This window comes from Enoplosus armatus, chromosome 12 (genome assembly GCF_043641665.1).
Source record: "Enoplosus armatus isolate fEnoArm2 chromosome 12, fEnoArm2.hap1, whole genome shotgun sequence".
Lineage (NCBI taxonomy): Eukaryota > Metazoa > Chordata > Actinopteri > Centrarchiformes > Enoplosidae > Enoplosus > Enoplosus armatus.
This window is the reverse complement of record NC_092191.1, coordinates 5,398,808-5,520,745: the sequence shown is the minus strand read 5'-3', so window position 1 is coordinate 5,520,745 and position 121,938 is coordinate 5,398,808. Positions and strand designations below refer to the sequence as shown.

Genomic DNA, 121,938 nt, shown 5'->3' with positions numbered 1-121,938 from the left:
TCGCTCTCTCTTCTCACTCATCCTCTTTCTTCTTCTCTGGCTGGTTTATTTGATCTGTCTTTTCTGTCCATCTCGTCTTTTATTCTTCAATTGGAGGGGCGTCTCAGACGGGTGCCAATCTTTTCATTGTTGATTCTGACTCAGACAGTGTCACTTTTTCTGTTTGTCTCTCTGTCTGTCTGGCGGATGCCTGGCTGCTTACCCCACTGACTCAACAGTATCTTCATACCTGCTTGTATTCACCTGTTTTTTTTAATCTTCTTATCCATCTATAGTTAAGTACAATATATCTGCCTATGTCCCCATCTGTCTGAGTGACTCAAAGGATCATTTGTCTATACTTGAGTCACCATCTGTCTGATTCAGAACCGTCTGTCATTATTCTTGGTTGCTGATCCCTCTCTTTTCATTTTCCTTTCCTTAATCCTTTCCGTCGCAGCAGCACATCTTTTCTTTCCACCTCCACACTTTTCCCCCTCCATCCGTCCTTTCTTTCTGTCTCTGTCCTTCTCTTCGCTCTCACAGGGTGTAGTCGGGAATTTTATGTTTGTCAATTTGATTTGGTGTGTTTTTTAAAATGGAACAATAACCGCAACAGTTATAATGTTGATAATGATGAAGATCTGTTTTTCTTTCTATGTTTTTTGGGGGGGGGGGTTTGCCGCTGTCCTCTGTGTGTGCGTGCTTGTGTTGATTTTCTTTCGGTTTTTTTATTAGTTTTTGTTGAACACCAACTGATAGGAGGAAAGTTGTTGTATGTGTGTTGCCACTAACTGTGACTGCTCTCCATGGTACTTCTGATAAAACCAATAAAATAAAGTTTGGGATACCCTGTTTCAGAGACCCTGCGAGTCCACTGCCTTTCTACAGTGTGTGTGTGTGTGTGTGTGTGTGTGTTACATTCAATCTGTAATGAAGAGCTTTAATATGAAAGCTTCATTATTATGCAAATTTCCATTAGAGTTTACATTTTAGTAGAAGTAAATGGGAATTGTAACCAGCTCGTGTGTGTGTGTGTGTGTGTGTGTCGCTCTCTCCCTCCATCTCAAACTCAACCTCCCGTCCAAACAAACATCCATTTTCTGTTCCTACTGTCGATGATGAAAATGACATTTGTCTGAATGGCTGACATCTCATTAACAAGCTCCGTACTTGTTCTGTCATTGTGTCAGAGATGGAGGCGATGGCTGCACCACCACTGATTAATTATGTCTCCATTTGTGCTGCTGCTCCTTTTCACTTCGACACATACATTCACCAATCGCTCTTTGTCAGAGAAAATTCATAAGAGATACATTATTAATTTGTATTAAAAAAAAAGCTCCTTTCAGTCTACCAAAGGATAGAACATTAGAGAGAATTAAATGTTTGAGACTAATGGACTAATTAAGTCTGCTATCTGTATCATAGCAGATTTAAATAAATTGTACAACGAATTTCTTGTTTTCAGCAGATTCACAGCTTCAGTTTCGAGCAGCACCTTTTGTGTTATTTGGCTTATGACGTATTTGTGCTGTTACTTGTATTTGTTGATCCTAACAAACATGAAATTTTACGACATATTTACTTTTAATATTCTCCATTAATTTTGCGCACAAAGCCAAAACAGTGAGTTAATGGTATGTAACGACCTTTTACACTGCAGATGGTGTGAGTGTAAAGGATGAAAAAATATCAGTATAATGCATTATACTGAATGCATAATGGTAATATTTATATTGTAAAAAGTACTTTATAATAAAGTTTAATTTCAAATGGACAGATATATACATTAGGACTGTAACCTGTAAACCTGATCCGAAGTGCAGATGGTCCCATCAGGCTCAGGAAGAGCTGCAGGTCTCTATCAAGTCCCTCTCTCTCACTGACTATCTAAGTCCAGTATTCACTCACGTTTTATCCCTTTGGTCAAGCTTGTTCTTAAAAATGCGGCTCTGGCTTCATGTATATGTTAGTAACACATGCTTTTCCTACTCTAACAAGTCAAAGCGTCTGCTGTGAAAAAGGCCTATAGATGGACAAGAATGTTTGAAATTACATTCATTACATCCATTGCGTAATGAATGGAGCACAGCTGGTTCAGGTAAAGCACTGAAGATGCATTTGCATTAGCTGAATGGCGTCACCTGTTTCAATCATGCTCACTCACAGCTGTGTGGTTACCAGCCGACTACTAACGGAGTGGTCGTTGACCTTTCCAAGCATTTGCTGTAAATAAGAGAAAACGTCAAATCAATCTTTATGGTGAAGTGGAGGATCAAAGTGGAGTGTAGATGTGAAAACTACAACCTGCGAAGCTTTTAAACAAAACGTAAATGGTGCGCGTACGGATAGAAAGTTACACAGCTGTCTGTAGAAAGCCTTTACCGTCACATAACGTCTGACTGATGGAAGAGTTGTGTTCGCTTGTTCTCTTCCTCCCATATACTGCCACTGTGATGGATCGTGCCCATTCTCTGTGTGCAGAGTGATGGATTCAATTTCAATTAAATCCTCTTCCTGTTTTAGGAAGGGTTTTTTTTATTTTATTATAAACAACTTTTTCTAATATTTGGGCAAGATAATTTAGTGAGATTCTTTATGAGGTTTACTGCTTGCAGAATGTGTATGTATGAGTGAGTCAGCAAAAGAGACTATTTGTAACAGTGTGTTTTATGCTGTTGTTTCTTGTATACAGGTGTTTGCCTTACCTCTTTTTATTGCCTGCCCGCCGCTGTGTCTGTCTAAAATCTCATTATGCTGTCACATTTGATTTCTAGACAGGTACTTGTCTGGACGGCCTCTTCTTGCAGGATAGCATGCTGGGAAATAGTGTGAATTTATGTCTGTGTGTGTGTGTGTGTGTGTGTGTGTGTGTGTGTGTGTGTGTGTGTGTGTGTGCATGCATGGTTGCTCCTGAACACTGAATAATGCCTCAACTGTCAGAAAGTCTGTGTTGGCTGTCAAACTATGCACCAACCACTTAGTGAGAGACAACAAGGCCAGCCTTGATTTTCTCTTCACTGTTCACTCCTCTTTGTTTTAGCTGTCTGTCAGTGCTCAACCAAAGCCTATACATTAAAGTAGTTGAGTGACGAGACATTCAGACGTCTCACATCAGTGCTGAAGTTGTTTAATTGAAAGAAACTTTCGATATACATTGTACTTCCTGTTGTTTATATCCTATATAGTACCTTACAGGTTTCTCTCTCTCTGTCTCAATGACTGAGCACCTTCAGGCTCCACATAAAGCTGATGCTGATTAGCTGATTAAGCCTCCAGCAGTTTGTCCCTCTGTTCTATCTTTGTGGGATTTTTACTGACAGATTACTACTAACACTAGTACAGCTACAGTCTTTACTACTACAACTACAGTCTTTACTGCACATACTTTTTTCATAAAGATTTTTATACTGGGAGAAATCTGTTTTTCACTTTGTGGGCATACACATATAAATACTACATAAACTACAATAAAGTAAATACTAAATAAGAAATACATCCTGACTAAATAAATTTTAACTTAACAACCCAATCAAGTTACAAGAGCTCATGATGAGTGCTCTGGTGGAAGCTGTATTTCCAAAATATAGGTTGCCACAGACAAGCCTGGACTTTCAAAATAAATGCCCCCATATGATAACAGGTGCTTACTGGGTGGCCACAGAAAAGCCTGGATTTTCAAAATAAGTAATTCATGTCAGATTCTTGCATTTTCAGTCAACTACTACTTCTGCATATTTTAAGCTATAGAAACCATTCAAATGTTAAAACTGGCTCTCTAAGGACATGTATGCTTCTTTTCAACTTTTTCCTACATTTGAGTTTTCAGATTTTTCAGGCAATTCACTTCACATTTCTGCATTTCCAGCAATACTTTCAAAACAATTTTAGCTGTCAGCATTCACACACATTTTCTGCAGGAATTGCAATTTTCTAGTTCTTATTGACATGTTGTGTTTGATGCACCCGCTTAAGTTCCAGCATAGCTCTGCCCAACTTCAATGAGCAGAGGTCTAACCAGCCAGAATAATTGAAAACACCTGTGTGGGTGTGCAGGGCCTTTTGTGGAGCACTGGGATATTTTGGGAACATGCTGTCTTACCTGAAGTTACATTAACGTCAATTTCAATTCAGAGATGGTCCAGGATGTGTTTAGCCTTGCTTAGCACAAAGACTGGAAACATAGTGATGTAACATAGTGATGGAAAGTGCTTCTCTGTGTGGGTTGATTTTTTATTTTATTTCTCTTTATGGGTTTCTGTTTGTTTATGTGTTTGTCTGCAGCACAAGGTTAATGCCACTCTTCTGCTGGTGGCCTTCACAAGTGTAAAAGTTTAATAAAAACAATTCCTCTAGAGGGCTTTAAGTGAGGAGGGGGACTGGTCTACATCTACAGTATAACAGCGAAAATGCACACTTACGCTTTGTTTCAAAATGTCAATCTAACATTGTTTCACTGCCTAGACATTAATTTGGTCCCTATACCACACTTCATACATTTCTTTATTCTTATTTCTGTCTCTGAGTCAGACATTATTCTGCCGGTCTCAGAGGTCGAGGATGACAGCTTCAGCAGCACTGGAATAACAATAACTGACAGACGTCTGCATAGATTCTTAATAGAAATACACTGTCAAACATCCAGGAGAGACCTGCTTCAAATGTAATTTTGATTTGTGGTGATGACACGGTTCTAATGGCAAAACTTATTATTATATTTAATTTTTTGGCCAATACAACTGTAAACCTACAACAAACTCTACACATCCCTAAGACATGGTAAATAGATTTAATGAGTATTGGTTACTAGCCTTAAACTTCTTAGCATTTAGAAAATAGTTAGTCATGCTCCTTCATAACAGGAAGCATGAAACACAAATGTAGACAGGCTCAATGCAGAAGAAAACCAAGCTTGAGTTACACCAGCTACTCTGTTTTTGAATAAGCTGCTTGATTTGTTCAACCTTATGGTTAAGGATGCAAGACACTACCACGATATCTTGCAGAGAGTCAATATGTGGAACTGCACATACATTATTTAAATCTTATCTGCCTCGTAAAAGATTCTGTGCGTCCATCAGTCCAAAGCTGGCTCTGTGCAATAAAATAATGGATGTTTGACAAAAAAGGGATTGTATTTATTGATCCAGATACTGCTATGCACAATGATCCAAACTTAATTGGAACACATGCAAAACATGTCTCCTCTCATCACTGGAAGGAGCCTTAGGTCCTCTGCAGCTTTGAGGTCAAAGGTGCTTTTGCTGTTGTTTATCCTCAATTTTGGAACAGCCTTCCTTCAAATTACAGAGAATAATCAGAGCAAAAATCATTTTAGCATGTACTTAAGCTATGAATTGATTATTCTCTTGCTGTGTCTGTTTTGACATATCTCCTCAATGATCCTTTCCATCAAATATAAGACTTTTCTCTCTCCAGTCCTGCAGATCAAGTGGCATTTATGTGCTAGTAATGTCAAAAAGAGAGAGGGAGGGGGATGTCTGGATGTCTGGGCAGGCCAGGGGGTTAGTTTGTTGTAATGGGACTGTCACATCTTCCTCCCAGCACTAAAGGTCCATGTACAACCAACAGACACACACATTTGCGCACACGCACACACACACACACACACAACATGTAGTAACCAGACCATCATCAGGCACAAATACTGTACATTATGTCTGTTTTTACCTCTGCAAATTACTAGCTGCTCGACTGGCTTGATTGACAAGCTTGAAATAAGAGCATAAAGTACTGTGTGTGTGTGTGTGTGTGTGTGTGTGTGTGTGTGTGTGTGTGTGTGTGTCTGTGTGTTTGTAGCCTGTTAGAGCAGGTGTTTCACACACATGGAGCGGATTGAAATTAAATGTCAGGCAAATACCAGGGCATGAACTCTTCCCCAGATCCGGTGTGTGTGTGTGTGTGTGTGTGTGTGTGTGTGTGTGTGTGTGTGTGTGTGTGCACACATGTGTGTGAATCTAGAAAACATCTTGTGCCTTGTATCTGCCATCGTTAATCGAGTAGAGGTTGACTATGTTCTGGACTCTGTTGGTGTACATGTGCCTGGTGACTACACTACGTGTGGCCTTTAAACAAGCCCTGAACAGTGGCCAAGTCTATAAACAACAACAACTGCGAACACATGACCCAGTTCCATCGTGGAGGTGGAGGAGACCCCTCAGCAGACCTCAGCTTATTTGTTCAACCATTCCCAACCATGGAATGGGATGCAAGGAACTGGAGGAGTAAGGCGGTGTCCATCTTATGTGGTGCATTTTTTAAGAACGGAGTATTTTGCACAAAAAGCAAGAATGGGAAAGCTCTTGGACTACTGTTGACTCTGATCTGATAAATGTAAATGGATCTAAGGCTTTCATTCCTGATGTTGTTGTTCTATATGAAGGCCGAAGAGGAGCGTTAATCCCAGGGACTGGCTGTGTTTTCAGCCATTTTCTGTGTGCATGTAAATGTGCATGCATGTGTCTTCATACTAAGTTTATGTGTGCATGTGTGTTCCTTGCCTCAGGTCAGTAATTCAAAGCTTTTTTCTCTCCAGATTATTTAAGTGCAGCAGGAAACATGTAGGAGTGCTCTATGTGTGTGTGTGTGTGTGTGTGTGTGTGTGTGTGTGTGTGTGTGTGTGTGTGTGTGTGTGTGTGTTGAGGCACAGGCAAACAGCAAAATTATTTTTAAATCTATTGAACCAACAATACAGACATTTATACATTTTATTTTTAGTTCCAGCAGGTTGATACATAGTCATATCCTAAAACTATTTATCAGCAGTTTCCATAAATAACAATGCATAATACTTACATTGTCACTGATGTATATTACCCTGCTGAAACACACCAAATAAAGTTTTGGATTTTTCCCCCAATGTACTCTATAACTTTTAGAGGGACATAATAATCCTGGGGTTTATAATTCACTAAAACAATTAGTCCAGTCTTAAGAAATACTATACTATCATTTGAAAGCTATCACCAAAGGAGACAGCGTAATGATGAGTAAAGCTGTCCATATGGAGTAAGGAAGGCTTTATAATGTTAGTTGAGAGGAGGGACCATGTTGTCCTCTTGATGGTGCACTCAACATGTTAGTCGATGCGAGTCGACTGCCAAAACGTACTACGTTGTTGGAAAATCAGAGCCAAGAGACTACGAACAAACTTGGATGTTGTGAAGAGGATTATGTGATTTTGGAAACAGATCTCAGAGATTTTGAAGCGTCCACGAACACAACAATGGTCCCTGCTGACCAATAAATGGCTCACTGTGATTGATTATCTATCTCAAGCAAGTTCCAGTCAGTGAAAGTTAATTTTCCCTTAGTGAAATGACTTGAATCCAAAGACTGCCTTGAAGGTAGGAAATCAATCTGAGAGCCTGTAATAATATAACATGTATGCAATTTGGAGTTAATGGGCTAAAACATGCGAAACCACCAGTATGGTGCTTTAACACTTAAGTCTTATTCAGCTCTTGAAGCTGGACTAATCAATATCTTTTCATAATGATGATGGATCAAGTGACTATGTGTAATGTTCAGAGATTCAGAACTTTTCAGCCTCCCTCATCTCTACACAGCGTTTTAGATCATTTGTTTGTGATAATTTCACCCCAAACAACCCCGTTTCAAGCTGCTGGATGTGTGAACAGGCAATTAACACATTCGCCGTAACAACAATAAGGTTAATATGTCAGATCGTCTTTCAGCTTGTTCCATCGTCTCCAAGTGGTCAAAAATATCAATTAATGCAGCTTTAAAGGCCCTGAAAACTTGTTGTCACATCGCGTCAGGATTTAGCAACATTTGAATCAGAAGCTGATGTTTGGCCAATCAAACCTGATCAAACCACACACACAGTCCTGATGAAGCAGATTAATTAATAAGAGTTTTAATAGATATTTTTTTCTTATTTAGTCGTGAATATCGGTGCTATAGAGAAATACTTAAGATCTGAAGCCAAGTTTCAGTTTAAGTTTACAGCTTCCATCATTTTGCTCAAACCACCCTTCTGTTTGATTCTTCTTCTCTCTCTCAGTCTGTCACCCGCTCACCGCACTCTTCCGTCTCTCCTTCCTCTCTCCACCTTCTCCGCCTCTTTCCTTCCCTTCATTTCTATGTCAACTCCTCCTTTGCTCTCTCTCTCTCCTTCTTCCCGTCTCTCCCTCTCTTTCTACATTCATGGCTCTTTCAATCTCTCTCTCTCTCTCTCTGTTCCTTGTCTCACTTGCTTGTCTTCCACCCTTTCTCTTACCAGAAGTTGACGACCAAGTCCTCGTCTCTTTGACTTGTAGACACCCACACACACACACACACACACACACACACACACAGTATCAAAACACAACTGAGTTTACACACTAACACATCTACCGGCACAAACACACACTCTCGACAGTAGGTTACTCTGTGTCAGCAACTGTTCTCTGCTGAGAGGCTGTGGGCGGCGTGATTATGTCGAGTTACTTTTCTGTTGCCGCAGCGACGCTTTCACGACAACCGACTGTGGCATACGAGCACAGACACACACATACTCAGGGCCAGAGAGGGGAGACGGGAATGTTCTCAATTACACACACACACATATACGGTAGATCCAGACAGAGAGGCTCTTGACTACACCTGCATGTACTCCCACATAAACGCAGGTGGAGTTACCTTACAGTGAGTGAAGCACACTCTGACACTCCTCTGGTTTGATTTTAGAAGTGGGAGTCATCTTTTGACCTTTTGTTTGCCAAATCTGACCCTAAAACAAAAATATTAGGCCCCCAAGCTGAAGTTTTCCCTTTCATAGTTTGCATCATCTACTGTAGGTAACAATGTAAATAACAGGCTTGTTGTTAATCCCAATAAACATGACCTCGTGATGACGAATCTCAAACTCAAATACGTAGCAGTAACAGTATTTTCATTCAACCATAAATGGAAAAATGTCAATTACATCAGAATCAGAATCAGAAATACTTTATTGATCCCCGGGGGGAAATTGTACAGTACCGGTGCTCCCATTCAAGATTAGAAAGTAGCATAATTTAGAGCTAAAAGTATGTACAAAATATAAAAATAAGAAATAGAAAATAAAAATATACACATTTACAGTATTTACGTGAAAAATAAAGTAAAAAATATATACAATACATTTCAAGTCCTGTGGTGCAACACAAAGCATACTTTTGTGTGTCTGATTTATTTTCTGTTAAAAGAGTTTTACAGTAACATAAGATGTTTGCACTTTCTAGCAGATTGGAATTGGGAATTACGTTACATCTGCCCTCAAATACAGTCCTAAAACAAAAAGCTTTATAAATGATTTAGACTTTCTTATAAATAAATAAGAAAAGGCTGCATCTCCACTGGGCCTGTAAAACCACATTGGCCATCCAGTTGAACAATAATGAAAAAACCTAGAAACTGACAAAAGGGGAGAAACAGGAGAGGTATCCCTCCACACTGAAACTGCAAGATGGAGAAACAGAATGAGAATATTAGTCCATGTGGGTGCGAATGGTTGTGATAGACTGGCGATGTGTCCAGTGTGGACCTCACCTCCCGCCCAATATGAGCTGGGATCAGCTGCAGAGTACAGACAATAGATGGATGGTAATAACTTACTGTATGTGATTATTACAACATGATTTTGGTGGCAATTTTTTAAACAAAAAATGTGATAACTTGAGTTTACATTATATGCAGTTATTACATTATCAGTTGCTATAGGACTCTTCTTTCTCTTTAATGATAATAATGGTATCAAAGCTTGTTCAGTTCAGTACCATGCCAGTGAATCACTCTGAACTGAGCTGAAATGCCAGAAAAAAAAGGACTCTAAAGATCTGAGATGGAAAGTAGATTAAAAAGAGAAACAGCGCAAGAGAAAATTTAACATGCTATGCAAATTATTTAAATTTTGTACACGCTTCTATGGTGTTTATGAATTACATGTACTGCTTTTCATTAGTGTGTGTGTGTGTGTGTGTGTGTGTGTGTGTGTGTGTGTGTGCAAAACCAGTAAGAATTACATTACACTGAATAATAAAGTCACACTAGTCTGATAGCCAGTGGGAGAAAAGGAAAAAAAAAAAGAGAGGAAGAGAATAAAAGAGCGAGAGAGTAATAACACCAATCAGACAGCATTAGCCGAGCAGAGACCAGTAATTGGAGCTGTGAAGAGTGACTCATCGACAGCTAGCGAGACCTGACACACACACACACACACACACACATACATACGTACACATAGAAAAACCATCAACCACTTGTACCACTCTCCTACTTTCTTTCTGTACTGTCATCACTATTGTCCCTTATTCTCTGAGTAACTCACACACCTTCCTTTGTATGCACACACACACACACACACACACACAATCACTCTCCCATTTTCAATTCACACCGAGACACACAATATTTTGCACATGCCTCGATTCTTCATATCTCTATGTCTTTCTCTGATCTAGACATACAGACAAGCATGCAATCACACACACACACACACACGCTCCAACTCTTTCTCACACACTCGCGCCAACAAACCCACACACAGAAATCCACACGCACACGCACACGCACACTCTCCTTCCCGGCTTGACATTCACACAACGCTGCCAGCTACGCCACATAAGAGCTCCTTCCTGTGCTGCTCGCCCACCTGCTGCATCGCACACCATAATACTGAGAGAGAAAGCATCTTTTCAACCTTTCTGAATGAGAAACACTTAACGAAAAGTGCCATCTCTCCTGCGAACGTCACTCAAAATGTCCTCTTTTCCAGCACGCATTTCCTTTCTCTTGCATGGTGAAAATGGTCTTGTGCAGGTGGCGGACAGGTTGTTGTCTTGAGTGCTGAGTGACCTTTGGGTTTGGTACCAAAAGAAAGTCACAGCCGTGTGATTTGAAACAATTTTTCCACCAACTAAAGTGACATTATTTGGATGGTGTCAGATGTGGGAAAAGAAATCCTGCCTTATTATAAAATGTCAGAAAACCTCTGAAAAGACAGTTCAACATGTTTCTGTTTATTGCACAGCAACTTATTAAAGACAGACAATATTAACATAAATATGTTACTTTATTACAAGGTCAAGTTTACATTTATAAGATACACTGATACTTCATCAGGCCCAAAACATAGCAATATCTGTAAAGGTAGCAATCAGTAACCATAGAAACATGTTTTTCCATGGTGACACTGTGGCAGAACTGTGACTACAAACCTCGTAATTTGCATGATCAAATATGATGTCAGCCATGTCCAAATATGGACTTAAGGTTTCAAAGGGAATATGTCTGCAGAAAATGAATTTCAATTTCACATTATCATCTCTGTCGCAGGCGGTGATGAGTGCAGAGTTGGATGTATTTTGCTCCATACTGTACATACTGTGTGTCTCTGCGTTGGTGGTGCAGTGATTAGAATAGCTGCCTTACGAGCAGGTGATTCCTGGTGGGTTGATTCTCGGCATATGTAGTTACTTTGGTGGCATAGCTTGGGAACCGGGGGGTGGCCAGTTCAAGTCCGGCACCACTGTATGGAGTGTGGACTGGTAGCTGGAGAGGTTCACCTCCTGGGCACTGCTATGGTGCCCTTGAGCATGGCACTGAATGTGGCAGAAGTGTTGCTAACACGTGTGTTACTAGTCAACATTATGACGCTTCCCACTTAATTAGTCAACTTTTCACTTGAGCTTTTGTAAGAAATTCCTCATTGAGGAACCATAACAGTGCTGTGATCCTGGATTTGCACAGATTTTTGCCTGAAGCTGTTATGCTCCTGAGATTTGATGTTCACTTGTCAAGGGGAGCCATACAACAAGCCCCTTGGCTACTTTGGCTCAGCTAGCACATCTGTTGTAAGTGCATGACTCTTGGTTCATATTTGGCCAAGACTGATGTCACTTTTGTTGTACATAGCACAAATCAATAAAACTGCCATTCAGCTTCTATCCAGCAATCAGTTTTAAACTCTCTGAATAAATTACAGACAACATTGCAAACATCTTTCATGCTTCTCTTCAATAAACGACTGACATCTTATGATTGCTGCTGTCTGGCCATGGCTTTCATGTACCTGTTGCACTGTGAAGACTCAGATCGAGGCTCTCATTTGGCTGCGTCTCCACAATACTCAGTTTCAAACTTTCATCTCTCTGCTCGCGTTCCTCCGCCTCCTCTCGTCTTCCTCTCCTTTCTGTCTTGCCCTGTTTATCACCTTTGCCCCTGTCCACTCTTTGTTCTCCATTAATCTCCTCTGCCCGGTCTTTAAGATGCACACCATCACTTTGCTCTATCCCATTTCTCACCCCTGTCTTGTTTGTGCATCCTGGTTTAGTTCTTAGCGCTCTCAGATTGTCACTAGCCTTGATAAAGTAGTTCTCCAGCTCTGCCACGGGGCCCTTATCAGAAAACAGATGGTCCAGGTATGCCTGGGCGTACTGATCTGAGGTGATGACGTCCAGGTTAATGGAGGAGGACACAGTTGCAGCGGTGGTATCAGGCCCAGAGACTCTCCTTCTTCTCCCTGTTAAGTTCAACTTAGTTCAGTTAAATGCAACTCGACTGAGAAAGGCATAAGCACTTTTCTAGCTTACTTAAAGAAAGTCTACCTGTCTCTGTCTCCATGGCGGATAGAGGGATGGTCACACTCTTTCCTGTCTCTCTGTCTGTCACGGTGAGTCCCATCATGGATCCCTCCTCTGGCACCTCGCTGGAGGGGTCACATGATGCCAGAAGACCGCCTCGACATTTCACAACACACACTGTATTAGACTTAAAGCGCCTATAATGAAGAGATGGGGGGGGGGGGTGACAGGACAGCAGGATGAATTGGGATAATCACTTTTTTCAAAACTGTGGATGTGACACCCTATAAAACACTTTTGCGCTCTGCTTCTTCCATAAGTGTTTTTATAAATTCATCAATGCACCATTACAGCGATAAGATGTTGCAAGCTTATTTGGTAAGTGGCTGCCGGGCGGTCACTAGGTTTAAAAATCACATGTTGTTGATTTTGCTAAGATTGCAGCTATATTATTAGCTATATTATACAATAAGTATAATAAACTGAATGTATGCTGAAAGTTTAGGGCTTTTCTGACAGTCTGATGGGCAGTTTTGTGTTTTTGTTGTCATATTTGGAGCAGGCTGAAGAGCTCGTCTCACAGCAGACAGCCAGGGCCTGTGTGGCTGTGGTTCTCACTGTCAGTATGCTTTATTAGGTTCCTGTTTCCACTGAAGTGCTATGTGTTTGCTGTCTGACAACATGGTCTCAAAAAATCAATTGTGTTTGTAGTTGGGCAGTATGCTGTGTAGTACACTCCCTGCATAGCTTGTCCACCTACAGTCTCCAGCTCCACCAAAAAAGAGAGTCAGCTCCAAGCATTTTTAAACCCCAAGTCATCGCCAACATGCAGCCTAACACATTGGAGTCAAAGAGTTAACTCTTCCACCCTTTCTCACTAAAAAGTTGCACCTTTAGACAGAGACATCGCAGCCAAAATGCCCAGGTCAGTGATGAGCTGGCATTTTGGCCATAAAAGATAAAATAAAATACATAAAAATCTAAATTTGCAACCTAACTTATCATGTCTAACCCACATGGTAACCAACAGATACGTAGCCCACTTTGGCCCCATTAGTGACACAAATGGGCATACACATATGGAGCCAGCACCCTACAAACCCATCATGAACATGTTGGCTGGGAAGCTATTGTGGCCAAAGTGATGAGAACCTCCAGGGTGGTTCATTGATAGATTGCTGCAACTACTGTGTTACCTGTACGCAGGTATGATCTGTGTGAGGTCTTCCTTGTATTGCTCCAGTGCTGCCCTTGCAGCCAATGGCTCAGCCTGACCCTCAAGACCAGCCAGGTGAACCAACATCTGGGTGTTAAATGCTGCTCCACTGGCCCAGTGCCTCAGAGACCTGCAGGAACAGACAGTGTAAGAACAAAGCAACACATCATGACCACTGCTCTTTAACTGCTACTGCACTCGACTGTATAGTACTCAACTGTATTCTGCTTTGCTTCTCTACTCTGTATGCTGAGTGGCATTTTACCCTGTGTAACAACACTCCCCTGTATGCTTCTCTACTGTATGATCCTCTGCTCCATTGTATTCTCTCACCTGGAGTCACAGTCTCCCCCCAGCAGACAGGTCTTCAGCTGGGTTAGGGTGAGGCTGAGCTGGGCCTCAAGTCTGATGGAGTCCTGGATCAGCCTGCTTTTGTCACTCAGGTTGATCCTACAGCGCTTCAGGTACTCCTCCATCACCTCCTGGAGCTCCCAGACCCTCTGCTGGAGGTAGAAATCCATGCAAGGAAATTGTAGTTTAGTAATTGTTTTTGCAACTATCATGATTTCAAGATCTTCATTTTCTGCAGCTTTTTTGTTTTTTCTTGTCAATGTATCAGTATATATATATATATATATATATATATATATATATATATATATATATATATATATATATACATATATCATTTTAGCAAGCACTAAATCATCATCCTCATCAGTTCCTATCAGAGGCTTTACCTGGCATGATGATGACCCTGCTGACTTTCCTTTCACACCCGATGACTGTTTTGATGATGTGTAGGCCATATCCATCACCATAGTAACCACTAATCCCACCAGGCCAGCCAGGCGGGGCTCATCTGAGAAGGTCGACAATCGGCCAATCAGATCCCTCAGGTAAGTGGGCGCCCTGTTCCCAATGTCGCCCTGCAGCTGGGTGAGGAGAAATGAACAGAAATGCTTTATGGTAACCGCTTCTTACCATTTGTCTCAATAAAATAAAAATGCTAGGTGAGTAGATAGCGCTGCCTTCTTTTTAAGAACTGTGAACAGCATTTTGTCATCATCATATTGCTCCTTGTTGGCCATTGTATTGATTTGTAACCTCTTTACAATCCCCAACAGGACCGCGTTTCTAATACTGAGTGGTGCTTCATTTTGCACAATCGCTCTTTTTTAACTGTCTCAAGGCTACAACATCTTTCTTTTCCCCTCCTGCGCCATCTGCACTTCATGAGTGAATGGATTTAAAGGGGAAATCAATGAGAAGTTCACCCGCTCAGTCAATTTCAAAAGGAAGATATCACCTAATGTTTTGTAGCATCATTATCACTCATATATACCGTCACACGTTCTTTTAAATCTTATTCACCTGTTGCAGTTGCTCCTTGAGGCCGGCCCGGGAGTCAGAGCTCTCTTCGTGACTGGCTAGGAGGAGAGGGTGGACGACTCCGAGGTCAGGTGCGGCACCGCCTTCCAACATGGCATCATAGAGGAGAGAACCAATCACATCCTTCACTTGAGAAAGCTCTTCTTCTGATGACAACAGCTGGCCCATGATGATGTTTGTATGCAAAGTGACAAACCAGGAAATATTCCTAATCTATGGCAACATTTTAGGAAGAACAGAAAACAGGGAAAATACTGAACTGCAGGTAAAACAGTATAAAAACAAAGCATCAGCATTGAATAACTGGTTCCAAAAGTAAACCACATACTCAGACAACATAACACTGTAACTTCAGACTATGTATGTTCTTCTTTTCTTTCTTACACGGTTATAAACGTCATATAACATACTGTGACCTTAAGGGTCTTAGCACACATTGTGAATTAGTGTCTATGCAACTCAAGGCACAAGCAAAATCTATGCTTAATTCATCATATCAGCAGGACGTAACATTTTCCAAATACCTCCAAAATAGCACCCTAACATTTCACACTAACATCCCAGCAGCACCTCAGTCACATCTAATCTCTCTGTTGCTGCAGTGACTTGTGTTTGGGCAGCCGGCCTCATTGTCTCTTCGTCTTCCCTCTTCCTCCTCTGTGTCCCCGCCTGCTGCAGTGAAGAGATTAACCAAGACAACACAACAGCAGCATGTAGCTAAGCAGTAAACCTAGACCTCCCCCTGGCTGCAGTGACCAGGAAATACAACTACTGTGACTGCTGGGGGGAGTTGTCACGTCTTCAAGGCCAAAGACGCCGGCCTGTTAGGGTTTTGTCTGAGCAATCGCCAACTGAGAGGGTTTTTGTTGCTTTGTCTGCTGCTGGTGCAGGGAGATTCAACAGAGAATACTTGTTTTACACCCTTTCTTAAAGTGCTATCTTTAAGTGAATGCATGACGGTGAAATTAAACTAATCCTCCTTGTGCTGGGGGACTCCCTGGAAGAAGCTAGAGGTCCTTGGGAATGAAAGTAATAGCTACAAACTCTTTAAACTCTGTGTTAAACATTGAAAAATTAGGCCAAGGGCTTTCAGCTTTTTTTATTTAGCTAAATGGAACAGTGGCCTTGGTGGTGGTGCGATGTTGACTTTTTTTACTTGATAAAATGTGGGGCAAGGGGATTTGGGATTTTATGTAGTGTGAGAGATGTTCTTTGTTAACTGGGACAAGGGCTAGTGCATTGTCAGGCCTCAGGGTTTTGCGTGTATTACAGCTAAATGAAATGCCCCACACTGTGTTGTGGACTGTAGCTCAGGTTAATGTGGATGTCTTGTCTGTTAATCATTTAGATTAAGCTTGCCAGACCTCATACTGTAACCTGTTTGTGTTTCAGTTATCAAAAGGATTTTAAACAATTATTTTGCACAAGCCATATATGCCATTTTGTGTGCTGACCTCAAAAGTAGTGGAAACAGCATCAATCAGCCAAAATTTGCAACTAGCTAGTTAACAAATCTAACAAATTGGAGGATTTAGCTGCTTAAGGGTCAGATATTTCCCACAAGAGTTGGTGGAGACCAAACCAGAGCTAGAAGGACTTGCATTCATGAGGTGGCCAGACACACGACTCCAAATGAATGCTAATGTTGCTCTGTAACTTCTGGATGCGTATATAAGCAACTGTTTGCTAACATTAGCCATATCAACTTTATAAGGTGATAGCATTTCAATGTTGTGTTTACAACTTGTTTCCCGAATTGACCAGATAATAAAATAATGCTGGTATTCAAGCAAAGTACTCAAAAGAAGTTTGCATGAAGTTGTGGGGAGGGCGTCCCTAACAATACCCACTTACTGCTCTCCTGCCCAGTTTTACAACAATATTGGACTGAAATAAGCTAAATAATAGATATCATATTTCAGTGAACACTCTCTTTGGGGCCAGAGCATTTATTTCTGGGTAGGACAGCTCAGTCTCTCTCTCGCCAATCTCCTAAGTACCTCTTTGGAATTGTAAGAGTAGCAGCACTTAAACAGATCACCTAACTTGGCTGAAACCAACTGCACCACAAACAGGAAAACAGGCCTTTTTCAGAGCCGTTGTTAATGTTATTAGTAACACCTGAGCTTTTCCTGTTATCAAGTCAAAATGCCTGCAGTGAAAAGGCCTATGGAAGGAGATTGAAAATTACAAAATAAAGATGATAACTCAGGAGTAGGAGTTTCTCTTTATTTATTTGAATTAAGATGGAATAAGATATGAAAATAAGATATTATACATATACATATTATACAAAAATACACACACATTTACACTTTTTCCTCATTTCCTTCTCCTCTCCATACATCTCTCTCTCTCCCTCCAGTCTGCTTTCCACCGTCCTGCTCTTCGCCTCTCTCTCCAGTTGTTGTTGATTTTGATAGCTTCAGTCAGTTTGATGCTGTGTTTACTGGTTGAGCTCTGCCGCTTGGAGCATGAGTGTCTCTCTCTCTCTTTCTGTCCTCTGTCTCACTCTCACACTCTCTCTCCGTCTCCCTCCATGGATGGCTTGGCCCTGTTGACACAGTTCACACTCCTGTGAGAGCAGTAAATATTTAAATGTGCTCACGTCACACATCAGCACTCAGAAATGGGCATGACTGCACACAAAGTAAGTACATGGTTAAGTGGCGAAAATTCAGCGCTTCCTCTCTCTCTCTCTCTCACGCTCACTCTGAGTTTTTCACTGTCTCTTTCTACAGGTCTCATTTCCATCTGAGAGTGAAGTGAGGATGAAAGGAAAGAGTAGAGGGGAGGGAAGGGAAGAGATGATGATAGAAGAGACAGAAAGGAAGGGGAGGAGGAGCGGAGAAAAGAAAAGGAATAAAAGATAAAGTAAAGGAGATGTTGATAGAAGAGAGGACTTGGAGGAGAGTGACTGATGGACTCAGCCTGCCTTACATATGCACACACACAAACACACACATAGTCTGGCCTCTTGAAATCACACTGAATACTAATCATCACACACAGAATGTGTAATTTTACAACATAATGCAACTTGGAACTCAAGTTTAATTTTTAATTAGAAAATAGACGATTCAGGGAGTTGACCTATGACATTATACACTGTGTGTGTGTGTGTATTTGTGTCGATCAGCAACTGAGCGCAGTCAAAGACAAAGTTACTGTAAGTCTGTGTCCAAATGTCCATGTCAGAAATCCTTGTTGCTGAAATCCACCAACCAAAGTCTCTATTTTGTCGTTCAGGTTTGGACCTGTTGTGATGTGATTTAGGGATCAGTGGGAAATAGTCCCGAACATTGTTATGTACTGAACATGTGGTCTATATCTTTTTGATTGTGTAACCTAACTTTATTCTTTGCTAAGCTTTCCAAAGCTTTCAGCCACATCTGTTGGCCTTCCTCAGCAGATGGAGCTGCCCTCTTCTCATGGAGATGGTTTCGTTTGTTATCGCCTGACCTGAGTAATGGATTTCAGTCACATGATAACAGATAGCCCATAGCAAGGAAAAATGCTGGCTCTTGGTCTCCCCTCACCCCACCCTTGTGTTTTTAAAACATTTTTGCAGGGGGCATTTGTTACATAAAAAAGGAGTGACAGGAAATTTGGGGAGACTCTAGGCCACTGGGATGCTCCCTCCATTTTGTTGTAACACATTTCTGGCTATAGAGCTGCTCTGAAATGTTTCTAATAACTTACTTGGTTTTCACCCTTTTTCTTCCCCAAAACAGGAACAATTTGTTCTACAAATGGATTTTTGTCAAGTTAAGGTCGAAAGTGTTCTTGTGATTTTGCTTGTGTGCATTGTTAACTATGCAGAACTGCACCTTTATCTTGCATTGTTTGCAATTTTACAAACACTGTTTACATTATTGTCCCTTTCAAAATGCATCAGCTTTGAGCTCTACATAAGCACTTGGCCAAGGCTGCACTAATTAGTCCAACATGATGAAGTTGTAAAGCAAAGCTACTGTTTTCTTTGCCCTCCCCCATGCCCACTATTAATTCATTTATCCTTTTCCCTCCTATTTCTCTGTTCTGTGCCTCATCATCATTTCTCCTGTTCCCTTTTCTTCTCTCCCATCCTCCGTTTTCTGTCTGCTTTATCCCCCTCCCTCCCTCAGATCATTTATGGGGTGTGGAAGAGAATAAAAACAAGTTTAATGTACAGTAATACATCATGCCACGGCTGGTGTGCCAGGCGGCATCCATTTTGTGAAGCTGTTGTGTTCACTTAGCAGCAGTGGGGCTAATTATTGCAAATGGCAGCTGTTGAAAGGAGTATTAATGTCTCCTTTCTACATGGATACGTCCAATATTATGGGCTGATGAAAGTGGTCACAAGCTAAACTTTAAAGAGATCAAGAGTGACAAAGAAACGGGGAATTGTGTCTCTTTTGGGTAAAAGCCCCATAAATTCAACCTTGTCCATTTTAATTAAAGATATCACTGACTCAAGGTACTGTAATCGTCATCCATCTTGCAGCCCAAAAAAGTTTGTATGTGGAGCATTTTGATGTAACATGGCCTCTGACTATGAGATGCTGGATGGTAATTATGTGACACACAAGTATTTTTTGACAGTAGAGAAGCTGGATGCAAACAGAAAGATCATTAAGAAACCTATTTGATATTGCAAAGAAGAAAAACTCTGATCCACCACTTTGGTCCAGACTGAAATCTCTCAACAACCATTGGATGGTTTGCTGATTAATGTACTGATTTTGGTGATCCCATTACTGATGAATCAACTTCTAGCCTACAAGATGGATTAGTTCGCAAATTTTGTACATACATTCAAATCCCACTGGGGCAATATTACATCAATCTAAAGTAATACCCATATTCGCTGTATAAACACATTTGCTTAACATAATTCTTCACATTGTTATGGGCATGCACTACACAGTGGCAGGTCGCACCAGTCTGTCAGTGCTTGACGGGTTTATGGCACAAGACAACAAACAGAACACTGTTCATCAAATAAAGTAAGGGGATTAACCATGTTTGAGGTCATTAAAATGTCAGAGAGAGAAAGGAGCGACATTAAAAAGTGTTAGAGGGAGTGTGACAGGGCAGAAGGAGAGACAAGAGATAAGAAAGTGATTTAGAGAGTGAAGCGTTGAGACACAGATACAAGGAGGATCTCTCTGACTCTAGTAGATAGAGAGAAAAAGGGAGGATTGTGTGAAAGCACGAATTTCTGCTGCAGGGTTTATTAGAGGTATCCTCTCAGCTTTGGAAGAACACCTGTTCAGAGCTGCCTCCAGGTAATACACTGCAGCAGAGGTGTATGTATATTGTGTCTGCCCGAACCGATGTGTATTAAATGTGTGTATATGTGCGTGCGCTTGCACATTTGAAGTTGGTTGTTGTGTTGATGAAAGTGTGTGTGCCTGAATATTGAATGTATGCACCGAGGCATTTAGTTATTAAGTGTGTGCGTGTGCCGATAAGAGCTCTCACTTCAATCCATAAAAGTAATCACAAAATGGAGGCTTGTTGTGGCCTGTTTGCGCTGCTCACATTAACATACCATTTATACAAAGAAAATTTAAATTAACAAGTCTGAGCATTCATACTGTGATAAATGTTACAACTGATATGAATATTGTTTGTAAAACCACGTTTCCAGTTTCTTACATCACTGACTTTCCCACTGTGGAAGAGAGACCCCTGCTGGCCAAGACTAGTCACTGCATTCTGATGATGTAGTTCCGTTTCCGGTGTAAACAAACTCACCAACATGGCGACATTCGCGGGCAAATAGAAGATATGGCAAACTTTAACAAGCAGATATGAGCGTTTGTTGACTCTGAACACATTACAATACATAATGACTGAACCGAGAAGTAAGGGGAGTTTAGTTCGCTACTACTGCACCTCCGGTAACGGCATGGAGCCTTTCTTAATTGACGAGGTGAAAAGGAAGCTGGCAGCTGAAGATGTGAGTGTTTCTTGTCAGTACGAGGGAAGAGAGAAAACCAACGGTCACAACGGTTGTTCACAAATTCATACGCCGCTTAGAGAATTTGACAGAAAGCCATTGAACTTGGCATATGCACTACCTGTGCACTACTACTCATTTGACATATGTTGTCAGACGTTAGCTAAAAATCCAGAGTTAACTAACTTTTCAAGGTAAATAGTGGCCACATTTTGTAGTTAAGTTACCATACAAGACGAATACAAGATTTGAGGGATCAAATGCTGTTATAATCAAAATTGCTGCTGAGTTGATAATTATGATTATTTAATTTACAACTTACGAGGTTTACGTTTCAGATTTTACTGTTATGTGATATTCAGTTACCGTGACTTGCATCTGATAATGAAGTTTGTTATTCAGGTTTTAATGGTAGCTAAATATCCCGTGTCAGCACGTAGGTTAGCTCAGTCACGCCTTTACTAATCAAATATGAAGGATTCCTGCCAAAAGTTTATGTGTTTATATTAAGAGGTGGTAAGCAAATATTGATATTGGTGTCCACCTCAACAATTATTACAGTGTTAATCATCTCTAGATCAGATTTCTGTGTTTTATTTAAGGATCCTTCAACCATGTACTTGCAGACAAGACTGTTATCGAAGAGTTGTTAAATTTGGGATTATTGAATTATTTCCATTTTGGCTACAGAAGTCTTTAAACACTAACCTGCTCTTTTTGTTGTTGTGTGTTTCCAGGTGTGTCAGGTGCCAGGTAAAGTGTTGTTCAGCTCCTCGGCCGGGGTCGACAGAGTCAGTGAGCTGAAGACTGCAGAGAGACTCTTCCTCTTGCTGAAACAAGACTCGCCTGTGCGGTTGTCTGCCCACACTAGCCCAGGTACCAGCCTGACACATCAAATACACAGACACATGTAATACAGCAACATGAGGAATAGCTTGGCTTTCTTTCAGTTCTTGTGTGTCTTAAAAATTAATTCATATGCCTTTTAATTTAATTAATCAGGTCCGTGCACTTCATGGGAAATTCAGATGCTCAAATCACCCTTGATGACCTATTTTACTTAATACAATTGAAAAGATGTGATTTTAATCAAATGAACCAAAAAACACCTTGGATTCAGTGCCTAATTACCAGTGTTGTATTGACTGCTGTGTGGTTTTCTCTGTAATATTCATAGCAAAGGCAGCATATGTGCTCCAGTCCAGACTGTTGGGTGACAAGAATCAATGGACCAATGCTGTAATGACATGGAGCCGCCTGCAGGGGGAGCTGGCAGACAGAAGGACTACTGTCAACTCACCAAGCACTGCCCTGGGAGTGACAAAGAAAAAGGAGGAGGGGAGAAGGAGTGAAGAACAGAGGGAAGAGGGGGAGAAGTGCGATGTGAAGTCTAGAAAAAGCGCTGAAGCCCAGACACTGGAGAAAAAGAGAAAGAGGGATGATGATGAAGAAGAGGAGGAGAAAAGATATATGATATCAGGAACTGATTTCAATGGAGGAGAACACACAGCACCAGGACTAGAACACAATGTGGAAAGTAGCTGCAGGAGGATGGATGACATGGCAAAGCACTTTGCTGTAGAAAGTGTGGAAACTGGTAATAAAATAGATATTTTTTTTCATTTTTTATTTCAACTTGTACAACATCGACTTTTAAGGTTTTATTGCTTCTTCATTTCCTTCATCTTCTCATGTTTGCCTCCATGTAATAAAGTGAAGACTACTGGAAGAGATAAGACACTACTGCGACCCAGCAGGATTGAACCAGAGCCTTCTTCTGTCCCGGTCTCTTTTAGGATCAGCTGCAAGTGTACTGGGTCTCTGTCCCGATACTTCAGCACACAGGTAGTGAGAGTTCAACTGCACATGACACAGCAGTGTAAAGTCAGTGTAAATAGTAGGTGTATATATAGGTTAAGAAGTAAGAAGAGACACAAAACACATTTAGTTTGAACTTTGTGTAGGCTGATAATCTTGACAAATACATCTCGTCACTTTGTGGACACTGTTCAAAGTGTTAAATGATTCAAAACATGTAGTAGTCAAATGGCTAATCTGTCGAATTGTCAAATGGACATATGTTTAATTTCTCCATACACACAGAAACAGGCTTCCATTTTCACTGGATGTGTCAGTTCCATAAATAACTGTATATTATGTTCATAGGCATATTGTTTGTTTGCATATTGTATCTGATAAAGGATGTGAGCAGAGTGATTGGAGTAGGCCTGAGCAGACTGCTGGGCTGGAAGGCTGACCTGAAGAATCCACAGCTGGAGGTTAACCTTTTTTTACTGTGTTAAAATTCTTCCTGATATTGATTTGTGCCGAGACAATTTAAAAGATGATGTTCTGTATGTATTTATAGGGATAACTGGTGCGAAGTAAAAACTCCCTCTTTGGATAATGCTGTTGGCAGAGACTCTTTTACTCTCTTGCCTGTCCTTTCAAATGTAACATCAGTAGTTATTTGCTCTTTTCTGCAGGTAAATATTTATTTGAGTGATGACCACTGCCTACTGGGGATTCCACTAACCAGGTTATTGACAGAAACACTTTCTCTACTTTCATTGTTGATATTTATTACTAAAGACTGTATGCTGTCTTCTTAGAGGGTCCATCAAAGCCCCTTGAAGAAGCAGACAATGTATTGCAGATATTCTCAGTGTTTTTGAATGTGCTTTTCTGCTGCAAGATTAGCTTTTAGCATTTTTATTTCTTACAGCTTTGTGCCATTGTTGTAGTTTCTGTGATTTCCTGGTGCTTTGGCCACTAGCCTCACTTGGTGGTCAGAATCAAGAGTCACACAACAACAGAGAGTGCAGCTGTATGTGCCCAAGACATTGAAAATGCAAATCTTAGAAACATAGTGGATTCATAGTTTCAGGTTGCAGCTTTAAGTAGTTTGATAAGCAGTCATAAGTTATGTGTCTCCTGTCTATTTCCTTCAGGTTACCGTTGGCTAACCGGAGCTACATTAAAACCACAGGACTGAGGTCTACTGTAGCCTGGGCAATGGCCTCATTGGCTCAGATACAGGTACGGATACACACACACAGGTGCTGGGTGCTTGCTGCTGTATACTTTATTTATGAGGAGACTATTTCATTATGTATAGGCTTTTGTTTAGGTATGCAAATCAGAAGGAATTATTAAATAATGCAAGCGGGCCCTTCTTTTTGTCTTTGTTGTAGAGAGATCTTCTGCCATTTAAAAAAGCAATGCAGGTTTAGACTCATTAAATGTGACCATTGAGCCGCTATGCTAAACCTGTCCTAATTTTCAAACTTTTTGCATAATGTTCGTTGAATAGTCTACAGTCTGTGCTAAAGCATTTGCATGCACAATATTTCCCTTCGGTCACAGTCACACTGTATGTGGTTGACTACTGTATGTACTGTATGTTATCTCCTGTTTCCCAGCCAGGCTTCTGCGTGATTGACCCAATGTGTGGGGTGGGAACCATCTTAATAGAAGCAGCTCAGGAACACAAGGTCAGGACAGAAATGTACACAGAGCTCCTGTATGTCTGTGTAGAAACGTCTGAAAAGTGAACTTTTGTAGGTTTTAAAACGTTTTGGAAAGGGACAAAACTTAAAATGTTTGAAAAAAGGCAAATGATACACCACTATTACAATCTAATCTATGACTCTAAATGGGTTCTTCAGGCTGCCCGCTTCCTGGGTATGGACATTGATGATGGACAGCTGCAGAAGGCCAATGCGAACATAGAGTTTGCGGAGCTGGGAAACAGGATGCACCTGCTGAAAGCTTCATCTATGGGTAGGAAGCCTTAACAAAGTGATCACCGGATAATGTTAAATGTATGTAATTAAAGCTTTTACATTTGTGGCATGAAGCTAATGTTCATATCCAGAAAGACCTACAGTGGGTGGAAGGTCAGAGGCCAAAACTACAGGACTTTGTGTCCTTAAATTAATGATCATCAGTCACGGATATCACACAAACAAAAAAAGGCATTTTGCTATACACTTGGCAACATTTATTTTATGTAATATATATGAAATACTGTCGCTTAGAAAAATACATAAAGATAGCTAAAATTGAAATACATTATGAACATTTTTAAAGCATTTTCCGCTACTTATATTTGTAACACTGTTACAAATGGAGTCATTAATGTCTTAGAGAAACTGAATCATGCATCTCAGGTGATGATGCCAGAAACTGAACTCTTTATTTAGTTCTGGGGATCCAAAGCTGCATGTTTTGGATGGGAATCAGTGAGTGGGAGGTGAGTGTGGAGCCTGTTGTCATGTATTAAATTACCTCTTGGCTTGTCTGTCCTCCTCTGTGTGTGCAGTGCTGCCTCTGTCCAGCGCCAGCGTAGATGCTGTAGTCTGTGACCTGCCATTTGGCAGGAAGTTTGGCACCAAAACAAACATGGCTGCCAACCTGCCACTCATCCTCACTGAGATGGAGAGGTTTGTGCCTCTGTGTGTCTGTTTCCATTGTTTATTTTAGAATTGTTCAGTGAATCAGAAAATGTTACTAGTTTGTCTGTGTGTGTGTGTGTGTGTGTGTGTGTGTGTGTGTGTGTGTGTGTGTGTGTGTGTGTGTGTGTGTGTGTGTGTGTTTTGATGTACTGTGCAGAATTCTTAGCCTATGAGTCAAATTGCACATCAGAATAGATCAGAATAAACTTTATTTTGCATTTTGTCCTGTTATTTTTAAAGTGAAACCAACTCCTTTTAATGTATCAATATAAATTTTATGAAAAGGTTAAAAAATATTATCTATCCAAAAAAAAGTTATAACTATAATGATGTTTGTGTGTCTAGAGTCCTCTGTGTTGGTGGTAGCCTGGTTCTCCTTCTGAGTCCTCAGTTGTCCTGTCTCCTGAAAAAACTCCTGGCACAGGAAGACACTGGACCAACGTCTAACCAGGAAACAAAGCCTCGAACTGGGATACAAGACTGCCCATCTCCTTCTCTGTCTCCCACAAAGCAGCAGACTTTCCAAATCCACAAGGGGGTCAAATCCCCACCTACCCAGGAGACAGACCCTCAATCTGAGCTACAACACAGTCTGCCTCCCCCTCTCACCTCCCTGAAGCACCAGGCAACTCTCAGAGTCAGCTTAGGCATGATAGATGGACTTATCCATAAATATGTCAAGATAGACACTTGATTAGTATTGGTGGAAGTTACATTTCAAAGTAATTAGTTACTTTTCTTTGTTACTTGTCATGAAAGATAAGTAAGTATGTTGAAATGTCACACTCAATTGGAACTGCTTTTTGGGGGTTTCTTTCCCTACTGTTTTTCAAATGCAAATAATATGAAGAAATACATATTTTCTGAAACAATGGTGAATTTTTTGTTGTGTGAGCTTTGAAAGTTGTGCGAGTTGTGGATTGGACATTTTGCCATTCCAGAGGTGAATCCTTTATCCATCTTCTCATCCTACATTTAATGTACATTCAAATCGTTATTCTTATAGAGTTGATCTAGTTCTCAAAACTGTACAAACTCCCCAACCTGACTGGAGGTCGTGGCGTGATCAGTGTGGCTCATTGGTGTGTTTTTTTTATACATTTTGGACAACAATGAGGTCTTTGGCAAAGAAAAGCGACATCAGGCTTTTGCTACACAAACGATACTTGTTAGTAGGACTAATTCAGTATTTGTTTAGGTCTTCTGTTGACACTAAAAAAATGTGGAATATCATGAACCTTGTCCTGTTAGGGGACTGATATGTCAACTGTAAAGTTTTCTGTAATTGTTTGGCCTGTAACACATACCCTATAGGCTGAATCACAATGTTGCCATCTGCCACTGTTTAGCCCTGCTTAGCCCAGTTTTACACTGAGGGGCCAGACAAGGCCACACAGGGCTTAGCGTTTTCATTCATTTCCCCGTTAGCTGTAAACTCCATGTGTTTGTGCAGATTAGAAAACATGGCTTCACTTTAATTGTATTAGTGCTGGAACTGATCAAGTGAAATCAATATAGGTTTGGGTTAAAAAATAGGTGTAAGGTGTGTTTTTCTGTTGCCTTTTGAAATTATACCTGCATAAAGAAATTAACAAGTAACTAACTTTTCAGTTCATTGTAGTTTTATCACCACACATCTCTTGAAACGAGTCGCAGTATTAAATTCAACAGCTCCATCTCTCTGGTCAGACTCCATGGAGGGTACGCCATGATGTCCATTGCGCATGCTCAATGCGCAGTGGAAGCCATGTTGGAGCTACATTGGATTCGGGCTGGGATTTTCTGACGCCGTATGTTTTTCTTAAAATATCTGTTTTCATATATTGTTGGGGTTCGTCAACCGTGCGCGATCGGCGCCGTAACCGGCAGTGGAAATGATGAACTCCAGTGTCGACCTGTCCCGGCGGAATCCGCAGGAGGATTTCGAGCTGATCCAGAGGATAGGAAGCGGCACATACGGAGATGTCTACAAGGTAAAACTGCAGTGAGGGAAACGGAGGTCCATTATCGGACACAGAGTAGACATTATTAGCTTTCCTCTGGAGTACATACCAGTTAAAATAGTAGAAAACAAATAATGTTGCCATCATTAGCTCGTAACAAGTCTTATTTGTGTTAATGTTTACTGATGCAGTATTCATCTGCTACTCATGCTACCAATTCCACTGTCGGACACAGAGCCAAGGCTGGTCTTCGCTAATGTTTTTTTTTGACTGTTATTGTTTTGGCCTTTCTCCTCGAATATTTGCCGACATTATGGACATCCGGGTTAACGTTAAAGAAATGTCTTTGAGCTTGTAGTTACAATGCTCGGGTGTCGAGGTGTCCTAAATAACCAACGCTAACGTTTACTGTAAACCTTCAGTCTGAGCCCGTGCGCTTAAATGTGATTTTTGTCGAGCAGAAATCATATTCGCGTTGTACTCCACAAGTCTTACAGTCGTCGTAAGAGTTGTTACGTAGGATTTGTGTATGCTACGGCGACATGCTTGTTTACACGCCGTAGGCTGCAGTCATCGTGTAAACATTGCGGCGATTAGCTACCGTTAATATTAAATGACTGACTGAGACGTGTCCGATAATAGACGTTTAGCCGCTAGCTGTCCGAGAACGGACGCAGTTAACCTGATAGCATCTCGAAGCTAACCAGGCTTTTAGCTGTTTCGTGGGAACATTGTGACAAAATGACAACAAGCAGTGATTTGTTACCTGCACGGGAACACAAACTGAAGCAGAAACAAGCCAGCAGGCTCACCATTGGTCGTAATATTGCAGAGCTTTTGCTGAATTTGTTAAAACTGTCTCCGTTTTGCCGTGACAGAGACTGACAGCTGCCTGCCTAGAAATTCAGTTTGGCTAAAGCGCTCAGAGCTGAGCAAGCTACAACAACAACAACTAAAATATCAACACCCCATATCGTTATTATTCACGTTTTTACACCAGTAAGAACAAGTCACCGTTGTTAAGATACTAGGATGCTCATTTCTATGTAGGCTGTCTGATTTCTGTCGCGGTATAGCTGTTATCTTTGGTCCTACACTGTACCAAGGCCCTGTGCTGGTAGCAGAAAGCCTGCATCCGACAGGAAAGGAAGTTCCTGACTTACAAACAAACTCCACCACAGTCTCAGTGGGTATCACCACATTTATTTTATGCTACACAGAAGAATTTCAGCCATAATCATATAACACAATTTAGTAGAATACAATGTTGAAACACAGCAAGGCTGTTACAAGTTATGCAAAATGTATAGTATTACAAAAAACAGTTAAGTAATGTTGCAGAACTTAAAAACAAATGCTACCATGCAGGATGGGGTTGCTATAAATGAACAGCTGAGCACCATAGACACAAGTACAATACAATACAATACTGTATTCACACCATATAAGATAAAAAAAAAAAAATACCATTAAGCATGAGAAGTACGCTACAGAGTATGAAAAACAAGTTATGAGATCTTAAGGTGATTTTTTTCGTTTTTGATGGTTTTGGAGACATTATGATTTATCAGCTATGTTTTGCACATCAGCTCTCTATATTGAATCAGTCAGGTTATGCAAGTTAAACATCCACACTCTTAGCTCTGTAGTTGTTTGTGTTGTAGTCACTCTGATGAGGAATTTAATTTCACCGCTGTGTGAGGGAGAGGCTTTTGGCAGCCTGGAGATTAATTACACACTTTAATAGGACTTAGATGATGTTTGGTTAACCTCTGGGGTCTTTGTGGTAATTACAGGAATATAAATGTATCCTAAAGACTAGAGGCATGAAAGATTTCCAGTCTCTTTCAACGTATAGCTGCCATTAATTCCAAAAGTACATCCAAAAACCCTGCTATAAGTCAGTATTTCTTACTTTTCGTTTGTGTTTTCCATAGTGTTTCCCTCCCGACTACAGCTAATCTAGTTTGTTTCTTATTTGGGTCCAGTATCTTGCCTTGTTGCCAACACATATAGGTCTGACAGGATCTCTTCAACAGCTCATTGCTAACTCGCCTGCTAGACCTGTCATAGTCTACCCCTGATTAATGTGCACTAATGTAAAACATTTGTAAGGAGCAAAACTCTTTTCTATCTATTTTACATAATCATGACAGTTGATGCATCCATTCATAAAGCTGATACACTGAAGACAATGCAATTATTATGTAGCTGATGCTCTAGTTGGTATTAACAACAGGGGTTTTTGTTTAAGGACACTTGGGGGATCAAACCTGAAACCTCTGGATTAAAGGATGTGCTTCTAAGCACCAGGGCACTTGGTAAACCTCAATTGATGCCTATATTTGGGTCTACTGCTGTGTGAAAATCTGTGGCTTGGATAGGAATGTTTGAGCAGGAAACAAAGTGTGAACTCTAGCTAGCTTGTTTTCTCCTCTGATTGTAGCCCTGCCTCTTTGTCTGTATCTGTTAGAAACTGAAGGAGGATTGGCTGATAGTGAGATTGGCCTTCTGACCATGGGATCACAGGTTCGATCCTCCAACGAAGGTGCTTGTAGAGTACAGTAAACTGGTGTCTTTGTAAGGGAGGCACCACTATTTGTTTAAGCTACCAATACTGTATGCTCATAGTGTCAATAAACTTAACCATTTTCATGACAACATTCACGCCAAAGATTGAGACTGTATCCTTACCAGGAAGTAAAATACCTTATCAGTATTTAGATCATTCAGAAGCTCCAAAACTCTCCATTTAAACAAATTAAATTCCTTAGTCGCTCCTTAAGGCAGGGTGAGGCAGGGTTGGCTTTTACAGACATCCGTGAGGTGGTCCAGTAAAAAAAAGTAAAGAAAAATACAGCATATCTGTATTGTTCATCGTACTCAATTAGTTTTATTACTAATGTAAATCACAATTTTAGGACCTAAATACATTTTTTTCATTAAATCTAATTGAGATCCCAGAATGAGCAGTTTGACTTCTCATCGTACAGTTCAGTGCAAATAACACCAACTAGATACACTCACATGTGATTTACTATTCCAAAGCACAAATTATTAGCTATGTGTCAATATTAGAAGAAAGTCACCCTACCCCCCTCGTATTGGAGGTGACTGATTTCCAACTTTTACACCTGCGTTCAGCTGCTTCTCACTTTTTGTGGCTTGATATGCCAGTGGAAGGCAACCGTTTTAATTAATTTAAACTTCCACTGTAAACTGTAACGTGATGCCAGCAAACTGCACACAGCATACTTATGTTTACCAATCTGACTGGTGTGTAATGCATTAACCCAAAGAAAATAAACAAACTGGAGAAGAGAAATTGCCTGCTTCTTCTTCTACAAAGAGCCCGCTCACTCACTGATGTTAAAGATAACATTTGTATTCATTTGTCACTTTATGCGGGCGGAGCAGAGAAGCGACAACGTTCGTCTTTTGCAGTCCCACTTTGTGATTTAGACTGCTTCAAAAGAGCTTCAATAAACGCCAGTATCAGCTTAATATGTTGCTCTGTAGCCACGACAACCGGCTCCAGGGGGACCGCTGTAATAGTTGCCCTCACTCTCTGTGATTTCGGAAGACATGGCACAGGCCAAGTATTTACCAATACACTGGATCTGACGTAACTTCTGTTGTTTAAATAGGATGACTGGCTTCTTTTCTCAAGGTGACAGTGCTTGTGGCTTCGGATTGAGGAAGTAGAGGCAGGCGATGGCCTTCAGAGGGGATAGAGATCAGTTAATGACAAATCAATTTCAGTAGCAGTGTGTGCTCTAGAAACATCCCAGCCTCTGTATTTTTGGACTTTACGTAAGGGACAAGCAATGCTACCAGCCTTTATGTCTGTTCACTTTTTTTTTTTTTTTTTACCAGCACAGTCAGCCAAATATCCCAAAGCTGGCATGGTTGTGGGGCACGTAATCAATGTAAGTGTGGAAAAATTATAAAACAGTACATTAGGCTATATTGTGGGTAGAATTTCTTATTCAAGGCCCCTGAAACTGCATTGAAATCTTACCTATTCCAGATTTAATGAAGATAATTGCAGATTAGCCAAGGTTTGGCTCCATGTCCCTTAAGAAGAAAAACACAAGCACAAAAGCCTTCATCACTATTCCATGATTGAAGCCTTATTAAGTGGCTTTCTGTGTATGCATTCATACATTTCTAATATTTTTAATATAAGACTGATGTACCTAACAGTGATAAATGTGGTGATGGTAACAATTTCCTCTGGTCAGGCCTCGTTGTGTGCTGCACAGCTGGGCAGCCGTGGTCCAGGAATGCAGGAATCTTCACTTCCTCAGTGTGTGTGTGTGTGTGTGTGTTCATGTCCTATTGTTTCACACTGGTCCAGCGGCCCACAGCACAACACATACACACACAAAACCAGATGATTGTATCGTCACATGCATAGACACACATGCACAGACGGCGGTAGAGTCACAATTAAAGCTGCTGGCTCAGAACCATCCTGTTTTTCTCACTGTTCCTCCAGTTGTTTGCTCACTGAGGTGATATACAGACCTCAGCCTGCATTCACAAAAGCTCTGAAGCAAAGCAAAGTTCCTGAAATCCCCTTTGTCCTCACATCGAGATCGGAAATTTAGCCCTTGTCCTGGCACTCGGCAAAAGTACAGTTAATGTACTGTGCAGGGATTTGTCTCTGCGCCGTCGGTGCAGTGACATATTGATAAGTTGCATAGTTAGTTAGCAGTAGTTAATGACACAGTGCAGTGACAAGGGACAAAACCAGATGTACCAGTAAAAGTATCTTTCTGAAGTTTCACATTCAGGCACTATGTATTCAGGCAGCGAGATATTAAGTTTGGTTTCTGTGTCAATGTTTCAAAAGAATACGAAGTTTAAAGGCCCTCAATCAAGTAGCGATCACATTATGTAGGCCTATGTGATCAGAGATGTACAGTTTAGACTTACTGTAATGTTTTGTCTAAAACCTATGTCTTACAGATGTCTTCGCTGCCTAATGTTAAATATTTCTTACATGTCTGTCTCCTGCGCAAAGCACAATCTATTTTAACTACATATACAAATGGCCAGGCCAATGTGGTTCACATTATCTTGAGACATGGCACAACTAACCAACTGAATAAATAAAGTGTATTTATTCTTCATTAAATACTGGCCTAAATGAATAACAAAATGTCTGTAAGGATTAGCTGTTGGTTTGCAAAATGTCCACAGTGCAGACAGTGAATGGTGTGACACTCTCGCTCTGCAGGGTGGGTCAACACGAAAGAAATAATGGAGCGACAGGTGAAGAAGTCTGCAGAGCCTTCCCCCGCAAACACACATATTTACAGCACCTTGTTGCTGCGTTTGAACTGGAAAACCTCCACTCGGCAGATTTTCCTCTGTGAACTAGTGGAGCTGCTGCTGTCAGTCACCAGGGTTGATTCATTAAATCTAACAAATGAATTCCTCTCTTAATCAGGCTACATTTAAGCTCATTTTAAAGGCCTCTGTGAACATTTTTTGCATCACCGTGACACACAAGAGTAAACCTAAAGCAGTATGTTACCACACTTCAATTAAATAGCTTTAAAGCATTTTTGTACGGGGGTTTTGATTGTGGTTTGGTGTCTTTCTGATGGCTTGACAAGTAATATAGATTTGGGTTGATAACCTGTACTGAACTATGTTGATGAGTTTTTGAGCAGTTAAACTCTCAGAGCCAGGAAGCTCTCTCTCCATGCTGTTGTCATTCTTTAAAATATTGTATATAAATGCAAAAAATACAAATAAATAATTTTGAATGAGGACATATTTATGTTGTCTGGCACCCAAATAAATTACTTTATCATGCAATGATGGACAATGCTGCCCTCTGTGAGAGTAACATTTCACTTAAACTAAAAGCTGCCTCATTACTAATTAACCGGGAAGGGGTTACGTGTTTGAGGCTTGTTTGGAGCACCTTCATGTTCATACCAATGCCAGGGTACAACTCTGCTGCTGAACTGGTTCAGTAAATCTTGGCCACCATGTTAGCACAAGTGTCAAATCCTATTTTGAGATTGTGTGCTCATGTGATGGAGTTGGGAGTGCTCAATGCTGGCTTGGGCTAAATAATTGTTTAATACCAGCTGAATGCTTCATAGGAAACATACAGGTAACAGGAATGTTTATGTCTGTTGTCTGAACTATCGTTGCTTGTAATGTGAAACATGTTTTTCTCTGACTCCTCTAAAATACATACACCTACTGTACATATATTCATACACATGCTTGGGTGGGTCAGTGTAGCAGGAGCGTGTGAAGTGTGTGTTATGTGACTTCACAGGACGACACTAAATGTGTGGTGCAGAGAGACAATCGGTCCTATTCATCTCATCAAACATCATGCGTGATAGTAATGTTTTGTAGAACTTAAAGATTTTTTTTAGTTTTGAAACTCCAACCTCAACCTTGTTTCAAGAATGTTCCCAAATTATGTGACTTTGAATTTGGAGCAAGTAGGGTGATGAGTTCAGGTAGTTTCAAGATAATTTCTCAAACTAAATGAAACTGCATTGGGTCGTAACGCAGTGATTTTTCCCCTCTGGCATTGATTTCTTTTCAGCCCAGTTGAGTTGTATTGGAAACTACTGCCATTATGTTGCTATTCGCAGAACCCATCACTTGCTTTAACAAAGAAAGATTCAAAACTAAATGCTGGATTAAATGACTCCTCTGGGTGGATTTTGGAGTGTATGGAAGAAGGCGTCGAGTGCTTAAAAGAAAAGTTACTTCGTTTTGGATGATTCTGGTGTGTGTTGTGTATATGTGCATATGTGGCTGTTTTGCTTGAGTGAGTGGGTATTTTGATGAATGACAGGTGTGCTAATTAAAAACACTTTTCGTATCACCTGTTCCCCTCCCGAGGCAACGTGTTGGTAATGGCTGAGCTGCGGCGCTGTTAAGACTGAGCTTTCTGAGAAAACAAGCTGCAGAGTTGTGCTTTCACCATTTTGACAAAAAACAACCAATGAATCATGCTCTTTTTAAACTCAATTCTCATACTAATTAAAGGATGTGTTTTGCTTACAAACAGTGATAGTCAGCAATCGTTGACCCCTCGTAGGGGGACAAGATCACAGCATTGAAAAAAGACCTGGGCTGTGTGCTCAGTGGATTGTGAATGGTGCAGGTTGCAGAAGTCAAAGCCTTGTGGAGAAATCCTATTACAGTGTTATGACAGAAACTAAGAAAAAGAGTTTTGTCTTTATCTTGGTGTCAATACATTTTTGCATTTTCCAATGGATTTTGAAGGTACTTGCTTTAGAGGTTAGTTAACCATCAGAGGAAGATATAATCTTTCATCTTAAGTGAAAAAGTTTCTCGTGATGCACGTCATGCATGTCATTGTGTAATGTCAAAGTGAGAAAACAAGCAAAAGGCTGCATGGCCTAATACATTTGGTTATCTTAAAGGTCAGAGAAGCACGGTTGTGAGTGGAAGATCACCTGTTTGAAACCCAAAATGCCTCGGAAAAATCTTGTCAGAGGAACTGAATAACCAACTAGTGTTGTCATTGTTGCCCCAGGCCAGGCCTTAATGCCCCGACTTACTGCAGTGGAGCTGCTCAGTGGCTTTCATCAGAAGGCTCAGGTTAACTGGGCTGCTCCTACGTGTGTGTGTGTGTGTGTGTGTGTGTGTGTGTGTGTGTGTGTGTGTAAAACCGTCAAGGCCATTGTTAGAAAAAAAAAACCAGCTATTACTGAGCTTGTCTGTTCAAATAAGGGTTTGAAAATGTTAAAGAGACGGATTGATGATGAGATTGTGAGTGTGAGATTGTAATCACGACGGAAAGTTCAGCAGGCAATTTTTCCAAGTTGTCCTGGATAACATATGACTCCATGAGAGGAGAGGAGGTGACCAATTCTTGCAGCATCATAACAAAGATATGCTCATGTCCATACAGAGTTAAATGCTGTATGATATTTTTATTGAAATGTATTCTGCGTAACCCCATTTTATATATATGTGTATATATATACATCACTATTAAAATCAGAATATTAAGAGCTATATTATTTAATTAGGCGATCCCTGCTGATTCCCATCACCAATAGATAAGCAGAGAGTAAGTGGGTGAATCCTCAGACAGGAACCTGTGACCTGAGGTGACTCGTCTCTGCTACGAGGACCACCACCCTGCCATGACCTCTGACCTTATGTAAATTAGTCCATCACCAGGATTAAACCTCGCAAGACGACTGTCGCTCAGGATTAACTGTAAATTAAATACTGTTTGTCTGAGCTGCAGAGAATGAACGTTAATTCAGTTTCGACAAAATGGGAAGCACTAGCAAACAACCTTGGAATAAAATGAAACGGTGCACCCTTGTTGTTTCTAACAGTGGTTGCAGGATTACAGCTCAAGCTGAGTGGGATGATGAGCATGGTGAGCTGCTATTGCTTAGGTTGCTCTTGTTTGTTTTTCATGGTCAGAGAGAGGAGAGAGTGAAATGCCACACTGATCCTCCACTGAGCTGACCATATGCTGAGTATGACACACACACACACACACACACACACACACGAGCGCGCGCACACACACACACACGAACGAGCACGCACACACACACACACACACACACACACACACACACACACACATGCGGCCTGATGGAGGTGTTAATGATAGATGTGAGCTAAGTTTCTCCATTACTGTGTAATGGAAGCCCACATCAATCCACTGCTGATCTGGCAACACAATACATGGAAACTACTCCCTTATCCAAAAGTCCTGCCTTGGCTTTGGGGGAAAATGTGCATTTTTTAAATGTATTGGTCCTGTTTTAAGTTAATTCTCATTAGGCAAAACTTCCCAAATAGGGCTGGATATCGAACCTGAATAGTTTTTGGTACTGAACAACAATGTGTCCATAAAGCAGGCTATCAAATATCGTTAATTACAAGAAGTTGGCATTGAATGTCACATCTGAGAAGAAATAAACAAGAGTGTCAATATGAGCAGTTTGTTATTTAAATCATAATTTTGGCTGTTTTTTAAGCTCCCGTACAACTGTTTGTGTTGAATATTTGAGAAGTTTGGCTTCCAGAGATGTTTATATTCCTCTGTAAGTATGGTATAGAAAAACATTGTTTTGGTATCAAACCAAAACTCAGTTATATTGGCATAAGTATCAAAACAATGCTTAAAGTATACCAAGCCCTATTTCCAAGTACATGCAGGGCGTCATCAACTTTGTCACCTGAATCACTTTTCCTGTTGCTCTGTGTCACCATCACCAAGCGTGGTGTCGCAGTCAGGCTGTGTTTATGTCAACAGTCATTTACGTGACATTTTAGCTGTTAGGTTTGGAGTTGAATGAGCAGATGAACTTTTGTTTTTCTAATCATAAAGTGTAACTAGTAAGAAACGGCTCCATAATCAGTGGTTTCTTTGGTTGATCGTTTCTTAGATCATCGTTTGTTCGGTCACTGAATGGATTTTTCTGGAAGGTCAGGGATTGATGGATTGTTCTGCTGTGTTGTGGCATTTTCAATATATTACACTGAGAAGCCCAAAGACATTGTCATTCATTCATTTGTTGGTGCATCATACAAGGTAATATTTCTTTAATTGTATTTTCAGAATCACACTGGTTGGTGCAAAAGATGAGTTTGACTGAGCGTGAAAATATCTCGTAGTTGTTCATAGGGCTGCAGCTAATTATTTTCATTATCAATTAATCTGCAGATTATTGTCACAATTAATCAATTAATCATTTAGTCTATAAAATGTCGAAAGATTGTGAAAAATGCTCATCACAATTTCCCAGAGCCCAAAGTGACAACTTCAAATTGCTTCTTTTGACCAACCAACAGTCCAAAACCCAAATACTCTTCATTTACTATCATAAACGACAAAGAAAAGCAGCAAATCCTTACATTTAAGAAGCTGGAACCAGCAAACGTTTTACATTTTTGCTTGAAAAATGACTAAAACTATTTATCGATTCTTCAAAATAGTTGGCAACTAATTTTCTTTCAATTGAATAATCGATTAATGGAGTAATTGTTGCAGCTCTAGTTGTTCGGTAGCCCAGATGAGCACAGCATGATTTGTTTCTGTGCTAGTTAGCGAATTCAGGCACATGAAACTGTCCGTCAGTATGATTTTATTTGTGCTCGTTTGCTTTCGGTTTTCTTTTGTTTTCAGAGATGAATTAAGGCGGTAGCATAAGGCTGCTTCAGCACAGCAGACCTTTTAGGCAACTGACGATCAAACCTGCAACCCATTGGTTACACCAGACGGCATGTTTCAGTCAGTCACAACAGCCAGCCAGTCAAGTCGAGTCAGGCTGTGTGTTGTTGCCACTGACAGTGGCACTGAGCGCTATGAGTCATCTCTGTTCTGTCTGCTGACTGAAGACATACTGTCTCTGCACTCCACTCTGCTTCCCTCTTCTTCTTTTCTCTTTGCGTCTCTTTGTATCTCCTCCCTCCCACCACAGCTTTGTTTTGGTGTGGGTTGGCCTCTGTCATTCCTCCTTTGCCTCTGTTCTTCTCCTTCACTTGATCTTCCTTTTGAACTGAGGAAACAATCTTTGCCTTCCTGTTAGACAAAACAAAAAATCAGTTTTTGTCTTTAATATTACTGATTTATTTTGGTAGTACCGTTGTTTTTCCAGCAGTTGCCCTTGAGTTCTTTGTTTTATTTCGTCTTCTCATTGCTACTGTGTGCAGTCCACTTCTGTGGGCAATGCTCCAGTGCCTTGTTGGTGAAGTTTGAGTTTCTGCTGGTGCCACTTTTTTCCTTAAGCCATGGTGGCTGTCACTGCCCATGCACATTGTGCATCACTGTGTCACAGAGAACTTCTCATGTTGATTCAGTAATAGGGTTAGGGGCATTGATTAAGCCAGTGGTGCAAGCCTTCCTTTAATTATAACTAAACTTTGCCCTTCTATGGTACAGCTCTTTTATGTTTTTCTGGCATTTGTGAGAGAGCAATGGGGGATAACATGCAACAAAGGTTTGTGGCCGCACTCAAACCAGAGACGTTGCATGTACATAGTGAGCGCCATAAACCTCAAGGCCACTGGGACGAGACCCTCCAGCACTTTATATATGCAATTATTATAAGTAGTTTAGTGCTGTCTTTGTGGAGATTAATTCAGTCAGTACAAACAACTGAGAATGGAAATTGAAACATTCCACATCAAGATGACAGAGCCCCCATTTTGAATGTATTGTAATTTGTAAATAGGATATAAAAACCTGGTAAATGATTAGTCTCTGTCCTGATGTAATATCGAAATGGAAATGACGCCAATGCCAGAGGCTTAAAGGATGTTCTTATAAAACAGAACGTTTACCCTCCAATATGTGACAACTTCCCAATAAAGTGAACAAACCAGAATGTAAAATGTCATGTTTTCTCTCTCTAATGTTGGATAAATATGTTTGTGCTGCTGCAGCCAGGATCAGGGTAGATAGGGGTGTTTCGGTCGCTCCATTGAAACTAGAAATAGTGAAAATACAGAATTAGAAGACACAGCAGGAGCTGTTGTGTTTGAGACATGACACGCTACTCCCAGGCTGTTCGTGGTATTTAAGCTCTTGTTTTCCCTCTCATGTTGAAGCTCTTGGTTTTATCTGTTAATGTAAAACATCTCTCTCTCTCTCTCTCTCTCTCTCTCTTTGTCTCTCATTCTCTCACACATACTTCTGCGATGTCACACACAGTCATATTTGCACATTCTTGGGCTGAGAGAAGCAAGCAATTCATGTCTCCTCTGAAAGGCCATCTTTTATTCATGGATATTTCATATAGAATTCTCCCGCCCCACCAGCCCTGCTGCTAAATGTAAACACAGCCCACTATTTATAGCAAATCAGCCTCAGTATCCTGCAAAACCCCCGCTTTTTGACTGTCCTGTTGAAGTCTATACATTCCTTTGTCTTATCTGAGTTTGTATTTTGAAAGAGTTATGAATTAATTCTGGTATTTTGAGCTTGCAAAACTGCCTGCAAACAACATATTGAATAATTGGTGTTCTCTCTGGTGGCATTAGGAACATGGCATTAACAATTCAGGAAAAATGATGGTTTGGAGCCCTGATAATATATCAGTAGTGTAAATTATACTTACTTGATGAAGAGTTGCAGAAATTCTGCATTCAAAAGCAACAGAAATGCATTAGTTGGTAAAAATGAAGGATTAGGGATTGTGTGTCTGACAAATGGATTAAAGGTAATTGTATAACAGTTTCAAAGGAGATTTAGCCGTTCTGAAATGTCTTCAAAGTATTAGTTACACCTTTCCCGTCATACCTGCTGATTCTCCCGTGCACATATCTCCATCATAGCTGTGTGACCTTTACCCAAAAGAGCTGCATTGGTGGGAGAGGTTGCGTCAGGTATTGGTGAGAGGATGAAATATGATCCAGGAAGGCTAGTTTGAGTAATAGATCCATGAGTTTGAAGGCTTATCAGAAGCCAAAATACTAGTTTATAATACAACAAAACAACAAGGATTTTACAACTCTGAAAAGTTATCACAGCTGCTAGCATTTTATCCTCCATGACAGTCCTGAAGTAAACAGGAATTGTTCACGTTACAAATATTAGTAATCTACCAGGAATATGTATCTGATTAATCAATACACGTTGAGCGATTTCTCTTGGAGAACGCCATTTTCTCGCCATGTATACACTTTTTTACAAGTATGCATGTGCATGACAAAAGACTGCACACAGGGAAAGTAACAGCTGAGCGATTATATGGGAAATTCGGAGACATTCGTGCATGAGGAGGAGCTCTGTCTGTCCCTCAGTCCGTCCGTACATTACTACATTTGGTGGAGGGGGTGATGATATTTATGAAATTGATGAATCAGCTTCCAGTCGCCTGATGTACATTTTATTTTTTGAAAACATCTGCAGTTTCTTTTTCTTTCTGTCTCCCAGTTCAGTCAAGTGAAACTCAACTCTACCTTGATGCTGCGTGATCAACATTGTCAAATCTTCGCTGTGTGTTTCAGAGCCTCCAGTTACTCACCTTCTCTCCTCCTTCCTCCTTTAGGCTCGTAATGTAAACACAGGAGAGCTGGCTGCTATCAAAGTCATCAAATTGGAACCGGGTGAGTTATCTTGTCTTTCTTTCTATTCCTTTATCTCCCTTCTTGTTGCTATATCTTCCTCTCTGTCGCTATATCAACCTTTCCCTCAGTTGCTCTGTCGGCCTCCGTTTGTCTCTTTTTCTCTCTGCGGTCCTCTCAACATCTTTTTCCTTTTGCTTTTTCAATAAACTCTTTTCACGTACCTCTTTTCCACACTCTCCCCCTTTTACTCCCCCTCTCAGCCTACACATGCAGATCCTTTCCCTTCTATCATTGTCCTTAACCCTGTCTCTCTCCCCATGCTCCCCACTATTTTCCCTCCCTTCTGCTGTTTTAAATCTCCTGCTCCACCACTAAAGAAAGGAAAACATTAAAAAAAAAAAAAAAGCAGTCTTCACAAGTTACAGGAAGTGTGGAAATGTATCATCACACTGTTGTTAAATAATTAAGGTCTTCTATTGTGGAATTTGAACAAGGAGAATATGTTGAAATCCGCTCTGCTGCTGTCCATTCTTTTGCACTGATTTCCATGAGTCTGCCCACCCATCAATTAGCACACATTGACACACACATTACCAGATTATCACTATCATAATAATGTTTGTGTGTGTTCATTCCAGGTGAGGACTTTGCTGTCGTCCAGCAGGAGATTATAATGATGAAGGACTGTAAACACTCCAACATCGTAGCCTATTTTGGCAGTTATCTCCGGTAAGTAAGTGTGTGTGTGTCAGATGTACAATTAATTAATTATGACTGTTATTCAAGTGCATGATATTAAATAATTTCTGTTTGTTTGTCAAAGAGAGAAAAAGAGAAAGTGAGAAAGTAAGAGACTGTGTGTGTGTGTGTGTGTGTGTGTGTGTGTGTGTGTGTGTGTGTGTGTGTGTGTGTGTGTGTGTGTGTGAAGATGTACTGACACAGTGTTCGTTGTGTGTGTGCAGGAGAGATAAGTTATGGATCAGTATGGAGTACTGTGGAGGAGGTTCTCTGCAGGATATCTATCACGGTAAGAACAACATGCACCCAAACACACACATACGTTTCCATCTTAACGGTGCTGTTTTTTGTTTTTACCCTTTCTCACTCTTGTGATATCCACCCATCTCTCTCTTTTTTCCTCTCACTCTGTGTCTGTCTCTCTTTTCCTTGTTCTCACTCCTCCAGTAACCGGGCCTTTGTCAGAGTCACAGATAGCCTACATGTCGCGGGAGACCCTGCAGGTAGAGTATAGTTACTGTCAGTGTAATTGTGTTTTTGAATAGGAGAGGGGGAATAAACAAAGAGGCATGTTTTGGAAGATCGGTCCTCTGTTTAGCTGCTTGAATTTCCCTCTCTATAAAATGTTGAGAGCATAGACACCAAAACCATTAATGAACTGTTTTTTTATCTGGTGCTTCATGTTAACATTTTAGTATTCACTCTGTTGAGTGGGATTTGGCTACTTGCTGTACATTAATCAAGTCAGAAAACAACCCTGAGCTATTTAAGACTGATTTTGATGTTTTATGGTCAAAAGATCAAATTGTGCTCTACGTATGCATTTTAAATCCAATCAATTATTCCCCAAAGCACCACAGCTGCATACAATTACAGAGGAAACCCTGTAAAGTGTTAGCATTGTACAGTGGAGCCAGTCATCTAGCAGAGACACAGATGATAATGTCTCTGCTGCTCCCAAACATTTGATTTTCATTTAACCAACAGCTGGTTCTGGTGAAAAGTATCCAAATATCTCCATCTATTCTTTCAGTGCCCTGTTCCTTTTTTCCTGCAATAACAGCCAATGACACCAGCCGCTGTGTGATTCTGTTTTACAGGGTTTATACTACCTACACAATAAAGGCAAAATGCACAGAGACATCAAGGTGAGTTTGGAGAAAACTGTGTGGAATATGCTTTCCAAGTGACCTTTCAATTGTAAAGTGAAATATACTGTATATGACTTCCTGTTGGAAGGATGGACCAAATATTGCTTTTCAGTATAGTGCAGTTTAGTACAATGGTAACACAGACTATAGCCTCAAAAACAGCAATTGCGTAATTCAATTGTGTGGAATGAAGTAATCATTAATGATAAATAAATGTTAATTTTTCAAACTCAGTAAAAGAGCACAAGCCCATGCTCTATGTTTAGTGTTGTTGAAAATGAAAATTGATTGTGGAGACACAGCCGATGGTGTTTGTGACGGGGAAAATGATTATTGATTTAGTGACAAACCACTTTGCAACAAACCTGCACTGCTGAATGCCCTTCTCAAGTTAATTTTGAATTGACCTGAAATGTGATTACCTGTCTTTGTCTCCGACAGGGAGCCAACATCCTCCTGACAGACAATGGCTATGTTAAACTGGGTGAGAGGAACATGCAAGGCTTCTGCAATTACCCTTTGCTTCAAAATACTGAAACTGAATGGCCTCATTTACTGACTTGGTTTCCCCTCTCTCTCTCTCTCTCTCTCTCTCACTCTCTCTCTCTCTCTCTCTCTCCTCTGTCACTCTCCTGTTCCCCTTTCTATTATTCTCATTTTTCCCTTCCCCCCTTTTTTCCCTCTCCTCTCCTTTTTCTCTCTGTAGCTGACTTTGGTGTATCGGCCCAGATCACAGCAACTCTAGCCAAGAGGAAGTCGTTCATTGGAACTCCGTACTGGTTAGTTGTGCTTGTTTTTCTCCAACAGCTCCCTTGGTACTGCATATAGATATGCATGCAGGTAGATCAAATGTATAAAATCCAACTTCCTACTGCATGCAAGAGGCCTTTGATCAGTTGGGGAAAGTATGGGAATTCAATAAATTCTCTGATGTCAGGGAGTATGAATGTCTTTTGTCTAATGGGTCATGCTACAGGAATATATATATATGTGTTGTCTACATGTTTCATGCTTTATTGCATTAGCTGACGGTTTTCAGTGCAGCTGTAGAAGTTTAACATCAGGGTCATGTGGGGCCCCTGTGTGCTGCTGCCAGAGAGAAATACTGTAGTACTGACACTAGTACTCGTTAATAATTAACTCACATTTTACACCCATTGTTTCCCTCTTTTCTTGTTTTTTTATACCCTCCTTCTTGCCCTCTTTGTCTGTCTCTCTGTCTCTGTCTCTCTCTCTGTCTCTCTCTCTGTCTCTCTCTGTCTCTCTCTGTCTCTCTCTCTCTGTCTCTGTCTCTCTCTCTGTCTCTCTGTCTCTCTGTCTCTCTCTGTCTGTCTCTCTCTCTCTCTCTCACTCTTTCTTTCTCTCTGTCTCTGTCTCTCTCTCTCATTCTTTCTCTCTCTCTCTCTGTCTCTGTCTCTCTCTCTGTCTCTCTCTCTCTCTGTCTCTCTCTCTCTCTTTCTCTCTCTCTCTCTGTCTCTCTGTCTCTCTCTGTCTGTCTCTCTCTCTCTCTCTCTCTCACTCTTTCTCTCTCTCTCTCTCTCTCTCTGTCTCTGTCTCTCTCTCTGTCTCTCTATAGGATGGCTCCTGAGGTAGCAGCAGTAGAGAGGAAAGGAGGTTACAACCAGCTGTGTGATATCTGGGCTGTGGGCATTACTGCAATAGAGCTGGCTGAACTACAGCCACCCATGTTCGATCTGCACCCCATGAGGTAGAGAATGTGTCATTGAATTCATGTCATGTTTATATGTGATATGATTATATAATTATAATTAAACGAATACAGACCTGTCAAATCCATCATTAATGTTATTCATGTGCTTGTTCTGCTCTTAGTCAAAATGTCTGATGTGAAAAAGTATCGTAGTATTTCAACATATGTTTTATAAAGAACCGTAGAATAGAGAGACCTTTAGCAGTACTCTGCTGGAAAGACTTGAGGTCTAATCTTCGCCTCTCTCTTTTTCCACAGGGCTCTGTTCTTAATGACCAAGAGTAATTTCCAGCCTCCGAAGTTGAAAGATAAACTCAAGTGGTAAGAGACCACCCTGTCCACTATGTCTTTGTCTTCCTCACTTGTCTTTCTTTACTATACTACAGTAACTGTAGATGCAACACCCTACAGTTGAGATCACCCAGTTTTATCAAGCCTGTGCCTCGCTTGTTTACAAGGCCTCTTTTTTTCTCTCTGTCTTTCTCTGCTGGACGACAGGACAAACAACTTCCACCATTTTGTCAAACTAGCCCTGACCAAGAACCCAAAGAAGAGGCCGACAGCTGAGAAACTCCTGCAGGTGAGCAATAAAACAATATATTTACAGCTCTTTAAAACAAACAGATTGGATGGTCTTACTCTAAGCAGGGTTAGCCATCCCAGCTATACTGTTATTTATGGATACTCACTGCAGATTGTTATGCTATTGGTTTGTTTAGTGTGTAAACTTTACAAAAGCATTAACTGCTACAGTGGCACATTATATATAAAATATATATATATATATATTATATAAAATATAACAAGTTGACTGGGAATATATCCAGGTGTGTGCTTCTGGTGGTGAAAAAAAGTTACTGTATATTACATAAACTGGACTAACACCACTGCAAAATGTACATAACGAAAGCCGGGCTTAAATGCAACTTTCTCTGTAATCATATTTATGTTACATGTTATTTATGTTACATTCATTGTCATTAATGCCCCAGCAATTAGTCATTGATTAAAGGGCCAGTCAATAGATAGAATGTTAATGACAGTGCTGATAAGCAGTTATTTGTCAAGCAAAACACCTAACGTCTGTCACGGCCTCCCAACCTTGAATACCTATGGGTCATTTAAGTATTGGTCAGACAAACCTAAAAGCATCCATTTACCTGAGCAATTTTAACACGTCCCTCTTATTGGCTCCCTCTCTTGGCTGTCTTCCAGCACCCTTTTGTGTCCCAGCCTCTCAGCAGGACGCTGGCAATAGAGCTGCTGGACAAATCCAACAACCCCGACCACAGCACCTACAATGACTTTGACGATGATGACCCTGAGCCAGAGGTAACCTTTGACCTTCTCAGGTTTTGCTTTGAGTGTCATCAAGCTTGCAGACGGGTCAACGGAGTAGTGATTATGTTTTGCTGGGTCTCGCTTCTTTTCCTTCCCTTCAAATCGTGCCCTTCTCTCTCCTCATTTGTTCATTAAATTCCTTCTTCGTCCTCTGCCATTCACCCTCCTCAACCTCAGTCCCTCTTTTCCCCGGCACATGTGACTCATCTTTCTGCTCTTTGTCCTCCCCCCCTCTCCCTCTTTCCTTTCCGTGCCTTCTCTGTGCTCTTCTTCTTTCATCTCTTTTCTCCTCTTTGTCTCTAATTTCACTCGTCTTGGCTTTCATTTTCTCTATCTTTCTGCTGTTCTCTTCCTCTTTCCTGTTCTCTTCCTCCTTGTAGCACTTCTCCTTTCCTTTCTCCTCTTCTTCCTTCCCCCTCCTTTTTTTTCCTTCTGTCTTCTTGTCTCCATCCCCCATCCTCTACCTCCTCCTCAGTTTAAGTACAGGGGTCATTTCCTACCCATAAGCCCCGGTGCTCGACGTGCACCCCGTTTTGCGGCCCGTAGGAAGGTACCAGTGTGGGCTGCGGTGTCTGCAGTGATGTCATTCTAACACAGACGATACTGTCGTTGTTTTTTCTCTTGGGGGACGACCACAGAACTGAATGAATAGAAACTGGATTTCCATTCAGTTCAGTGTCTACTGGTGCTGTCATGGAAACTGGCATTGGCATGTGATTTTCAGATGGGTGATGGATTACCGTGGCAGTTTCAGAAATAGTTTAACGTACCAGTGAGCACTTGTATTTACTGTTCATGCTTTTCTGTTAATCAGCTGGTGTGGTTATTTTTATATAATCACAAGATTACAATTATATGATTATATAATCACAGTTTTAGTTAACTTTTTATTATAAATTAGGGAATGTAGTAAATTTTGAAACACTTCTTACACATAGATACATTTTTGGCCTGATGAAGAACACACTGCCATTGATTTTAGTATGGCTATTGTTGTGATTTTTGTTGTTACAAGTATTCAGTTTGGGAAATAAGCTTAATCACTTTGTTGGCAAGAGATTGATATAACTCTCATGTCTGTACAGTAAATATGAAGCCACAGCCAACAGCTTCGGTTAGCATAATGACTGGAAACGCAGGTAAACAGCCAGCCTGGCTCTGTCCAAAGGTAACAAAATGTGCTCACCAGCCCCTCTAAAGCCCTCTAATTAACACATTATATCTAGTTTTTTTTAATCCATACAAAACTCAAAAAGTGTAAAAACAACAAATTGTAATTCTAGGAGGGGTTATGTGCTGATTTTGTTATCTTTGGATAAAGCCAGGCTAGCTGTTTCCAGTCTTTATCCTATGCTAGCTTCGTATTTACTGCACACATGAGAGTGGTATCAGTCTTCTCCTCTGACTCTCAGTAAGAAAGCGAATAAATGTATGTGAACTATTCCTTTAATTGCTACGTTGCTGTAACAAATATCACAACTTGACAGTGACCACTCGTGCAGAAAAAAAATATGCTCACTTCCATGACAACATTATTGCCATCTTGGCCAAACCACAGCAGATCACTAAATGTCATCAATAAGGATCAGCTCTTTTCATTCTAGTTCTGTGGGCAGCGGCTGGCCGATAAAGAAATGGCTCAGTTCATGAAGATGGCTACAAAAGTGTGACATCATCACACCCCTTTGAATAATGCATCCAAACCACGTCCAGGTCAAACTATCTGTGAACAAATAGTGTTGACATTGTGGTTTGTTTTTGTCTACTGCAGTGCTATAGAGTTTCTCACAAAACCTGGCTTCAAGCTAAGGAACTTTTAGTTTTGCCCATCAGTGGTACAGTAAATGCTGCCCATCTGTTATTCCAAGCAGCTTAAAATAGACAGTAAGCATTGTTTCACCCAGCTCTGATTAATAGATCAAAATCTTGTCTCCATTTGGGGGTTATGAAACACAGGATACAGGATGCATTTAGAAAAGGGTGGGGAGTACTCAAATATGTCAGTTTATGGAAGCCATCTTCATCTACCTTTGCCATTACAGTTACTAACCATGAGCTGTGTGTTATGATAATGAACTTTATTACACCTATAAGAGGTGGTTTAAAAATGACAAATCCATTAGTGGATCTGTGCTACAAAGGTGGCTTTGATAGAAGCATTTTTGTATGGTTTGTCTTTCTCCAGTGCTTTACAAGCATGGTTTGAGTTTGCTGTGTTTTTACCTTTTCTGCAAGGATGAGTTTACGATTTAAGATTAAATATTGAAGACGTGAAGTCAAGTAGAGTTTGAATTCTTTGGAAATACAGTTGGTACGTCCTTTGTTTTCAAAGGACACCAACAACTAGCATCACATACAGTTGACTGCATTTTTAATGGACAAGGTTTTAACACGGCCTAGGTTAGAGTGCAGGTAGTGATAGTGTGTGATGCCTCAGGTCACCTACATTAAGATATATATGTGATCAAGGTACTGTATGGCACTTTAAGACTAAGAACATCCTATAGAATATCATATAATACCCAATGTACAGAGGAGATGTCACCTTACAGGGATTCATGAGGACTGTTTCAACACTAAGGGGAAACCTTGATATTGTTGCCAGGGAAGGTTTGTGTTTGTGTCGGCTGTGTTGCTATGTTTTTGGTCGTCTGGTTGCAGAGTGTGGCTGGCTGTTTTTTGCTGTGTCATCAAAACCCACCCACAGGAAATAGCAGAGGATTATGTTGTTTTTTTTTTAACCTATTGTAATCTTACCGTACCGCGTTAACTACTACATTGTGTATATTCTTTGAACAGCTATTTGACTGTGTGTGTGTGTCTTTCTCTTTCCTGATAGTCTCCGGTCTCTGTTCCTCATCGTATTCGTTCCACCAGCAGGAGCACCAGGGAGGGAAAGACGCTGTCAGAGATTAACTGTGAGTTCATACACAAGGTCAACATGAACAAATGCATTTTCAGTGAGAAAACTCAACAGAAGTGACCGGGACCTTTTCTTTTTTTCCTTCCCTGTCTCTGACTTTGTTGTCCTCAGTTGGTCAGGTGAAGTTTGATCCTCCATTGAGAAAGGAGACAGAACCTCATCATGAGCCGGTGAGTTATTAGCTGTGTATGTGTGTGAGAGAGAGAGAGAGAGAGAGAGTGAGAGTATATTTGTGTGGTTGTCACTTCACTAGTACCAGCACGGCTGATCCTCACCTAATCAGGAAGCACCCTGACCAATCCATGTTGCTGTCAATCTGTGTTGACCCAAACATGAAGCCCATCCACATAGTTCACTCTGGTAGTTTTCAAATGAGGCATTTTATGTAGGGACGTCCCGAAGAAATCAGATTACTCAAACATTTCTGCAGAGCATGTTCACCTCTTCTTTGATTTTTTTCGACCATAACCTGATTTTTCCAGTAACATGGTGTCTTGAGATTGTGGATCCGAGCGACCAAAATGAGTTTTCTCTGCATAGTGTCTGGGCTCTCCTTTAGGGACAGGGTGAGGAGCTTAGATGCCCAGAAGGAGATCAGAGAAGAACCACTTTGTTTTGAAAGGCTCCAGTTGATGTGGTACAGGCGCCTGGTCAGATCTGATCCTCCTGAAAGCATTCTGGGCTTGTCCAACTCAAAGGAGACCCTTAGATAGACCCAGAACATGCTGGAGAGATAATGTGTCCCACCTGACCTAGAATACCTCAGGAGCCTCCTGTAAATGCTAGACGACGTGGCTGGAGACATCTGAGCTATGTTGCTTAACCTGCTGCCACCAAGACTCAGATCTGGATCAGCAGCAGAGAGTGACACTGACTGAGGGACAGAGGGACATCAGCCTTTGACCTGGACACAACAAGAACTGTGAACTGGGAAGCCCTTTCTTGTTATAGTGTCTCCTTATTTACAAGCATGGATGGACACATCCAGATGGCAGATGTTGTATCTTTTTGTTAGCGTGAACATTTTTAATTTATATATATTCTGGATTTAAACTATGATCAAAGTCAGTTATGGTCAAAAAATCAGCACTAGCCTTGAAAAACGTGTATTGGTTGAGCCGTAGCTGCTTATTCAGTTGATTTTTCTAGAAAATAAAGCTGATTCTGTTATTGCCCATCACTTTTAGAACTGCTGAAAGAAGTTTTACTTGTGGACAAATGGGATGGTGCAAGGTTCATGCACAACCACAGTGTCTTGTTAAAGTCCTCTGCTCACTCACTCCCTCTCACTTTTTCTGTCCTTTGCACTTGCTCTTTTTCCACCAGCTCCCTTTTTAATTCCTCCTCCCCTTAAGTCAGCTGAGAAAACCACATCCTAAAATGCCTGCTTCTTTCCTGTCTCCCTCCTTGAACCTTGGATTAACGTGGGTCTTTGTGACATTCATCTACATTCATCCCTTCGTCCTTCAGTTTCTACCCTAGTAATCTAATAACATGGGGGCTGTCTCTGTCTTGCTGACCAGTATGGTTTTTAGCTCTCATAGTAGCATTTTAAAATCAATAAATCATGACCTCATCAATATTAGCAGATAATTACAGTCGCTAAAAGGATTAGCAGCAGGATTTTGTGTCATTTTTGCTCAAAAATGGTGCAAGGAGTCAATGGCTGGAGTAACTTTCAGCATGTTTAACCTCTTGTGTAATACTAAACAAAAAACAAACACACCCATAGCGACACTGTGGAACCTGGATTAAGGTAACATGTGGTTTTAATTCAAAAGCATCACTACCGGGAATACCACTGGAATAAGACAGAGGCCACTAATCTTGTTCGGTCACTGACGGAGGTTATACAAAGGTTTTTTTAAAGCTTCACATAGTACCTATTATATATTAATTATGATATAAGTAATTAGTTAATGTCTCTTCTCCTCAGTTTTGCTGATGTTAAACCCCCATCATCAGTTTACTCCATCCCTCCTTCCCTCACTCTCTACCCCCCATCCATCTCCTCTTCTTCTCAGATTAATATTCCAGTATCTCCCTCCTTCTCTGTCTGGCTGATCCACGGACTTCAGACCCCATTTCTGGCCTTAATCCATTTTTCATCCATCATCCTCTCTCTTGCATCACTGTCTCCATCCCTCCCCGTCCCCTCCATCAGTCCAGGTTAATGTATTAACTGAGGTCTCTCTCGCTCTGTCTTGCTGACCAGTGTGAATCTGAGCCCTATCTGGACTGTGTTGAGGAGCACTACTATACCGCGAGATCTAATCTGGTAGTACTCTTTCTATCTGTCTCTCTCTCTTTCGGCCTCTCCCTCTGTCCACCTACATTGCCTTTTTTATTTTCAACCTGTCTTCATTTCTCTAACCTTATACCTTCTTTTTTATACCTCAGTCTTACTCACGCCATATTTCTCTTTCATTCTTAACCTGTTTCTGAAGGACAAGTCCTTGTCCTTCCTCTGGCTCTCTTGCTTTCTGAGCCCTCGCTGTCTCTTTTATTGTATTTTTTTTTTCATTTTCCAGAGTGCTGATTGTTTTGGCTGCTCCATGTTCAACATGTATTTTTGTTCATTTTCACAGTTTTGTTCCATCCATCTGTTTCTGTTTGTTCTTTCTTTTTTCCAGCCTTGGCTTTTGCCTGTTGTAGTTGTCATGGTGATGAGAGTCTTTAGTGATGTTGTTCTTTTTGTTGTTCTCAGATATACATACAATACACACATTCATACAAACATTACAATCAAGTGAAATTGTAAATCTTGTTTTTTTTTGTGTGACGTTTGTGTGAGACAGACACACAGACGGAGGTCGGAGGTCTGATTCAGTTATAGAGCTGCACCTCTGACGGCTGGTAGCGATGCCTTGCTCAAGGACACTTGGGTTTGAACACAGGCATTCCTACTCACAAAACCTAATACTATCGAAATTTATAAACATACACACTCGACGCCTCAATGTTTGCTGTATTGTACCTGATATTTGTTGATAATTCTCTCTACAGAATATGTGTCTCTTCCGTATATACTACTGCTTATATGTCCTCTAACCTCTTACGTCCTGTAGTTGACCAGAGCAGTGAGGCCTTTTTCATGTGTGTGTGCCTCTATAATGTATGTGTTCATCAGTTCGTGTGCAGTATGTGTGTGTTTCCCTCTGCACGCTTGTTGCATTATGTCATTATCTTTAAAAATGTTTTCGTGACACAATGCTGCATTCACATTGTGGCTTTATGTAATAGATGTCAAACCAGCTTTTCATCCATTGTAGTCAGAGAATGGTGCTAAACTCAGCCAGCGCTGCTTATTGTCAGCCTGCACCTTAATAAACTCGGCCTGGTTTGAAAGGTGCTGCAGGAACGTAAAACTGATTATCCAGCACACATTCACGACGCTTTGCTGAGTTGTCTTTTTGTATTTAATGAGTTAGAAACAACTCGTTGCTTAAATTGTCTAAAACAGTGGTTCTCAACCTGGGGGTCGGTATCCCCCTAGGGGTCCCAAAATGAATATGAGGGGTCCACCAAACAGCTATTGTCCATAGCTTAGCAACAGTAACTAAGCACAGCAGGCTTGTCAAGCTCTGGATTTCTTCACATGCCAAAGCGGTGTGCATGGGGCTCTAGAAAGAGAGATAGTGGTTTTTTTTATGGCCTTTCCAAAACCAAAAACAAAAGTGTGTATCTTCTGTAATCTGTTGCTTTTAAGCTGCGATCGTTAACATGTCGGGAGAATTAGCTTACTACCTGCGATAGTAACCGAGTGTTACTTCCAAGACATAGGAGCACATTGACTAACTGGTTTACATTAGTTTTTGGGGTGACAGGAAACGTAAACCAAAAAAGAAAAACCCCTGTTCACAACTAGCACATCCACTGTGTGTAGTATTTCCCCCTTAGATTTTAAGGTAGCTTAATTAGCAAAATGTTTAAATTTCTTATACTTTCCTTAATTTTGGGGGGGTTTTCTTGTGAAGTACTGTACACTTTCACCTTTTTGGGGCCTAAAATGAAAATCATGTTCACATCCACACAGCGCATTAGTCATGTCACCACAAGTCAAGTCGACATTGCTTCATTTTAGGGCGTCAGGAGCCAAAAAGGTTGGGAAAAACTGGTTTAAAACCAACTTTTGGCAGATATTGAAAACAACTGAGCAGCGTGACTACAGGTATCTACATGTGTCAACCTTCTATTCTTTTCACTTCTTCTAATGATGATGAAGTAGGAATTCCAAAAAGTAGGAAGCAGGAGTCCAGAAAAATGTAATTGTGAGAAAAAAAGACTGCCAATTTTGTTTTGGCTAAATTATTCAGTTACCTATCTTGCACCTAAAATTGAAAACCACGAAGACACGAGGGAATTGCTGTCGTAGCTAACATGTTGTTATTAATTTATATATTTTAAGCCACAATGTGAATTCAGCAAGAGTCAAATGTAAACACATAGAGTTAGCCATAGGCTCACTGTATACATCTGTGTACGTCTGTGGTGATGAATTAATCTTATGGTGAAATTGCTGTTTTATTGGGGGCATTATTATTTCTAGCAGGCTGCTATAACTGGCACCACGACCGCTACTGTAGCAGCCCCTGCAGTGATTTGGCAATTGAACAGGGTTTCAGTCACTGTTTCAATGTGGTTTATTGTGGCACTTGGCCAAGATCTTCAGCCCTGTTTACGTTCCTGGAGAAATCAAACACATGGCACCTTTTCAAATGAGCAGATATGAAGTGTTATGTCACAGTCGTAATGTCATTTGTTTGTCTTGTAGGACTTGCAGTTGGAGTACGGGCACGATTCACCAAGTTTACTGGGAGGAAACAAGTAAGTTCACTTACTATCCTTTGGTTTCTTCCTTGCTTTCTTTGTCTCATCTTGTCTTTTTCTTTCTCTTTTTACACCTTCATCTCTTTATCGCTCTGATGCTTCATTTTTCTCCCCTTCATTCATCTACAGAAGAGAGAGAGGGAGGGAGAGCCTGAATGTGAGATAGGGAGAGTTTTCATGCTGTAGGTTTGATGATTTATTCATAATTGCAGCTTGAGGATGTTCTGTAAGCTGTGTGTTTGTGTGAGCTTTCTGCTTTCAAGTGTGCTTTGTAAGCAGAAAGCTCAGGTTCAGATCAGGGCTGAAGAATGTTCTCCATAGTCTGGCAGGGACTTAAAAGCATGTAGATTTTTCTTTCTCTCATTTATCTCTATCGTATTCTCTCATTAATACTTTTCTTTTCACTTGTCCAACTAACAGGAGTCTTCTCAAATCTGTGGAGGAGGAGCTAAAGCAGAGGTAAGTGAGACCCCTCTCACGTCCTGATTCACCCAGGGCCTCTTTATTTGCTGGTGTTCTAACCACGCCCACCCATCAGCCAATCATTGTTAATGGCAGGACTAATCTTGGCCAATCACACGCAACTAACGCTGTTGTAATGACTTCAGGCTGTCACGACTCTCAGCATTTTGGATTCTTGTGGGTTTTATTTTCCCCTCTGCGGCTTGCTTCACGCTTTGATGTGATCAGGAAAAGGCTGTGCTTCATAGGAGCTTCCTGCAGAGCATGGCTTACACACACACACACACACACTCACACACTCACACTCACACACTCATGTGTGCGTTCATACACACATGCACGTGTATACAGTTTTTTAGGCAAAGCTGCCGTGGGTGTCTTTAGCAATTTTACTGGCAAGTCTGTGGAGACATTTTTTTTTACTTGTCCCAAAAATAATGATGATCATGATTCTTGTGCTTTGCTATTTTCTATGATACAATCTGATACGACAAATGTGTTTTCACTGAATTCTTTGATCTGCATAGTAACAAAGATTCTGAGCGTTTTCACATCTATAGACAGAGGGTACAAAGATGTCCTCTAAACATTCGCTTTTAGACACGAGACACAAATTTTCTTTCCCTGCAAATCTTCATTGTGTAAAAGCCAGGTCTGCTGAATCAATGTTTTACACAGGTGATCTAAATAATAAATTAAAAGTATTATATTCTGTGAGGCTACACACTTAAAATGTAGTTTCTTTAGTTTGAGTGGCTCCCAGTTTTGATCCCTTTTTGTCTCCTTTGGTGAACACAGGAAGTATCAGTAGGGAAGATAACGGTGACCTTGTTTCAGTTATATCAGCCTTACATCTCCCGTTTCAGAAAATGTGGGTCAGTCAGTAGTTAAAGACCAGGGTAAAATGCAGTTCATGGTTAGTGTATAGAAGTGCCTTTGAGGTGGATGTTACTATGCAGTAATATCACATGGCAGAATGTCACAGTCACCTGAAAAGTAGATGAAAGTGGCGTTTTCTTACTTAGCTGTGACAGACAGGTGTTATTTACTCTGATGTTGTAAACCCAACCCAAAGCTACTGTCAATGAAACTCACCACTTGCAGCACAGATGTTTCACATTAAAAAGCTTCTAGTTGCTCAAAAGGCAGGACCCCTTTCCCTTCCTGGTACACTTTAACCGCGAAACATCCGCAGGAAGTGTTGAGATTCATTGATGAGAGCTTAACATCGAACAAAAGATTAAAACAGTAGCAGATTAGACAACAGGGAGGTGTATGACTAAAACATGATTAAATATACTTGTAAAACAGAAAATTAGGGTGTCTCTTATATAAACCAGTTTCAATAATGAGATAAATAAATCTTTGAGAATATACAGGATATAGATTGCTACGAATTGACCGATTAGAGGTTAAATTATTTACACATCTGTAAGGACTGTATAGGTTTAAACAGCGCATTCGACTTCAGAAGTGTCTGGTTGTGGACGCAATCAGCGGCACGTTGTGTCTGTTGTCATGTTGTTCGGATCTGTAGGAATGATCGGACATCCACTGGATGTATTGATTTTGTTGGGGGATCTTTGTTGGATCTGTTCAGTCCTTTCAGAAGGGTTAGACGTAGTTTGTGGACCAAGCTTCACTCAGCTCTCCCTCCCCTCTCCCTTCTTCCTCTATCCTCTTCCACCTCCTCCTCCTCCTGTTGTCATCTCCTACCTCCTTTGCTTGCTCCCTCTCTCCCTTAATCTCCCCCGCTTATGCTCTCCCTACCTCGACCCTTTATTTCTATTCTCTTCCTCCACTTCTCCTTTATTCTCCACCCCCTCCTATCTTCACCTCCTCTCCCAGGGGCCATGTGGCACACTTAGGGGATGATGAGGATGAGGATGATGATGGTGCAGATGATGATGAAACTCACACTCAGTAAGTTCTCTCCCAAGTCTTAGAGCTGGAAGCCTCTCCCTCCTTGCCTCCGCATCTCTCTTTCTTTCCCCCCCTCGTTTCAAAGAGGAAAGGATGAGGATGGGGAGTAAGATGAGGGCGGAGGGCTTCCTGTCTTTGCCACAGTTTCATCCACGCATCTCTATGCAGCACACCCCACCATCACGCCACATACGCCACCTGTGTTTGTGTGTTTTCTATGCCGTTACTACTGTCTTGTGTGAAGTTTAATAGCTACTAACAGTAACTAGTAACCCTAACCCTAAAAACTCACCTGGAGGCTGTTAATATGGACTTTTGTTTCTCCAGAAATACAGGGGATTATTTTAGCTACGGGTACTAAACACCACAGCATTAAAGAATGCATTGTAGCTACATGTAAACCCAGATACATATCAAATTCTGCCACATGTTATCATTTAGGTTTCACTGGATTCTTGGCTCTTGTTTTGATGCATGAAATATGTGGTCTGGGTGTAGTTTCTGTTCCTCATGACCTTGACATCTTATTTTGCTGTTGTCTTGTTTTGTTCTCCACTTGCATCGCCATCTGTGTGCCTCCTTGCTGTGTGCGTGTGTGTGTGTGTGTGTGTGTGTGTGTGTCCGCACATTCATGCTGCCTTCTGTCTTCTCCTGCCTCTATAAAACTGTACAGTATATTTGGCGTCCAGCCTCATCCCTCATTGTGTAAAAGCTCAAATGTCTGTGGCGGACCAGAGCGTTCTTTCTAGACATATATCTTCCACAGCAATTAAACACACACACACACACACACACACACACTCACACAGTACAATGATTGCAAAAATAGAAAGTACCTGAATTCCTAAATTAACTGCAACCAATAGTCATGTAAAGTGGAATCAGTGCGATGGTTCCTGGCTATAAACATGTTTAATAAACTCATGTTTTATGACTAGAATCAGATGTGACATCAGATGTGACCCTTCAGAGGTGTAAACTTGCACTTCAAAATTTGTGCACAAGTTCTCAAAGAGGAATCACAAAAACATTACCTCCAGAATATAGTCCTAAACATTTAGCTTTTAGCAAAAGCTAACCATGCTGGCTCGCTACATGCAGTTGCTAAGTGGCCTGTTAATGAAAACAAAAATTCAGTCTCTTCTGTAGCTCATAAAATGTTTTATTTTTTTTATTTTGAACAAGTTTTTGCAATTTTCCACCCACCCAACACAGTGTTTGTATTCTACCTTCTAAGCTCAGAAGTGGGGCGATGCGTCCATCACAGACTAACTTTTCATCTGTCCTAACCCTGACTGTGTAAACTGTGTCAGTTACGATCACTTTTTACTGATAAAGTTTACAATAAGGGGGTAATCCCATATACCTGTTGACTACCATTCAACTGAATCACTGTGTTTCACTGTCAGTTTTGATTTGTGTGCTCTGATTGGTTCTTCTGTCTGTCATCATTAACAAGCCGCTCTATATTTCTGCAGTCTATCAGGCAAAATGGATAAAGTCTCTGTGAATATAGTTCTGGTGTACAGTCAAAATTATGATTAGCAATTTTTAGGGCATTAGGAGCACTTTTTCTTGAGAAAATATTGTTAATACTGTTTAACAAAGACTTGTATGAATGAGCATAATTTAGAGAAGCTGTTGAAGTATTGGAATTTAGTATTTCCAACTGAAATGTATGTAGTACTACAAGCAACACTGGCTGTAGTAGTATTATCAGTTTTTCAGTATCAGTGCTGCTATTCTCAGAGACTTTACACATGCCCCATCTGTAGTTTATCTCTAGTGTGCCGGCCTCACTTTGAATGTAGTGGTTATCTTTTAAAATCAGTTATCCTGTGTCTGTCTCAGTGTCAGGCTATGGTTGTACTTGCCATTTTAACATCTGATCACTCCATAAAATACTACATGTAGTCTAGACTAGATTTTAACAGGGTGTTTGTACTTCTTTGTCTGTGTGTGATCCAACCTATTCACTAAAAGAACAGTTTAAAGGAAGTGACAGCAATAAGTAGGATTTTAAGTATGGTTACTAAAATGTGTGATCTTATGACTTCTGTCCTTTGTGATCAAAGCGAAAATTGTGTTAAAATGGCAAGTTAACCCAAAGCCTCAGTGGTGACATGTTGACAGATGTCTATATTGTTTTCAGTTGAACTATTATTTATAGGAAACATCAGTTGTTAGTCTATTGAATGAGTGTTTTATCAAGCAGAGTCTCTCAAATCCTCCGTCTTCTCATTCTTCAGTAAATCGAGCACTATCATGAGGCCAAAGGTCCCACCCCCACTTCCTCCCAAGGTATGAACAACTGAATGCATGAATGAACTGACTGACTTCAGTTTAGTCTTATTTTGTAACATGGTTGTGACGGAATATGAAAATTGAGCGGATTCTTTGTCCTTCTCTGTATTTCCCTTCAGCCCAAGTCGATCTGCTCGTCCCAACCGCAGCAGCCGCAGCAGCAACAAAAACACGACGACAGCCAATCACACAGCGAGGACGACGGCGGAGGGGGAGGGACCATAAAACGCTGTCCAGTCCAAGAGACGCCGAGCCCCGCTAAGCCCGCCTCCAACGTCCCACCGCGGCCCCCACCCCCGAAGCTGCCGCCCCACCGCCGCAGTAGCCTAGGTAACGAGAGCCCCAAGGGCACGGACGTCGAAAACTCTGCCCCAGAGGATGATGGGAGCTTTAGGCATTTCTGGGAGTGGCTCCACACGCCTCACACAGACGAGGAGCTAGAGGAGGCATGGGAGGTGCTGAAGGAGGTGAAAGAGGAGCAGGAAAAAGAGGAGGAAAAGGAAGAGAGTAAGAGCAGCCACTTGGTAGATTGGTAGTCTCCACAGACCCTGTTGTCCCCTTCGATTGGTTGTGTGGTCTCCCATTAGTCAGTCCTCGTAGTCTGATTTCTTTGTTCCATGAATCCATTAATAATAGTGCTTTTGAATATTTTGTTTGTAGTTTCTTCCGTCCATCAGCTCCTGCTCAATATAAGTGTTTGTCATTTTTTTTGTGAAGTCTGATTGGTTGTTTAATCCAATCAATCAAAAGCTAGTAGTCCGCTACCACTCCCCCTCGCTTCCTAGGAGGAAGAAGGAAGAGGAGAAAACATTGTCCTGGCTGATCAGAACAGCCAGTTGCCCTTCCCCCATGTCTTCCTTAAAGGGGTGTAATAGTATTGATTCAGTCTTGTTTCTGTTTTTGATTTGTTTCACTTTGCTTAAATTTGGTCTTTCCTGTTCCTGTTAGCAGCTTTATAAATATATGAAGATGTAACTCAACTGTTTCATTGAACAGCAATCAAACATAAGAAAACCTTCCATCAAGGCGCTAGTTCAAACTATTTATTTTGGAGGCAAATTTCTTGTCTCTGACGATAGCAGTCCAGTATGTGAGAGATGGAAGATGAACAGGAACAGAAACACCAAAGCAGAAACAAACCAATTTTAATTTGATAAGGATACTTGGGAAGGTAAACAAACATCCAGTGTGACTGGAGTATTTTGAATATTCCCTGCATTCCCTACTATACTGTTTACATCAGATCATCCCCCGTTGTTTAATCATGCTAAAAGACACTTATTTATATTTTCATTACTCACACTGAAAGAAAATGGCATTTTATTGAATTGCCATAACTCTTAAATTTCTACTTCTTAATTTCCATATAATCTCTGAAACAAATAATTGGCAGACGTTTGTTACCTTTTTCACTAGATTGATTGAGAACAGGTGGATCCTGTTGGTTGACAGATCTCATTATTTTACTATTTTATCAGCCAACTCAAACCTTTTTAACAGAGCAGGCTTGCAGATCTGTTGGTTACTTGCCAGAGTGTTAGAATGGTAGAGTAGACAAACCTACCAGTCATAATTGACCAGTATTGACCACTAGCAGGTTGTGTGTGGTGCATTAACACCTTCCTGTGCTCATGACTATATTTGATCCTCTGTATTCTTCCTGCTAGCCTGCTCCCTCCTTCCCTCCCTCTCTGCTCCCAGTAGTTTGTGTTTTACTCTTCTGTGTCTTCAGTCCTGCAGATAAGATTGTGTATGAAAGTGTTGTGAGAAAGTGTGAGGGGACTATACCTGCAGTGTGTTCTGCAGCGGAGTCTATTTCTGTTCATTTTCCTCACAACACACAGCTGTATATTCATGTACTCTCTCTCTCTGTCCCTCACACACACACACACTTCCTCTCTTAGTTTGTCCGCCACACATTAAGTTGTGTCTCTGTTGTTGTAGGTAATGGGCTGAACTCTCCACACAGTGGAGAGAGGGACAGTCCAGCAGACAGACAGTCCACTATGCCCCCTAGTGTCCCCATACGGAAAGACAAGAAGGACGTTCCGGTAAGCAGACTACAGCAGTGGCTATTACTAAAAGTGCTGATATCCACCCACTGTGGATGTTTTGAAGCTGAAAAACTCCAACTTCATTATTCCCTGCTTGTCAAAGATTCACTTACAGTGTTGTCGTATTTTCCCACTACAAGTGTGTTACCAGGATCATTCATAATCCAGTGCTGACTGACTGTCTGTGTGTGTGTGCGTGTGTTTATCCATCTGTCCTAGAAGCCAATCAGTAATGGCCTCCCCCCTACACCCAAAGTCCATGTAAGTAACAGTCTCTTTCTGCTCTCTTTTAGAAAACCATTATTGTGAGTGGTATTTGTACAGGAAAACAAGGATATACCATCATATTTAATCACCTGCTTCGCATCTTTGTTGCATTGCATTGTCAGATGTTTAAGCGTAACTATGTACTCTTCTGAAAACTTAAACAACCCTGAAAGGATTATCAATATTTAGCTCAATGCGGTGTTTTGTTCTATTCGAGCATCGCAATCTGCAAAATAGTCAGAAAATAATCTGTAGAGTTCATCATCATTTTCATCGCAGTAATCGCCTCCCCCTCCCATTTACAGATGGGTGCGTGTTTCTCCAAGGTGTTCAACGGCTGTCCTCTGAAGATCCACTGTGCCACTTCCTGGATCAATCCCGACACCAGAGGTGACCAATAGGAAACCTCCTACAGTGTTGAGCTTCAGTTTACAGAATGATGAATGTGTCATTAGTTGCATCCTGAATCTAATCAACCTGACTCGTGAAGTAACTTTTCAGTGTGAGCTGTTGCTTTGCTCTAAGAAGTGGTAACATGTTTGTTGTTGTGTGTTTCAGACCAGTATTTGATATTCGGAGCTGAAGAGGGAATCTACACATTAAACCTTAATGAGCTGCATGAGACCTCGATGGAACAGGTGAGACAGGAGATCACACAGTTTAAGATAATCGTATTACACTTCATGAAAATATGGTTTTCATCTTCTTTACGTTTTGGTTTATACTTTTTTCTGTTATATGCGAGGAATTCCTAAATATTGATGCTTTCCAGAGGTGGTCATATATTGTAGGATGTGTTTGTTTTCAACTAGAAAACCGTGATTATGAAATCAGAAGACTCCCAGAAGACAAATTATTTCAGCTAATTGTGTTATGGTGCTCATATGCTGTATCTTTCTCCTCTCTCTGCCTTGTGTCTGTCTGCAGCTCTTTCCTCGGCGGTGTACCTGGTTATATGTCATGAACAATTGTCTTCTTTCCATATCTGGTGAGCTATATAACATGCCTGTGTGATGGAACTGTTTGGATCTTTTATCTAAAGTCAACACTATTCATTCTTTACTTTTGGTCGTCTGTTTTCTTCCACACCAGGAAAAGCCTCTCAGCTGTACTCCCATACTCTGAGCGGTCTGTTCGAACAGGCCCGACAGTTACAGAAGTTGCCAGTAGCCATTCCCACACACAAGCTGCCTGATAAGATGATTCCCAGGTAACCCTCCGAACAGGATGTCAAACTTATCAGCCATGTCAATACTAAACTTTCCTTTCGAGCAACTGAATTAAAACTCAACTCCTCTTTACGTGTCTGTCGTTAGTCAGAAAATGTAAATAACTTTCAATGAAAACAGAACATTGATGTCAGTTTGAGTCATCTGTGCAACACGATGTTGACCTAGAAACAAAAAGCCTTTTTTCTTTCTGTTTGTAGGAAGTTTGCTGTGTCAAATAAAATTCCAGACACTAAAGGGTGCCAAAAGTGCTGCGTAGGTGAGTTTTACTGAAGGAGGATTTTATATTTTTCGTGACTAGTAGTACTGCTTGTTTCATAGTTCTGCAAGTGTAATACTGACTTTGTTTAACTGTGTTGAAATCTGGCCTGTTACTATTCCCTACGTAAGAACCGTATGAAAACTGGCATGATGTTATTCTGGTGTTAACCTGTGTATTATTACTGTTAGTACTTCATGTAAGTCTCATCAGTAAATTACTAAACTTAACAGTGTGTAGCAACAATGTAAAACCACAAAATCTTAGTTTGATGCACACAAACAAAGCCACCACTAAATCTTACCAAGATACAAATGATAAGTGATGTTGTTTCCATGCAGTTCGTAACCCGTACACCGGCCATAAGTACCTGTGTGGAGCCTTTCAGTCTAGTGTCATGCTGTTGGAGTGGGTGGAGTCCATGCAGAAGTTCATGCTCATCAAGGTCAGTTTTTGTTATTTAAAACTTCTCATTTGTGTTTCCTGACCTCAGTTATTTATAAAACTCCAAGAGTATGAGGATTATAAACATGTAACACGTGTACATTTGTAAGGTTGGTCTAATGTCTGGGGTTTTCTATGGTTAAATACTTTGTACATGTTTAAATGTAAGCTCTAAAATTATTAAAATGTCTTTTAAATATTAATTTCTTACCTACTGTCTCTTCATCTGCTCGACAGAACATCGACTTCCCGTTGCCGTGTCCGTTGGAGGTCTTTGAGATGTTGGTGGTCCCGGAGCAGACCTACCCTCTGATCTGTGTGGCGGTCAGTAAAGGCACCGAACTCAATCAGGTGGTCCGGTTCGGCACCGTCAACCCCAACTCTACCTCCTCCTGGTTCACAGAAGCAGGTGAGAACAGTGTGACCGGCTCTGTTATGTTAAACTAACACTTGATTTGTTCTGAGATGTTACAGGTGTTGTGGTCTGCATGAATGCCAGACTAAGTCTCTCATCTTTCTCTCTGCAGACACCCCGCAGACATGTGTGATCCACGTCACTCAGCTAGAACGAGACACTATCCTGGTTTGCCTCGACAGTGAGTAACACATAAAACACATTTTTATTTTTGCACGTCTGCACCTTCAACTACTTCAGGTCAGAATGCGATTTTTTTTTTTTTTTTTGCGACAGATTTACCAGAATTTCGCTCATCTGCTTCCGCTCTCTCTCTACAGGGTGTATAAAGATAGTGAACCTCCAAGGCAGGTTGAAATCCAGCAGGAAGTTGTCAGCCGAGCTAACCTTCAACTTCCAGATCGAATCCACAGGTAAAGAAAAACATTTATGTATTTTAAATCACAAAAATATAACCCATGACAGTAATTATACATATAACAGCGATAATCTTTATTGTTTGTCCTTGTGTCTCGTGCAGTTTGTCTCCAAGACAGTGTACTGGCCTTCTGGAGGCATGGCATGCAGGGACGGAGTTTCAAGACCAATGAGGTGAGAGTGTGTGTGTGTGTGTGTGTGTGTGTGTGTGTTAAGAAGAAAATGCACAGTAGAGGTGACCTTTAGACCGTGTAATGAGGTTCACTCCCAGGCATCATGGCAGGATGTTGTTTAATCTCAGACTATAATAGGATTTTAATTTCCATTGTTGTAGCTGCTGAATTCCTAAAATGTAAGTGGATTAAGGGAGCGTGACATTAGATTGATAGTATAGGTAGATTTTTCAGAGCTGCAAAATCACATGAACTAGGGCAACATTTTGATTAAGGAGGCTCCCATCAGGCTATTTATTCCACACGGCGGCTCATAATTATGGTCTGTATGACATGAACATACATAAACTACATGCTGAACGCCTTTTCGTCGAGAGTTTGTAAGCTGTGTTTCAGTGACATTCACTTATTTGCCTCGCTTGTTTTTAAAGACCATGATCCACACATTTTGTTATGAATATTAGACTTAATTTGATCAGTAACCCATCTGTCAGATCCTATTTTACCGATTCTTGAAATTTAGTTACCATCCTACATTTGGACTGTTTTCTCGTGGCAGGTCTGAGCTTGACTTTGTTCCTCTCTTCCTCATTTATTCATCAGATCACCCAGGAGATCTCTGACAGCACACGCATCTTCAGACTACTGGGATCAGACAGGTGAGAACACACACACACACACCAACACATACACACCTTCTCCTCACTTCTTAAACATTAAACACACACACACACACACACTTAGGTCTCTGTTAATATCCTCTCTGATGTCTCATCACTGAAGACGTGCCGACTGTAGGGATCCAGAGGCCGAGGACAGAGGCCTCACTCGGCCCAGGTACACTCACTGCTCGCTGGCCACTGCCAGCCCAAAACACTGCCTCTTTCTGTCGGGATCAGGAGCTTTAAGACTGTCTGAGAGGAAGAGAGAGTGTGTCTGAGGAAATTCCGCAAAGTTTTGGGGGATTTAACCTGTTAAGTCATGACAGTATAGACACCAAAATCATCATCTTTGTCTGGTCTGATGCTGCATGCTAACAATATTTTTAGCTTAAACAGTCGGACATTTTTTTGAAATGATGAGTTTTAGCAGCTCTGAAGTCAGATGTAGTAAATTCTGTCAGTTTTGTGTCAGAGATTTGCACAAAATTACCAAGAACTACTTTTGTATGGACTGGATAATTTTGGTGTCTATTATCTCCTTACTGAGTCCCTTCAAGTTATGATGTGTGAATGTGTGTGCCTTTGGGTCCCTGTTAAAACAGTATTAACAGCGTTCTCACAGTTTTCCTCAGGGTAAACAGAGTGTACTTTGTGAAGGGCTTAGTGTCAATTCCCTCTGCTGCCTTTTTCCAAATAACAGGGCTTTTAAAAGCTTGGACCATATCCTTTGTGGGTTGCTTACTGACTGTACATATTGCTACAATAAATCTTTACTCTGGGTCTTTACTATGTCTTCACACTTTACATTACTCAGTGTTGCATTTATTTTTCTCAGAAAACTAATAACATGGCTGAAGCAGACTGCGCTGTTCTTTTGTCCAGGATTTAAAGGCGAAATAAAGACCCTTGAAACTAAATGGATGTTGTATGTGTGTGTGTGTGTGTGTGTGTGTGTGTGCGCTTGTGCTTTTGGTTGTGTGTGTGTTTGTCTTACAGGGTGGTGGTGCTGGAGAGCAGGCCTACAGACAACCCTACAGCCCACAGCAACCTCTACATCCTGGCAGGCCATGAAAACAGCTACTGAGACATACACACACACACACACACACACACACACACACATACACACATAAACACACTCTCTAAACAGCCTACCACTAATGCAAACAACGGAGCGAGCAACCGGGAGACACACTCAGCCCAACCCTACCGCTAACCCACCCAACCTCCTGTCGGCCGTTCGTGGGTGCAGATGTGGATTCCCAGTTGCAGACGTTTAAAATGCACCGCAGTGTTACATGTGTATTAGCTAGGCGTGTCGTAGTAGGCAGTGGGTTGCGGATAAGTTTCTGACAGGGCGAGGGAACTGGTCTGAGGCCAGTTTGGGTTGAGATAGCCAGGGGAATCTCTTCTCTGCACCTTTTATAAGAGCGACTTCAACCCAGAATCCTTCCTGATACCATCCCACCTTCCCCTGCATACTGCACACTGGGGAAAACCGCATCCAGCACAGAAGTCTGACTTCAACACTACTTCTACTACTAGTTCTACACATAATACTACTACTGCTACTGCTACTTGCGCTAAAGCTTCACAGAAGAGCCATCTTGCACAGAAAACCTTTCTCTCCCTCATCGTCCTTTCCTCTGTCTCCCTCTTCCTCTTCCTCTTTCCTGCCTTTTTTTTTTTTTAAAAAACTACACCTTTATTTATTGTGGCATGATGTAACTTTAATAACCAGGATGGCTTTCCTGTTTTATTTGTTTTTTAAAAAAGGATTAAAAAAAGAGAAAACAGACTAAAAAGCTTCGCCACCTCTGCTAGCATCGAATTCAGACACCCGTCACCACACCACACAAGTGCTTAATTGACCTCTATTTAATTGTTGTAAATATAAATGTAGTATTTTTTTGACAGAGACGAACACTAAAAAGACTGGTCATGTAGATAGGTGTGTGTATAGTTGCTCTGTACAACTGTGGAGACAAACAGAGAGACAGACAGGCGTGGGGGATTGACAGGGCAGTAAATTCACTTCCTAGTTCCCTGATCATGTGACGAGGGTCCGGAAGCAAAGACCCCTGCAGTCTCCTCAGGTGGACAGCTTTAGTTATCTGATATTACTCTAATAACAATCTGGAGCTCAGGATTGGACTGAGCAAACACAGGAAGCAGCACTGATTGGTCATTTTCGTTTTGCATGCGTCACCATCGAATCTTCCTGCTTGTTTGCACCATAGCAACAGTCGTCAGGGCAGCGGCCATTAGGAGTTCTGTTCATTTAAGTTTCTCCTGTTTTGACTTCATCCCTTTTCAGTTTTTTAAATTCTGTTTTAAGCTTCGTTTTTTTTCTGTAATGCCATTTTTTTTATTGAACCACTGGTGTTTAAAATTTGCACAGAGAAAAAGGTATTTGACAAACAAATGTGATGTCATTATAATATATGACTGTGTGTGTGTGTGTGTGTGTGTGCGTGTGTGTGTGTGTGTGTGTGTGTGTGTCTGTGTGTGTGTGTGTGTGTGTGTGTGTGTGTGCGTGCGTGCGTGCGTAGACATGCACATACAAGTGCATCATGTGCAGATTTGGTCTTTAACAAGTGACACATGAAAAGAGCACCAACAGATATTAAAAAAAAAAACAGGAAAAAAGCTGGATTTACACAGAAGGAAAAGTAATATCTATTTATGCGGTAGACCTGGTGTATATTAGCCGTTATATTAGCCCTCATTTCTAGCGTTAAATTGAACTTCTGTGGAATTCCACATGGGTGGAGTTGTTCTGTTAAAACAACATAAAATTGTTGAAATGGTTTGATGTATTTTACTATGATCTGGGACTATTGCGGCAGAAAACTCCTCCCATATGGTACTCCAAAGAGGATAAAACAAACGCTAATAATGATTTTAAAATACTGCTTGAAAAAAGATCTATTAAGCTAGGACACAATCACACTTAGGCCAGGTAAAACGTATTTACTGTACAGAGTAAAATATAGAGCTAAAGGCCCAACGCCCATTCTTAGCTAGCTAACTCTTAGCTAGCGTCTGTTCTACTAGCCTCCAAAACAAAATTGATTTTCTCATAGAAGAAATTCTAAGAAGCTTAAACAAGATTCTGGGCAAATAGGTGTGTACTGCTATGCTGGACACATTGAACACATTGTCATTAAAAAAACAATTAGTTAGCATTAAACATCTCTTGAAGAGCGCTGTCACAGTTGTTCAATGCTAACAAAATAGTTGTTAGCTTCTTTTTTATCTTTGTTAAAATAATGCGTTTTATTATTTAGTACAATAGTAGATACCCATTTAACTTAGATTATGGACAGAAAACTTAATTATATGAATTAATGAAACACATTGAGCAATTAAAGCTAGTAGAACAAAAGTTAGCCCTGAAGCTAGCCCAGAAGCTAGCCCTGAAGTGGGGCGGGAAATTCAATTTCTGTGTAAGTCCAAATGTTTTATCCATTTTAGTCATATTTGGAGAAGTTTTTAATTTCAGCCTTCATTGCTGTGATTTTTTAAAGGCCGACATCTGTATGAGAGATCACACTACATGCATGTAGATGTGCACTGTAGAGTCTACATGTGGCAGTACACTACCAGTCTTTACAAGCTGTGACACTACAGGTTGCTTCAGAGGACGTGAACACTAGTTTAGCTGAACCTAATTTAGAAGCCATCGCTAAACCTTAAATCTGACAGAGCTGAAATGTTTGGATTCATCATCGCTTTTTTTTTCCGCATTAATTTCTTCACTTTCTCCATAGAAATACGCGTATAAGCTTATAACAGAACCAATCAGCTGCGAGACGAACAAAAATGCAATATATATACAACCTAAAACAACACACGTGCAAGACTGTTGAACTACTTAAAAGTTACTTAACTGCTCTTCACATGCAGCATTGAGTGACTTAATATGATGACAGAGAAGTGATTACTGATTACCACTATGGTAAAATCTCTAAATTTGATGGGAAATGTGGTGTTTTTTAACACCAATCCCCAACCCAAAGTGACCCAACACTGGACTATAATATTACAAAAGCAGACACAAGATTTAAAGATTTAAAATGTCATCAGTCTGTGACAACAACGCTGAAATCCAATTGACACAATGTGAACGGGAACAATTACAGTATTGCCTTTTAAAGTGTTATAGCTGTCTATGGAGTAACTTGAAAATGTGTTAATGGACGACAACATTGCAGCTCTGTATAGACGTGTCGCTGAATGTTGCTAAGGTGGTTATAAACGGGACATGTCGCCATGTTGTTGCCTGTTCCTCCTTGACCTCTGATGACCCTTTCATACAGTGATTTCCACTGCTCAGTAAGTGGATTTGTCATAATCCAAACACTTTTTTCATCAGTTTACCAACATGGCAGTGTGTCCCTCCTCTTACCATTCAGTGACAGGAACGCCCCTGCACACTATTTCACATGTTTTCACGGGGTTTATTTGTGGATAAACAGATTATCTCACTGGATTCCAGCTCCTGATGCTTTATTGCATTGTTGTGAAGTAGCTAAAACAAGCATAGTGTGGTGAAGTGTAGAGAGCTTGAATCCACTGTGAAGATATCATTCGCCTATGCTCACTTTCCTTGTATAAAATGCCCACAGAGTGTGTAAAACAAATGTCAGAAATATTGATCATCCAAGATATTAAGACGGCGCACTTAATTGCCATGTAGTACGTTTAGAGTGGAAAATGTATGCCTTCATAGGACTCTGATGGCTGTAATTTGACCATAAATCAGCTGTAGAAGAGATAAATGTCAAGTCAGTTGAACTCTACTGGCAACAGCTGGGGTTGATCCACTCTCAGGGCAAGAAATGAGCTCAAACCAGGAAGGAAAATAAAATGAAAGTGAATCACCACCCTAGATGAGCGATTTAGCCCCGATCGTGCTAATACATGTGCTTCTAGCCAACAGCCATTAATACAAGTGTCATAGTTTCAGTGCTGCAACCAAGTTTTATTCACACAGGTTATTTAACATGTTTTCTTATCAGTTTGTTCATTCAGTGTCATAAAGATATTCGTTCTACCACGTATACTAAAGAGCCTCACTTTGACATAGTCAGCCTTTAAGCCTAATTAATCACGTTTCATATTTAGGCTCAATTGCTTGATAGATCAGTGAATGTCAGCAGCCCTGCATGACCAAACTTGTTGCCCGTTCATCATAAATTTGGAAAACATTCCTTTACATTAGGGCTCGGTTGATGTCAAAGAACATAACATTTTATATTTTCAATCTCATGCCAAAATATGTTGTTGAAAATTTGTATGGCCAAATTTAGATTAGTCTACCTCGTGGTATGTCCTAGATGAAAAAAAAACAAACACTATGTCTGATTTGAAAGACAGCCGTCAACAGCGTATAACAAGGTTAGTCTTACATGTTCTCTGAGACTCGTTCAAATGTCTGTGTCCTCTCAGTTGACGTACGTAAATGAACAAAAGTTGAGAAATCAATAGTCGTTACTAAATCACACGAAGACAAAGTGAATGAGAGATTCCACTCAAAATGACTAAGGGTTTTTTTTTGTTTGTTTTATGTTTTCTTGGTTTCTTTGTCTAAAATACCCAGTTTCTTTGAACCTATTTTTAACTCTCAAGCCCACAAAAAAACCTAATTCTGTATCATAGCTGCGCATCTAAAATCGTGGAAAGTACGTATTGATTTAGTTAGTCTTAAAATCTCATACCATTATCATTATTCTGTTGGGTTCATAACTTTTAATTTTGGGGAGAAACTGTTCCTTTTGCAGAGTAACAAAGTAAGTTTCTGTTGGATTGAATGATGCTTCGATGACTCCTAGATACTGCTGTCATGGACACAAATTGAATCGATATTGCCCTAAAGCAGGTGCCATCATGGCCTTCTGTTGTGGGTTTTGCTGAAATTTTAAAAAGTGTGTTTGTGTTTCATCACTTCAATTACTCCTAGGTCAAATCACATGTGAATTTGATTGGGATTGTTTTAAGATGATGTGGGCTCCAGATATTTGGATTTCCTGAATGAGACACTGATGAGTTATTTGCAAAAGCTGTGTGATCCCAGGTCTCCTCCCAGTACACAACACAATACGTCTCCTCTGTTCTGTCGCTATTACATCACCTTTGTCTTTTGTTTGCATAATGCAATGCACACGTTATGAAATGTATATAGTGTAAAATAAAAATGGGTTTGTTTTACATACTGTATAATTGCCTATATTTTGGTTCAGAAGTGTAACAGATTTATGAGATGACAGGTTAACACATTAAAAAGAAGGAACTCAACCATTTGGTGTCCTGTGGTTATTTCTGATGGGCTGTAGAGTGGAAGACATTTTGACACGTCACAGTGGGAAAAGAAGTGTAAAATATTAAATTGATGATGGCTGAATTGCGGTTAGCTGCTTTGGTTCCAGGGTCCTGGTATTGTGCATGCTGGCTCACAGTCACGCTCACTGTCATGGCATTGGGACACTTATATTTTATATTTTAAACCTGTCATGTGAATTATTTTAACAGGAGCATGTTTTAACTTAATAGTTGGCCTTGGACCAGTGGTTCCCAACCATTTTGGCACGTGACCCTTAAAATGAAGCAATATCCACTCTGGCCAAAGACTGAAACGTTGAAGCAATTAATCTGCTGATAGCTTCATTTGAGACGTGTCCTGCCATTTATAACAACTTCCCCGTCCAAGTGTAGTCCATTCTCATTTCTGTGACCCAAAATCACAAAAATGTCTCAGAGGAGATCCAGCCTACGAAAAAGTCATATTTTAACAACCTTGTCATTCAAGGAACCAGCTGAGCAACATAACACATTTTCTTTATTGAACATTCTTAGTTTCTCTTGATTGTCACATTCATCTCTTAACAAAACAACTCAAAAAATACTCATACACATACAATCAGGTTTGTTCTCCTGAGTAAATGCACAATGTAATAATTTCTGGTTATAGCTGAAGACATTAAGCAAATTGATAGAAAGTGAAAAGAGTGAAACCCTTAACAAAGCCTGCCAATATAAATATCGAGGTTTGCACAGATTTGAAAAGAAAGGAGTTAGTTATCTGAATTTTTCTTTAGAAACTGGAGGTAGAGCGGAGCTATTTACAGTGTGGGGATGTATAGTGCCAAACTACGCCCTCTAGTGGTCAGGTTTGTAACCACATCTTGACATCTTATTTGACAAAAACTTTAATTTGGTCCTTAACTGCAGTTTTATTTAATCTAAGATGGCTCAAAACAAATGAAATCTAAGTCACATTGCAACCTTAACCTCCTGTGTCATGTTGGTGTGAGCAAGTGATACTGGACTCTTATTATTGCTAAGATTACAAAACAACACAGAACATGAGCAAGAGTGCAACCGTCAGTGCTATTTTGTTAAAAAAATAGTGTCCACAGAACAGCCATGTTAAGTGCTTTCCCTCATTATGAGGGCGAGGGGCAGGATTTTGTCTTTCAAATACAACTCACATTTATACTTGGAAATGACTAGAGGAAATGTTGCTTAGTGAAATGGTTTATACTTGTACAGCATTTATATAGCAGTTGTAAATGTAAAAAAACAAAAAATCATGTTGTACTTGTACAGTTTGTGTGTATGCTTAAACATGCATGTGTTTTATATTTGATCAGTCTGTGACAGTGTCTGTGTGTCTGTGTGTGTGGTAGAGTGGTCTTCATACAGCTGTGCCACGGTTTATCTCCAGATGTACCAGTTTGGGTTTCCCCGGTGTCTCGTGTTCACTGTTTTGGTTTTCTGGTGTTTTCTCACCACCCTTCTCTTTCTTCTCATCACCGCTCCTGTGAGAAAGAAGGTGCAGTTTGATTCTTCCATGTCCAACCCATGAGTGGTAATATTTTTAGCATTTTCCATAAAAGCTGCTGCTTTTGAAGGTTTTCTTTGTGGCTTTACTGACACATCAGAGGTGCTTTTCTTTCAATTCTCCCAGAAATTCTTGAAAGCAACTATGTTATCAAGTCATTCATGAGCACGTTTCCATGAAATATTATCATTCTTACTTCTTCTTGAAGAGTTTCTTGAACGAGCTCCTGAAGCCTCCTTTGTCCTGCTTGCGACTCCTCTCGCTGAAGGGGGTGTGGCTGTTTTCCTCTGCCCCACCCCTCCACTTTGACTCATCCCCCCATGATTGGAACCCGGAGTCCTGGTGGGTTTGAAAACAACATATTTACTTCAACTATGGTTTTGATTATATTAGGTACCATTCATAGTGTTTCTGTCTCTATAAGACCATGATGGTCGTATATACAACTGAGAAAAGGATCGAGGGCATTGCTTGATTTTAAATGTTGTTGTTGAGTTTAAAAAGAAAGTGGGGAAGAGGATCTGTCTGTGTCTGACTAATGCCTATTTGTTGTTGGGGTGATCAGCAGTTTTGTGGCCTGCCAAGGTGTCCTTGAACAAGATACTAAATCCCTACAACTCTGAGTCAGAAGACATTAATTTGTTCACATCTTCGCTGAAACTCACAATGCTGAGCAGCCCATGAAGATCATCGCTCTGTTTGTCGGTATCCACTCTGTTCCCTGGGGGGCTGTGGACCTTACGGGACGGGGTGGGACACCCTTTGCTGCCCTTACTGCCCTGGCGCTCCAGCTTGGCATGGCTGCCAAGTCCCACCCTATGGAGGTGGTCTGATAAAGGACTACCATCCAGACCACTAACTGTGTTGTCCATCTGCAGTCCGTTCAGTGACTAGAAAGCAGAGAAGACACATGTTGATTTTTACACATTATTATTATTACAATTATTTGAGAATCTTTATCTCTTTGTACATAAATACAAATAAGCTCACCTTGCTCTTACGCTGGCTGGCCTGAAGGGGGCGATGCTGATTGCGACGCATCATTACAGCTTCATCCGGAGACACGCACCCTCTGTTGGGTACTTTGTTGTAACCATTTCCCTGGCTTCCACCGTTGCCAAAGATATCCCGGGTTTTCGGCACATTTGCTGCCATCACGTGATGTGATGCTGAGGGGGCTTTGGGGCACTTCACAAAGGCAATGTCGATGGAGGAATCTGAAGAAGCAGAGGAGCAGCGGTCGAACATGGAGACATCATGGAGGGAGCCCCCATCCTCTTCATAGAGGCTCTCCATTCCTGGGGGTTCTGGAGGGAGAAGGAACTCTCCGAGGGCATCGGCAAGAGCAGAGCCCGGTTGAACATGACGGAAGTCTGCAGGTCTGGAGGGCAGATGATGCTGGTAAGACATGGACCTCTCAGATGCCTCACTCTCTGGGATACTGCCAAGACCTGAAAGCCAAAGGTTGGTTGACTGGTTGACTGATGGGACAATTGTCCCAGAAGCATTTAAGTGACATGGGTTGCACGTCTGTTTCTGACGAATCCCTACATGGGATACACAAAGTGACATCATGAAATAAACAAAATAAACAGAATGATTGCAAACAGGGCTACAAAGCCTGTAGATATGACATGGGATAGATACCTCGGTGCCACGGTTACCTACGAGTGTATCCAGTATCGTTGACCCAGGACACTGTGACCTGTGTCCTGGATTTAAGGGATTGATTCGAGTCAGGTTATTAACAAATTTTCAGGGGGTTAGACTTTGGCATAAGACTAGGCAGACCTTCCTTTACCAGGGTGGACCAGGGTTAAACCCCTGCTGGTCAGATTGTGAGTTTCAGAAAGTTACAGAAATTACTTTCAGATGCTGTTCGACAATCTGACAAGCAGTTAATTTGAAGCATACTGACGCCTCCCGAGATCAACCTAATAAATCTCACGGCATTCCTGTCGAAAGTAGAACGTCTAATCAATCAGAAACCACAGAAAGATCATCCGTGACAATAACCAGAAGCCTCTGTTACCACAGACCTGTTGGTTTGTGGTTCCGTGAGTCCAGGTCCGGGCTGAAGAACTGGAGTTTGGAGGGCCACTCTGTGTCGTAACAATGAGTTTCGGGATCCTGGTCCCGATTCCAATCCTGGAAACGATGAGACTGGATCTGCTCCAGGAGACACTGCTTGCTCCGCCTTACCTGGTTAGCATGTTCTCTGTGAGGGATAGATGATTCATTTAAGGGGACTCATCAACCCTATGTCAAGAAGCAGCAGGCAGCTTTTTACAGCAAAAAGCTCTGACAAACTCACTGTATGCTACCTGAATATAAAAATACTCACAGCATGGCACTGCTGCAAGGGTACGGTGAGCCAATGTTGTTAGCCTGAATCCCACTTTCCACAGTCTTTAACAGCTGTTTCATGGTAGACCTGCAGGGCAGAACACTGCTTTGTGTTGGTTCAAACAGTGAGATTATGTCTTGGTGTACACACATGCATGTAATGTTATTTTTTGTAGAGTGGTAATCCTGACCTCTTCACCTCCTTGCGGTTGTGCAGCAGAAGCTCCTGGTTGTGCTGGAGGAGGTGGTGGTACTGAGCTGTGAAGCACCTGAACTGCTGGATGCACACCAGCAGCAGGTAGTAGTCTGGATGCTCTGCGTCTGTCTGCCTCAGCAGCCCCTGCGCACACACACAGATACATAACTTACTTATTTATGTTCACACATCTTTGAGCCGATGCTGTCTTCAGAGTCATCAACATCAATGAGATATTAAACACATCTTTCTGTTTTGCTGTGTGATCATCTTTCTTTCTTTATGTATCATCTAAATGTGTGTGTGTGTGTGTGTGTGTGTGTGTTAATCTAACCTGTAGCAGCAGCAGGTACTCAGGGATCCTCTGAACCGGCTGAAGGAGCAGAGTGTGGAGGGAGGGTTTGGATTCGTCACCGGTTATGTCACTCTGATAGAAGCGCCGTGTGACCAATCAGAGCCAAAGGGCAGCACAGGATGGAAAGACAAAACCAGTTAGTGCAGCAGGTGTAAGCAATGTGACATGTCATATCATCACGTCCCTTCCTTTTCTGTTACCTCCAGGAATGCAGAAGATTTCATGGAGCTGGAGGCCAGCATGGTGACAACTGACAGACAGTCTGGAAGCTCCTCCAGGTAGGACACGTAAAAGTCCAAGAAATCACTCTGTAGGGAGACAGAGTCAGTCTGTTGTGACTGATTAGACCTTGGACAGCAGATCATGTAGCCCGTGTGTGGATAGAAAAACTATAGTAAGCTTCCAGCTGTTATTCAAATTAGCCATTCACATGTTGCTGATTTAAATTTAAATTCATTAACTGCTGAGGCGAGATATTTTTAGGACCTTCACCAGCAAAATCTATAATTTTCAGTTCACATTAAATATAAGCACATACAACAAACTAAACAAATGAAACAAGCAAAACATTCTTTCAAAAAAACAGTATGAATGACATATTTTGATATAATAGTTTTAAAAAACCTTGATAAGCTTTTAATTAGAGGATTCCTTTCATTCTTTTCCGTCCTCAAGCTCTCAGGCTGTCGGTGTGTGAGGACCCACAATGCTTTGTGAACCTGCGTTTATATTTTCTAAATAGGTAGGTGTTCTTACCAATTACTGCATTTCCTCCCATTCACTCAGAGCCAATTAGCCACACATTGGCTTTAATAGAATAGACTCATTAGCTTCGGTGTGTTGCGTCTGCTTTTAGCTTTCAGCCGGAGTTTGGCCGTCACTAGCATCTAGAACCTTTCTTGTCCTTTCAGTAAAGGATTTTTAGTACTTTAAATCCACACGTCCCTGAAACGTGTTTTTTGTTTTTTACACTACTGACATTATTGTGGCAAATTGAATTCCTTTTGTCTGACTGGATGTCCCCTCAAATGGAAAAGGAAGTCCTGAAGTGCACTTCTTTATGTATTTTTTATATGTAAAAATCATTACATTAGCATCACCAATATAGGATCCCTGTGTGTAATTTTGTCAACTAAAGACAAGGATACTTTTTTTGCAGTCACTTATTTTGTACACTGATAACAAAATCACTTTGTCTTTGTTGTTGTCTTTGTACTACATCTGTATTCCGGCTGTCAATGTGGCTCTGCTGGAATTTGACATTTCATTTAATGTCTGTCATGGCTGCCAAAGCGATTCAGATTCATTAGAAATGGCAAGTCACAAGACCGAACCTTTTGACCCCTCCACATTAACTAGCCTGGAACAGCACTGAGCATTGTGAATGTCAAGTTTTTGATTTACAGTGTAAACTGGAGGTCCAGATCTTTTAATATAATATGGTTGTTAAAATACCCACAGAAACAACAGATCTATCAGCAATGTGTCAACAAGATGCTGATTCAACTCTGTGGTCATTTTGGAGGCTGTGGTTTGTGTATTGAATTGCATTATACCAAAAGATCCATATCATATTTATTCCACAAGGGTGAAAATATTACAAAAATTTGTGAGACAGTGCAAAGAAGGGAAACTATCGCAGGGATACAGAGCAAAGTTTGGATGACAGCTGAATATTGTTTGATGAACCCAATGTCAGGTAGAAAAAGAGAAAACATTTCCCAGTATAGTTTGATGTTCATGCATCTGTTTTAGTGCTAATTTGATCGGATGCCCAGTAGTTCATACAAGTTACACTATGTATGTCAATACCTCTTTGCTGGTGAGCCTCATAAACACATCCCCCATGATGCCTTGCCACTGGCTCTTGAGCACACGTTCCTGGAGAGTGTGGAGGAGCTCGAGGTGCTGCTGGATCAGAAACCTTAGAGAGCTGGGGAACGGACTAAAGACAGCGAGAGGGTAGAGATCAATTATAGGGAGTACTTGCTTTGTATTAACATCGAACAAGTGAAGGCGTAAAAAAATAATAAAATAAGAATGAAACACGTTCTTCTCTCACAGAAAAATCACATTAGAAAACACCACGTGAAAACGATTTTAAAGCACGTGTTTTCACATTACATTTTAGAAGTGAAAATTTCAAATTGTTTTCTAATTTTTTTTCGCCTTTAAAATTGGATTATTGCATGAAATCTGGCCTTCCTGTGGAGAAGAGACGACGGAAAAAAACAAGTAAGGATGCATTTTCAGCTACCAGAACTGGCTCGTATACAGAAGTAATGGCAAACAACCCTCATGGCTGTACTTTCGTGTAATATAATAAACCTTCTGACAGTTATTGAACCATTTTATGTGACAGACATCTGACAACAGGTAAAACAGGTTAAAACAAATGCAATCATTTACAAATACCATTCAGGTTCAGCATTTGCAACTTTTCATTGGTGCTTCAGGTCATTAGGAACACGTGTGCTGAAGCTAAACATTGATTACATTAGCAAGCTGTGTGGAGTCTTTTTGAAAGAGCGTCCTCTCTGTCTCACTGGTGTTTATAACCTGCTTTTATTTGATTAGTTTATTTCCTGTTCTCTCCCCTCACTGTAAGCTCTCAATTTAGATCAGTGATAAAGTCTAAATTGAGAGATTTGATCTGTGTGTGTGTTTATGTGGATGTGAGTGAGACAGGGAGACGGACAAAGAGAGAAATGACTGTTTAATGTCTGTTTTTGATGTCCAGGTGAGATTTCGTCATATTGACCCCTTGTCAGTTTTGTCAAACTGATCTCAGTTGTGTTTGTGCGTCCGCAGGCTTACCGTTTGTCTTTGGGAGTGAGAGCCTCTGATCCATTAAAGGAGATGTTGGCCTTCAGTAACAGAGACAGGTGGGACACATACACTCTCTCTGACTCCAGCAGCTCCAGAGCAACTCTCTGTCTCTTATCTGCACACACACACACAAACACAATATAAGTCAGAACTATGTTGAGTTAAGTCGTGTGTAGCTTTCTTATTCACTGCAAAGGCCTGATGAGAGTTAGATCGATACCACGTTCATATCTGTCCATTGAGTTTGAAGTCTGAGCCAGGGGACAGTTAGCTTAGCTCAGCATACAGACTGGAAACAGGGGGGAACAGCTAGCCTGGCTCTGTCCAAAGGTAACATATCCACCAACTAGCAGCTCTGAAGCTCTAAAGTTTAAAAATGTGTTTTTCGTTTCATGTTTACTATTTCTTAACATAGTGACTTGTGGGAGCCTCCTCTGGTTGCCTGGCAACCTTACAGTGACAACAAAACTCCAAGAAAAAGATATAACTTCACAGCTTTACAGGTGCTAGTAGGTGGATATTATCTTTGGACAGAGCCAGGCTAGCTGTTTCCCTTTGTTTCCAGTCTTTATGCTAAGCTAAGCTAACTAGCTGCTGGCTGTGGCCTTACATTCAAAGGACAGATAAGAGAGTGGCATTGATCTTCTCATCTAACTCTTGGCATGACAGCGAAAAGGCGTGTTTCCCAAAATGTTGAACTATTCCTTTAATGAATGGGCGTGTAATGTGTGTGTTTGGGCATTAGTGAGCAAACTGTAAGTAGTAGCGTTAGCAACATTACTTGCAGCAGCACTAGCACTGGTAGTAATAGTAGCACTTGTAGTGGTTCTAGTGGTAATAGAAGTGCAGCAGTAGTATTATTATTAGTTGCATTAACTCATATATTTCTTACTATTTTCAGTCGGGCTGTTGGGTGTCTCTGTGTCGTCTCTGCTGTTCTTTCTCTCTCCCCACGCTGAAGATTTGGATGGACAACCTCTCTGCTGCTGCTGAACCTCCTGCTCAGAGGTAGAGGCTGCAACACACACACACACACACACACACACACACACACACACACACACACAAATGTGAGTAAATGACTCATCAGAATCAGAATCAGAATCAGAAACACTGTATTGATCCCCGGGGGGAAATTGTACAGTGCTAGTGCTCCCATTCAAGCAGCATAAATTTTGAAATAAGTATGTACAAAATATAAAAATAAGAAACAGAAAATAAAATATACACATTTACAATATTTAAGTAAAGTAAAAAATATATACAACAGCAATGTATATGTATGTCTATATATGTATATATATATATATATATATATATGTATGTATTGCACTTAGTCAGTATATGTGTATTCTGTTTATTCAGAGGGAGGAGTTGAACAGTTTGATGGCCACAGGCAGGAATGATTTCCTGTGGCGCTCAGTTGTACATTTGGGAGGAATGAATGACATGGATCTGCCATTTGTTATTCTTCACTTCAACTTCTTCCTTTCCAGTTTAGTGGGTAGACGTGAATGACAAACACACATAGACTCACTCCGTGTCGATGTGGTGCTCCTCTGTGGAGACGCGCTATGTGGCAGACTGGAAAATAAGTGTTGAATAACACTGAGGTCTGACTGGCTGGGCACACAGATGTGTTCATCCGCTGATGCCGTTAGCACATCTGCCTTGGAGCTCTCTCTGCTTTTGGACCAATCAGCAGTAGAAGGAGAAGTAAAAGAAGATAAAAATGATTTGCCAAGTTACACAACACAGTTTATGATTTTGCATTTGTTTGGGGAGATCAGCTCAGGAAAGATTAAACTGTAACGATCTGTCTTTACAAGTAAAGATAATCATAATGTATTCTGTGGATTAAACAAATGTGCGCGTATCTACGGTACATCTTTATTACGCATGTTTCAGCCCTACCTGTGTGGATGAGAGAAGATATCTTTGGTGTTTTCTGACTGCAACAGTTCGATCCTCTTCTGTACTTCTCTCTGTCTGCTGGACACATCTGTTATGTGGAACAACGCCACATTCAGCTCCTCCTGCAAGCAGATTATACCAAGAAACTGCATTAGTGTAACTGCTGTAAACTGATGAGTGTCTGTGCTGCATTTTACACTGTGAGTCTTTTATAGTTTTGTGACGTCAGATTACTAAAACAGATAAATATTAAATAGATAAATATTCATTAAGACATGGTGGAATTTATGGGAAATGTATTCTTCTTGTGTGCACAATCTGTGGTGTGATAATCATGATAAATATGATACAACTTTTATTATACTGGTGGCATGTGGGTGGGACGACGTACATGTCGGTCAATGTTTCCTCTACTGTTGAATAGCAGTGAGAGTGTCTGAGAGAGAGATGCCTTTCTATCTAATAAATGAAATTAGTTTACAGTTTCACCAGAGTTCCAGTCAGATGTCCTAAATTATGTTACAGCGGCCTCTCCACCTCACCAAGAATAGACTCTGTGTGTGTGTGTGTGTGTGTGTGTGTGTGTGTGTGTGTGTTTGTGTTTTCACTGCGTCTCCAGCACCTTGAAAGTGTTGAGCGAGTTCTTGAGGCTCATTATCTTATCATCCACGTCAGTCTGATGGGCCTGGAGCTTCTCCTCCAGGCCGTGGTCCCTCTGACGCAGCTCGCATAGCTCCGTCAGGGCAGCATGGAGCCCCTCACGCAGCTCAGCCACCAGGCCCTGCAGCTGCGTCACCAGAAAAAGAAAACATAATGTTTTCAGTGGCATGTTTTGGGGGGGGTTTCAAATGAAGAGTGGCTGGTGTTGTTGTCACCTTGTGAGTCTGTGTGTGTGTGTGTGTCATCGTGGCAAAATTTTGAGTACTTTCCCCCACTTTATGCCCCTGGCCCGCATTTGGTGTTCTTAACGGATGTTTGCACAAAATACCGTGTTAGTGTGCGGTTGTGGTCTGATTCATGAGTAGGCCTACTGAGTGCTCATGTTATAATGTAGAAATGACTACTGAGTACTCGTGTTGCGGCTGGTGTGATCCCATCACAAGATGATCTGTAGTTATTGTTTAAGTGCATTTTGTTCTCTTCTTATATCTTTATTTCCTGTCTTTAGGTCTATGAGTCTTGTTTTTCCATCATGTTTTGTGATTTTGGTGCATCTTCATTTGGGTCTTAGACTTTTGTGCAGTCTTTTATAGCAGAGAACATTTGCTTTCAACAGTCTATACTCACCTAATTTCCCTCTCCTCTTCTCATCCCTTCATCATCATTACTTCTTATATACATTGTTCAGCTTTTTCTTTTAACAAATGTCATTTCCTCGTCCTTTCTTGATGTTCTATGAGTCGTGGATTCTTTATCTGCCTCCCTTTTTCCCTGCAGTTTTCACTCATAGCTGATTGAATTTATTCAGCAGGGATAACTGAATCAGCTCGTGGGAACACATCATGGGTTGAAGCAGCTTTCGCTCGTCCAATCTTTCCATCTCTCTCTTGCTCGCTCGCTCTCTCAGTCATGTGAAAGGCATCAGACAGCAGACTGAATGGAATATCTGTCCTGTTTGCCTGCTGCTCTTCTTCCTTTCTGATGCTATCAGTGGTTGACAGTGTTACTGTACGTCTTTACACGTTGGGGTTGCAGATCTAAAGATGCTCTACAATATGAATTCCTCATAGATCTCATTATTTAATTATTTCAATTACAAGTTAAGCTAATGTTGCAGTTGATTCCTTTGAATAAGTAAATAATAGTGTAATAGTGTAAACACTAAAATGTTTATACGTTCATGAGGACATAAAGTGAATTCAAAGCTCAATTTGAAAACAATAATATTTCATTTTTGGCAACTTTTGTGAGTCATAATAAAAACTAAAAGACCAAACTTCACTCTGTTAATTTACATCAGGTCAAGTAAATCCTACATTGCGAACATATTTTGCCTGAAAATCTCATGTAAACATCTTTGTTTACAACATTTGTTAGTACACAGTTAGGCTGATATTTCTCATCCAATGTCATAAGATGTAGTGCAAATTGAAGAATTCAAGAAACATAAAACAAGCCTTCACACCACGTGCACTATGATTAGAGGAGCTTGAACACTGCGATTTCTCTGCCATGTTCCTCTCAAGCTGAGCGAACACGATTTGTAGCTTTGCTTTATATAAAGTGACACTTTTAGTAACACCTTGGAAAGCTCAACACTGTGTCTTTAACCAATAGAAATGGTCAGTCTGAGCACTGAGGGAACAGTTAATGAGAGAAATAAATACAAAAGCTATTCAGCGCTGTCAACACAGAGGACATGCAGTGTGTTCAATCATTGTGAGTTTTGAATTGGCAACAGATATTATATCATCTGTAGCTTCAGGTTGCTTGTCTGCAGTATTTGCTGTAATATAAATTTCTCATCCCGGTCTGTGTTGAAAGAAATCTCCTTTCATTTGTCAAATATAAATCACATTTGTAAAGAAGCATGTCAAGGCACAGTGAGTGTAAATATCAAGGTAGTGGATGTTGAACTGCAGGATACCATCTTCTATCCAAGAATGTCAGAAGAGAATTGAAGGCCTCACATGACTAGACTGACCTTTGACCTTTCTGTGACTTATGACTAATGACTAATGAGTTTTCCCATGAAAGATTGAAAAGAAAATGTTAAACTACTGGCTGGTGGCAGGTTAATAGCAGATTAAGAGCACAGTGAACTTCGTGAAAGCAGTTACGGTTTTCCTTGTAGAACAGTTCTACTGACAGAGGAGAGAGGAAACATATTACCAGCCTCCAGTCAAAGTGAGTGACTAACAGCCAACATTGCCCCTGGTCATTGTTCTTTTAAATTCACCCCCTTTGAGGTATTAAGCCAACTTGAGCTGAGTGGAAAGGAAGAGCCCATGATTACCTGAGCAATCTCTAGGTTTGCCTCCTCCACATGTTCTTCTTTATCTAAAAGAAAAAAAAACACAACAAAAAAACTCAGGTAGGCACCGACACAGGCAGCGATTGATTCCATTATATGACTACTTCTTCGTTCATACCTTGGAAAACAATGTGTTGTGTAAACATAAAAGCAGAGAAAAAGATCAGAGGTGGAAACTTCCACTATAGACAATGAACCTTACTGTTGTCACATGAACCTTATTCATTCAATTTAAGTCATCATCTAGTTATTTACGTATTTATCTATTTTTCAAAACCTTCACAGAATTAAAAATATATATATATACTCGAGGTTTCAAGATTCATAGAAGACTGCATGTAAAGATTCTGCAGGTGCCACATGTGCCATAATTTATAATCAGTGTTCTGTATTCATGTTAGATTCACTGTGATACCTCTGCATAAGTACGAGAGACCATAGTAGAGATGTTTATCATACTCCAGTAGCATTACTAATTCTTCCCAGAATTAATTTTGGGAGATTTCCCTCCAAATCTAACGCGTTGACTTATGTTATAAAATGCAGTGTAAAGGCTGGTTGACACCGTTGATTCAATAGATTCTTTTGTCTGCAGTAAATGCATTTATGTAAACTAACAATTAAACGGTAAAGAACATATGCTTTTTAACTCACAGAATACCTTTCACACACTCCTGGTGCATAAACCTTCTTAATTCAAGGAACACATCCCTTACATTTAACCAAAAACATTGGGAAGCATATAAACCATTATAAATTAATTTAAGATATTTTTGGGGAATTTTTTGCCTTTATTTGGTAGAGCTAGCTTGGAGAGTGACAGGAGATATGGGAGAGGGAGGGGATGACATTTAGCAAAGGGCCCAGGCCGGAATCGAACCCCGGCCGCTGCGGTAAGGACTCAGCCTAAATGGTACAGGCTCTGAGGTGTGTGCGTGTGTGTGTGCATGCATGTGACGTGTTAGAGGTAATTGGTGGTAAAAGGTGCAGCAGGGTTTATGACAAGGATGCCACAGAAGTCAAGGTTAGATCAGTGCTCAGTAGTCATGTGAAAGTGCTACACATGCCAGTCCTTCTCCATCTACACGCAAGAACAAGCATCGTTTTTATGTCCATTTTTATGACATCTTCCTATTCATTGTAAATGGGGCAGCTCCAGGTGTCTCCTGATGGAGTCACATATTCATTTCTACTGATTTCTGATTACATGATATCTCAGGAACGCCCTCAGGGAGTTTCTTCAAATTTGGCACAAACGTCCACTTGGACTCAAGGATGAACTGATTAGCATCTGGTGGTCAAAGGTCAAAGGTCCCTGTGACCTCACAAAACACTTTTTCGGCCTTAACTCAAGAATTGATTTGGTAATTATGACAAAATTTCACACAGATATTTAATGGGATCCAACAATTAAGTGATGACGTTTTTTTTATGCAAAACATCAAAAGAGCAACTTGTGACATCATAATGTCCTTTTGGCCATTTTTCAACACCATAACTCAGGACTGGTTGGCGGAGGAACATAACTGCGAGGCGGTAATTCGAGTTTATGTTTACAAAATGATCTGACTGCTGGAGGAAAGTGCTGCAAATTCAAATTTATGAGGGATTTTTAATGCAGTGCATTTTGGAACAATTCGGTGGTTGTCTAAATGCACAATGCTTCAGTTTGTAGTGGGAATCTAGAGGCTGCTGTCAACAGTTGAGAGGGTCGTCTGGAATACATGCTTTGTCAATTATGCATAATAATATATGTTAAGGCCCGCAGGCGCCATGTACCACGTATGTACTGCGTAACACTTCTTAACTGTGAAAGAGCAAAAGAAGGAATATACTGTGTCCAACAGTGGAGTCTCTCTGTCTGCAGGATATACTGTATGACAGCTTGGCTTTGTGCTTCTGGCCTCAGTTTTTACAGGCCAGAAAAAGCTGGTGTCAAGATGTCAACATTAAGCTATATCGTCCCAGAGTGACCTCGAGCTTACAGATAAAAATGGTTAAATGATTACCATCGAGAAACCAAAAGCACTGCCAGGAAAACACGTGATGTTTCTCGCAGTTCCTACTGTAACTTAATTTAAATTAATTTACCAATGACATTACAACTAATAGTATAATATTAAATAATGCCACTGCACACTGTACATGGAATCCAGTAGATTACTAAAGGATTGTGTGTTTAGCCTTTTTAAACACACCCTTTCTTGTTTTCTCCTGGAACGAGCCTGGAAGAGTAATCCTCTTCTTCTAGAGCTAGACTGATAAATCAGCCAGGTTGATATTATTGCTCGATATTAGCTTATTGCAGATATGTCTCTATCGGCGTATATGTCAGCTGGTCAGTGCAGTAGAGAAATGCTAAAGATAAATTTCACATTTTTGTAAAAGAAAAACAGATTCACAGATCCTTGTCAAAAATGCTTGTGAATGTGTTTATGTTAAGAATTAATATTGGGTGATGTATTGGTATTGGATTCTTATATCGTTATTGGCCCCTGAAATTTAATATCGGTCAGGCTCTATTTTCTATTGCATGTTTTGCTCCATCACTGAAAGTGAAAAGATAATTTCTTATATTCTTTGCAGAACTGAGAGCGCCTGTAAGACGACACTATGAAGAGTGACATCTGCAGTTGGACGAATTAAATAAATTATCCAATAAATAATCTGCGGCCATTCAAGAAAAGAAAGCCTGACTGAACATTGTACCTCAGATCCCTACAAATACTGCACATGTATGTTGTCACACATGGTGTGGTGCAAACATGTGCAAACAGAAGTAAGCTGTGAATTTAATATCCTTTGGTCTTAGGCTGTTTGTCGGACAAAACAAACAATTTGAAGACATCACCTTGGGATCTGGGAAGTTGTGATGGCCATTTTTCAGTGTTTGTTGACTTTTTACAAACTGAACAATTCATTGATTACTGGAAGACATAATTAACAAACTAATCCGTCATTACCATGACTGTTAGTTGCAGCCATGGCACAAACCAGAACCTATTTTTTTTTTCAACAGCATCTGACATCTGCTTTACCTTCTGACACGTCTTCCGTCCTGTCTTCTGTTCCTGTTTTGCCATTCTCCATGGTTAGCTATCCTGTCCGGTCTGGTCCAATCTAGTTCACAACTGTCCGGTTCCGAAGTCCTTATCCAGCTCTCGACAACTTCAGTCTGCTCCTCTGCCTTGTTCTTTTCCTCTGAACAACCCTCTCCTTTGCTGTGATCACTCACTTTCTCTCCTCCAAGGCATGTGAGTCCTATGATTTCCCTTTTACACAAAAAGGCCCTTGTCTTCGGAGAGCAGAAGGCAAAGATCAGGAGAGGGAGAGAGAGACATCATCGTACAGCCACATAATATAGCTAAGTCGTTAGATTTAAGGAGGCGTGACAATGAGGATCATTTATACAGATCAGAGTCAGCTTGAAATGGAGGCAATGCAACAAGCTGTAAACGCAACACTTAGTTGATATTATCAGCTTATAATGTTGTTGTGACGAACTGCTGCTTATTTACACATCCAGCAGACACAGAGCAACATTATCATTCATTTGGAGTTGTGTTTACGATAACTTGATTAATGTAAGTCCAACATTCACTCTTGTTTTAGCTCTAGTTTTGTTCTCCACCAACTCCTGAGAAGAATAATTGGGTCTTTGCTAAAAAGTCAGCAAAGGCAGCTTTCCTCTACTTGAATTCATGTCAGTTTTGCTTATCAACATCTCATCAAGTTGAGGTTGAAGACTACAAGTTTGAAAATGAAAAACAAATCTGGGGGTGTGGAATTGAAGAAAGAAGTGACCTTACAAGGCTTCTGTAGCCTGCTCCTTATCTCTGCTTGAGGAAAGCGGCTCGAGGCTACGTTAGCGGCTACTAGCATAACACACCGAAACTGTCAGCGATTGAGATGTATTGTGGCTAATGTAGGTGCCAAGTTTTGACAAGGTAGCTTTGTTTTGTCCACTGTCCGTCGTGCGTCCGACAATGTCGTAAATCGGTGGAGTACTCTTTAAAGTCCCCTGCTTCACTGTGTTATCTGTAGATGTTATCACACACTGTCATTTCTAATATCATGTCATTATTTAAGGTAGGTTTACATCTCCAAGGGTAATAATAAAAGTGAGGTCAGAGGTCAGGGTTGGTATGAAACAGCAACCATACCTCACTCTGGTGGAAGTCTATCTGTCAGCTCCTGTCTGTCTGTCTCTCTTCATATCTAGAGTGTGTGTCTCGTTGTTTTCTCTGTCCCTCTGACTGCGGTGGAGACAAACAGCTGAGCTGCTGCTCATTTCAACAACAAACCTGTGTTTGAAGGTTACATCATTCCCACACATCATCTGATACTGTGGCTACATGTGAGTTTGTGCGACGAGAATGTACTGCCCATTCGTCTCTGTACAAAAAAACAAAACAAAACTTGTCTTATTCACCAATAATTGAAATGGGGTTCAGAGAAAAGGCCATTTTGATGATTTGCTTACTGGGGCCTTAAAATCAATTTATTTTCAATGCCATGTGTTCAAAACAGTTATTAAACCCATGTTCTATTTTATTTAGTGTTTTACTTTATTCTCAATTCTCAATTGGTAATGTATCTCGTGTTTTAATATATATTATATTGTTGTAAGTGTGTATATTGTGTAGAGGTACATTGTACGGAGGGTCACAACAAGTTGCATTCATGTGTAAAATGTGCCTTGTTTCATATTTTCGGGATGTTAGTCAAAGCAGGATTCAGTGCATTTTATGACTCATAATGTTATCATGCCAGCCATGTAACACTATATTTGACTCCGTATTTCAGATAGAGGAGCAAAGAGCTGTAAAAACACAAGCCGGTTCAGTGGAACATTTTCACTATAACAAAACCACATGGTGGCGCAGTGGTAAAGCTGGTTAGAGCGGGTTGGGGGTTCAATCCCCGGCTGCCCCCGTCATGTCGAAGTGTCCTTGAGCAAGTCACTGAACCCTAAATTGCTCCCGATGGAGACCAGCACCTTGCATGGCAGCTCTGTCGCCATAGGTGTGTGAATGTGTGAGTGAATGAAGGTTGAAAAGCACTATATAAGTGAGATCATTTACCATTTACAAACTAGAGGAGTCAAAATGTACCATAACGTTGCCAGGCAATTGATTAGAACGCATAAACCACCTAAAGGACCTGAAATTTTGCATATTACCAAACAAATTTTAAATTTATCAAATTACCACTAAGGAGATGCTACACAGACAGCTGGGGCCTTCAGGGCCCCTACAGGTCTGGTAGCCTAACTGTCTGACACAATGTCAACAATTAAAAAAGGTTTTATTTATAGCTCATGTTTCTTTTTTCTGGTCACTCATAATAAATAGTTACTAAATTGGTAAACTGGTAATTACCTTGCATTATTTTTTTGTTTTCATCGTGTTTTTCCTTCACTTCCATATTGTTTAACACCTGCAGACAAAACTCGGGGGAGGAAGTCCACAGCCTTACCGCCCTACTTCCGGCCCGCTGCCCCTCGTCACGTGACGGCAGTTAGCTTGCGTCGCGTAGAGTTGAGCTCAGCTGACTCGAGTCTCCAGTGAAGTTTCTGCTGCTGCTGTTGTTGTTGTCAGGTTTAGTCTGCGATGCAGTAGAACCAGTTATCTGAAAAATGGAGCGGTACGGGTCGGACACGGAGGCGGACGAGCAGGAGACGCCGCTGCTTCACCGAGGACACGAAGAAAGAGTCCAGAGAGGTGAAAGAAAAATATATGCAGCCAGTTAGCTAGCTAACAATACGCGAGGTTCAGTTCGGGTAACATATGCCTCAAATCTGCGTTGCTTTTCCACTGTTTCATTGGGAAGAAACAGGAAAGCAGCGAGCCTTTTAATGTATGTTATTTAATGGTTATTTAGCGGTTGTTTGTTTACTCAGCGAGGAGATATTAACGATAACGTAAACACCTGCGCAATATAATCTAATACAAAGCGACTAAAGCGCCTAAAATCGGACCTGGAGTCTGATTATGACAATGCTTATTTACCGTCACTATATTAAAACCATCGGATACCTCATTTGCTGTTCTTTTATTGTGCATGGTTCTGTTACTAAAGGTAGGTAAATCTGAATAAAAAGGCTTTCATTATCATTGACCACACCTGTCCTGTGCTTTTGACATTTTAATGAGTCACGAGTTTAGGGACATCTGCCCTGAGCTCACATCATAAGACAGGCCTACCTGTGAGTCAGGTCATATCTTACATACCTAGAGGCAGAGCGATGAAAATGTCAGTTTAAAAGTCATGCAAAAGTCAGTACATGAAAGTTGTACCTCTGAGAAACAATGTTTATTTGCGTAAAAGTGCAGTGAGGATCCAGCAGGGCAGTTTCACCTTGTTTAAACATGACTTATTGAAATAATCCTCAAGGTATATTTTCTATGCAAGCATGGCAACCTGTGAGATAAGGACACTGGAGTTTATTGTGTGGGAGGAAAGGCGCTTCCAAGTTTTAACAGGAGCAATAAAGTAGCAGTGTTTTACATAATGTCATATTTATATGTAATATCAATAGACTTATTATACACCAAAGGTTACTTATGAAAATAAGATGCATACATTAAGTGCTGAAACAACTAAATGATCTGGTGAATGACATGAAATGAACCAGTTATAACTTTTGTAAGATATTTAATAAGAATTAGTGATACATCTGAAGATAAAATGTCTGTCTCTAGGAACTTATGATGGGTATTTGCTTTCATTTTGGCATTTTCTAAATGATTAATTAGTTGAGAAAATACTTGATGGATGGATTCATTGTTGCAGCCCAACATGAGGGTGATATTCTGTGAGGAAACACGCAAACGACAAAAAGAAGTGCAGGAGCAAAAGTTTCTAAAAAGCTACAGCTCTATTTTGAGGTTAAAAATAACAATGTATCTACGTTTTTTTTTTTTCTGTATGTCTTTTCTGTACAGTGACTGTACAACTGGTGAATGCAACTGGTAACTTCAGCACACATACAGTATCATCTGCCACAGAGGTCTCATTGCCGTTATTTCTCTCACCTTGTAGCCCCAGTGTGCGGTTCATCACGCTATGGCCTGGCGCTGCTCTCCTCTTTTGGCTTCTTTGTGGTCTACTCGTTGCGGGTGAACCTCAGTGTGGCCATGGTGGACATGCTCAACAACACTCACCAAGCCAGCACCAACCACAGCGGCTCAGTGTGTCCTTCTCATGCCAGCCATGCACGGCCCCAACACAGTCACACGGTAATGAAAATCGGTTGAACTGTTACATACATGTTGGAACGGTTGCCAGTTGAATTTGAGTGGCACCACAGAACTACATTTGTTTCTTGAAAAAACTAAAACTAGAATTAAATCCACTCCAACTATAAGTATTGAGTAAGCACCAACTACCACAGCTGAAAATTCAAAAGTCAGTAAGTCATTTTCAAAGATAGTTAGACTTTCAGTTTGTAATTTCACTCCTCTTTGTGTGTTCCTTAGTGGAGATTTAGACAATTATTGTTCTATTAAAAAGACTTAAAGGCTGAAAGAGGCCAGGCGACCTCACCAGTACCCGTATCAGACTGACTCTCATTGGCGGGCTTCAAAATGCCGCTTTTTGAAAGCAATGGGTAGTGTTACAGCCACGTTTTTCCATTTTTTGTCTGCTGTCCGTGGAAAAAAAAAAACATGTCCGGACTATGCAAATCAGGAGACTGCAGTTGACATGTGGTATTCAGCTGGTATTCAGTTTGTCAGTCTTGAAAAAATTAACTTTGGAATATGATCTGTTTTGACCTACATACCTACATAATATCAACAGTTGAGTATGTACCATTCACAAATGAATGAACAAAACCCTGCATCCAAAAGTGCTGTTTTGCAAAGATGCTCTTATTTTGTTGGATTCACTCACTATGTATTACTGTTGACGAGCTGTGCAGATGACCACTTCTCTAACATGCCATAACAAGGCTAGGACACAATCCACTACTGAAATCTGGGCTATACTTACTCTACTTAAGTGTGTGTTATTTCATGTGTGTGGTAGCTTTGGTGATGTTGACACACTACCTGTTAGAGGTGGAGTAGAAGAAAAGATAATTGTACGAAAAGGAACATAAAGGTAGAGAGAAAGCGTCAGACACATGCTTAAGTACAGCCAAACAACCAGAAACTGTTTTTATTCAATAAGGCCTCATAATATTTGAACTAGCCTAATTCCTAATACAGCTCTGAACCCGTCCCCTCACAGGCCAGTGTGTACGACTGGGACTCTGAGACACAGGGCTGGATCTTGGGCTCCTTCTTCTACGGCTACATCCTCACACAGATCCCTGGAGGCTACCTGGCCGGCCGCCTCGGACCCAAGTGGCTGATGGGCTTTGGAATCCTGGGAACTGTAGTTTTTACGCTGCTCACCCCCGTGGCTGCCGACCTGGGAGCAAGCTACCTCATCGCTGTCAGGGTGCTGGAAGGGATAGGAGAGGTAGGCGATCGGGTTGTTTCATTCCGACACAGAAAGTAGAGTTGAAATTATTTACTCTTTATGGAGTTATAGTCACAGACAGCCAAACAAACTAATACAGAGATGGTTTGTATGGATAGATAAATGCATGACTGGCTGTACCTGAGTGTTATTTGTGCACTTCTGTTGATGTTCTTCTTGTGTTTGTCTTCAGGGAGTCACGTTCCCTGCAATGTACACTATGTGGGCAGCGTGGGCCCCACCGCTGGAGAGGAGCCGACTGCTCACTATTTCCTACATTGGTAAGACATGCAGACACAAGGGGTACAATGTCAACAAGACAAATGACTGCAAAACCTGCTTCTATTTACACAAAACAGTGGGTTTTTGGATCACCTGCCAAAATACTTATTTAACAAAACAGTTTGTCACAGTTATTTGAACAATTAATCAATTGAAATTAACTGAAATTTCATCAAGCAACTCAAGTAATTTATCATGCTAAAACGCCAAATATTTGCTGGTTACTGTTTTATGGGCATTTTCCACTATTCTCTGACTTTATTTACTGAACAATTAATCAATCATTAGAAAAAAGACAACAGAGTAACCAACATTGAAAATAATCTCTTAATTGCAGCTCTAGATTTAGGAACCGTGCGAAACTTGCTCTGATAGATCAGTCTCAGCCTAACCTTGTGTACTTAAAGTGCTGGACTTGGCCACCTCTTGCACGGCATCATCTTGTCACTCACTGTATATTCTTCATTCAGTGTATTCAGACAGCTGTGGGATACAGATGTTTGTCTTTTCTCTTCCATTCCAGGAGCCCAGCTGGGGACAGTAATATCTCTTCCTCTGTCTGGTGAAATCTGCTTCTACCTGGACTGGACCTACGTCTTCTATGTATTTGGTAATATACCTGGGGGGGGGGGGGGGTCACTAGCGGAGGGTGGGGGTGGGGTTACAAGTCATGAGGCAACTGTACCCTTTTGATTTGACATTTTGATTTTATTTGCGAGTGATTGCCGTTTGAGAAATGCCTGTAAGCATTGTGTTGTTTTCATAGTATTGCTGTTTTTGCATAAATGTCAGAATTTGAGGGACTTTGAGGGAATTTCTAACTTTATTTTACACGTGATGCATTATTGCATTAGTCGCAAAACCATTGACTAGAAAGATTTCAGGTCATGAAAGTGCTGTCATGAATAAGTTATGGAAATTTCACATCATAACAACCCTTGGAACCCTGTGCTTAAAAAAAAAAAGTCATCTGATTGAATTTACATTACAGATGAGGTCTCATCTTGTGTGACTGGGAGAGTAAATATAGTGTCTAATGAAGTCGCTGCCAATCGTGATTATTGAAGCTTTTTCATATTTCTCCGACCTCAAGTGGCCTCTTCATTGATGACTCACAGATGGTTGTTTTCCCTTCTACACACCACAGCGCTCTTTGAGCATCAGACAAGCTGTTTCCAGTGTCTGTTCCTTTGTTCCTCTTTGGTCTGTGGAAACGATGATTTAGCAAGTTGAAGAGGAAAATGTGCTCACAGATGGAACCTCTGCAGAAGTCCCACTTTATTTATTTTGTTGCTTGCTTGTCTGGTGGACTACTGCTACTAATTTAACTCCATCTTTAAACCAGTGGAGAGAGGCCACCACTGTTAATCTGTGTTAAAATGAATGCTCGCTTGCTTGTTGTTGTGTCCAGGTGCTGTTGGCCTGGTGTGGTTCGTGTTGTGGGCCTTTCTGGTCTTTGACAGTCCAAACACTCACCCACGGATATCAGAGCGGGAGAGACTCTACATCACCGCATCACTCAAGAACGAGGTAACACCAGAAACCAGACTGTATGTCCTCAATTACAAAACAAAAAGGGTCCCACATTTAGTTAAAATGTGTAACAAATAATATACACTCCAATAAATGTTTTGAATATATAGCTGTTAATGATCTGTAGTGGTAGATTATATCCTTAACTGCCATTTTGGGATATGATGTAGTGTCCTTTACTCTATTGCATTATACTAAGACTAAGACAGTAGCAAAACGAGTGCTTGCAGGCATTTCCAGTCCAGTCCAGTTATCAGATACTAATGTTACGTAATCTCTGTATTGCAGCATTTTACTCTTTTATCTGTCTTACTCAGCTGTTAGGTCACAACACACACCATGACTCTGAGGTTTATAATAGCATTCAGACACAAAGCTTCCCTAAATACTGTACATGTTCACAGAGATGGTGATAATGGTAAAACAGGGTTCATCATTTCTACTCGGATTTGAACCCTGGTATCTCTGTCTACCCTCTGACTTAGAGCAATCTGCAGAAACCTTGAAGCTCCACCAGCATGAGTGACTTCTGTGTGGAAATCCTTTGGTTCATAAAATGTTTGTGAGACTATGACAAGTGCCCTTTTAATAATGACAATTTCATTTTATACATTGAGTCACACACGTGAATAGGACTCTGGACACCTATATGCCATTGAAGGCAGAGTGATGAAGCACAACTGTGGGATTCTTTTCAGCTTGTTTTGGTCAACTGTCGGTAGTGTTTTAAATCAGAAAACGACCAACAACACAGCATTAAGTAGGAAAACATATTGGCACTTTTCTGGCCAGCAGGGGGAGAGAAAGTTAACACAAGAAGTAAACCCACCAATGCAATAGAGGAGAGCTGGAAACTGGCAAGAGACAGAGTATAAAACACCGTCCTGTAAGGCCTATTTTATATATATTCAATGCAAATTAAACACATGGCTGAACAAAGTAAAACAGATCAATAAGTGGCCAAGTTTTCTGGACTTATTTCACCTCTGCCAGAAACTGTAACCTCATTATTTATTCTCAATTTATAAAAAAAACAACGCAATACATATTTACTAGTGCAATACATGCATATATATGCATACATGTATATTGTTATACATATACATGTAGTTTTTAAGGGTGGATGCATTAATCAAGATGCATTCTGCTTCCTGCGTGTCCCAGCTGTCCACATCGTCAGGCTTCATCCCCTGGCGAGCCATAGTGACGTCCGTACCACTGTGGGCCATCGTCGTGGCTCACTTCTCCTACAACTGGACCTTCTACACCCTCCTCACCCTGCTGCCAACCTACATGAGTGACATTCTGGGATTCAGCATACAGCAGGTGAGGTCAACATCACACAAAGGCATTCGTTCATGCTCAGAAGTGCCGCAAACACTTAATAGGAAGAGATAAGGGGTCAAAAGGGATCAGTGTTCATGGCCATGCATCTTTGAAAACCCTTTTTCCTCATACGTTTTTATTGAAAGTATAGACAACTTAACTTAAGGTTAATATCACTCTTTAAGTCAAGATGTGAAGGCTAATCATTTGGTAATAAGTAACATTAGTAATAATGTATGTAAGTGAAGTAGTAACAGATGGGAGATAAATGGGTAAACCAAAACACTTGTCATTGAACATCACAGATTGGTTGTGGTTATATCATCACAGTTAACAATAATTTCTACTCACTGATATGTGTATAATGAGTATGTAATCATAAAAATGTTCTCATCATTGTGTCCGTCTGTCCACCATAGAACGGTATACTGTCAGCTCTTCCTTACATGGGCTGCGCTGTGTTGGCTGTGCTGAGTGGCCAGCTTGCAGACTACCTGCGGGAAACATGCCTCTACCGCACCGTCACTGTCAGGAAGGCCTTCTCCGTTGTTGGTAAGGAATGGCAATATCACAGCTGAATCATGGAGTTTGTGAAACTGAATACAGGCTCTTGGCTTGGACACCATGTCTCCTACTTCTGAGGATGTTTCCTCCGTTACTGTGTCGTTTCTGCAGGGATGATCGGGCCTGCGGTGTTCCTGGTGGCAGCAGGATATACAGGCTGTAACTACACCATGGCTGTGACCTTCCTCACCATCTCTTCCGCTCTGGGCGGAGTGTCGGCCTCTGGCTTCAACATCAACCACCTTGACATTGCTCCTTCGTAAGAATTACCAAGTTCTATCGCCAAAATAACCTCTTACTGTAAACATAATAGGGAGTTCCTGCTCATGATGTTAAACCTAAAAGTTTACAATTTATAGAAAAACTAAATTACTTTTATGTCATAAGAACAGATGCAGAAATTGAATCATTGTGTGCAAAAGTGTCACAGAAGTAATTGTGTAATCCTATATCACTGATTATAGTGAAACTTTTTAGATACTCAGGTTATACAAAGGTTTAGGATCTCCTCCAGGTGTCAATAGATGGAGCTAAGCTGTGATGTAGCTGTAATCAATGTGCTTATGTTTGTAGGTATGCTGGTATTCTCCTGGGAATCACCAACACCTTTGCCACCATTCCTGGCATGGTGGGACCAGTCATAGCAAGAGAACTCACCAAACATGTAAGAAACTCATGTACAATCACACTTTATTGACCAGTCTGCATAGAGGTATTGGTTCCTTGAATTCTAACAGAGCAGTAACTGTTTTGTGTTTCAAAAGGTTTGAAAAACTTGAGTCTAGATTTCATAATAATAGTTGCCACACCCTTACACACCCATATGATGATAGCAGATAAACTTTGTTTTTAGTATGTAGTATGCTGCTGCCGGCATACTAACAGAGGTCACTCTGGGTGTCCTGACCTCCAGTGTCCCTGGATAAACAGATGGTATCCTTACTTTGGCTTGATGCTCCATTTCCTGTCTTAATTGGTTTAGTCACGACAGGATTTGCATGTTAACATTTAGCCACCAGGGGGCATTCATAGTCTATAATAAAAAGCAACACAGTGCTTGATGATAGTTATTGCCTTCACCTTGTTTCATTATTACTTTCTTGGGTTATCACCACACAGTTGTGGACAAACAGTTTGGTCAAGTAACCAAACAGTGTCGTCATTCAGATCATCAACAATGGCACCAGGTGAAGATTTAAAAAAGTCAATAACTCAGTTAAACAATCACATCATCTTTTAAATCATTGACAGTGCCTACCTAAAGTTGCCTAGACTATTATTTTACAAATTAATATTCTGCTTTTTGGACAGTCTGAACATGACCTTACACACTGTACTGTGTCAATTTTAACATTTTCTTAATTGTTCTTAATTTGTGTATTTATGATTGTTAACCAGGAGAAATTCTGTTGAGTCTGCCCAACTCCTCAGGGAGCTCAATGGTTGGGTTTAGATTCAGATGATTAGTCAGGAAAACCAAAGTTAACCTTCGGGATGTCTTGTGATTTGTGATAATTGTTGGATTGTAATTAGTTTTTCCTCTTTAAGATGCATGATTACCATTTTGTCATTAAAATAATGTAGACACTGGTAGAAAAGACATTAAAAGGAATGTTTTGAATATATTTTCAAGACAAACCTTCAGGTTTTGTTTTGCTAAACCAGGAAGTCACAAATTGGAAAATGTTGACCTGTACAGTTGTATGACTGTGAGGGCTAAAACCCTTTTCTTATTTCAACACTAACATTAACTGTGCTGACTGCCCTTCAGAACACCATAGAAGAATGGCAGACTGTTTTCTACATTGCTGCTGCCATCAACCTGTTTGGAGCGGCTGTCTACACTCTGTTTGGCCGAGGAACGGTGCAGCCCTGGGCTGTCCACATGTCCTACACTCACGGAGACTGAGACAGAAGACGACTACCAGACTCGTCCATGTGATGATTCAGATTTATCAGATGGACAAGTCTCAATCACAGGCTTATTCAACAGGTAATTTCAGCGAGAGATGTTCCAGCTGTGCTGATTTCTCAAAGCAGTAACAGCCATGTTACCCTTGAGGATGTTCTTTACTCTGACTGTGGGTACTCAAGAGTCTGTTGACAGATAAACCTACAGTCACAGCAATCAACAAAAAAGTTTGAATTTTTCTGGAGGCAAGAATTATTGAGCAAACAATCACAGCATGAATCTCCAAGAAGTGTCAGAAGAAGCTTATGAAGCCAAGCCCTCTCGTCACTAATTGAAAAAGGGAATGTTGCCAGTTACAGGCTATCTATGCTATCAAGCATTATGAATACAATGGTAAATAAGCTATGGAAGACAAATGATCCCAATGTAGTTCCTTTTTGGTGTTCAGGTTTGCTAGTTAGCCAGCGTGCTAGGCTGTTATTTCTGCACCAAGAGCATATTTTTTACCCTACAACTCCACAGGAAACCCTCTTGAGTTTTATTGCCATTAAGAAGGATGTTTTCTTTCACTTGTATATGTAAAGTTTGGGACAACACAAGTTGTGCTACTTTGCATAACTAAGTGCCAATAAGTGTTTAAATGGTTTGCCTCAAAGATTAACACGTCATCCCAAACTAGACACACATTTGGACTGCACAGAGCGCACAAACACTTGTTTGGGAAAATGCCTTATAGTGAAGCCTCCTTTAAGTGATTTTAAAGCTCTTTGTCTTTTATGTGATTGCAAATGGACCATTATTTTGTATGTACTTGTCACATGGTGCAGGCAAGGGATTTTTACGTGTACAACAATATGTATTGTCTTTGTTGTTCACCAGGCACCTCTTTTTATTTTAGGTAGCAGCAAAGTATAATGCAAATGGAAAGCATGGGTCATGATATTTTCAGTCTGTAACACTAAGAGGATGCTAAGCTTTAAAAGAGGTTCCTGGTGGACACACAGCCTTACGTTATTCACAGGATTTGCACTTTCTGTGTCAATTCTCAGGTATCTTATGTCTTACAAGGGTCGAAAAGGATGTTCGTTTACTTTTTACAGATTGATTTACCTCATTGAGGTATCTGTCCTCAATCTCAGTCTCTAATTGAATTAAGTGTCAACTGAATTATATCCCACTTTAAAATTATTTTAAATAGTACAGTTAACAATGCGGTAGTCACCACAGATGGTGGTTCTTCTTAGTCTTAGTTCATCAATGTGACCAGCTGATTCAATAATGTTTTCCATAAAGTTTGCAGTCTATCATGTCACATGTGTACAATACCGCCTGTATCTTGTCCCTATAGAGGGGTACATCAAAACAAAGCCACAGAGAAAACACTTAACAAGTAGCATCATCATTCCAATTTAAGATGCAATGCACTTGTGCCTTATTATCTTAAACGTGGTCAGACAGTTCAGGACTGTAGATTAATTCTTTTCACAAAGGATTCCTTTCGTTACTGCTTTTTATTATTTCATTTTTAGTGTCTATGTGCACAAAATGAAGGGACTTTTATATGATACACACTGTGCAGTGATCATTGTAAAATTGCACCCTGGAAACATTCCAGAAATATGTCTTGTCATGTATTGTAAATACTTCATCATATACAGCAATGCTCTAATCTGATGTTGTGTTGGGTTATTATTTCATTATATAGCAACTGTCACAGCTTTCAACTAACTAAAGGAACAATGTGCTTTACATTTATTGCAGTTCTGATTATTTCTTTGAGTCTCTGAAGAAAAACTTAAAGATAACCTCTTGAATTCATCTGGACTATTTATTACTTTAAATATATAATCTCATACTTGCGTATGTAAAGGGGGCAAATCCACACCCTAGCTTTTGTTTAATAAAATACTGAAGTAGTATCCCTTAATTAAAAGAATAAATAAGCCATTCTGTGAGAGTTGTTAGTGTCAGTGACCTAACCCTGCTTCCTGCTATGTTTTTAAAAAAAATCTGATAAAACTTAACTACTGTACTGTATATTGCACCATGATAAAGTAATCCAAAGTGCTTCACACTAACAAATGCGGTTTGTCAGAGAGTTTAGGTCTAGGAGAAGGCACAAACTACAGAAACAGCCACCACTAAGGAAAAAAAAGATAATAGTTCAATCTCACAATGAAAGGATGATTATTTTGCACAAGTTTCACCCTCTACATCTCACGCAGTAATCCAGTTCTGCGTGAGTCATATCCACAAACAAAACTATTCTCACACAAAACATGATCTATTTAGGAAATCCTTGATATAATTACGTTTGGACACACTTATCCAACTATATCACCGCTACTACAGAGATCAACAGCCTATAGTTTCATAACATCACTATAAAATGTATCATAGGGTTAGAAAAGGCCTCTTCAGAACATAATAAACTTCTGTACGTTGCCTCCCTGCCGTTTCTCAGCAGCCCTGCATCTTGTGATAATTAGCGGACAGACTCACTGGGAGGAAGTTCAGCGCATCCGGGTTCATTTTAATCCGACTAGGCAGCTCCACCTGCCGCGCGTGACTGACGCCGCTCGCCTCAGTCGCTCCCCACCTGTCTTCAAACCATCTCACATAACAACACCATCTCTGAAAGACGAATAAAACCAACACTTTTATTCCCAGACAACCAGGTACCTCTCAAATGACCCACCTCCATCACTGGATTTAATTCTGCTTTGTTTATGTAGCCCGCGTGACGTCTCAGGTTTTATATTTAACGGCCTTACTTAGTGCACGTGTCCCTTCCCTTTAAGGCCACAACTAATGAATGACAAGCTGAAGCTCACAAGGGCACAGAAACGATAAGTAAACACAACACAAATCGACAGTTCACGTCAGTTTCCGACATTTGTGACGAGTCTTGTTTATGTGCGTCGGTAAATGTATATGAATGTAAACGTGAACACGTTTCTTCTTCTGTTTTGTGAGGAAACAGAATCCAGACGGGGCTGTGTCCGATAACGGATGCTTCGCCACTTGCTGTGTCCTGTGATAAACTCGTTTACGGTACCTTCTCCCGGTCCCTCGTTGTGATGCTGCACAGCAGCGGGTGCGCGCAATTACGCAACTCCCCGCCGCCTCCTCCTCCCTCCCTCCCTCCCTCCTGTCCTGTGCGCTATAACCGGATCAGCGTCTCCTCTCCGGTCCTGCACCCAGCCTGACACCGGCCAGCTCTCAGGTACGACACAGTTCATGAAATAATGCATTGAGGGGATTTTGTTTTTGATGCTATCAGGGAAATGAATGAGCGCTTTCTGCAGCGGGTCAGGCTCCATGCAGTGTTTTGGGAATATTGTTGTGATGCAGAAAAGAGGGCAGACGGCTGGTAGTTAATACGCATCCAGGCGGGCAGATGATAGAACATGGCGGAGGGTTGATGACATTTCCGTTAAATCCTTCAGACATTAGATTTATCGCAGTATAAATGTCCGCTGTTTTATCATCTGTTGTACTTTAAAGCGCACTGCGGCAGCTGTCGTGACGTTATATCTGAGGGATGACTTAAAGACTCGCATGCAAATTGTTGTCTGTCCTGGCAGTGAGTTCACCTGAACAAGTCTGGCCAAGCTCATGTGGGGATTCATGTTACAGTTGGATTAAAGCTACTGGACTTTTTCCACCTGGTGCAAACTAGATTGACATAAAACAAACCCTCTCTCACTTGGATTATTTCTAAGAAGACTCGGGGAGGTAGTTCATGTGTGGATTTCTCTTATGTTAAAACACTCCTGCAGAGTTAACAACATTGTGTACTCTCCTCTGCATTAACCTGTGTGCAGTGCACTGCAGTGTCTGAGAAATGGCTGCTACGCTCTCAGTGGATCGGACCTGACAAAATGGTGGATTGTGGCTTGGAATGAAGCTGTAGTAAGTCTGCTGGCTGTGAAAAGAGGACGGTGCTGTGAAACATCAGAGTCTTGTTGTTTTGATGTGCCAGTGAGGGCAGGAGTGTGGATGGATGGAGGGATAGAGAGTAGGAGGGGCAGAGGGGTTTGTGCTTGGCGCAGTTCAGTGGCCATTGATACTATTCCTAATCTTCTGAGATACACCGTTTAAGAAAACATCTATTGCCATTCAAGAGCGATAACTGCCATGTAACATATCCGGAAGCGAACAGACAATAGTGTGTTTGTTTAAGGGCTGACGGACTAAAGAAAATGGATTCATGTCTCTTTCCTTGTGCAGCATTTCAATTTCTTTCTGCGCCAGTCACTTGGGGAGCCATTAGCACTCCACTAGTGTTTTCATCTCTAGCGCTGGAATATATTTGCTGAATCTCCGGCTGTGTGATCTTGCAAAGCCCATTCAATCCTACAGTGTTAAATTACCAAATGCTACAGCCTCTCATGCAGTAACAAGCAATCAATTGTTTTTCCACCTTTGAAGAATATTTTGCTGCTCACACAAAACCTTTCAATATCCAACAATCAAGATAACTAGTGCATGAAAGGTTTCTGTTTCCTGCCCTGCGAACCATCCGTATACCCTACTAACTGTAATCTAACACTGGTTTTAGCTGACAGACTGTCCCGTGACTTCAGCCAGCTCCAGTCACCATGGGAAAGGAGAAACTCCACATCAACATTGTCGTGATCGGCCACGTGGACTCTGGCAAGTCCACCACCACGGGCCACCTCATCTACAAGTGTGGGGGCATAGACAAGAGAACCATCGAGAAGTTTGAAAAGGAAGCTGCTGAGGTAAGGAGATACAGGCAAGAGGAAGATGCCTTCTTGATTCAACTAATGTCCTTTCCCTAGATCAGGACCCCCGCCCCTCTGACCATAACATAACAGCCATACCAACTATGAACAAATCTGTTACTTATTTCTCAGATGGGGAAGGGTTCGTTCAAGTACGCCTGGGTGCTGGACAAGCTGAAGGCAGAAAGGGAGCGTGGCATTACCATCGACATCTCACTGTGGAAGTTTGAAACTAGCAAGTACTATGTGACCATCATCGACGCCCCGGGTCATAGGGACTTCATCAAGAACATGATCACCGGGACCTCCCAGGTCTGTAACATGAGGATGTTCAGCCATTCTGTGTGCATTACATGTTGTATGGCAAAGTTGTGGGGTCCCTTTGTATGCCTCTGTGCCTTTTGAGAGAGGTTGACTCTGAAGTTCTTCACTCTCTAGACTATAGGGAGGGTAATAGTAGAACAGGCGTTTATTACAAGCAGCCAAAAGTCATAACAAACAGCATTCAATAAGAAGCAGTAAATTCATTCACCAGCTTCAATTGAACAGTATAAGTTGTTGGTATTTGAAGTTATTATTGTTAAACATGCCACCTCTAATTGAAATGACCTTGACTTATTCTACTATACTCACAATAATCTTTGAATCGTACTGTGAATTAATGAGTGCAGTGGTTAGAGCTGCTGTCGTACTAACAGTACAAATGTTTTACTGCATCTTCAGGCAGATTGTGCTGTGCTGATTGTGGCAGCTGGTGTGGGAGAGTTCGAGGCAGGTATTTCCAAGAACGGACAGACCCGTGAGCACGCCCTTCTGGCCTACACTCTGGGAGTGAAGCAGCTCATTGTGGGCATCAACAAGATGGACTCCACCGAGCCAAACTACAGCCAGAAGCGTTATGAGGAAATCGTGAAGGAAGTGAGCACCTACATCAAGAAGATTGGCTACAATCCGGACACAGTTGCCTTTGTACCCATTTCAGGCTGGAATGGAGACAACATGCTTGAGCCCAGCCCCAATGTAAGTAGACCCCAAAACACTGGTAATACAAATGACGTACGCCGCTTTGAATTTGAATACTAATTTGTATGGCTGGTGCCAGGGGTGGGAAGCTGTAGCTCACAGGCTAACCAGTTGCTGTCACTGTCAGTCGAAATCAAATAATCAGAGCAGCTAGAGTTTGAGTGACCCTTTTCCCTTTCAATTACCATAGGAGTGCCCTTGTGCTAGTAAGCAGCTCAATGCAACTATTGCTCAACAAGTGGCAGTTATAAGACAATGGTAAATGCAGTAACACAGTCATAAAATCGTAAAACTAACTCAGTATGTCAGTTACACAGCAGTATGTGGCTTAAGTTTGTTAACATAAACACCATGAGCTGCTTCTCTTCTACTATAATCACAAGCCTAAAACCTCATAACTGACAATAACTGTATAATATGGGACATTATCTTCTCTCTAGATGACATGGTTTAAGGGGTGGAAGATCAATAGGAAAGAAGGCAATGCATCAGGCACCACACTGCTGGAGGCTCTGGATGCCATCCAGCCCCCCTCCCGTCCAACAGACAAACCTCTACGTCTGCCCCTGCAGGATGTCTACAAGATAGGAGGCATGTAGAGCACCGACTAAGAAATGGATAAAATCTAAACGCTGTGGGAATAGGGGAAGGTGTTATTGTAAAATACTCTTGAAACATGGCATATGAAACACCTCTTGGTCAGAGTGTTAAATCAAAACAGCAGAGTTGTTTTGTTTTTCAGTATAGGTTTTATGTCCACCTTCATTGAATGTTTTCTGGGCTGAACTTCTTTTCAGGCATTGGAACAGTGCCTGTAGGCCGTGTGGAAACAGGTGTACTAAAGCCTGGCATGGTGGTGACCTTTGCCCCCGTCAACGTGACTACTGAGGTGAAGTCTGTGGAGATGCACCATGAGGCGCTGACTGAGGCCCTCCCTGGTGACAACGTGGGCTTTAACGTCAAGAACGTGTCAGTCAAGGACATTCGCAGAGGAAATGTGGCTGGCGATAGCAAGAACGACCCACCGCAGGAAGCTGCCAACTTCACTGCTCAGGTAGACATTGCGAGGGATCTATTTATAGAAATGAAACATGAGCATGACTGAACATAATCAGCTCTTTCTCAAGTCAGATTTTCTAACAAAATTCCTCAAGACTATAAATAGTTCTATTTTTATGCTTCATATCACGTAGTTATCTTCGAATCTCACTTTAGCCCCAAAGGATCATCACGCTGCAAATTTGAGAAATTTTCTACCACACACACCCACCCAGTGTGGATTTGTTTGGTTTAAACTGACACAGAGGCAATGTGTCAAAATAAGACAATCACAGCAATAATCACTGAACAAGCCAACAGTTTGAGTCCTTGCAGTGAAGTTCTTTGACAGGAAGGAAATAGTCCATCTATAAATAAGCCATCCATGTTGTCTCTTTGCTTTGTAGGTCATCATCCTTAATCACCCTGGCCAGATCAGTGCTGGTTATGCTCCTGTGCTGGACTGTCACACAGCTCACATCGCCTGCAAGTTTGCAGAGCTCAAGGAAAAGATTGATCGCCGCTCTGGCAAGAAGCTGGAGGATAACCCCAAATCCCTCAAGTCTGGAGATGCTGCCATTGTGGATATGATTCCTGGCAAGCCAATGTGTGTTGAGAGCTTCTCTGAGTACCCTCCACTTGGTAAGTTCAAGTGTAGAGGATTTGTTGAATTATGACTCCACTGTAAGTGATACCAGATGAAACCGTCACTTAAAATATCTGTCATTACTCCTCCTCACTTTGCAGGTCGTTTTGCGGTGCGTGACATGCGTCAGACCGTGGCAGTCGGTGTGATTAAAGGCGTGGAGAAGAAGGTCTCCACCACTGGTAAAGTTACCAAGTCCGCCCAGAAGGCCCAGAGGAACAAATGAATGTTGTGCTACTCTGCCGACCCCAAGGTCTCCCAGGGCAGGACATCGGTCATCCAACTTCATCCTACAATTGGCTGCTTCAACTTAATAATCAAAGACTGGTTAATCATCACAATGCATCGCAAAAGCATTCGAAGGAAAGAACAACATTCAGATCTTAAATCCTTGAGGCGGCACTCCTGACTCCATTTCAGTGGTTAGATTACCATTACGTACAATGTAATATCAAACAGGTAGTTTTAAATGTGCACTGTTGATTCATGGCAATACCTTTCTGTGATATTGAGACATTGAACAATTACAGGTACTGAAATTTATCACCTCTCTGGCTCTGTGGAGTGCAGGTCCTGGTCACTTTACATGGTACATGTTGTCTTGCTTTTAGTGTTTGTTTGCGACTACATAGTGCTCTGTAGGAGCCTATGGCAAGAAGTTAAAACTAGGTTCTTCTGAGTAGTAGATTAGTAGAACTTAGTGATTTGTTGTGTTTAAGCTTTAAAAAGCACTTAAAACAAATGGTCCAAATGTGTCCTTCCTGAGGGACTCCAAGTGGACCACCTGTTGACTCTTAAAGCACTTTGATTGGCATTTTGCTAACTTTGCACTTGCACTGGAGAAACTTAAATTGGCATAAGCTACTGCACCTTACTGTAAGATGGCATGAGCCTCTTTGCAACATTAAACATGTTTCAACCAAAATGTTGGGCTTTGGTCTTAAGTCATTTTTTTTGCCACAAAACGTGACAGATACCTTAAATTTTCCAATCTTACAGGACATGTTGAACAAAAATCAGCGCATCCTTGCAATACACACTTTCATCCACAAGATGTAGCTATTGGTACAGGAATAAAATCGCAATCGTCAATGATTTTTAAACAAATTGTAAGAGGATCAAATAAACATTATGTTTAGCAGGAAAACTCAGTTCTCTATCATGGGACACAAAATGTCTAAATATCAGTTTTCCAGACATGCTAAAGGGCAGACTGTCAAGTAGATAAGGGGCGTGTTCTCATACTGTTGCCAGAAGCACTTGTGTTACTGAGTGTAACTGACGGACCAGTTTCATTCTTCTTATCGCACCATCATGACTGGTAGAGGGAGACCACGCAAGAGTCCTGACACGAAGTGTGCCGAGAGTAAAACTAGACCTGAGGAAATGAAACGGGTATCTCAGCCCGGATGTCCAGAGAAAGACTTTACAGAGGAGAGGCAGAATGGCACCACAAAGGAACAGAAACCAAAGGAGCGGAAAAAGGCAAACCACACTGAGGAGAAGCCATCTGTACAGAGCACAGGAAAAGACAAGACCACAAAACCTTTCACAGAGGCTCCTGTACAAGGCACAAAAGCCAAAACGTATACTGGCAGGGCCAAAACGACAGAACAACCTGCAGAGGGGATAACGAAGACGCAGCCAGCGATACCAAAGGACACCACGAAGGATTCTCTAAAGACCACAAAAGTAAAAACACGTGGTGTGAAGGCTAAATCACCAGTAGCTGAAGTGACAACAAATACGCATCCACCGACGCCAAAAGAAACCACAAAGGCTTCTATAAAGACCAAAAAAGCAAAAACATGTACTGACAAAGCCAATTCACCAGAAGAATTCACAGAGAAGACAACGAAGAGGCAGCCAGCGACCCCTAAGGACACCATGAAGGCTTGTGTACCACAAGACAGCTGTGATGACAAAGCTGCAGTGGACTCTCTCCTCCGCACAACTCTGGAGTTGATTAAGATTAAGAGGAACGAAAGAGCAGATGCAGCAGAAGTCGTCAATAAAATAATAAATCAGATCATCGTGCATTTGAAAAAGAAGACTCTATGCTTTAAAGAAGTAGAGGAACCACTACGTACTGGAAGTTACTATGAAAATCTAAAGGTAAGTCAATTTAGTGGGTTCCATCATCTCTTGAGGAAAGGGTTAGTGATCGACACATGGTCCGTAGCACTCAGGTTAGAAGAAATGTACCCATATGGTACTTTGGACTGTTATGTCAGTGTATAATTGGTGTATTACACAGTGATGTTTCTGCGTATACAGATTTCTAATCCTGATGAATTTGATGTCATGCTGCCCATTCCTGTTGACCGAGTGAACATTGAACCTTTTGGAGAAGATGGAGCCTTTTACAGTGTGGCATTAAAACGTGGCAATAGCCCTCTGAAAACATTTCAAGAGACCACCACTTTGTCCGCCAGTAAAATGCTTAAGGAGTTCAGGGGAGAAGTGAAGAAAAGTGTCAAGGAATTTAAAGGTGAGTACCAAAATGAGCACTTTTTAAATTGTTGGGAAATGGGAAGAGTTGGTCAAATGCAGTTTGGGAATCTGTGGCTGGCAGCGACGAAATGCCCTTCCCTGTGATCAAAAGTCTTTTTTTAAGATGGTACTGTCTGTAGACTACCCTGACCCTTTGTCTTAGATGGGAATATATATCAATGTTCAATGAAAAACATCCAAAGATATAAATCTTAAAGAAAATGTCTGATATAGTAACATCGTAAATGTAGTGTATAATAATAGAGAACATTTCGATCGTATTTCTCGTTTGTCCTTTCAGAATGGGAGGTGATAAAAAAGAAAAAAGGCTGCCCTGCAGTGACCCTGACCACAACACTACAATCAATCACCATTTCACTGGATGTTGTTCTCTGTCTCGTCGTTAAATCAAGCTGGCCAGCTTTCACCAGAGAAGGCCTTAAAATAGAGGACTGGCTGGGACGTAAAGTAAAGCAGGAACACAAGCGAAAGCCATATTATCTTGTCCCAAAATATGAAGGCAGGGGTACAGTGGAAAAAGATGGGGTCCTTGCTAAGGGTAAGTCTAACTTCTCCTAATTGGTGAACTATAATCAGATAGCGACTTACAGAAATGATCCACTGGCTGTTTACATACCACTAAACAAAACAGTATTTCACTAGTTTCCCCAATACTATGGCATATCTTGAGCTCATCATCTTATGACAAGCTCCTAGCATTTGAAATAATTTTGTCCTTTCATGGGAGCCACAGAAGTGCCCACCCCTGGAGAAATAGAGCACAAACTACATTTACCGTATTCAACAGTTTCACATCGTCGTGTTACGTAAACTTTCACATGAGCTGTTTCATGAATGAAGACTAGAAAAAGGGGAAGTTTCCCGGCTGATTGACTATTTTGTCTTCTATAACACACAGACATTTGGCGTGTTTCATTCTCTCATATTGAGAAGGCCATACTGAAGAATCACGGATCGCAGAAGACATGCTGTGAAAAGGGCGGAGAACGCTGCTGCAGGTTAGATTTGAACAAACTAATTCCTGAAGTGAAAGTAGAACACTGTAGTTTCTGTATGTGTTTGGAAATACTGACCATATAATTATTGTCTGGTTCCTTTCTCTTAACATACAGGAAGGAATGTTTGAAGCTCCTAAAGTACCTTCTCAATCTGCTGAAGGAAGAGGACTCTTCATTTGACAAGTTCTGCTCCTACCATGCCAAGACCACGTTCTTACATGCCTGCTGCACTAGAACTAAAGACACTGATTGGAGGGCCTCAAGTCTGAGCCACTGTTTTCATCTGCTCCTGAAGGACTTTGTGGCCCGGCTGAAACATGGTGTACTCCACAACTTCTTCATCCCAACTCAGAACCTGCTCTCCGGTCCTGCCCGGACCAGGTGCAATAATCTGGCTCGTCGTATCACGGAGGAACATGACAAGGGCTTTCCTATTTTCAAACGACATCAAACAAAAAACAAATTGGGAAACTAAACCCAGATCAAATTTTCAAGAGAGCATAATCAAAATGGCATTTATGTAATACAGTTTATTTGTAATGATTAAATTCTTGTGTGTTTACCCAATGTATTGTTATCTAAACCTAATTTTTAATGAATGCCTTGCTTTTTCATTTCTCATGCTTTATTGTTTGTTAAATACTTTGTAATGTCAGCGTGAGAAGTTCTACATTTAAGCCAAAGAAAGAAAAATAAATAGATAGATAATAGAATAAAATAGATAATGAATCTGTAAATTAATAACTATATTAAATGATTGAATTAATAATTGTTAAAATGGAACTGTAAAATTACTTTTTTTTTTTCTATTTCTTTGTCTATTATATCATCTCATTCTTCATTTCAGTTCTGCTTTAACATTTAGTTTCCATTTTGTGGTCAATTTAAAAATGCCTCTCTTAAGTTTAAAGATGTGTAAGCAATGTACCATCAAAAAATAAATAAACCAGAGAAGCAGCGAGAGCTCTCATTAAATGCCTCCATTTCTTAATTCATAACAGTTAAACACAAACGTCTATAATTATTCCTGTGCCACACTCCAGACAGAGTTGTCAACAGACGCTACCACACAACTTGTTGAAATGTTAACGTGTTCCTTCGTTGGAAGTATTAATTCACTACAGACCTCACCAATACCACAGCCAAACAAATCTATTGTCATGAGGCCTTTCTACCCTGTAGTATCACAAATGTATGACATTTACACCTTGTAGAAACGGATTTAGCTACATTATTGAACTTCGCTTCGTCAAGCAGGAAGTGTATTGTTAGTTCTGCCCTTTTCCCTTCAGTTCATCAAGCCAAAACAACTGACTCATCTTGGTAGGATATGTACAGTACCTTGAAATGGCATCTAACCTGAGGCGGAGGTAATGGGCATCCATACACACCACAGAAGCTGATGAAGCAGACAGCCAACCCAATCTGCAATTAAAATATGAAAAGCAACATGAATATCCAGCTTATACTAGCTTCTGTTCATTTCAGTGGGGAATGAAAAACAACTTGTAAAGACTGTACTGATGGAAACTTCTGAGATATTTTGACTTGGCGCCAGCACTAAAAAGTGAACATGAACAATATCAACCTACAAGACTTGTCAATTAAATTTGATCTTTCATCTGCTGATTTCCTACAATGCAAGTTCCAAGTATCTCCCAGGTTGTTTTTCATATTGTGTGGACATAATGGAAACCAATGGCTGTCTGGGGAGGGTAGAAAATATGCATTCAAGTCTGAAACAATGCTTTGTAAAATAATGAGCAGCAATGTTAAGATTAAGACTAGTTACTACATATAATAAACATAAATGAAAAACATGCATTTTCCAAGTTTTAATGGTAATAAAATAACCTTTACCTTTAGCATCTTCTAGGCATTTTTCCCCAGATTGTGGAGGTATGGAAATGATGCAAAGCAGATTTAATCATTACTGTATCATACTGTAAATATGAACGTTACTAAGCCAATAAAATACACACTGGGTGTCAAGTGTCTTTAAAAGGAGAATTTATTATACAGATGTCTTTCTGTCCAAATCAAGAATTACATAAAATATTCAGAGGGATACTAAACACTGCTGTGGTTGGTGAGTTACAGACAGAAGAAAACTGTCAGAATTGTGCATTTTAAACATTTTTAAAACAGGAGGACAACATAATGAGGTGTAACTGCCTCTAAATGACAATGGATGATAATCCACCAAAAAAACAAACAAAAAACTTTTCAAAGCGAATAAAAAAAAAAAATCAAATTTAAAAAAATGAAATATACATTCGAACACAGGCAGTTTCAGATCCTACTCCACCCTGTTGAGAAAGAAAAAGTCTAAGAGAGTGAACATTAAAATTATTATTCAATCAGAATATCAGAATAAATGAATGTCATTACCATCTATTTATGTTAACAGATCGTCTTATTGACATGGACAATCATGCATTAGAATCCCCAGTTTTGGCTTCGATCTCTGCCTCCTCTCCCTCCACCATCTCTCCTTCCCCATCCTCCACCTCCACCTCCTCCTCCTCCACCTCCAACTCCTCCTCGTCGCCCCTGTCCTCCCCCTGGATTGCACATTTCCTTCTCCCTCTTGTGCTTCTCGTATCTCTCTGCCATGAGCACCAGCTCCTCAGGGATGTCCTGCAACAGGATTCACCAAGATTACATATGTTTATCTGTGGTTTGCAAGATGTTTTATTAAATCTGAATCAAAATACCAGTAGAAGGTATATACTATTGTGCATGCCTGAAATTTCTATTTGTATCTTAAATGAACTTCCTGTCCTACTAACCTGTCCAGCTCGCTCCAGGATGGGAATCAGCTCAGCGGCCATCCTCCAGTTTTCTCTTGTTACCAGGGTAACTGCAGCACCTGAACGCCTGGGACATAAATGCATCAACATCACAAACTAACCTATGAACAGCCGGACACGGGCAGTAACCCCTGGAGAAGGCAGAAAACCCTTACCCTGCTCTGCCAGTGCGGCCCACGCGGTGGACATACTCTTCTATGTTACGTGGGAAGTCATAATTAAAGACATGCGTTATGTCATGGACATCCAACCCTCGTGATGCCAAGTCTGTGGCGACCAGGATACGAACTCGACCTGGAAAAACATAACACTGTTGTTGTTTTGTGTGGTCAATTAGATCCTCCAGCCTTCACTTGTGGTAGCTCACTGGCTTCACGGAAGGAGCACCAGATAAACACCAACATTTCAGTTTCAGTTTTCAGAAGAGCCTACTTTTTAAACCACATTTTCCTTCCTGTTACATACTCTCTTTAAAGTCCTTGAGGGCTTCTTCACGGTCACACTGCTCACGGTCACCATGGAGACTTTGCACAGCCAGACCCTGCAGACACATGTCACTGGACAGGTCATCAGCCCTGAGATTGCATACAGAGACACACAGGAAACTGTTAGTGTAGGTGGTAAGAGCTGCCAAAGTGTGATTCTCCACTCCAGCAACTGTGGGTTGTAGCTAAAAATCATAATTTACTCCCTTGTTTACAAGTTAGTGATTGACTCCCCACTCACACAATCTTCTTGCCAACAAAGATGAGGACTTTATCCTGGGGCAGCATGCTTCTGAGGAAGTCAAACATGTAGGACTTTTTCTCCTCTTCATGGATGATCAGCACTGTCTGCTGCACTGTGTTAACTGCCTTTGACCCAGAGAAACACAGGAAGCCCGTTAACATGTATTCTAGATGGGAGCACACAGCATCTGAAATTCACTTTTTAAGAGCCATTAAATATCTGCCAACAATAAATAATGAAGAAATATTTAAGCTGTTTTTGTAGAAACAGGAACTTCTCATTTTGTTCTCATTTAATTGCCTCACAGTCAGAGAAAGTGTTCAGGCAGGACAAAGTAAGAGAACATAAAACATCAAATCAATACACTGTATTAATTTCACTGACCGCCAAGTCCAGGGTGCCCACATAAACCATCATGGGATTCTTTAGGTAGGATTTGGACAATCGTCTCACACCGGTGGGCCAGGTGGCACTGAAACATGCCGGTTTACAATTGAAAAATTACATTTAGTTTAATTTCTAGACTGTACATCCTTCAACATTACAAAGAAAATCACCATAGCACTTCTGTGAGGAACAGCGTGACAAAGTAAATGAATGCAGAGGTTGAATTTGCTTTAAAATGTCCCATTATTTATTAAATAATATTTATCTTTCATTCCTTGCCTTGGGGAAAATGTGGATCAATAACACACAGTTGTGATACCAAATATTTAACTTTTCTATTTAGACATCAATCCTTTTTTTTTTAGCATGATGAAACATATTCCATAAATTTATTAATATATGCATTATAACTCTCTCTCCACACTGGGGAAGAAACACTGGATGGTTTTCATGCTCAAGGTCAATCTTAGGCACTTCATGTCCTGCTCATTAACCACATGACGAAAAACCTGGTCATGACAGTCTGTCGGTCTGGGCGGATGTCCAGGAGAATCTTCATAATCTGGGGTTCAAAGCCCATATCCAGCATACGGTCAGCTTCGTCCAGCACCTTTTCCCAATGATGAGAGCAGTTATTAAACACAACTTATCTGTACTCACACACACACACACACACACACACACACACACACACACACACACACACACACACACACACACACACACACACACACACACGCACACGCACACGCACACACACAAACATTTAAGAAAAACACACACATCCCAAAAACAGAACAACTGTTGCTATATTGGTTTGTGCCAGGAATAGTGAGGCAACGAGATTGCTGTTATTAGGAGTGCGATTCCCACCGGGTTGAGCAGTGCTAAAATGTACAAATATTTGTGAGGCAATTTGGAAAATGGAAAAGGTTATATTGTGGACCGTGGACCCACCCAAACTTTCGATCCTTCTCACACAAAAAACGAATATACAAAGACACAAACAGCTGACCAAGTAGGTGATGGAGTGAAGATTGATGAGCTCATTCATCTGCAGATCATTTAGTCGTCCTGGTGTAGCAATCACTATGTCCACTCCGCCCTTCACCAGGTTGATCTGGCCTCTCCTATCCCCTCCGCCATAGATACAGACACTGAGACGGTACAGACGGAACAGTCACGGTCACGTCGCCTCTACATCGCAATTAATTATTGATTCTAAGATCATCCTTAATGACGTGTGATAATATGAGTGCTAGACCTTTTGTAGCTCTTATAGCTGTACTTTTTGCACTCAGTTTCAATCTGCAGGGCCAGCTCTCTGGTGGGAGTCAGCACCAACATGCCTGGACCGCCCCGCTCAGCTCTAGGTCTATCAAAGAAGGAGGGAAGGACAAAAAGGCAGAGTTTGCCAAAACAGGCACAGTTAACAAAGCTGCACACCTCTGACTCAGTACTTTCGCTGTTTGGAAAAATGACATGAAAGCACATTAGGCATCACAATGCCTTAAAGCCAAGATACAAACGCACTAAAAAGCAACAGGTGCTGTACTCACACAGCCTGTCCATCCATGTGGATGAACCCAGGCAGCAGGTAGGCCAGGGTTTTCCCTGTTCCTGTCTGAGCGATGGCTATCAGGTCCTCCCCGCTCATCAAGATTGGCCATGCCTGAGACTGGTGAAGAAACAAACAAAAACAATTTACAGATAACATTTAAAAAATGGGAACACAAATTTAAGTGGGTGACAAGATTAACCTAAACATGAGCTTTGTTCTTTAAAATAAAAAATCATCTAGGTGGTCCTACTGTAACTACTTAAGAGAAATTATCTTATTACATTATAATTAAAATCACATAAAAGTTGAAGTTAAGTCAGAACTTAATCCATAATGTAAGTCTAAGGGTAGCTAGATGTAAGCTTTCAAGTGTGGCTTTCTTGAGACTTGAAACATTTGACTAATTGAATACTATGAAACAAATATGGAAAACATGGCATAAGGAGACAGAGGGTAAGAAAGGAATTTGGGAAGAAGGGAAGAGAAGACAGAACAAAAGGGTTGCTGCCCGTTTTGGTTGCTTTGGCAGCAGAGAGGCAGAAAACAAGAGAGTCAAGAGAGCATAGTCAAATTTAAGAAAAGTAATAACTTTTTTAAAGACAGCATTTAAGATCAAATATATACTTTCTTTCTTTCATTATTTCCGTCCAAAAGGGGGGTGAGAACAATCGATATCAATCTCATGTCTGTGCATTAATTATAGAGCTGGAGTCAGGACATGTTTAGCCCAACTCAGCAAAAGACATGACATGACATGCAGGGGGAAACAGCTAGTATCAGTATCAGTATTTACACAATGCATCTTGTTTGTTTAACCTGTTCATAAACAGAAACATAAAAAAAGGACAATTTATTATTTACGATTTTAGGGGTATTCACATGTTGGAGACATGGGTGGGAGACCCAGATTGACAAAACACTGTTTCCTTTGAGACTGTAAGACCTGGCAAGAATGTACCAAATACCACATACACCCAAGGGAAACTAATCACAACAGAAGGTATTAGTAGTTTGCAGGGTGGACCAGTACATCATCTTGACATATAACACAGTCATTGCTTTATAGAGAGCTGGCTGGGCAACTATTTGAAAGCCCAAACCAGTGGTATTACATTCCATCTGACCAAGCCTCTTATTGTGAAATGAAAGTGAAATCAGAGAGAGAGAGATGATGCAGTTTCATTTCTCCTCGCAGCATTTCTTTGAATTTAGCACTGACACAGCCGTTGAGAGCAACATTTCCAGCCTAAGAGAGTAAATTAAGGAAACACATCCAAAACCTATGCATATTGATCGTATTCGACTCCTGTGATTTACATTTAGATATTATTCAGAAACATGTCGGAATGTTTAAATCATCTCTGGCTTCTGTAGTATAGGTTCAATATGTATGGAGGTGAAACTATCTGTAACTGTTAGGGATAAACCGTACATTTCTACCACTAGAATGACCTATAGCTTGTGTCATGTGATGAGAACCCATGATTAATAGTCATAATAATGATATCATGACGCATCTCTCTGGCATGTCTTGTCCTTTCAGTAGTGCACGTAAGAGCACATTCAGTGGAACGTGTCCTGTTGAGTCTCTGAGAACATGAACTCTGGGAAGGAAGTAACTGCACGAACATTTTATATGACCTTGTAATGGAGGTGTAATGATAGAAATCTAGAGAATACTAATTGTAAAATATTACATTATCTCTAGATAGGTGGCTCACTCCCTCCTATTTTAAACAAAAATCACTCTTTTGTTTCCGTGTATCACTCACTAGATAAAGATAGGCATACAGCCAACTTTACAATTTATTCTGAACTATCTATTTTTCCATCTCTTTTTTCAGCCGCAATTGAGTTATTAAAGTACAGTAGATAAAAGGTTATCAATGTTGACCCAACATAAATGTCAGCTACAGCTGTGCAAAAGTCTAACACATCATTAAGTTCATCATTGGTGAATCTGGGTTCTTCTGATTCCAACATATTCAGCAGTAATACCAAGTATGATAATTGATAAATTACAAAATTAATTTGCCCAGGTGCCAGGCTTATACCTGGATGGGGGTTGGTTTGGCAAAGCCAACTCGCTCAATATTTTCCATGATTTCTGGATAAAACTCAAAGGCCTCCAGAAAGGTGCGACAGGGATTGGGAATGGGCCGCTTCTCCCCCTCCTCCTTCAGGTCGTCCACAAAGATATTGTTATTCTCCTTCCTGAGGATAAATACAACACCAACATGAACATTGTGGAACTGGTTGAAAGGGTAGAGTGGTTGATTCCAAACTACACGAGAGAAAAAAGACGAATACGTAATGTGTTTAGCTGTAGTTTGTTTAGTTTAGTCCAAAAACCACATGAAAATCAACTGTATATTGTGTTGGTTTTCTTCTTTGTTTACAAGTTGGACAAAGAATATTCTTTCAATTTCAAAATCCACACCATTTTCAATGCAAAATAAATGTAATGAACATGAATTTGTAAAGGTGACATTGACCCAGAGACAGACAGCTAACAGAGATTAACAGGGCTTGTCTAATTTCAAGAGTAGTAGACTTGGAGGTGTCTACACTACAAATGTACATAGAGTATGCTGCAAGACTTACAGCCAGACCAGCTCAGATAAACATGAAGAGGTGGATAAATGGTGCCACCTATTTGTCTGAGGCTGTAATGGAAAAGGTTTGAGGTTTTGCAAGCCTGCCAATAACTCCCTCAGAGTCATGGCACTTGTATAATATAATGTGGACACTGGGAACAAGACGATGAGATAAAAAGGTATCAGATGTACCTAAATTCACTGACTTCCTCTGCTGTGAGCGTGGATACACTCTCTGCCTCTGTGTAAAACCTTTTCTTCATGGGTGGGAGGTCTGGAGGAAGTTGCAAATATTACGGAGTTTAAAGCAATGATTGAGGCACATTCGTGTTTGGAAATGAAATTCTGGCATCATATCACAAGGATAAACTAATCAACGTAAGCTGGTAACAACAAACAAGGGCGAGCAAAAAAGGGAATTAAACGTAGTAGTCATAATAGGACAGTTTTGTTTGGCCTTTATAAAGGTAAAAGGTCTTCACTTCTTAAACTCATAGACATTGTTTAATTTTGAAACCATTATGCTGCGGTAAGGCCAAACCCTATCACTTTCCAAATACCTGTGGACTGCAGTGTATCCACAGTAATGACAATATATGAGCCCTCACCCTTCCACTTGAGCGCCTCATACTTGTCCTTGTTCTCCCGGATGGTGTTCCAGTCGATAGATGCACGGACTGGGACGACATCCGCAGCCTGTAATTCTGCAGCAGACCAGACGGAGCCATTCCTTACTCCTCCATCACCTCCCCCTCTGTAACTTCCTCCATCACCACCTCCTCCTCTTCCATAGCCTTCCCCCCTACCAAGACCTGAGAAACAGATCAGTATGCTGCAGGAGATTCATTTTCATTTATAAACTGCAGTGTAGTAGTGTAACCAAGTATCAGCAGGTAACAGAACCTTATGCTAATATTTTTGGGACAAAAGGTCAATATAGAAATGAACAGGTCACAAGCACCCCTAGAGGACCTGGTGACACTGCTATGGATAAGATCAAATTCACTGTATATAGTGAGATATTTTTAATTTCTGTTTATATCATATCAGTATATCTTATTATAAATTCTTATTCCAGTAGATAGACGAAATCCAAAAGCACTTAAGTTGAAGTAGTGAAGGGGTCTGAAATGTCTGAAGGTGTTCAGACAGAAAGCAATTCAAATTCTTGCCTTGAGAACATTCAGCTGGACTGTTTGTGCAGCCCGTGTCGATTTGCCGCAAACAGCCACTGTGCCAACTGTACAGATGTTTCTTCAGGTCTCTGTACCCCCCCCCCCCCCCCGTATGTTCCTGAAGTAGACTCATACAGCCCCAGGATAAGTGCAAATCTATGAAAAAAGAAAATTGACTTTGTATGAAACCGTGCTGCCTCTAAATTCGTTCCACGTTCTGTTTGAACACACAGTAAGAGCTTCAAGAAGCTGAAGTGTCAGCTGAAGTGTAAGTGCTTAAAGCAATTGAACTTTCAGTTACAGTGAAAATAGCTGAAATGTCACTTGTCTAAGTTACAACTGTCACAGTTGTCAGTTGAAGAATATCATTGAGAGTACCAAGCAATCGTTGCTCATACTTCCTTGCGTGAACTCACATTCCTCTATCCAAGGAACTGGAAGACACTATTGAAAAAAAACCTAACGATTTCTCTCTCGACATGAACAGTCATTCAGTTAAAACTCCAGTCTGCGTGGCTCTGTCAAGTATTATTCACTAGGGCCCCCACTAAAACACAAAAACGAGAAAAAGAATTTTCTCACATACAGCACAATTTGTACTTGAGGCCGATTAGACACAAAAAGAGTTCATATTAAAAGTGACAAATGTGGCCAACATTTTCAACATTTTCTAGAAAATGCCTTCGTACCATCACGAAATCGAGAGTTGCCATCTGCCACCAAGTCTTCAATCATCTCCTTGGCCATCTGCTGGGCGGCAGAGGAACCAAAGATGACCACCTCACCTTCATACTCCCCCTTGTTTATCTAAAAAAAAAAACAGCAGCAGAGTTACACACAGGGACTAAAACTAACATCCTATACATGCTCTGACCACAGTGCCTGTTCATCCAAAATGTCTTTGTTTAGCAAATGATACAGTCAAGCCTGGCTGTTAGGTTCAGTCCCAAAAATACTGTAATCTTGTACATGTCTTGCTCATAACCAACCAAGATATTGAATTGTTAAGGTCTTAAATGGACTTTAAATCACATTTCACACTGCTATATACTGACTAGTTCAATTCTGAAGATGATTTACAGATAGATCTAATAATCTATTAAAAAACTTCGAACCTACACAGTCCATTGCCAGTTTACATCGTCTGAGGAGTTTCGTATATTTATTTTACAGTTCCGATTATATCTGATAATCTGACCTCTGTCATTTACAATTGTAGCCAACTATTCACTTTAGTTGATTTAGATAAAGAGAAATATCCCAGTCTGCTTTCTTGTTCCTTCCTCAGACCTCAGGAAAAACATCTGTCTTTGAAGCATTGTTAATCATGTCCACATGTGCAGGCAGTTTTCCATTCTGAAGTGTACATTATAGTTGCCCAGCACCAGCAATCTATTCATGGATGTGCTGTTAAGCTTTTAACTTACTCTGACACTAGCATTAGTCAACTTGCCTTGATTCTCGCACCGGAGCTCTCTTCAAGTTCACGAATTTTGGCTCCCCCGCGACCTTCAGCAGGATTGAAACTCATTCAGACACAGACCAAAATCTCTACACAGTGTTAGATACACAGTGGAAACATAAGTAACATACGCTACACTTGTACAGGACATAGCCACACACTAAACAGCTCATGGGCAGAATGGGGATCACCCGTCAAACCCTTTCGATCCGCTGATTTAGCATCACTAGCTAACAGCGAAGTCGTATGAAATAGCTAGCTAAAACTGCGACTAAGTGCGCAACTTGGTTTAGCCTTTGAAACTGAAAATGCTGCATTAGAAACCCACCTATTACCCTCCCAACTGAAGCGTTTTCCACCGTGATAGTCACAGGCGGGGAAGAGTCCGACTTTTCATCGCCAAAGGTTCGTCGTCCCGCGCTCCGGGGAAACGGTCCACCTCTCCGACTTCCGTACTCGGATCCCTCGCCGCTACGATCACCTCTCCCCTCTCTGGGACCTCCGAACCTGGCGCCACTTCTTACACCGAAACATTCATTTTCCCTTTGACGGGCATCACACGGCAATTTCCATTCAGTCAGAGGTGATTTGGTCGCCGGCTTCTCGATAGCAACGCCATCCTCGTACTCGTCTTCCCAGTCAGACATTTTAAATCTGGATCCCCACCTGCCAGCTAGCTACACCACTAACCCCAATCCACTGTCAAGCGGTCTTCTTCTTCTTCTTCTTCTTCTTCTTCTTCTTCTTCTTCTTCTTCTTCTTCTTCTTCTGTTGAATTTCTGGCAGGCTGTACAGTTGTCAAGCTGTCAATCAAGACTATGTCGCCTTCACTTCCTCTCTTACTTCCTCCTCTGTGGTTTTTGATAGATTTTGATGAATATTGCATTCAAATTTGGAATATAATTCATTAAAATGTAAAATTCTAAGTATAGCACAAAAAGGTGGGGAAAGTTGCCAAAAATCAAAAATACCCAAAAAGCGAACATGACCTTGTGTGACTTGCTAAACATGCTAACTTTTTTTTTTTTTAAAAAGACACAAAAACCAAAAGTTTAGTTGATTTGTACTTTATTAATGAATAATAAAATTATTTTTGCATTTCTCTTCCAGAGAACATAATGTGCACTTTAATAAATTAATTTCAAAGAAATAATAATGTTAACATTATCAAGCTTTAAGGCCAGTTGTGTAATAAATTACTGTTCAAGCAGTAGAGAAATGGTATTATTAGCCATCAAAGCCATATAAAGTACGTGGCTAAAGCTACATGACTTACGTGAACTGGATGGCCAACACAAAATGAACAGTTTGACTTCAACTATACAGTAGCTATAGGCTGTAGGCAAACAAGACCGTTATGGCCCTGTGAAGAAAAAATGAAGAATTTTCATATGCATGAAAGGCACCCTGAAGCAATTTACAGATTGCAAAAATCAATCAAAAGTCCCAGCTGGCTGAGTCCATGGGCTTTCCTCGTTATTCTGTATTTGTTCGATATCTTGCTCCAAAGTAACTGACAGTTTTGGTTGGCATTTTCATATGTAGCAAAATTAAATCAATAACTAAAACAAATCTATTCCAATATTAAGCAATAAACTACCATGTCACATTTTCAGGCTCCTCAAACTCACCAAAAACAACTGTGCTTTCATGTTGATAATATATTTCATCATACCACAACAACTCCTGCATGGGCTGTAGAATATTTCTAAATCAGTCTACAAGTGTTTACATTTGTCATTTGTTAGAAGATAATACTTGTTATATTCTACTACAGAATGTTAATTTGCTAAGCAATGCACTTACTCACCATTAAAAACAAAGGGAGTATAATTGGAAAACAATGATGAATAAAGGTTGTCATTAACACATTAAAATACATTTTTGAGACTGCCGCGACTGCATACCCCTTCAGACGTAAACATGCAAAAACAAAATGGCTAACAAAAATTAAGATGGCAGACATTGAATTCTCATTCAAGAGCAGTCAATTAATCTACAAGCAGGATGGTGATGAAAACAATGCTATCAAGTGTTAGGACAGTGTGATTTAAGACAATTGCAACACACCATTTTTAATAAACCTGCCAGTAAAAACATATAACGTCTCAATCTGAATATGGACTGAATGCAACAAAATATAAATGTGTCCACTTTTCTAATTTGTAAGCTCATTACACCCTAAATGGTTAAATACTGTAATTATTATGATTGACGTGGTGAGGGGAAAGTGCATGCACGTTCAAAATCCTGCTAAATTGTACATGATTTTCTTGGGGTAGCAGAAGAAGTTAAGAGGATAAGAGCATCAGAGACGAGAAAATTTTGCCCTGTAATTTCAATACAAAATCCAAATTGATATTTTCTGTGACTTCAGCATTTTCAGCATTCAGCTGTCTCTCTCGCTCCTATTTTATTACGTGAATATATCATATTTTTGACATTATCAGCAGCAGAATGGACACATGGATAAAGTAACAACATGCATAGATCAACAACAGTACATGTACAGTATATTGTTAACCTGCTATATTATATTTGGAGTCTGTGCATTGCACATTTCGCCCCGTAACACCAAACTACACCTAGTGTTGCTAATCATTACTGATGCACATGGTGCAACCAGCACCCAGTAAAAAGATAGGGTTTGTCAAAAAAAATCATTAAATTACCTTAAAAGGTTGTATGTTTGTCATTAAATTTAATAGTAAGTGGGTACACGTTTTAACTACTTTCAAGTTAGTTCAAATTAAGAATATATGGTTGTTCATATCGGCAGACTTTGTTCGTACCGTTTTGTTAAAGGTTTGGAGGAAACATTTCTTTAACATACAGAAGGACATCCAGGCCACCAGCGAGTGTGTGACTGCTCTTGACTTAAAATCGCAACAGCTTAGACATGCAGCATCTCATGCTTGGCTGGGAAATCCCACTTGATAAGCCTATTGCAATCCAGCATTCAGACCACTGGCACTAACTCACCAGGCTACTGTCCAAACCAAGTGGGACATGGCCCAACTTGTGTCTTGAGGGACTGCTGATGGGCCATTTTCCTCAATAAGTTTACTGACAACTTGCTGACAGATGAAACTAAGCAACCATATAAACATTAACATTTCTGTGGTTGTACAAAACTAACAGAATGAGATGCTTGTGGTCTGAATACATGCTAAGGGTTTGACCTTGAACTTTTTTTTTTTGTTTAATTCAGCTATTCCCATCACACCAGGCCCCACCCGTTATTCATTCCTTTGTTTTTGGAAACAGTCCATGCAGTGATATGTATGAAAGCTTAAGTAAAAGATGACATTTTACATTGCCAAAGACAGACATTGAATAAGGAGAGTGAGTGACTCTCCTCTTCTTCCAAGAAAGTCTCTGAATAGAAGCACTTGTATGAAAAAATAAGCCATTAGTCAGTCTCAGCTCTTTGTCAAGTTGGCTCTTCTCAGGGTACTCGGTGGTTGTGTGTGTCAGTGTGTCTTTGTGTGTGTGTGTGTGTGTTGTATGTGTGTGCATGTACCCGTGTGTACTGGTTTCACCCCATGTTAAGAAAGAAGTGGTTGACCTATAGTTTCCAGTGGCTTGTTTGAGGTTCAACTACACTTTTGACTTTTGTAACTTACAACTACTTTTGGCTCTGAGACAATCTTACAGGATTTTTCTTCTGATTTTCTTGACTCATTGAATTCAAGTCAGATAATAAATCCTTTCATTTCTACACTTAAAAGTTACACTCCTGCTTGTTTCTGTGATGAGCCCAAACTAGATGTCTTTGGTTTGGATTTAGGTTCAGACTGAGTTAA

The 121,938-nt window shown here is 40.7% G+C and overlaps 7 protein-coding genes across 8 annotated transcripts; 5 read left to right on the top strand and 2 right to left on the bottom strand.

Annotated features, from left to right (window-relative positions):
• The first annotated feature begins 21,019 nt into the window (after nucleotides 1-21,019).
• Nucleotides 21,020-26,453, top strand: thumpd2 (THUMP domain containing 2). The gene is made up of 11 exons (XM_070916456.1): nucleotides 21,020-21,130; nucleotides 21,868-22,006; nucleotides 22,308-22,727; nucleotides 22,845-22,975; nucleotides 23,332-23,409; nucleotides 23,617-23,669; nucleotides 24,082-24,169; nucleotides 24,553-24,624; nucleotides 24,799-24,913; nucleotides 25,455-25,575; nucleotides 25,933-26,453. The coding sequence occupies exons 1-11, from the start codon at nucleotides 21,020-21,022 to the stop codon at nucleotides 26,279-26,281; spliced, it is 1,677 nt and encodes a 558-aa protein (XP_070772557.1). The 3' UTR covers nucleotides 26,282-26,453.
• Nucleotides 26,454-27,438: 985 nt separating this feature from the next.
• Nucleotides 27,439-66,246, top strand: LOC139294647 (mitogen-activated protein kinase kinase kinase kinase 3-like). 2 transcript variants are annotated; one of them, XM_070916569.1, is made up of 34 exons: nucleotides 27,439-27,560; nucleotides 40,571-40,628; nucleotides 41,228-41,318; nucleotides 41,552-41,616; nucleotides 41,775-41,830; nucleotides 42,428-42,475; nucleotides 42,920-42,962; nucleotides 43,185-43,257; nucleotides 44,055-44,186; nucleotides 44,448-44,510; nucleotides 44,688-44,769; nucleotides 45,405-45,521; nucleotides 48,370-48,448; nucleotides 48,565-48,623; nucleotides 50,669-50,731; nucleotides 53,228-53,280; nucleotides 53,704-53,742; nucleotides 55,594-55,668; nucleotides 57,927-57,969; nucleotides 58,092-58,302; nucleotides 59,917-60,023; nucleotides 60,246-60,287; nucleotides 60,599-60,683; nucleotides 60,852-60,931; nucleotides 61,221-61,281; nucleotides 61,386-61,503; nucleotides 61,723-61,781; nucleotides 62,123-62,226; nucleotides 62,463-62,634; nucleotides 62,753-62,821; nucleotides 62,961-63,053; nucleotides 63,161-63,231; nucleotides 63,834-63,889; nucleotides 64,889-66,246. In XM_070916569.1, the coding sequence occupies exons 1-34, from the start codon at nucleotides 27,462-27,464 to the stop codon at nucleotides 64,974-64,976; spliced, it is 2,754 nt and encodes a 917-aa protein (XP_070772670.1). In that variant the 5' UTR covers nucleotides 27,439-27,461; the 3' UTR covers nucleotides 64,977-66,246. The 2 variants fall into 2 exon arrangements, with proteins under 2 accessions (XP_070772670.1, XP_070772671.1); XM_070916570.1 differs by lacking the exon at nucleotides 50,669-50,731.
• Nucleotides 66,247-71,591: 5,345 nt separating this feature from the next.
• On the bottom strand, nucleotides 71,592-85,442 carry arhgef33 (Rho guanine nucleotide exchange factor (GEF) 33). The gene is made up of 17 exons (XM_070916600.1): nucleotides 85,391-85,442; nucleotides 82,335-82,372; nucleotides 80,001-80,165; nucleotides 79,379-79,500; nucleotides 79,002-79,150; nucleotides 78,357-78,479; nucleotides 77,453-77,579; nucleotides 76,448-76,580; nucleotides 74,836-74,943; nucleotides 74,615-74,707; nucleotides 74,276-74,424; nucleotides 74,083-74,172; nucleotides 73,778-73,956; nucleotides 72,729-73,189; nucleotides 72,404-72,628; nucleotides 71,935-72,077; nucleotides 71,592-71,715 (listed from the first exon to the last, which is right to left on the bottom strand). Exons 1-17 carry the CDS (start codon nucleotides 85,440-85,442, stop codon nucleotides 71,592-71,594), a joined length of 2,481 nt encoding a protein of 826 aa, XP_070772701.1.
• Nucleotides 85,443-87,958: 2,516 nt separating this feature from the next.
• On the top strand, nucleotides 87,959-98,112 carry slc17a5 (solute carrier family 17 member 5). The gene is made up of 11 exons (XM_070915870.1): nucleotides 87,959-88,075; nucleotides 89,397-89,593; nucleotides 90,588-90,821; nucleotides 91,015-91,102; nucleotides 91,627-91,713; nucleotides 92,515-92,633; nucleotides 93,801-93,962; nucleotides 94,382-94,514; nucleotides 94,638-94,785; nucleotides 95,100-95,190; nucleotides 96,298-98,112. The coding sequence occupies exons 1-11, from the start codon at nucleotides 87,991-87,993 to the stop codon at nucleotides 96,433-96,435; spliced, it is 1,482 nt and encodes a 493-aa protein (XP_070771971.1). The 5' UTR covers nucleotides 87,959-87,990; the 3' UTR covers nucleotides 96,436-98,112.
• Nucleotides 98,113-101,042: 2,930 nt separating this feature from the next.
• Nucleotides 101,043-104,760, top strand: eef1a1a (eukaryotic translation elongation factor 1 alpha 1a). Its single transcript, XM_070915995.1, has 7 exons — nucleotides 101,043-101,186; nucleotides 101,322-101,501; nucleotides 101,913-102,209; nucleotides 102,653-102,803; nucleotides 103,010-103,266; nucleotides 103,658-103,892; nucleotides 103,998-104,760. The coding sequence occupies exons 1-7, from the start codon at nucleotides 101,043-101,045 to the stop codon at nucleotides 104,120-104,122; spliced, it is 1,389 nt and encodes a 462-aa protein (XP_070772096.1). The 3' UTR covers nucleotides 104,123-104,760.
• A 450-nt stretch (nucleotides 104,761-105,210) lies between these two features.
• Nucleotides 105,211-108,094, top strand: cgasa (cyclic GMP-AMP synthase a). Its single transcript, XM_070916261.1, has 5 exons — nucleotides 105,211-106,011; nucleotides 106,174-106,387; nucleotides 106,691-106,948; nucleotides 107,309-107,408; nucleotides 107,523-108,094. Exons 1-5 carry the CDS (start codon nucleotides 105,211-105,213, stop codon nucleotides 107,881-107,883), a joined length of 1,734 nt encoding a protein of 577 aa, XP_070772362.1. The 3' UTR covers nucleotides 107,884-108,094.
• Nucleotides 108,095-109,847: 1,753 nt separating this feature from the next.
• ddx43 (DEAD (Asp-Glu-Ala-Asp) box polypeptide 43) lies at nucleotides 109,848-118,779 on the bottom strand. The gene is made up of 16 exons (XM_070916363.1): nucleotides 118,461-118,779; nucleotides 118,124-118,179; nucleotides 117,360-117,477; nucleotides 116,104-116,307; nucleotides 115,688-115,769; nucleotides 114,953-115,112; nucleotides 112,897-113,015; nucleotides 112,602-112,712; nucleotides 112,353-112,494; nucleotides 111,847-111,947; nucleotides 111,335-111,422; nucleotides 110,948-111,075; nucleotides 110,687-110,796; nucleotides 110,377-110,515; nucleotides 110,201-110,288; nucleotides 109,848-110,048 (listed from the first exon to the last, which is right to left on the bottom strand). The coding sequence occupies exons 1-16, from the start codon at nucleotides 118,777-118,779 to the stop codon at nucleotides 109,848-109,850; spliced, it is 2,166 nt and encodes a 721-aa protein (XP_070772464.1).
• Nucleotides 118,780-121,938: the final 3,159 nt, after the last annotated feature.

What these genes read in the sequence shown, in the direction of transcription:
- thumpd2 (XM_070916456.1), top strand. Translation starts at nt 21,020, where the DNA reads ATGACTGAACCGAGAAGTAAGGGGAGTTTAGTTCGCTACTACTGCACC. An exon ending in GTCTGCCCACACTAGCCCAG is followed by an intron (nt 22,007 to 22,307) that starts GTACCAGCCTGA and finishes TAATATTCATAG; the next exon opens with CAAAGGCAGCATATGTGCTC. An exon ending in CTGGGGATTCCACTAACCAG is followed by an intron (nt 23,670 to 24,081) that starts GTTATTGACAGA and finishes TATTTCCTTCAG; the next exon opens with GTTACCGTTGGCTAACCGGA.
- LOC139294647 (XM_070916569.1), top strand. Translation starts at nt 27,462, where the DNA reads ATGATGAACTCCAGTGTCGACCTGTCCCGGCGGAATCCGCAGGAGGAT. An exon ending in CATACGGAGATGTCTACAAG is followed by an intron (nt 27,561 to 40,570) that starts GTAAAACTGCAG and finishes TTCCTCCTTTAG; the next exon opens with GCTCGTAATGTAAACACAGG. An exon ending in CCACCGCCGCAGTAGCCTAG is followed by an intron (nt 58,303 to 59,916) that starts GTAACGAGAGCC and finishes CTGTTGTTGTAG; the next exon opens with GTAATGGGCTGAACTCTCCA.
- arhgef33 (XM_070916600.1), bottom strand. Translation starts at nt 85,442, where the DNA reads ATGGAGAATGGCAAAACAGGAACAGAAGACAGGACGGAAGACGTGTCA. An exon ending in TGAGGCTCACCAGCAAAGAG is followed by an intron (nt 74,944 to 76,447) that starts GTATTGACATAC and finishes GTCTCCCTACAG; the next exon opens with AGTGATTTCTTGGACTTTTA. An exon ending in AACCGCAAGGAGGTGAAGAG is followed by an intron (nt 74,173 to 74,275) that starts GTCAGGATTACC and finishes TCTGCCCTGCAG; the next exon opens with GTCTACCATGAAACAGCTGT.
- slc17a5 (XM_070915870.1), top strand. Translation starts at nt 87,991, where the DNA reads ATGGAGCGGTACGGGTCGGACACGGAGGCGGACGAGCAGGAGACGCCG. An exon ending in GCTCACTATTTCCTACATTG is followed by an intron (nt 91,103 to 91,626) that starts GTAAGACATGCA and finishes CTTCCATTCCAG; the next exon opens with GAGCCCAGCTGGGGACAGTA. An exon ending in CAAGAGAACTCACCAAACAT is followed by an intron (nt 95,191 to 96,297) that starts GTAAGAAACTCA and finishes ACTGCCCTTCAG; the next exon opens with AACACCATAGAAGAATGGCA.
- eef1a1a (XM_070915995.1), top strand. Translation starts at nt 101,043, where the DNA reads ATGGGAAAGGAGAAACTCCACATCAACATTGTCGTGATCGGCCACGTG. An exon ending in TGATCACCGGGACCTCCCAG is followed by an intron (nt 101,502 to 101,912) that starts GTCTGTAACATG and finishes CTGCATCTTCAG; the next exon opens with GCAGATTGTGCTGTGCTGAT. An exon ending in CTGCCAACTTCACTGCTCAG is followed by an intron (nt 103,267 to 103,657) that starts GTAGACATTGCG and finishes TTTGCTTTGTAG; the next exon opens with GTCATCATCCTTAATCACCC.
- cgasa (XM_070916261.1), top strand. Translation starts at nt 105,211, where the DNA reads ATGACTGGTAGAGGGAGACCACGCAAGAGTCCTGACACGAAGTGTGCC. An exon ending in GTTACTATGAAAATCTAAAG is followed by an intron (nt 106,012 to 106,173) that starts GTAAGTCAATTT and finishes CTGCGTATACAG; the next exon opens with ATTTCTAATCCTGATGAATT. An exon ending in GGCGGAGAACGCTGCTGCAG is followed by an intron (nt 107,409 to 107,522) that starts GTTAGATTTGAA and finishes CTTAACATACAG; the next exon opens with GAAGGAATGTTTGAAGCTCC.
- ddx43 (XM_070916363.1), bottom strand. Translation starts at nt 118,779, where the DNA reads ATGTCTGACTGGGAAGACGAGTACGAGGATGGCGTTGCTATCGAGAAG. An exon ending in AGCTATAAGAGCTACAAAAG is followed by an intron (nt 112,495 to 112,601) that starts GTCTAGCACTCA and finishes GTACCGTCTCAG; the next exon opens with TGTCTGTATCTATGGCGGAG. An exon ending in TGGGCACCCTGGACTTGGCG is followed by an intron (nt 111,076 to 111,334) that starts GTCAGTGAAATT and finishes TCTGGGTCAAAG; the next exon opens with GCAGTTAACACAGTGCAGCA.